This window comes from Ranitomeya imitator, chromosome 6 (genome assembly GCF_032444005.1).
Source record: "Ranitomeya imitator isolate aRanImi1 chromosome 6, aRanImi1.pri, whole genome shotgun sequence".
Taxonomy (NCBI): Eukaryota; Metazoa; Chordata; class Amphibia; order Anura; family Dendrobatidae; genus Ranitomeya; species Ranitomeya imitator.
The window spans coordinates 43,217,953-43,362,131 of NC_091287.1; the positions used below are offsets into that span (position 1 = coordinate 43,217,953).

Genomic DNA, 144,179 nt, shown 5'->3' on the forward strand with positions numbered 1-144,179 from the left:
ATAATGTAAAGTACCCCCATAGGCAAACTCTATAGTATAATGCACCCCCATAGTCAGACTCTATATAGTATAATGCACCCCCGATAGACAGACTATATTGTATAATGAACTATATTGTATAATGTAGGCAGACTCTATATGCCCCCTGAAGGAGAGCTTCCGAAACGTGCGACGGGGTGGGCGCACGGACTCTGGGAATCTGGTGCCCTACATCCCATTGGAGGTAATTAGCATTCACATAACTTTTTACAACTATTGTATTTCAGCTTGAGGGGAATATGTAGCTTATACAAATTGTACTTTTATATTGGAACAGGATTATACTCCATTTGATACTCTGTATAGGTGGTTCTACCTTTTTCTGTAGCTATGTTGTATGTTATATTCAACTTATCCCCTGGGTGGGGAACGAATGATCCTCTGATGGCTTTTTGAAATGGGATGTGGGTTGCCCTGGTCCCCTGGCTCCGTGCGCCCCTGTTGTCATCACACCGCAGTGTGGTCTTGTACGCCATGCGGTGTTGTGCTCTAACCTGTTTGTTATATTTTAATTAATAAAGACTATTTATATATTATCACCTATGGACTTTTGGGTCATTTACTTTGGGCCTTTTTGACCCACTCCTCTCTCGTTATTGTGCATTACCGACCGGACTATATTTTCAGTCCTTTATTCGTATCAGCAGGAGTTACACTTGTTCTATTCACCCCCTGTAATTTTAGGGTGATTTTCAGTATTCTGATCAAAGTCGTGTTTCTGTTTAATTGCAGACTATTTATAGTATAATGCACCCCCATAGGCAGACTCCATAGTATAATACACGCCCCATAGTCATACTCTATATAGTATAATGAACCCCCCTTAGGCAGACTCAATATTGCATAATGCACCCCAATAGGCAGAATCTATATAGTATAATGCACCCCGCATAGGCAGACTCTATATTGTATAATGCACTCCCATAGGCAGACTCTATATGGTACAATGCACCCCATAGGCAGACTCTATATAGTATAATGCACCCCCAGAGGCATACTTTATATAGTATAATGCACCCCCATAGGCAGACTCTATATGTTATAATGCACCCCCAGAGGCAGACTCTATATAGGATAATGCACCCCCATAGGCAGACTCTATAGTATAATGCACCCCCATAGGCAGACTCTATATAGTATAATGCACCCCCATAGGCAGAGTCTATATAGTATAATGCATTCCCCATAGACAGACTCTATATGATATAATGCACCCCCATAAAAAATAAACACAATACTCAACTCTCCTGCTGGTTCCTCCACTGCTCCGAGTGCCCATACATCTCCAGATAGCGGGCACCGAGTAGTTACGGAGTCTCGGCCCCCTGTCAGTGTCTGCATTAGTGGCGTCAGATGCTGAGAGGGGGATGATGGGAGAGGGAGATGGTCGCTCCCACTCTCATCAATGCGGTCTACTGTACTGGCACCAGCATACTCCTTACTGCTCAGGGACCCCATGGCAGCTGGGTGGCACTCCCTGAATCTCCCTGCTCTGCCTCAGAACATAACGGTATGGGGGCACTGCGCACGCTGATACAGTTACTGTTACAGTGGCGTACCTCTGGGTGGGCCCTCTCAGTGTGCGGGGCCCGGGGTGACCACCACCTCTACTCTCCTACTCTACGCTACTGGGTAGGAGTGATTGACAGTGATCAGGGAACGGGGGAATGGGTACATCATGTAAACCTCTGCTTTGGGCTCCAAAAGATCTTGTTCTAACACTGAAATCTTCTACCACTCTGCTTGATAAATCAGTAGCAAAAGAAAAAAATCTAATTGAGACGGACAGTTGTGACACAATTCTGAAACTATTTCCAATAAAACCTTTTTAATCCTCTTGTCACATAAATCGTATTTCAATTAAACAGAATTGTGATACATGACGAATGTAGAATTAAAAAAAAAAAAGTATATATTAACGGCAAGTAAATTATGCCGTCTCGGTCTGCAATTTAGAATTCAATTTCACTAATAGTGACAAAGCCTTTGCTTTAAGCCTCAGAAGCAATTTGTCTAATGTGATAGTTTCTGTTTTAATGTGGGTGATCACTATCGGAGAGATTACAAAATGGATCGATTGGACGCTGATCGCGTATACACTGCCCATGTCACGCCGGATGACAAAAATAAGAATGCATTTGTCGAAGACGTCCCTGGGGAGAACGATACGAGCAAAGATTTGGCGAATCAACCTTACAGTTCTGACCTAAATAGACGTTAGCAGATGTTCCAATATTTAGAGATGCTGACTTTTACAATAAATCGTATTACGCTTACCTTTGGCAGCTGTCTACTAGATTAAGGCCCAAAACAGACAAAGGCCTGAATTTGGAAAGAGTGTCTTATTTCAGGCATCTGGCGCTCCGCTGACTGCTCCCACTGTTCACCGGCTGCGGGGAGACTGGAGGAGAATTACCGGATAATCATCCAGCTAGAAATCTCCCGGGAAAATGATTCTTAGGCAGATTGGACCCATTGCTTTGCACTTTGTGTGAGAAGAATGGGCTCTCCTTAAGGGGTTTTCCTTATGGCATATGTCCACCTTTGAACATAATTGCACAGATTACGTATAGAATGAATTTATGTGGGAAGTTTTACAAGGCAGGGCTGTGGAGTCAGTAAGCCAAACCTCCAACTCCGACTCCTCAATTTCCATGACACCGACTACGACTCTGGCTCCACGAAAATGGGCTCTGACTCTAACTCCGACTCGACAGCCCTGCGAGGGCTGTAGAGTCGGTAAGCCAAACGTCCGACTCCAACTCCTCAATTTCCATGACACCGACTACGACTCTGACTCCGACTCCACAGCCCTGCCAGGGCTGTGGAGTCGGTATGCCAAACCTCCGACTCCAACTCCTCAATTTCCATGACACCGACTACGACTCTGACTCCGACTGCACAGCCCTGCCAGGGCTGTGGAGTCGGTAAGCCAAACCTCCGACTCCAACTCCTCAATTTCCATGACTCCGACTCCACGACTCCGACTCCACAGCTCTGCTGCAAGGCGTGCATGCACACGTTAAGTATATGGTGCAGAAATTTCTGTATCTCTTTGCAGGAAAAACGCTGCGGAAAATATGCACTTTTTAATGCATTTTTTTACATGCGTTTTTGGCCCAGGTTTTTCTCCATTCACAAGTTTGGGTATAGGTTTTATTCAGCTTAGAAAAAAAACACCAGCACCTTTAATTTCCTTTACGGAAATTGCAAAGAATGTGCCCTATTTGTATGAACTGTCCAGGAATTACTGATTAAATCGATGCTGCCATCTTGGTGCCCTATAGCCACAGGACGGGCTTCATACAAGATCGTCATTTTCGCTTTATACCACGATAGTGAAAGATCACAGGTTCCTCTATGAAGACTAAAATATAAAGGAAAAATAAAATAAATGTTTTAAAAGTAATTAGAAAAAAATATATAAAAGTTTGAGGCAACCCCATTTTTCCGATTGGAAAAATATAGAAATTAAATAAAAAAAACAAAAAAACATAGTTGGTATCATTTCATCCGTAGATGCCCCATTCTATCAAAATATAACATTATTTAGCCCATCAAGTAAAGAAAAAATAAAATAAAGACGTCAGATTTGTCATTTTCTCCATCACCGAACCTCGCAAATAGTCGCAATGGAAAGCAATCAAAATATCATATGTGCCCCAAAATGTCATTCAGAACTACAACTTGTAGGATGGATGCAGGAAGAATGAATACGGATGAAAAACTGACGATTCTACCTACTCTCAATGTGTATGTGTAAATAAATAAATATATATATATATATATATATATATATATATATATATATATATATATATATATATATATATATACACTGTATATATATATATATATATATATATATATATATATATATATATATATATATATATATATATATAAAATTTTGCTTTGTTTTGCCATGTATTAAAATTAATTTTTCATGGCATGACATAATGTCACGTGGTGAGGCATTATTATAGTATAATAACAAGCACTATCACGGTATCACGTGACACAGATCCCTGCACTATTTCTATACAGTGTGCAGTACCACCTAGGGGGAGACAGAGAGCCGCTGTGACAGGCGTTCTCCGCTGTGCGCGCTCCCATGTGCTGCGTGCATGCGCGTTCCCCGGACGTCTCCTAGCAACCGTACACATAACTGAGAGCGGCCAGTGAAGCAGCAGGTAACACCGGGAGGCACCGGACGTGGCACGGGAGGCGGGAATGTCTCATATATTGGTTGCAATGCCCTTTATAAACCGGGTGGATGGGTCTGGACTGGAGGATGTGGGATGTCTATGTAACCTGCGTGTGCACTGATGGATGTAGCCTGTAACTGCGTCCACTGTATGTATCCACTATGTATAAATCACCTGTGCGTCGTCATGACAACGTTTTTGATCCTTATTTGCAAACTTCTGAGCACTTTTTTTTAGTTTTTACATCCTGGGCTCCAGCTTTTGTCTGTACCATTTTGGGCTACAAATGATTTTTTGATTAATTTTTTAATTGTATTTTTTGGAGAGGAAACGTGCCTGAAAAACAGCAATTCTGGTGTTTAGATTTTTTTTTAATGTACTTGGTTAATTACGTTAATACTTTCATAAATTGGTTATGAATGGGCGCAGCAAATCCATACTTATTCTTTTACTTTTGTTTCTTTATTTTCGGTTGGGGAAAAGGGAAGGATTCAAACTTTCTTATTTATTTATTATTTTAATATTTTAAAGGGGTTTTTTTTTAATACTTTTTAAGTCTTATTGAACCTGCAGATTGTTGCTTGCTCATTCTGTATGCTGCAATAGGCCAGTATTGCAGGATATAGTGAGAATATGACTTCTACAGGATAAGGGCTTGTTCAGACGACCGTACTATCCGTCCAAGTGCGATCCGACAAAATATCAGATCGCACCCAGACCAATGTTATTTTTTATGTTCAATTATTCCATCGGGTAGAGCCGGTCTGAGAAAAAAATTGCAGCATGCACGATTTGCATCTGATTTTCGGATCGCACTCAGCTATGCAAGTCAATGAGACCCTGGAAAAAATATGACTGCACTTGGATGACATCTGAGTGCAGTCTGATTTTCACGGACTGACGGAATTGAGAAAATGGAGAATGTTTTTCTCCATCTTCTCCACATCCCAGAAAATTGAATCGCACTATGATGACACTCTGATCAGTGTCATGAGTGTGATTAGCATAATCAACTCGATTCCCTAAGCTAGGGTCACACAACCGTATTTTCTCTCATCCAATAAAATTGGTCCAATTATGCTAATCACACAATAAGTCGGACATGTGCAGAGCCCATAGCATAACATTGGCCGAGCGTGAGCCGATGTTTTTTCAGATTACACTCGGACCAAAAATACAGTCGCCTGTGGCTGAGTTTCATGGTTTAACGAAGATGGCGAAGACAAGCTGCCATTAGAAGCCTCCAGCTTGCACGGTACCACATCAGCAGAGGGGCTGATGGATGCCCGAAGAGGCACAGAGCCACATGGAAATCATTTAAAGGATTTCTCCACCTTTAGGAAATGCTGTAAAATCCCTAAAATAATATACAGAGCTGGCGGCGCTGCTGCTGAGCTCAGTGATTGGCTGCAGTGTTGATGCACGCTATCGACATGATGTCACCGCTGCAGCCAAAACGCCGAGATTCAAGCAGCAGCAAGAAAGAGGGGCCATAGCTGAGGAATGGAGAGGTGCAGGGACAAAAAAGAACAACGCCAGATTAAGGAGAACAGCGTTTACACTAGGCAAAAAAATTACATATTCATGACAAATGACAAGTCAGTTGAGCTAGAAAGGCAGTGAAAGCCTTCATTTTTTTCAGTTTTGTTAAGCAATAGTGATGAGCGAATATACTCGTTACTCGGGTTTTTCTGAGCACGCTCGGGTGTCCTCTGAGTATTTTTTAGTGCTCGGAGATTTAGTTTTCATTGCTGTAGCTGAATGATTTACAGCTATTAGCCAGGCTGAGTACATGTGGGGGTTGCCTGGTTGCTTGGGAATCCCCACATGTAATCAAGCTGGCTAGTAGCTGTAAATCATTCAGCTGAGGTGATGAAAACTAAATCTCTGAGCACTAACAAATACTCAGAGATCACCCAGGAAATCTCGAATAATGAGTATACTCGCTCATCACTAATGAGCATACGTTCTTGGATAAGGTGTTATCTCAGCATGCTCGTGTGCCGATAGAGTGTCTTCTGCCTGCTCGAATACTATGTTCGGGTCACCGTGGCTGCATGGCTCTTGGCTGTTCGACAGACGCAACACATGTTTGTCTAACAAACCATGCAATTCTCGCATGTGTTGCAGCTGTTGAACAGCCGAGACATGCAACAGCGGGGACTCGAACATAGTATTCCAGCACGCTTAAGGCTCTCTATTAGCACTTGAGCATGCTGAGATAACACCTTATCTGAGTACGTTTGCTCATCACTTAAGCAGGCATTGGTTCTTTGCATGTACTAATTACAGTGCCACCACCCAATCTAATGCCCGGTACCGATTCCTGGTCTGTTGTGCATTGGGTGCTACAAGAAGGAGCCTGACTTACTGGGAAGTCAGGACCAAGTGGAAGAACCATGGAGGGGTCCCTACATAGGAACTACCACCAGTTTGTATGAGGATCTCGCATCGATACATCTCATCTTGAGGTCAGGCGAAGAGTCAGGGGGGTGTATCTGTATGGCGTGCCTCCATACAGTCTGTGTGCACACAGCAATGCCATATACATCAGCCTTAGGGCTATATGCACACGTTGCGGATTTTGCTGCGGATGCGCAGCGGATTGGCAGCTGTTTTCCATGCGTTGTACAGTACCATGTTAACGTATGGAAAACCAAATCCGCAGTGCCCATGGTGCGGAAAATACCGCGCGGAAACGCTGCGTTGTGTTTTCCGCAGCATGTCAATTCTTTGTGCGGATTCGGCAGCGGTTTACACCTGCTCCATAATGGGAATCCGCATAAAATCTGCAGGAATTCCGCTGTAAATCCGCAGATAAAACGCAGTGCGTTTTACCTGCGGATTTTTTAAAAAAGTGCGGAAAAATCCGCACCCAATTCCGCAACGTGTGCACATAGCCTTAGGATAAAATAGTACAATCACAACACCAAGAGGTGAGGTACAGTAAGGTTGTGATTTGTGACTATGTTGAATATTGGAGCAGGTTATTGCCAATCTCTGTATTGACTCCTAAGCGAACGTTACACCTGTGACACCTAAATCTGGTAAAACCCAGCTGTCACCTAGATTTCAGTAACAGTGAGGTCATTCTGCTTGTTAAGGGGAACAGGTGGGAATGATTTACCCCAGCAGTATAATTCTGACCAGATGTAAGGCTCCTATACCATCTGCCTGAAGGGTTCCTAAATCTGACAATCTTTGGTCATGTTGGCTCAGTGTATTGAACAATTAGGCCGCCGTCACACATGCGAGTTTTACGGACGTAAGAGCGCAGAATCTACGTCCGTAAAACTCGCAAAAAATACGGCACAATTATTCTCTATGCCCCTGCTCCTATTTGCCGTATTTTACTGATCAGTATTATACGGCTTTCTACGGCCGTACAAAATCGCAGCATGCTGCGTTTGTCACCGTACTGCGCAAGAAATACGCCAATGAAAGTCTATGGAAGCGTGAAAAATACGGATTACACACGGACAAGCAGTGTGACTTGCGAGAAATACGCAGCGCTGTTAGAGAGAAAAGCCGGCAATTCAGTGCGGTGTACAGTAAAATCACACTGACAGCTTACAGTAGAATAGGTAGAATAAATGTGTACACATAGAATAGGTATATATATATATATATATATATGTCAGTGAGACACATATATGTATATATATTAATATTTATTCCAGCGCTAGACAGCTTGAAAGCCGGTAATTCAATTACCGGCTTTTTCCTTCTCCTTCCTAAAACCCGACATGATTTGAGACATGGTTTACATACAGTAAACCATGTCTTCTCTCCATTTTTTTTGCAGATTCCACACTACTAATGTAAGTAGTGTGTATCTGCAAAATTTGGCCGTTCTAGCTCTTAAAATAAAGGGTTAAATGGCGGAAAAAATTGGCGTGGGCTCCCGCGCAATTTTCTCCGCCAGAGTAGTAAAGCCAGTGACTGAGGGCAGATATTAATAGCCTGGAGAGGGTCCACGGTTATTGGCCCCCCCCTGGCTAAAAATATCTGCCCCCAGCCACCCCAGAAAAGGCACATCTGGAAGATGCGCCTATTCTGGCACTTGGCCACTCTCTTCCCATTCCCGTGTAGCGGTGGGATATGGGGTAATGAAGGGTTAATGCCACCTTGCTATTGTAAGGTGACATTAAGCCTAATTAATAATGGAGAGGCGTCAATTATGACACCTATCCATTATTAATCCAATACTAGTAAAGTGTTAAATAAAACACAAACACATTTTTTAAAATTATTTTAATGAAATAAAAACAATGGTTGTTGCAGTATTTTATTCAACGCCCAATCCAGTCACTGAAGACCCTCGTTCTGTGAGTAAAAAAACATAATAAACCAACAATATACTTACCCTCCGCAGATCTGTAACGTCCAACGATGTAAATCCATCTGAAGGGGTTAAAACATTTTGCAGCAAGGAGCTGTGCTAATGCAGGCTGCTCCTCGCTGCAAAACCCCAGGGAATGAGGCTAAAAATAGATCAATGATCTATATTTAGCTTCATTTGCGGTGAGGCGCCCTCTGCTGGCTGTTCATAGATCATGGGAAATTACCTAGAAAGCCTGGGAGCTTACAATAGCAAGGTGGCATTAACCCTTCATTACCCCATATCCCACCGCTACACGGGAATGGGAAGAGAGTGGCCAAGTGCCAGAATAGGCGCATCTTCCAGATGTGCCTTTTCTGGGGTGGCTGGGGGCAGATATTTTTAGCCAGGGGGGGGCCAATAACCGTGGACCCTCTCCAGGCTATTAATATCTGCCCTCAGTCACTGGCTTTACTACTCTGGCGGAGAAAATTGCGCGGGAGCCCACGCCAATTTTTTCCGCCATTTAACCCTTTATTTTAAGAGCTAGAACGGCCAAATTTTGCAGATACACACTACTGACATTAGTAGTGTGGAATCTGCAAAAAAAAAATGGAGAGAAGACATGGTTTACTGTATGTAAACCATGTCTCAAATCATGTCGGGTTTTAGGAAGGAGAAGGAAAAAGCCGGTAATTGAATTACCGGCTTTCAAGCTGTCTAGCGCTGGAATAAATATTAATATATATACATATATGTGTCTCACTGACATATATATATATATATATATACCTATTCTATGTGTACACATTTATTCTACCTATTCTACTGTAAGCTGTCAGTGTGATTTTACTGTACACCGCACTGAATTACCGGCTTTTCTCTCTAATATATGTGTCTACTGACACATATATATATATATATATATATATATATATATAGACAGTATATATATATTTTCTTTTCTTTTTGGGACACATGGATCACTTCTATAGCGGTATGTTGGTTTTGCTAGCCTGCGAGAAAACCACGCAGTACGGATGCCATACGGATTACATACGGAGGATGCCATGCGCAAAAAACGCTGACACACCCTGCCTACGGAGGAGCTACGGACCACTTTTTTCGGGACTTTTCAGCGTATTACGGCCGTAATATACGGACCGTATTGTTTTACGCTGTGTGTGACGCCGGCCTTAGACTGTGAGTATGAGGTTTGGCCGCGATCACACGGTCAGTATTTGGTCAGCATATGACATCAGTATTTGAAAGCTGAAATCAGGAGTGGAACAGTCAGAGGAAAAGTATCATAGAAACACGTCACCACTTCTGTATTTATCACCCACTCCTGGTTTTGGCTTACAGATACTGATCTGAAATATTGATTGTAACGGGGTCTACCAAGCTGGGGTACCCCTTTCAGTACCACCCCGTGTTTCAGGAGGTCCACACTGCTTTGGCTGGAGTCTGAATGAAGGACGATGGCTGGAATTGCCTGGTTACATGGGCGCATATAAAAGATCACTGCTTCTCCACGTATTTCCAGTCTGACAAAACTTTACTCACAGGACACAGAACATATCACACAGATACAGAGGGCAGGCCAATAGAAAAGCGGCAGGTCAGACATACATTATAATAGCCGCAGGTGGCCGGAGCCTGCCGATATTTACTGTGGCAATTACAAAGGTGGGGGGCGGACAAAAGGGGAATATCGTGTCCCCTCTGCCCAGGGGCGCAGCCTGTCGGCTGATGCATTAGGGACATGCATCTCACATGGAACCTATTATACATAAATATAACTGCACAACATATTCGGGGTGCTGAGTGGTTCCGTAACACGTAACATTGATGAAATACTGAGACAGTTAGACTGTCATCGAAACCCTGATTAGTAGGACTGTGCGTCAATATTGGGTGAGCAACCTCATAGGGATTATGACCATATCAAATAGGATTGGGGTTAATTTATCAAGATAGTCTTGAACCCAAAGCCTGTCGGAGTAAGGAGCCCCAAATTTATTAAGAGGCGCTCACCTCCTGATAATATTGGTGCATCTTTATTGATTGGTAACATCAGTGTTAATGCTGCAGACAGCGCTTGTTTAGTCAAAACTGCGAGATCTGACATTTTGACTGCTGGTTTACTGTGGGAGTTTTGTGGAAAGTCCCCAATCCACAAGTTCATACCTGATTCCTGCCGGGGGGCTCAGATTAATTTATTTTAGTTTTATATAGCGCCATTAATTACTACAGTGCTTGTCAGACATCATCATCGCTGTCCCCCCTATCAGTGTATATTTGGAGTGTGGTAGGAAATTGGAGAACCCAGAGGAAACCCACACAAACATGGGGAGAACCTACAAACTCCTTGCAGATGTCCTTGGTGGGATTTTGAACCCAGCACTGCGAGGCTACAGTGCCTGTTGATTGTTAGTTTTATTTATTTTTTATTTTTAAGCTCAAACATGTTTAGATAAATATTTATTTTTGTGCTCGATATTGTTTACGTAAAGGGATTGTCCAGGCTCTTGACAAAAGTCTTCAGTCATTCTTTATGACTGCAGACTTGTAAACTCTCATCTGCATTGTGCGCTGTGAATATTCTCTCGAGATCTTTTGATCTGGCCGTGCCTAGTTTGGAGTGAATTTCATCAGGATCTGATTCGAGCATTCACTTTAGGCTACTTTCACACTAGCGTCGGACTCGGCCCGTCGCAGTGCGTCGGCCCGAGGTTCCGACGCTAGCAGTGAATGCGCCGCACAACTGAGGCAGCGGATGCATTTTTCCTGCGCATCCGCTGCCCCATTGTAAGGTGCGGGAGGTGGGGGCGGAGTTCCGGCCGCGCATGCGCGGTCGGAAAAGCGGTCCGTCGGCAGCAAAAAAACGTTACATGTAAGGCTACTTTCACACTAGTGTTTTTTGCAATACGTCACAATGCGTCGTTTATGGGAAAAAAACGCATCCTGCAAAGTTGTTTGCAGGATGCGTTTTTGCCCCATAGATTAAAATTAGCGACGCATTGCGACGCATTGACACACGTCGCAACCATCGTGCGACGGTTGTGCCATGTTGTGGTGGACCGCCGGGAGCAAAGAACGTTACATGTAACGTTTCTTGCTGCCGACGGACCGCTTTTTTCCGACCACGCATGCGCGGCCGCAACTCCGTCCCCACCTTATAATGGGGCAGCGGATGCGCAGGAAAAATGCATCCGCTGCCTCCGTTGTGCGGCGCATTCACTGCTAGCGTCGGAACCTCGGCACTGCGACGGGCCGAGTCCGACGCTAGTGTGAAAGTAGCCTAACGTTTTTTGCTCCCAGCGGTCCGCCACAACACGGCGCAACCATCGCACGACGGTTGCGACGTGTGTCAATGCGTCGCAATGCGTCACTAATGTTAATCTATGGGGCAAAAACGCATCCTGCAAACAATTTTGCAGGATGCGTTTTTTCCCATAAATGACGCATTGCGACGTATTGCAAAAAACGCTAGTGTGAAAGTAGCCTTATTTGTGCACCAATACTCTACCTTTAAAACTTAGATCACCCCCTCTGAAAAAAAATAAAAATAATAAAATGAATCATATTTGGTATCACTGTGATCCTAAAAGATTGATCATTCAAAATATAAATTATTTTATACATTTGATAAACGTGAAAAAAAAAATTATTTCAGGTTTTTCTTGTTCTTTGCCTCCCTTAGGATTATAAAACAATCAGAAGGTCATTTGTACCCCAAAATGCTATTACTAGAAAACTAAAGTGGACAATCTTATTCACAACTTGTCCCTAAAAAAAGAAGGTCCCCATAAAGCTAAGTTGATGGAAATATAAAAAAAGTTTGGCTTTTGGAAGACGGGGAGGAATCAAATTGGAATATTGCAGTTAGGTCTCTAGAAAATCCGACATCAGTTGCAGGGATAGAAAACATTTTCTCATTTTTAAACAGCTTTTCTGAATGAAAAAATGATTCTAACTATTAATCGTACACCACAAGCTGTTCCCATTACTGCAAATAGTACCATAAATATTAATTTCAAAATGAAAACTTCATATAAATGTAGGTAAAATGAAAGAAACAATTATAGAGAATTAATGAAGGGTAATTACGGTAAATGCTGTTTCTCTTTTAATCTAGTTTTATGTTATCTTTGACACTGGCGTGCATAATTCATGAGGGATGTAAGCAAAAGTGCAAATGAACAGTGAAAACAATTCCCTTGGTATAAACTTGCAAGTTATTTTCAGGTGCTAAAACAAGAGATGTAAAATTTAATACAATGAAAGTGAGAGAGACGATTCTCAAGATTATAGGTTCTTACAAATTAACTGTCGCTATCTATCTATCTATCTATCTATCTATCTACCTACCTATCTATCTATCTACCTATCTATCTACCGTATATACTCGAGTATAAGCCGACCCGAGTATAAGCCGACCCCCCTAATTTTGCCACAAAAAACTGGGAAAACACATTGACTCGAGTATAAGCCTAGGGTGGAAATGCAGCATTTACCGGTGAATTTCAAAAATAAAAATAGATCATTATTTCCCCATAGCTGTGCCATATAGTGCTCTACACCGTTCATTATTTCCCCATAGCTGTGCCCCATATAGTGCTCTGCACCGTTCATTGTGCCCCATAGCTGTGCCATATACGGTGCTCTGCACCGTTCATTGTGCCCCATTGCTGTGCCATATACAGTGCTCTGCACCGTTCATTGTGCCCCATTGCTGTGCCCCATATACAGTGCTCTGCACCGTTCATTGTGCCCCATTGCTGTGCCATATACGGTGCTCTGCACCGTTCATTGTGCCCCATTGCTGTGCCATATACAGTGCTCTGCACCGTTCATTGTGCCCCATTGCTGTGCCATATACGGTGCTCTGCACCGTTCATTGTGCCCCATTGCTGTGCCATATACGGTGCTCTGCACCGTTCATTGTGCCCCATTGCTGTGCCATATACAGTGCTCTGCACCGTTCATTGTGCCCCATTGCTGTGCCATATACAGTGCTCTGCACCGTTCATTGTGCCCCATTGCTGTGCCATATACGGTGCTCTGCACCGTTCATTGTGCCCCATTGCTGTGCCATATACGGTGCTCTGCACCGTTCATTGTGCCCCATTGCTGTGCCATATACGGTGCTCTGCACCGTTCATTGTGCCCCATTGCTGTGCCATATACGGTGCTCTGCACCGTTCATTGTGCCCCATTGCTGTGCCATATACGGTGCTCTGCACCGTTCATTGTGCCCCATTGCTGTGCCATATACGGTGCTCTGCACCGTTCATTGTGCCCCATATCTGTGCCCATATACGGTGCTCTGCACCGTTCATTGTGCCCCATTGCTGTGCCATATACGGTGCTTTGCACCGTTCATTGTGCCCCATTGCTGTGCCATTTTCGGTGCTCTGCACCGTTCATTGTGCCCCATTGCTGTGCCATATACGGTGCTCTGCACCGTTCATTGTGCCCCATTGCTGTGCCATATACAGTGCTCTGCACCGTTCATTGTGCCCCATTGCTGTGCCATATACGGTGCTCTGCACCGTTCATTGTGCCCCATTGCTGTGCCATATACGGTGCTCTGCACCGTTCATTGTGCCCCATTGCTGTGCCATATACGGTGCTCTGCACCGTTCATTGTGCCCCATAGAAATCTCTGCCGCCGCTGCTGCAATAAAAAAAAAAACCCACATACTCACCTCCCTTGATTGCAGCTCCCGGCGTCTCGTTCCGGCGCCTCCATCTTCCCGGCGTCTCTGCTCTGACTGATCAGGCAGAGGGCGCCGCGCACACTATATGCGTCATCGCGCCCTCTGCCTGAACAGTCAGAGCGCAGACGCCGGGAAGATGGAGGCGCCGGCCGGGAAGATGGAGCGGCGCCCGGCGGCTGGAACGAGGACAGGTGAATATGCTATACTTACCTAGTCCTGGCGATCCTCGCGCTGTCCCTCTGCCTGGTCTTCGGTGCCGCAGCTTCTTTCTCTATCAGCGGCCACCGGCACCGCTGATTAGAGAAATGAATAGGCGGCTCCGCCCCTATGGGAGGTGGAGCCGCTTATTCATATCTCTAATGAGCGGTCCCACGTGACCGCTGAAGAGGGGAAGAAGCTGCAGCACAGAAGCCCGTGGGACGGCAGGGACAGCGCGAGGATCGCTGGGACTAGGTAAGTATACCTCAGCGCCCTCACCCCCTCACCCGCCGACCCTGCCACCCACATTGACTCGAGTATAAGCCGAGAGGGGCACTTTCAGCCCAAAAATTTGGGCTGAAAATCTCGGCTTATACTCGAGTATATACGGTATCTCTTTTATATCTACAGGTGCTTCTCACAAAAATAGAATAGCATCAAAAAGTTAATTTATTTCAGTTCTTCAATGCAAAAAGTGAAACTCATATATTATATAGAGTCATTACAGAGTGATGTATTTCAAGTGTCTATTTCTGTTAATGTTGCTTGAAAAATTATTTTAAAATCCAAAATGTTGGCCTACTTAAATGTATGATCAGTAAATGCACTCAATACTTGGTCCTTTTGCATCAATTACTGCATCAGTGCAGCATGGTATGGATGCAATCAGCCTGTGGCACTGCTGAGGGGTTATGGAAGCCCAGGTTGCTTTGATAGCAGCCTTCAGCTCATTTGCATTGTTGGGTCTAGTGTCTTTCATCTTTCTCTTGACAATACCTCATATTCTCTATGGGGCTAAGGTCGGGCGAGTTTGCTGCCAATCAAAGACAGTGATACTGTTGTTTTTAAACCAGGTATTGGTACTTTTGGCCATCTATAAAAAGCTTGTCAGCAGAGGACAGCATGAAGTGCTCTAAAATTTCCTGTTAGACGGCTGTGCTGACTTTGGTCTTGATAAAACACAGTGGACCTACTGTTAGCACGTTAAACTGAATGGATGACAGCCCCCTGTGTCACCTGCACCATCGCCTGCTCCCGTATACGAGGTGGGGAACCCCAAGGACAGTCCGATCTCTTAGAGGTGGTGGTAGACCCATCTCGAGCCACCTGAGGAGCCTCTCTCAGACCTGTTCATTCCTCAAGAAAGGTTCATCCTGCTCCCTTTTCGGATCACACCCATTGCATACCAGCGATATTGCCCCTCTAATTTTAGGAACGTGACCCTGGTTCTAGCCGTCAGCTCTTGCAGCCTTCAAGGCAGGTGTTCTGTCTCTACTGTCCGATTGTTAAACGAGACGTGATGACGGGTCCCAAACATTTGGATGGACCCCCATCTCCGCTGCCTGTCATACGTAACAATCTCCCCCCAGAATACCAGCCTATGCCTTGCAGTTCGCTCACCATTTCCCGGATCCTGGCTCTCCCATCTGCAGTATGCAAGAACACCAGCCAATGTTCAGGCCTTGGTTCTGAGAAAGCAGTCGGTTCCGTACTACAGGCTCCTGCCACCTCCACTGTCGCATCAACTTCGACTGGCTCTAATATTCCTCCAGTCACTTCCTTGGGAGTCTCGTGTGATTCTGCTATCATTGTCACCCACAGAGCATGCAATAGTCTTTGGATGAGTAATTGAATACAGAAAAATGTTTCACTCCTTTTTTTACACTGTTGTTCTATAACACCGAAATGTACCACAGACCACGTAGTGGATGAGTAATTGAATCCAGAAAAATGTTTCAACTTTTTTGAAGTATTATATAACACAGAAATGTACCACAAAGCACCTAATACTCTATGGATGACAATATAGTCAATTTTGTAACCCAAAAAATAAAAATGTGGTTAACTGCCTCAGCTATGTATTTAGCAACAGATTTCAAAGCCCTAATCCCTGCCTAGAGACTGTATTCAGCCATTCAACCTGCTCCTGCAACTCTCACTCCCTCCCTAGGCTAAATGCAGATTGTATCTGATACAAGCAGCAAGGTACAAAATTGAGTCCTTACGAGGACTGTTAGTATGATGGTTCAGCTTCACCACCAGTATCAATACTGCAGGACTCTGATTTGTTATACTGTGCACACCAACCTGGACAAGCACTCTCTCACTCTGTCGCAGAGCTGTGCAATGGCGTCAGTGTGCCAAGCCTGGCGGCTCTTGTCCTTTGATAACCCCTGTTGATGTCACACAGTCAGCCAATCACAGTAATGCCACTACCAAGATGGATATGGCATTTCAGTGACTCTCAGGCAATCCCCGCGTGCTTATTGGTTGTGGAAAAGGCGCCAAACATGCGGAGCAGGGATTTGAGTTTGAAATCGAGCACCGCCCAATGCTCACCGCGGAATGTGCATATCCGAGCACCCAGATACTCCAGTGATATCCGAGTATCATTGAGCATGTTTGCTCATTCCTAATCATATGCTATCTGATTACACCCACTTCCTCGTAACAAAAGTTATTAGGTGCCAAATACTTTGATTGGTAATATATCTGTAAAGGAGAGGAAAAATGTTGTCAATGATTATCTAGGATGCTAAAGAAATATACAGTAAAAATATTAGGGAATGACTCTACAGATATTAAAAAGTTGACTTATCATGAAATTTTCTGTTTTGTAAGTTTATTCTGTGTTTTATTGATTTTAGAATGGGGAAAAAAGTAAAGAAGGAACTTGAGCCGCCACCAAAAGATGTAGTAAGTTTTTTCTAATTCAGCTCATATGTATTTACAATAAAATGTAAGGAAATAATCTTGAAAAATATTTTTTACTTTTCTAAGTATATGGCTCCTGATCATCTCTTACTTATTTATTTTTAAAATAACCAATGACATACAAAATCCCTAATACGTCCACGCACATCAGGTCTTGAAGGCAAAACATAATTGGTTTTCAATGCCTGATCGCATCCTCTATTTAAGGTTGCTATATGTTTTCTTATTTGTACGTTCAGTTCACAAATCTTTTTCCTTTTATTTGCAGTTTGATCCGTTAGCAATTGAAAGTAAAAAGGCTGAAACGGCAGTCTTAATGCTTCAGTCTCCGGAAGAAGAAATTCTTGCCAAATCCTGTGATGCTATATATAAATTTGCGCGAAAAGGTTTGTGGTGTACGTTGTAACTAGAAAGTGTAACAAAAATTATATACAAGTACGTGATATGAAGAATACCTAGTAATATAGGCCCCATATGCCAGTCTTGATGAAGGGAACGCTATATTCGTTAAGATGCATGCACCACTAAATGAATTTGCGCATCTTTTGTCTGCTGTGCACCAATGCCAAAAATGTACGTCAGGATGCAGTCAGATGGGCCGTATGACGGACGACGATCATATCGCAGTGTACGGACTGGACGGCGGCTCTCCTGACCTGAGCGTGACAGCATGTATTTCTGTGCAGCTGTCATGCACTGGTCAGTCTGTGCAATGCGATGCCATTGACGTCCTTGTTTTACGCTTTTTTTTTTTAAATCAAAAGCAGTGTTTACTAAGTGCGCTATGTTATTTATATGCTCTGTTTATTTTTACTTACAGCAGGGTATTTGTTCAGTTTGTTTGTCTGTTTAATGGCCAGTGTGAACATGCTCGTACATGTTGTTCGCATGCCAACTTATAATCCAGTTCGTTCCTTTCAGTTTTACTATAGCGGACAAGTACAGTTCTTTCTCTATGGAATGCCAATATGACATTGAGCAAAGTATTGTATTTCAAAATGTCATTTTGAGCCATAACACATTTATACATATCATCCTGTTTAAAAAAAAAAAACACATTATACCATACCGGTAGGATGGATGGGAAGATGAGAGGTCCGTTACTATGCAAAACCTCGAAACCAACACAGCACATTCAATGACAAGACAATCCTATACAGTACAGACCAAAAGTTTGGACCCACCTTCTCATTTAAAGATTTTTCTGTATTTTCATGACTATGAAAACTGTACATTCACACTGAAGGCATCAAAACTATGAATTAACACATGTGGAATTATATACTTAACAAAGAAGTGTGAAACAACTGAAATTATGTCTTATATTCTAGGTTCTTCAAAGTAGCCACCTCTTGCTTTGATGATTGCTTTGCACACTCTTGGCATTCTCTTGATGAGAAGGTTAAAAGGACACATCTGTATAACAGGAAACGATATGTGAATACAATATAGTAAAACGTTGTGAGATGATCATCAATTATTGTATTAAAAAGATAGCCAATTTGCATAATATATGATGACCTGGTAAATCTGTCACAGGAAATTAGGTCTTGATAAATGGATGGTCTTAGAGAGGTATTTTGTATGTATAGAGCATGTGGCCTGACTGTATGTGTGATGATGAGTTCTGCATCTTATGGCTCTTCCAGTCCGGTCAGGCAACGCGCTCGTTACTGTTAGCGACTATTGATCGTTTAACAAGCTGCAGCTATCACTGGACAGCACTACATTGTTCATTTATGTTCCTCAAGGAGATGAAAATAAAATCACCCTTCTTGGACTTGGAGCGATGGAATCACTTTCTAAACTCATCTCTCATGAAGATAAGATTGTGCGCAGAAACGCCACAATGGTCTGTGGAATCATGGCAGCACACAGTAAGTTATATTAATTAGAGGAATATGCAAAAATAAATAAGGATTGGAAAGACCATGGCATTGTTTGCTGTGCTTTTGCAAAATTGTGCAAGGAAAAGACAATGTAAAAAAAAGAGCTGAATGTTTACGCAGATTAATAGTCATTTTGTTTTCTTATTATATTTCTGAATTAAAGAAGCACTCCTTCCTCTTAATATATTGCAGTCATCATATTATCCAGCACTGTGTACTTACATTTGCTCATTTTGCCTTTCCACTCAGTTAATTCTCTTTTCTGTGCTCTCTGTAGAAACAGGAAGTCTGTATTCCCTGCATTTATTATTCTGATCTTCAACTCCTGACCCTGCTGCTCTCTCCTTCCCTCCGCCAGGGGAATTGGCAGTGACTCATGACTCATTCATACAGTGAAAATTAACCTCCTGTTTCTACATAGAGCTTAGAAGGATTCAGCTAGTTTGTTTTTAATCACGTGATGTCATAGAACGAATGGAAAAGAGAAGAATCATCTGGGTAGAAGGGAAAAATGAGAAATTGTAAGTGCACAGTGCTATATAATATGATAACTGCAATATATTAAGAGGCTAAAAATTTTGCAGGGAGAAGTTTGTGCGCACGATGAATTATAAATGTCAGCATACCCATATTGTCTTTGAAGTAGACAAAGACAACTGTTTAAATAGTCGCAGTCGATGATGAATTAGATAAAAACCTCTGAAAACCCCAAACTTTGCCGACATTCGTGAATATAAAGCAGACACATAGAACACAGAATCTAAAAAACGCGCAAATTAAAAGAATTAAGCACAAATGAAAAACACCAAAAACTAGATAAAAAACAGGCGCACAAACTAAAGTGAGTTAGGCCATTGGTTTCTTGGGTAGATGTCTCTAGGAAAGTTCTGATTCTCCTTCTGAAGGTCCAGATGGTAGAGAGCTTTTAGGCTATGTGCACACAACATCTTATTCAGGCAAATTCCACCTGAAATAGCTCTCAGAAAACGCAGAAAAAAAATGAACATATGCAATTTTATTTTCTTTTAATCACTTCAAGTTTCACAAAATGATAAGCTCATCCTCTTCTTCACCCAAGATTAAAAGACATTGTGTGCACCTATTCCTAAAATAATAAAGCCTATACTCAACTCCCGGCTCCATTCTAGCGGTGTCGGCACTCACGGTCCGGGGTCTGTGATGCGGTGGAATGGCACATGATGTTTGACGCTCAATGATGACTGGTGTCACTATCTCCGCCTTCGGACAAACTGAACATGAAGAGGAAGTCCGGGATGAGCTGCAGCCTTGGCTCCTTCTTCATGTTCAGCTTGTCCGAAAGCAAACATAGTGACACCAGCGCTGATTGGGCGCCGGCGTTATGTATCACAACACTGGATTACAGCCCCGGAGAGAGTGCTGACACCACAGAAACGGCGCCAGCACGGGAAGTGAGTATAGCCTTTATTATCTTATTGGGGCCGAAAATTTAGTTTAAGAAAGGATTGTCCTAATAGTGGGCAACCCCTTTAAGAAGGTAATATGTAAGATACCTCCAGAAAACTATTTTCCACCTATTGATGTCACTAAACAGTTAACTTTTTTCCTTCTTTCAGGGGTATTCATTTCATTAATTGATACAGGTAATACAGTGGCATGTAAAAGTTTGGGCACTCCTGGTCAAAATTACTGTTACTGTGAATAGTTAAGCAAGTTATTATTATTTTTTTATTATAGCGCCATTTATCCCATGGCGCTTTACATGTGAAAAGGGGTATACATAGTAAATTGAAGATGAAATGATCTCTAAGATGACAAGTTTCCTTTGTATTTTAGGCAAATATATATATATATTTTTTCATCTTTTACATTTTAAAAATTCTAAAAAGTAAAACTAGCCAATGCAAAAGTTTGGGGACCCTGCATGGTTCGTACCTAGTAGCACCTCCTTTTACAAGTATCACAGCTTGTAAACATTTTTTGTAGCCAGCCAAGAGACTTTCAATTCTTGTTTGAGGGATTTTCATCCATTCTTTCTTGGAAAATTCCTTAATTGATGTAAAAAGACATTGTCTCCCTGATCACAGCATTATGGATATGAGATTACTTGTATTAAAAGGTAACTTCAAATCTCAGAGAGGCAGAGGAGTTTGGGAATATAAGCTGATGACGACCTTTGACACACTCAGTGCAGGAATGAATGTGTTGCATGGATTTATGTCTTTTTACATCCATTAAGGAATTTGCACCGCAGACCGTGTGGGAGGCATCAATAACACCAGCCCCAATCAGAGGACAATAAAAAACATTCACACTCCTTATCTATGAACTGTTCCGATATTTATGGACACAACTGTTTATCACTGTCACATAATGGTATTTCTGCTTCACGTCACCTGTTTTATCTATGGCATTATTTCTGGGTTGTATTGTGCATAAATATGTGATTCTTCAGAATTTGTATTAGTCTATTCCTAATGAAGAGACCTGAGTAGTCTCGAAAGCTTGCAATTTGTTACCATCTTTTCAGTTAGCCATTAAAGGGTATCAACCACTGAGGACTCTCAATTCTAAATATTTTTCTATCCACTGGCTAACACAGTACCAAAATATATATCGTTCCTGTATCAGGCTTGTGTAGATGTTCTTTTGCATACTTCTGATGCTGAATTTTATGGTGAGGACGCAGGAGAGGTTTTCGTCTGATAACTCTTCCATGAAGGCCATATTTGTGTCTCTGAACAGTTGAACAATGTATCACAACTCCAGAGTCTACTAAATCTTTATGTAAGTCTTTTGCAGTCAAGTGTGGGTTCTAATTTGCTTCTCTAGCAATCCTATGAGCAGGTCTCACAGAAATTTTGCTTGGTCTTCTAGACCTTATCCTCTGTTCCGGTTAACTGCCATTTCATAATTACATTTCAAACTAAGGAAAGGGCAACTTGAAAATGCTTTGCTATCTTCTTGTAGCCTTCTCCTGCTTTGTGGGCCTTCACCATTTTCAGAGTGCTAGGTAGCTGCTTAGTAGAACCCATGGCTGCTGTTTTTTGGCACAAGGTTAGAGGAGGCTGGGTTGTTATAAAGATGGGAAATTTGCTCACCTGGCCATTCCTAACGATGATAGTGAAAAAGTCATAAACCTAACAGGCTAATTAAGGTCTGAAACCTTTGTCAAAGTTATAGGAGTACACAAATCTCCAAGGGTGTCCAAAAGTTTGCATTGGCCCACTTTCCTTTTTGGAATTTTTAAAATGTAAAAGATGAAAATAAATAAATAAAAAAATATATATATAATCTTTATCTTTAGGCCTTTTAGAGACCATTCCATATTCAGCTTTCTTAACTGTTCACAATAACAGTAATTTTGACCATTGGTGCCCAAACGTTTACATGCGACAGACAGTACATCTGTAAGCATCTAGATCTGTCTTATGTTCAGTAAACCAATGAAACATAAACACCTAAAACCTATTTTAAATGGTTGTAATTTATACATTCACTGTGTCAACATTGTTCATTATTCCAAAAATATTTTTATATTTTCGTTATATAATACATAACATCGCAATTAGTCTTGTAGCAGTTATAATGATAAAACCAGTTCCTACCATTTAACTCTTGTCTTGTGGATTTCTTCCAGGTGACGTTAGGAGGTTGATGCAGAAGTTGGATATGATGCCTTCGCTAATTTTTCGACTTGCACCAGAAGGTAGAAACTGCAAAATGCTCTCTTGACAAACCCAACCATCTGCTCCTAAGTTTTCACCGTAACTAATAGCTGCTTATAGGGATTACGGAAAAATGGTTTTACAGTGTAGGTCTTAGCTCTTTGTTGAATAAACCACTTAAAAGCAGCTCCGAGATAGGATGACATTTCCTACACAACATACACGTACATGAAAATACGTGTGTACTCCGTTCTTCTCCATTGTTAATGTGGGTAAAAAGACCAAATATCAAAATGTACCATATATACTCGAGTATAAGCCGAGAATTTCAGCCCAACTCATGGGCAGCATGAATAGTAAAAAGGTGGTCACACAGGGTTAATAGCGGCGTTAACCGAGTGCGTTACACCGCGGTCAACGCTGCCATTAACCCTGTGTAGGCGGTGAACGGAGGGGAGTATGCGGACGCCGGGCACTGACTGCAGGGAGGAAGGAGCGGCCATTTTCTTCTAGACTGTGCCCGTCGCTGATTGGTCACGGCAGCCATGACAGGCAGCTGCCGAGACCAATCAGCGAATGAATAACCGTGACAGACAGACAGACAGAAGTGACCCTCAGACAATTATATAGTAGATTAATTTTACTTTTATTGGTATCTATTTTTATTTTTGAAATTTACCGGTAGCTGCTGCATTTCCCACCCTAGGCTTATACTCGAGTCATTAAGTTTTCACAGTTTTCTGTGGCAAAATTAGGGGGTCGGCTTATACTCGGGTCGGCTTATACTCGAGTATATACGGTAAATGGCCTGTTAAAATACATTCAGTCTTAGCAACAATACAGATGGCTCATTTCCCAATTATTCTTCCCATTCTGCAATCTTTATAAACATTTTTTTTGTCCATATACTACAATTGTAGTTGAGTTATAAAAAATGCTGTTTTCTATGCCTGTCTAAAAAAAATCATTAATAAACTTTGCACTTTTTTAGACTGTCCTAAAGTTGGAAAATTAAATCTACATGTATAAGTTGGTTTGCACCAATTTGTGCAATATTTTGTGACTTTATACCTCATAAATCTGTCTAAAAGTTGTTGCCCACATCCCTTCCACTTGTTTTAATTAGCACAAAGTTTGACTCTTTAGGGCCCAGGCATGATTCATCAAGACTACCACTTTGCGCAACAGTCTTAATGAAGGATCCGCTGGAGTAAGATGCACCAAATTCAATGAGAGACGTGTGTACTTGTGTAAAGTATTGTCTCAGACCTCATTTGTGCAAAAGTTAGCAACTTTTTACAATTTTTCGATGCTATCTTCACTTTTCTAAAAATTGGTATGGGTTATTACAGTGGTTAGCCTCCCATGCAGTAGTTCACAATGGAATAGTAACACAAATCTAAGCCAGCCAATGCCTGAATTAGATTTCATATCAAGGCTCACAGATGGCCAGAGAAGCTCCAAATTTACCAAGAAGTTTGCACCTTTTAGTAGATTACCGTAGATTGATTCATCTTACTGCAGCGTACCTCAAAGTAAAACTGACATCTAAAACGTCAGTATTCATATTATTCACCAACAATTCTTTTTTTAATCATGATTTAAATATATAAATAATGCCGCCATATACTTCAGTACCATATAGATGATTTCCCAAAAATAGTTCCATCCAGTGCCCCTGAAATTAGTAACACCTATGCAGTCCCTCCCCAAATTATTGCCAGAATGATCACAAAAATAATTACCGTACATGCATAATGCTTCATAAAACAGTGTATATGTCACGACTTTGTTGTTGAGTGACCCAAGACCAGGAGCTCCTTCCCTGTCTCTAACACTAGGGGGCGCCCTAGCTTGCCTCTTTCCCTGGGTTACTTCTGAAGGTGAAGATGCCAGGGCCACGTACCTTGCCTTTTCTCCTGTATCCGCTATCCATCTGTACCCTTTGCCCACCCAGGGAAGAGGGGAGTAGTTGTGCACCGTAGTACACCAACCAGACGAACAAGGTAACATGAACAGGGGAAACGGAAAACACCAGTCATTCAAATATACACTCACATATAACAGAGGTAAACACCGGGGAGTGGAGGATGGGGGACTAACCAAATGAGGAGAAGGAAAGGAAATTATTACACTTACTAAACCAAGCAACAGTCACAAATAAACCAACCAAACGCCTTCTCATATAACCACCAAAGTACTATCCTTCCAGCCATGCAGTATAAGCTAGCTCTGATGATGTGTGTCAGCCAAAGTGCTTCTTTTCAGCGCAGACGTAGGAGCAATCAGGTGCTGCGGTCTTCTGGCTCCTCTCTCTCACGATAACTACGTGACAGTATGATTATTGCACCATAAACATAGTGGCAAGTGAGATAGCACCATACATGTATTGGCCCTTAAATAATTTAATATATTTATTGCACTGGTTTAAAATGGGGAGAGGACACCCTGTGTGTGTAGTCTTCAAGGTAAATGAAATATCGTTTTTTCTGTGACCGGCCCCGTCTCACTCCAATATTGAATTGCAACCCTATCCCTGGACTGATATACTGATAAACGAGGCAATCGAGGCCCTTTCAAAGGGTAAAGATTATGGGTCAATTTATAGATCGGTCAAAACTCCAACCTTTAAAAAAAAAAAGAAATCGTGTTATAGTTATGTTTCATAAATTTAATGGTTATTCCTAAAATATCAAGTTATCCTATAGCTAGATAATAGCCTACTAACCGCTAAGAGTCCAACCCTTGGGGCCCTTGGAGATCCGCCTTATTAAATAGAACAGCGGTGCGCATGGGACTGCCAGAAATAGCCGAGCGCTGGTATCTCCGGCAGCCTCATAGACATTGAACGCAGTGAAGATGCGTTCTTGGGGGTAGTCTGAATCGATGGGGGTCACAGCAGTCAGACCTCCAGTGATCACTTTATCCTTATGTTATGTATAAGGATGACTTTTGTTATTTTGGGGGATAACCTTTTACACTATCTTCTAACATTTAATTCAGACAACAATGAGGGTGCATTTTCCTCCAGCAGTTTCTGGTTCGTCCTCCGGTTTTAACTCTTCTGGATCGTCTGATGCCTGAATATAATGAGCTAGAAACTTAGGCTACACATAATCACGGTAGGATGCATAGCTTTATAGGGTTCATAAGGTTCTCCGATCAAAATGTATTGGCTGGAGAGCAATAATGACATTTTATGTAGGTAGTAATGCGCTTACTTTCCAAAGTAGCTGCCCCCTTGGGGCCGTTTGTGCTCCTGCCATGTCCTGGAAGCTCTGTGACTGCTAGCTGCAATTTATATAGCAGACGCCATGTTTCTCCATTTACTACTTTCATCTCCTCCAGGCATCTGGCATAGAACGTGCTAATTGGTGTAAAGGGTGTATCTGTACATAATGAGCCCCCTATGACAATTAAGACCACTGTCGGCACGGATTCTTTCTGAGCATAAAATGTCTTTGTTTTGTAAGTGAAGTTCTATATAATATTCCATATACCGTAAGTGATAATTTAATAGAAAGCACAAATATCTTTATGTTTTGATCTCCTGCAGAGGAAGTGGTGGTCCATGAATTTGCCAGTCTGTGTCTTGCATACATGGCTAATGAATACACGAGTAAGGCAAAGATATTAGAACTCAATGGGTTGGAATATCTCATCCGACTGTTAAGCAGCCCGGACCCCGACGTGCAGAAGAATTGTGTGGAATGCATATATCTGCTGGCACAGGTAATGAGGTTTAGAGGGTTGTTCCAAAAGAAAAACGCCTGTATGCAGAAGGTGATCGATTTGGAACCCCAACAATGGTGGAATTACTTTTCTTTCACGGAAAAAATAAATGCAAAAGAATCAAAATTGGGTGCAAGGGAAAGGATTATTGTGTTTGTGTCCTGCACATTAGAATAGGAGCAGTGCACAATACCTGCCAATCGTTCATTCATCTTGGGAGTAGAGATGAGCCAATTTGTTCGGATTTTGGCCTCGAATCTGATTTTGACATATTCAGGCCATATTCGAAAACTATTTGTGCCGAATGTGTGTCTTATGATCGGTTCCGAACAAATTCGGCAATTTTTACTCCCATGGACTCTAATGACGTTCGGACGTGTTCGACGAATATCGCAAAACCAATATTCGAGTCCGATTGTATTCGGAACCGAATCCGAACAAATTCGCTCATCTCTACTTGGGAGGTAAGAGGGGTCGTAATGTCATCGACAGCGCTCCCTTCTGGTGCATTGTTTATCTTTCTGGGCCTTGTTTGTAAAATACTAAAATACATAAATGACGCTGGTACTTGCCATGCAGGACTTCCAAAGTCGCAGTGCAGTTTGTGAGCAGAACGCTATCCCACCATTGCTGGAATTACTTAAGTCCGACTATCCAGTTATTCAGCAGCTGTCTCTGAAGGCTCTGGGGAGCCTCAGCAGTGAAGCAGATTGCAGACAAGCTCTAAATGAAAGTCAAGCTTTGGATCATCTTCTAAAAATCCTGGAAGTAAAGGTAAGCTTGTACACGGATCTTGAGCGTCTCGCCAGCACACTACAATGGACTGCTTGCTTGTCTCTTTTTGTAACTCCTGTAATAGGTGTTGCTAGAGTTCTAGTCCTTTTCCTCTTAAAGGGACACTGTCACCTGAATTTGGAGGGAACAATCTTCAGCCATGGAGGCGGGGTTTTTGGTTTTTGATTCACCCTTTCCTTACCCGCTGGCTGCATGCTGGCTGCAATATTGGATTGAATTTCATTCTCTGTCCTCCATAGTACACGCCTGCGCAAGGCAAGATTGCCTTGTGCAGGCATGTACCACAGAGGACAGAGAATGAACTTCAATCCAATATTGCAGCCAGCATGCAGCCAGCGGGTAAGGAAAGGGTGAATCAAAAACCCAAAAACCCCGCCTCCATGGCTGAAGATTGTTTCCTCCAAATTCAGGTGACAGTGTCCCTTTAAAAGTGACAATTTTCATATTTAATTTCCCAGAGACGCATGCATGGCTTATAAGTCTCCTTACTCTGACATACCAGTCTTGGCTTGGCACTCTCCACAAGGAGAAACACTACCCCTTCGGCCTCAATCTAGAACCTCTCACCTAACCAAATAAGATCTCATACTTTGCACTGATGAGGGGCAACATCCCGAAACACTGCAGCTGCAGATTGAGATTCAGGTTTGGTTTTTAAGTCACATTGCAAGGCTCGTTAATAGTCGATAGTGACTTTAAGCATTGCTACTTCCAATAGGTGGTGCTAGAGTTCTAGTCTTCTTCCTATCTGAAAAGACAATTTGCATATTTAATTTTCCAGAGAAGCATGCATGGCTCATAAGTCTTCTCAATCTGACAAGCCAGGCTTGTCTTGTCACGCTCCACAAGGAGAAACATTTGACTTTTGCTCTATCCCTCTTCAGTCGTTTTTGGCACATCTTATGAATATAACATAAATGCTTCACATAGAAATACTTCTTTATCCAGTTCAAGACTGAGTCATTTACACCCGTTCCTAATTAGCCACATTTCAGGATTTTTTGGACATGGGCTTTAAAGAGAACCAGCTGATACATGCTGCCTAATCCATGTAGGTCTCTGCCTCCATGCACGTATAGCTAGAGACCTGTCCATCCAGGACAGCGAGCTGAGAGAAGCCGCCGCGGACCTTCCTGTCCTGTACAGCGCGGCCCAGTCCCTGGCGGCTAATACATTATTATTTTCTCTGAAAAGCTGCAACTTCTGTCTGATACATGCTGTAAAATTTGTTCTTGTTCGGATATTCTTGTAATTCTTGTTTCTTTTTTTCGTGATTCATGTAGCTTCATTTTCATGTCACTGTATTATCTTTTTGTTATTCTTATATCAGTTGATATTGATGGAAAAAATAAGTAATATAAATATCTGTTCTTCCCATTTCTTTTTTAACATACAGTACCTCTGAAATGCATTTAACACTTTTTTACCATTCTTTAGCAAATATTGTTATATACTGAACACATTTTTTTATGGGGACGGGGCTTGTAAAAATGATTTGGATTGACAGTTTAACTTTTGTTTATTTTATTTTTTCACATTTTTTAAATTATTTGTTTATTTATTTGCTATTTATTTTACAGTTTTCCAAAAGGTCATAAAAATACCTTTGGGGGACATTTATATATATTTTTTACCTCCTATTTGGGGCTAGTATATTGGCCTCAGTTACAAGGGAAATGTGGTCTCGTGGCTACATAGCAGACCTGTCTGGACCTCCTTGACAAACTGGTTTTACTCACCCTCCCCAGGTCAGGCCCAAAGTCTCTGCTGCTGTTCCTGGTGTCTGTTATCATCTGCAGGGCTGACATCCTGTCCACAGCGCTGCAGCCAATCAATAAGCTCAGCAGCTTGTGCTGTCTAGTCAGACAGAGCCGCTGAGCAAACTGATTGGTTGCAGCACTATAGTCGTGGGTCTCACATTTATTAGAAATGTATTGCATTTCCTGTGGACATGCCATATATGTTTGAGAAGGGAATACCTCTTTAAGATTTGGGATTTCAGCCATGCAGTAAAATGATCCATATGGGGTGAATTCCTGTGCTTGGCCACGAATCCTTATCATAGAGGTTACATACTGGATATGAGAGTATTTATAAATATGTAGCTTACGATATAGTTATGGACCTTTGCACATGGGGGTGAGGCCGTCTGACCACTTACGAGCTCAGTCTCTGTTATCAGGAGCTTAACGACCTACACGTGGAGGCGCTTTCAATCTTTGCCAACTGCCTTGAGGATGGAGAGACCGTCCAACTTCTCCAGCAGTCGGGAGGACTGAAGAGGATACTGACCTTTGCAGAGACCACTCCCTTGCCTGACGTGCAGAGAAATGCCGCCAAGGCCATTGCCAAGTCAGCTAACAATGGTATGTGACATTCACCGATGGATTACATTCAGTGTAATTCAGAATAATGGATTTGGATAGTCTCACATCAGAGCGGCTTCTTTTCATATGCTGTTTCTTAATGTCAATGTTTTGACAGCACGACTTTTTTATTTTACATAATACTAGAGCAGTTGAGTTCGCTTCGATAGGAAATAGAAATATTCTAGATATATACATACCTATATGTATAAAGTGAGCGAGAAAGAGAGCACACCGTCCATTAAAAGGGTATTCCTATCTCCAAGAGCCTATCTCATTATGAAATAATAATATTAGCAAATACCTCCAATTAGAAATGTAGTATAGTTTTTCTGATTCGCTATGTCTCTTTTCTCATGTGCAGGCATTGCAGGACCTTAGGTATCCTTGGTTACGACCACTAGCAACTAGCTTAGGCTACGTTCACATTAGCGTTATGCTAGTTTGCGTCGGGTTTGCGTCGGGCGACGCAGCGGCGACGCACGCGTCATGCGCCCCTATATTTAACATGGGGGACGCATGCGTTTTTGTTTGTTGCGTTGTGCGATGCATGCGTCTTTTTTGCCGCAAGCGTCAGACCAGGAAAACGCAACAAGTTGCATTTTTCTTGCGTCCGATTTTCGGCAAAAAACTACGCATGCGTCGCAAAACGCAGCGTTTTTGCGTGCGTTTTGCTGCGTTTTTGCGTGCGTTGTGCGTTGCGTTGCCGACGCAGCGGCGCACAACGCTAATGTGAACGTAGCCTAACTGTCACTATTTCATTGGTCGTAACCATAGAAACCTAAGGTCCTACTATGCGGTAAGCGAAACAGTGGATCAGAAAAACTATACTACATTTCTAATTGGAAGTATTTTCTAATATTATTATTATTATTATTATTATTATTACACCTTCTACTTATTGGAATAGGATCTTGGAGAAGGTAATACCCCTTTAAATCCTGTAATATTTTATAGAGGTAGCACAATTCAATGTCGTAGAAATTTATACCTCTAGAGAGAGGCCTTTCAGCAATGTGGAGCAGACTTCAAGAAGTTTTAGGCTATGTGTACACTGAGTTTTTAAAGATTTTTGGGGGGCAAATTAATGAAAAAAACCGCCACAAGTTGCCTAAAGAAAATCTCAAATCTCTTCCTATTAATTTCAATGTTAAAGGGTTTATCCAGGAGTGTTTAATTTTCTTTACTATGGGCCTTAGAACTAACAGGTGAGTAGTTGCCAATAACCTGCCTGTTGTGCCTGATGCCGATCTCTGCTGGCACAGAGCGGTCACAGACCACTTCTGCTGGGAATTCAGAGGCTTCCGGTGACATCACATCAAGAGAGCAGCGGCTTGTCTCTGCTCTGTTGACAGGGCGCGACTGCTGATCTCATGCTGTTTGACAGCTGCGCTCCCTGCTGCCTATATGCGGGGAGCCAACTGTCAATCTGAATTACATCGGCAATCATGCCCTTTGACAGATCAGTCTGGAAGAAGAAGAGTTGCTCTGTTAGGGTATGTGCACGTATGTTGCGGATTCCATTGCAGATTTACATATACATATGTCAAAAAGAAAGGGTAGCGGGCACCACACAGAGTATTTAGGGATCAACCAAGTGCATATATATATATATATATATATATATATATATATATATATATATATATATATATATATATATATATATATATATATATACAATATAAACCAAACAAGAAAAGATATGCACACAATTGGGATCAACCTCAAAAAATATACAAAGTTTATTATTTTCAACACAAAAATACAGCAAGGCAAGACATACTTGTTAAAAACATTTAAAATCACAAAAAGATGGCTGATAAGCCACACATCCCCCCAGATAAGTAAAGAATGTACTGACAAAGCACTTTACAATAGACAATATGCCCAGACTAAGGTATATTATTATTATTTATTTATTATTATAGTGTCATTTATTCCATGGCGCTTTACATGTGAGGAGGGGTATACATAATAAAAACAGGTACAATAATCTTGAACAATACAAGTCACAACTGGTACAGGAGGAGTGAGGACCCTGCCCGTGAGGGCTCACAATCTACAAGGGATGGGTGAGGATACAGTAGGTGCGGATAGAGCTGGTCATGCAGTGGTTTGGTCAATCGGTGGTTACTGCAGGTTGTAGGCTTGTCGGAAGAGGTGGGTCTTCAGTTTCTTTTTGAAGGTTTCGATGGTAGGTGAGAGTCTGATATGTTGTGGTAGAGGGTTCCAGAGTAGGGGGGATGCGCGAGAGAAATCTTGTATGCGATTGTGGGAAGAGGAGATAAGAGGGGAGTTGAGAAGGAGATCTTGTGAGGATCGGAGGTTGCGTGCAGGAAAGTACCGGGAGACGAGGTCACAGATGTATGGAGGAGACAGGTTGTGGATGGCTTGGTATGTCATGGTTAGGGTTTCAACTGGAGTCTCTGGGTAATGGGGAGCCAGTGAAGGGATTGACAGAGGGGAGAGGCCGGGGAGTAGACCTCTATGCATGCGCATATCATCTTTATAGAGTGGTAATTGTAACACTAAAAACTATTGTGGTCATATTATATGTTCCTCTATGTGCTTTTTTTTTTATTTAGGAACCCTCTATGTGATGGCTTGTTCCCTTGCCACCACACTTCTATAGGTGATTTTCATTGCTAACTCTTCGGAGTATTAGGAAGAGGCTGTATACATTGTTATGCGGTCCCAGTGCCTCAGTAAATCTTTGCGCATGCGCATATCGTTATACTGCATTGTTTCTCCCTTCTCAATATGTCCACACTTGCAGCCGCCGCATCTTCGCAAATTAGTGTCATTGCGCAGGTGTGAGCCTGTGAACTCGCTGAACCGGACGTAGTCCACTGTGTCAGATACACCATGGAAGCTAGGCGCCGCTGCATGCCTGCAGGTGATGATTGCCTGTTTTGATTGCATATGTGTATATAAAGCACCGGCGGGATGGTGCTGTTTGTATTTTCCCTGATGAAGACGCTCTGAGAGCGTCGATACGCGTGGGGCTTTGTTTCCTTTCCCCCCCATGTTCAGCACTCTATTTTCGGTCGTTGTATCTTCATCTGACCGTCTAGGTGTATTAGGTGTCTGGACTATCAGGTTTTGATAAGTGACCTCAGGTTTTCTTGGGATGTGTTTTTCTATTTTATGGACCTGACTCCTGTGCAGCATGTCTGATAAATATGTCTGTATTAATGCCCCTATATTTAGGATATGAGTATTTCATCAAAGGGTTATTTTATATAACTCTCAGCAGACAGGCAGGGGGTTTGAGCGTTCCTTCTTATATACCTTAGGCCAGTCTCACACGTCCAGATAATTCCGGTACCGGAAAAATCGGTACCGGAATTATCCGTGTTCGTGTGTCCGTGAGCTCACGTAGGCCATCCATGTGCCGCCCATGTGCCGACTGGGTACCACACGGAGCGTGCAGGAGACAGCGCTAGAGATAAGCGCTGTCCCCTGCATCTGGTGCTGAAGCCGCCATTCATATCTTCTCTCCAGCAGCGTTCGCTGGAGAGAAGATATGAAAAATCTTTTTTTTTTTTTTCGTGTTTAAAATAAAGATCCCTGTCCCCACCCCCTGTGCGCCCGCCCGCTGTTACTAAAATACTCACCCGGCTCCCTCGAAGCGTCCTCTCTGCGCCGCACCTTCTCCTGTATGAGCGGTCACATGGTGCCGCCCATTACAGTCATGAATATGCGGCTCCACCCCTATGGGAGGTGGAGCCGCATATTCTTTACTGTAATCGGCGGCACCATGTGACCGCTCATACAGGAGAAGCTGGCGCTGAGAGGATGCTGCGAGGGAGCCGGGTGAGTATTTTAGTAGCAGCGGGCGGGCGCACCGGGGGGGAAGGGAGGGGACAGGGATCTTTATTTTAAACACGAAAAAAAAAAAAGGATTTTTCATATCTTCTCTCCAGCGAACGCTGCCGGAGAGAAGATATGAATGGCGGCTTCAGCACCACGCAGGGCGGACAGCGCTTACTGTAGCGCTGTCTCCTGCATGGCACACGGACTGCCCACAGACAGTGTCTGTGTGCGGTACGTGTTTTACACAGACCCATTGAGTTTAATGGGTCCGTGTAATCCATGCGCTCCCACGAACACTGACATGTCTCCGTGTTTTGCACACGGACACACGGTCCGTGAAAACACGCTGACATGTGCAGAGACACATTGATTTCAATGTGTCTACGTGATTCAGTGTCTCCGGTACGTGAGGAAACTGACACCTCACGTACCGAAGCCACTGACGTGTGAAACCGGCCTAAGTCTGGGCAGATTGTCTATTGTAAAGTGCTTTGTCAGTACATTCTTTACTAACCTGGGGGGATGTGTGGCTTACCAGCCATCTTTTTGTGATTTTAAATGTTTTTAACAAGTATGTCTTGCCTTGCTGTATTTTTGTATTGAAAATAATAAACTTTGTATATCTTTTGAGGTTGATCCCAATTGTGTGCATATTTTTTCTGCGGATTTAGTAAAGATTTTGTGTGGATTTCGCCTGCGTTTTTACACCTGTCGATTCCTATAATGGAATAGGTGTAAAACACTGCGGAATCCGCACAAATAATTGACATGCTGAGGAAAATAATCCGCTGCTTTTCCGCACTGAATTTTCCGCAGCATGCGCACAGCGGATTTGGTTTTCCCTAGGTTTACATGGTACTGTACACCGCATGAAAATCTGCGGATCCGCAGCCAAATCCGCGACGTGTGCGCATACCCTTAATGTGGAGCAGCTGAATCACCGGCAGGAGCGGTCGTTACCAATCTGAGCCGTTGCTGGGTAGAACAGGCAGGTAATAGCCTCTGTTAGCACTTACCAGCCTGTTAGGTTTTAGGCCCAGAGTAAAGAAAAAATAATAATCCTACGAACCCCTGTAATAATAATAATAATAATCTTTATTTTTATATAGCGCTAACATATTCCGCAGCGCTTTACAGTTTTGCACACATTATCATCACTGTCCCCGATGGGGCTCACAATCTAGAATCCCTATCACTATGTCTTTGGAATGTGGGAGGAAACCGGATTGCCCGGAGGAAACCCATGCAAACACGGAGAGAACATACAAACTCCTTGCAGATGTTGTCCTGGGTGGGATTAGAACCCAGGACCCCAGCGCTGCAAGGCTGCTGTGCTAACCACTGCGCCTTTTTGCTGTTCATTTGAGGAGTTCAATAACATTTTTTTTCAACTTCAGGTTTTTGAAAAGCTTATGTTGGACAAAAAGGCTGCTCGTGACTTTTTTAAAAAAAAGATCCTGATGGCAATCGTTCCAAAACAAAGTACTGTCCAATCAAAGGCTGCAATAAACACTTCAAGAAAAGGAAAAACTCCTCCAAATTAGCGACATTAGTGCAGCGCTGTCTGGTTTAAAATCAATTTGTTTTTGAATGCCTCAAACTGCTTGCCTATAGCCTGAGGCTACGATTCCATGATGAGCTTTTAGTGATATTTTATCATGCTTTGTATTTTCGAAAAAATGCGAGTAACTTATTTTACTTAATGGGTACAGAAAATATGCAACGTCAAAAACTCACCAAAAGCTAATATTGGGAACGTAGGCTTATTCACATGCTCTGAAAATAATCTGCGGGAAAAATTGACCAGCAGTGTTAGGCCACGTTCACATGATCAGTATTTGGTCAGTATTATACATCAGTATTTATAAGCCAAAACCAGGAGAGGGTGATAAATACAGAAGTGGTGCATATGTTTCTATTATAATTTTCCTCTGATTGTTCCACTCCTGGTTTTGGCTTACAAATACTGATGTAAAATACTGACCAAACACTGAACGTGTGAACGTGGCCAAAATCTGCCATCAGTCTGCAGTATTTTTGTAATGGTATGTGCACACTGAGTGTTTTTAGTGGATTTTGGATAAAAAACTATGAACACACAACTTGCTGCTCATATGTTCATGCTTTTGAACGTCTTTAAAACCACTTCAAGATTCTAAAATTGCAAGGCAGTGACCAAACCACTTTTTTCTGCTCGGAAGACGCCCTGAACTTTACAATACAAGTCAATGTGAAAGCTTGCAAAACATGCAGATATTTTTAACCCATTATCTACCAATGTCCTTTTTTTGGGACACCTAATCTTTAGCTTCTAGGAACTAAGATTTTGTAATTTTTATAATTAGATCCACTTTTTTGTGTTGTGTTTGTAAAATGAATGTTTTCAAAATAGGAAATCATGTCATTGTCATTTTTAAATGAATATTGGGACGCCCTTTTCTGAAAAATCCGTACTTGCAAAAAATTTTAATTTGCCAAGTAATGGGTTAAGAGTGTTTTGATACTATTTTTGCTTTTAAAAAATGCTCTACGTTTCTTAATTATTCAAAGGAGTGAAAAAAAAACAACCATAAAACGACATTAAAAAAAACTTAATAAAAACCATAGGAAAACCCTCCACAATAATGCTACTTTTACTTCTTTTAACCGCGTGGCCTTTTTAGAATCCTAAAGTGGTTAAGCACTTTCAAAAGCCTGAACATATGAGCAGCAAGTTGCTTTTACATAAAAATGCTTATGTTCATTTTTCTGATTGTTTTACAGGCTTTTCAGGCAGATTGAACAGTGAAATCCACCTGAAAAAGATGCTGTGGGCACTTCAGTATCTATTCCTAAAACTCCTCAAAATTTCAGTGCGTACATACCCTAAAGTTTCATTCAGACATCCACGTATCGCGATCTGCGTACGGACCGGGATGCACTGACTGGCCGCTGGTCTGCTAACCCATAGCCAGTCCATACTTGGATTGTCATACATGGCTAGATTCCACCGCCACATATTTGATGTTTATTTTTCATGCTGAATTTACATATGTAAAATCAGCAGGATATACGGTAACTGTACCCATGAAATGAATTAATTTTACCTTAATCTCATCCATAATCTGCATTTTTTTTCGGTGTGGAATCCACATGGAAATTTGGCGTTTGTTGTTCTCTTTTTTTAATCCCGAGCATCTCCATTTCTGTTGTGAAAAAGCACCATTTACCCATTTATCTCAATGGGGATCCTAAATGTGCAGGTTAAGCCGCTAGCATGGCATTGTTTAGTTGTGGGGTTTTTTGTGCTTCCGCAACAAAATAAATGCGCATAAAAAGACAAGAATAATTCTGGAAAATACACATGGATTTTAGATTATTTGCTCTCCTAGCACCCGTTTGCAAACATAATCTTTTACATACTATAATTCTCTATGTAACTTAAAGAAGTTGTCCACTACTATAAAGTTTTTTGTTTGTTTTTTCATAAATCTTGCTATTATGTGCCACTGAAAACATCTACTGTGTTTATTTTAGCAATATTAGCTGTTATCATGCTGTAGCAGCACATCTTCAGTGCTGGATTCAGCTCTCATGGGGTTAATCGACAACTTCCCCTTTCTCCTGAGTTATTGTGCTCTAATACTACAAGTTCCATGATGCTTTGCACTGCCACTAAGCCCGAACCTAGCACACCCACTCCAAAACACACCCAAACCCCTCCCTCCTCTCTCTTCAAAAAGATTTGTGGTGTCATTTCTGTCCAACTCCTCTTTTACATTTGTCCAACCCACACTCAGATAGATAGATAGATAGATAGATAGATATGGGATAGATAGATAGATATTAGATAGATAGATAGATATGGGATAGATAGATAGATAGATAGATAGATAGATAGATAGATAGATATTAGATATTAGATAAATAGATAGATTGATATGGGATAGATAGATAGATATTAGATAGACTAGATAGATATGGGATAGATAGATAGATAGATATTAGATAGATAGATATTAGATAGATAGATACATATTAGATAGATAAATAGATAGATATGGGATAGATGGATAGATATTAGATAGACTAGATTGTGGCCCGATTCTAACGCATCGGGTATTCTAGAATATGCATGTCCCCGTAGTCTATGAACAATGATGATTCCAGAATTCGCGGCAGACTGTGCCCGTCGCTGATTGGTCGAGGCAACCTTTATGACATCATCGTCGCCATGGCAACCATTATGACATCATCGTCGCTGTGCCCGTTGCTGATTGGTCGAGGCCTGGCGGCCTCGACCAATCAGACGCGGGATGTCTATGTCCTTTATGACATCATCGTCGCTGTGCCCGTTGCTGATTGGTCGAGGCCTGGCGGCCTCGACCAATCAGAGACGTGGGATTTCTACGTCGATGCTGTGCCGGTCTCTGATTGGTCGAGGCCTGGCGGCCTCGACCAATCAGAGAGCCGGGATTTCCAGGACAGACAGACAGACAGACAGACAGACGGAAAAACCCTTAGGCAATTATATATATAGATATTAGATAAATAGATAGATAGATAGATATTAGATAAATAGATATTAGATAAATAGATAGATAGATGATAGATAGATATTAGATAGATAGATAGATATTAGATAGATATTAGATAGATAGATATTAGATAGATAGATAGATATTAAATATTAGTTTACAAAAGTAATAAAGCAATTCTTATATAAAGATATAGATAGATGATAGAGAGATATCTACTATATAATTGTCTAAGGGTCACTTCCGTCTTACTGTCTGTCCTTCTGTCTGTCACGGATATTCATTGGTCGCGGCTTCTGTCTGTCATGGAATCCAAGTCGCTGATTGGTCGTGGCAAAACGCCCACGACCATTGCCACGACCAATCAGCGACGGCCACAGTCCGGCGGCAATATGGCTGCTCTTTCCTCCCCGCAGTCAGTGCCCACTTCATACTCCCTTCCAGTCATCCAGTCAGCCCTCACACAGAGTTAATAGCTGCGTAACCGGAGTGCGGTGTGTGACCAACTTTTTACTATTGATGCTGCGTATGCAGCTTCAATAGTAAAAAGATCTAATGTTACAAATAATAATAATAAAAAAAAACGTTATTCTCACCCTCCGACGTCGCCCCTGTCCTATGCAGTTCAAGTGGCAGGTTCCGGTGCTAAGGATGCTATGCGAGAAGGGCCTGCCATGACGTCATGGTCATGTGACCACGACGTCATCACAGGTCCTGCGCTCATACCAACCCTGGGACCGGAAGCTGCCGCGTGCACCGCACATAGGCGACAGGACTACAAGGAGCCCCTCGGAAGGTGAGTATATGTTTCTTTTTTATTTTTTAACCTGTTTCATACGTATACTACGTGTCTGTGCTGTATACTGCGTGTCGCTGTGCAATATACTACGTGGCTGGGCAATATACTACGTGGCTGGGCAATATACTATGTGGCTGGGCTATATACTACATCACTGGGCGATATACTACGTGGCTGGGCAATATACTACGTGGCTGGGCAATATACTACGTGGCTGGGCAATATACTACGTGGTTGGGCAATATACTACGTGGACATGCATATTCTAGAATACCCGATGCGTTAGAATCAGGCCACCATCTAGTTAGATATATAATAGTTATATAACAGAATAGATAAATATCCTGCATATCTATAATTTCACAACCCCACTACTTATTATAAAATTTCACCTCTTAGTGCATTTCATTTGGAGTTTAGAGTACATTTTTTAGGCTTGTTTAACCAAATAAATAAATGAGAAAAAAAAATAATGTGTGTTCCCTCTTATTTTAGGAAACCAGAAAAGGTAAAGCAGACAGCTATGAACTGATATTATCAGGCTGGGAAGGTCCATGGAATGGATATTGGGCTCTACACAACCTCTAAATAGCAGCCCACAGCCTCCCCAGAAGTTGAGCATTAACATGAGATGCGCCAATTCTGGTGCTTAGCCTTGGCTCTTCTCGATAGCCCTAGCGCATTGGTAAGCTGGCTAATGGGGCTTGGGGTTGATGTCAGCTGTGAATTGTCCAAGAACACAGCTGACATTAAACCTTGGTGTTAGTGATGGAGAGGTGTCTATGAGACACCTCCATTACTAACCCAGTAATAAAAAGTAAAAAAAAAAACACAAACATACTTTATTTAAAAAAAACACTCACCGATACTTTCCCTGGTTCAACAATTTATTAAAAGATAAAACCCATGCAGGTCCGACTTAGTCCAGAGAATCCGACGTAGTCCACAAATGAATACCTGAAAAAACATAAAAAGAGAGAAACAGAAACAAGACATTGTCCCTCATTCTCCAATTTATTTTAAAAGAAAAGTCCCACGCAGGTCTGACGTAATCCGGCTCGTCCCAAGATGTTTTCCAAGTCCGTCGTACCTAGCCTATAGAGGCTCGTTCTGAGGCTCCATAGGCTTTAGCAGCAGCCACTCCTGGTTCACAATGCACTCCGCTAGATCCGGCAGCTCTGAAGAGCAGTGACATCAGTAACATTACCGCTCATCAGAGTCGCCGAGTCACGCTGCCCTCTGATTAATTGGCTCTAATGTTGGTGCTATGTGAGCATGAATAAGCAAAAAATGGGAGCCGCCGAATATATTGCAGTCTATACAGTGTGTCACCCTGGCACATCCCTGTGAAACACTGATTCTTTAATACATAGGTGGCATTTTAAATGAGCATATTGACCATTCCCTTCCATAATTTTTTTTGAATGTTGAAATCAAATCTGTTTTTACTTTTTGTGTGACTCTTGCCTTTTTAATTATATCCATTGCTTGTTAATGAGCCCTCACTCCCCATGGTGCAGCTCGGGGTTTATGGCAGCCTGGTGAGCACGGCATGGTCTCAGAACTTCCCCAGCACGATTATCACGCTAATTGGATGACACCATTGATCTGCGGGTAAATGTAAATGTCATTTTCCTAAATGGAATTTTATTTACTTCTTACATTTCCTTATGAAGCCCTAAAATGTGACATGTAGCTTAGTAAGGAAGGGGCTGCGAGAAATCAAGATGCAGGTGTTTTTTTTTCTAAAACAAATCAATTACAATTTTTTCCCATTATCTCCAATTATAAAATGTTTTAGATATATTAGAATTAAAGGGAACATGTCAGCAGTAATTTATTTGCTGTTAATCAATATGCAAAGTAGCCTGCGAGTGCATCGGGGGGCATAATAATGAAAGTACAGTCCATGGCTCCTCTTTCGTTTTGCCGCCCTCCTCTGCTTGATTACCAGAGGAGAGGGAGGCTGTTCTGATTTTAGACCTAAAGCTTTTAGTTAGGAGCCGATTTCATTTAGAGTTGTGCCATTGTCCTGCACATTTTGCGTAGGCACCCAAAGTGATCAGTAAAAATGGTTGAAAAAGTGAACGTATCCCATAATCAGTTATATATGTAAGAAAGGGCCATGCGCCCCTGACTAGCTATGTAGGGATGTAATGACTGACGGAGGTGTATGTCATTGAAAAAATGATGATGATCTTTAGCGATGCACAAAAGATCATTTCACCTAATTAACCAGAGTTTTACTCGGGTGATCGGCAGCATGTTTATATTACAAAATATCCTTGAAACAAGCGATTTTAAGAACCCTCGTTCACGAGCATCTTGCAGTGTGAGTGCAGCTTTAGGGTCCATTTACTTCAAGATTTTCATGTGCGAACATTCCTAGAATTGCTCATTTCATGCCACTCTTGCATTCGAAACCGGCTGTTGATCGAGCAAAACGTGCGTTTGTCGCATGAAATGATCTTTTAGTTTCCCAGGTGGACCCTAAGTCTCTAAATCGGCTGTGATAGAGAAAAGGGCTTTCTTAGATATTAAAATGAGCAGTCAGCCATTCCTATTTACACACAGTTCTGTCCTATTGAAACGTGGTGCATGGCGGTAGCCGTGGGCGAGGTACTCATCTCTTACACCCCGACACGTTACATGAAGGTGGGTGTCCTAGATGGGTGTGTGGACTTGTGCTATGGGGACACTACGCCCTTGCAGGCTGCATGTTACCAATGACTGGTTGACCGGGACCATATGTTGAAGACTTCAATGAGGGAGGCCACCAGTCTAAAATAAACTTGTTACTTAGCGATAACCTGTTGGAAATTATGTGCCGTAGATAGCGGGTACACAACTTGATGAACGTTTCCTTCACAATACAGAGCATTTTCAACACACAGGCTCAATACCTTTCTGATTACTCACTTGTTCTCTATCTCCAGTGTTTCACTAGACTTCCCCACCACCCAGCTCAGTACTACAGTCCAGTTAGCAAGAGTCCTATTTATTCTCAACCCGTGGGTTCCACGTCTACTTTCTTTTCAAGGGAACTATGTTGCCAATATGGCCGGTACTTAGCTTCTCTGTCAGTGACGCCTTGAATCTTCCGCCTGGGGCACTCTCTTCAACGTTCTCTGTTTCGTCTTGGCCCTTTACCTCTCTGAGTTATAAACTCAGGGCTTTACTGCTAGGCGTCCTGTACTTCGTCTTCCTGTCTGTTTTCCTTTTTCTCTTTGCTCTGGTTCATGCTAACCACCATCTCAGTCTCCCCTTACTTCGGAACACTCACGTCATTCAGCACTGCTTACTGTTCAGACCTTAGGTCTGCTTCAAATGCACACTGTTACCTATCTGATGTCTTGACAGGAAACTGTCTCTGTCCCTTCACTTTTTCCCCTCCCACTCTGGGCTAATCCCAATCATTAACTCTAACTCTCCCTACCATGGGGCAATACACAACGTTAACAACATCATTAACACATGTCACAGTTCATGGGCAGTATGTCCATCTCCTTACACACAATTCTGTCCTATGTCTGATTCAAACAAGGAAATGACCTGTGGGGACTTCAGAACCTGAGTTTGTAGCTGAAGATCGAGGCCTTGTAGATCAAAGAATGTATTATTTTGAAAATGTTGACAAATCAAAATCATAAACCTAGATGTGATTTTGGACATTTGACAATATTTGTTTAAGGACATGTAAGGGTCCCATAGTGTTCCCTGTACAAGCGAAGCTTCTCATTGCACACGTTCCTGTGACATAATGAACAAGACGGATGATCCATCCTGCAATGGTAACTGTACATAAATTAGCAGATGTACCAATCTGGAAAAATACAACGTGGCGGTGTAATTAAAACTCCGCTCCATTAGATAACATATGTTCCTGTGACATCTTTTATTACTGTGAGGCTCTGCTGCAGATCTTACAGTGTATAAATATGGTCACTTTTACAAAAGCTTTACAGTCTGTCTTTTTGCAAAGACATTTTAATGGGGTGTCATGGGGAGTTGATTTTTTATGTGTTTCATTATTATTGAGGCCTTGCTCTACAATTGTTAAAGGATTTTTTCTAGATATTAAAAAAAAGGGAGAGAAAGTGTTTGACTTTGCCTAAAAGAATGACATGTTCTCACATTCTAATACCCAATGTGGCTGCTTTAGTGGTCCTCACCGATCTTTCACTTGTCTTGCAGTGGTCATGTCTCTTATGCCCAATCATTAGCCTCAGCGATGACCGTGGTCATCACAAGACTGCTGTGGCCAAAGAAAGGTTAGCTTGCCATCACTGCAGGACAAATGAGTGATCTGTGAGGACCACAGGGTGGGAACAGCATTGCTGAGAATTAGCAAATGAGTGAGATTTATTTTTATTTTTGTAAACTTTATTATTTTAGTTTTTATTGGCAGTATATCCCAGGGAACCCCTTTACTGCAATTATCCACTGAAAATTGTGAGCTGTAGACATGTGAGCATGCTTTCTTGCCAGTAGTCTAGTAAGCAGCATTTCCATTTTGATTTGGGCCTCTTGCTTACTGAGGTTTTGTTTAATAGGACTTGTCACCGAGTCAAAAGTGTCCAGATTTTGCTATTATTTTATTCTCATTTTTCTCCTGAGTAATCATTTTTTTTCCTTTTATTTTTAAATTTGCCGTTCAGTTACATAGGTCATGTTAATTAATACTTTTATTATATTTTCCAAGGGGGTGTGGCTCACAAGCTAATATGTAGTGCAGCCTAAAGAGGATCATGTAAGTCACACCCCTTTGTAAAGACCATAAAAAAATTAATAAAAAGGCGCATATCTCTGTGTATAGTATAGCTATCTTGCTTATCTTGGCCTCCAGCAGTACAATAGAGCTGTCATTAAATTCCTCCCTTTCTAGTGATAACAATATGATTGCTAAAGGTACCTTCACACTCAGCGACGCTGCAGCGATACCGACAACGATGTCGATCGCTGCAGTGTCGCTGTTTGGTTGCTGGAGAGCTGTCACACAGACAGCTCTCCAGCGACCAACGATCCCGAAGTCCCCGGGTAACAAGGGTAAACATCGGGTTACTAAGCGCAGGGCCGCGCTTAGTAACCCGATGTTTACCCTGGTTACCAGCGTAAAAGTAAAAAAAAACAAACAGTACATACTTACCTACCGCTGTCTGTCCCCGGCGCTCTGCTTCACTGCACTCCTCCTGCACTGGCTGTGAGCACAGCGGCCGGAAAGCAGAACGGTGACGTCACCGCTCTGCTTTCCGGCTGACCGACGCTCACAGCCAGTGCAGGAGGAGTGCAGTGAAGCAGAGCGCCGGGGACAGACAGCGGTAGGTAAGTATGTACTGTTTGTTTTTTTTACTTTTACGCTGGTAACCAGGGTAAACATCGGGTTACTAAGCGCGGCCCTGCTCTTAGTAACCCGATGTTTACCCTGGTTACCAGTGAAGACATCGCTGGATCGGTGTCACACACGCCGATCCAGCGATGTCTGCAGGGAGTCCAGCGACGAAATAAAGTTCTGGACTTTCCTCAGCGATCAACGATCTCCCAGCAGGGGCCTGATCGTTGGTCGCTGTCACACATAATGATTTCCTTAACGATATCGTTGCTACGTCACAAAAAGCAACGATATCGTTAACGATATCGTTATGTGTGAAGGTACCTTAACTCTGCCCCAGTCTACACAGCAAAGTTGAGATGCAGACAAGCATGCTGCGGAAAACATAGAGCTTCCCTGTCCTTACACATAAAACCTGTAGCAAAGCATTTTATTGATGCACAGTTTAAAACTGTTTTTGTTCTGTTCCTTTAATTTTTGCCAGAACCATAGGTGCTTGAACATTCTGTCTCTTGTTCCAAAAATGCAATACAACAGCCATTGTCCAATGCTATGCACTGAAATTAAAACCAGCCTCTCTGTTAGGCCGGAGTCACACTACAGCGAGATACGGCCAAGTCTTGCTGGTTAAAAGCAAGCTCTGGCATCGGCACTCCAGAGCGGAGCGTGCAGCTCCATGTATTGCGGTGTGGCCGCACGCTCTGCTCTGGAGTGTCGGTGCCAGAGCTTGGTTTTAACCAGCGAGACTCGGCCGTATCTCGCTGTGTGTGATCCCGGCCTTATGCCTGCATGCAGATTGACAGACACAAAAACCTGCCCCAGCTTCCTGTACAAATAAATACCTGCCACCACTTCCTGTATAGGCAAATACCCACCTCTGCTTACTGTAGAGCCAAAGACCCACACTAACTTCCAATAGAGACAAAGACTTGCCCCCGCTTCCTGTGGAGACAAAAACCCACCCCTACTTCCTATACAAAGACCCTCCCCTACTTCCTGTAGAGACAAAGATCTGCCCCTGCTTCCTATAGAGACAAAGATCCACCCCTGATTCCTACAGATACAAAGACCCGCTACTACTTCCGATAGAGTCAAATACCCGCCCCTGATTCCTATAAAGACAATGACCCGCTTCTGCTTTCTGTAGAGACAAAAACCCACCCCCACTCCGTGTAGAGACAATGACCCATCCCCACTTCCTGTAGACACAGTGACCCGCCTCTGCTTCCTGTCGAGACAATGACCCGCCTCTGCTTCCTGCTGAGACAATGACCCACATCTGATTAATGTAGAGACAATGGCCCAACCCTGTTTCCTCTTGAAACAATGACTCACCCCCACTTCCTGTAGAGACAATGACCCGCCCCCTCTTTCTGTAGCAACAGTGTTGCGACAAGACCCACCTCTGCTTTTTGTTTACACAATGACCCTCCTCTGCTTCCTGTAGAGGCAATGACTTGCCTCTGCTACCTGTAGAGACAATGACCCGCCCCTTGCTTCCTTTAGAGACAATGGCCTATCTCTGCTTCCTGTAGAGACACTGACCCACCCTTTCTGCCTGTAGAGACAATGACCCCCCTGCTGCCTGTAGAGACAGTGAGCAGCCCCCACTTCCTGTAGAGACAATGACCCACCCCCTCTTCTTGTAGAGACCCTGCTGTCTTGTAGAGACCCCTGCTGTCTGTAGAGACAATAACCCACCCCTGTTACCTGTAGAGACAATGACTGGCCTCCACATCCTGTAGAGACAATGACTCACCTGGCTTCCTGTAGAGACAATGACCCGCCCCTCTTCTTGTAGAGACAATGACCCACCTCCAATTCCTGTAGAGACAATGACCAGCCCCCAAATCCTGTAGAGACAATGACCCACCCCGGCTTCCTGTAGACACAATGACCCGCCCCCTTCTTCTTGTAGAGACAATGACCTTCTTTTGCTTCATGTAGAGACAGTGATTAGCCCCTGCTTCCTGTAGAGACAATGACCCCCCTGCTGCCTGTAGAGACAATGACCAGCCCCCACTTCCTGTAGAGACAATGATCCACCCCCTTTTCTTGTAGAAACAATTACCTTCCCCTGCTGTCTGTAGAGAATAACCCGCCCCTGCTACCAGTAGAGACAATGACTAGCCCCCACATCCTGTAGAGACAATGACCAACCCCGGCTTCCTGTAGAGACAATGACCCACCCCCTCTTCTTGCAGAGACAATGACCCACCTCCAATTCCTGTAGAGACAATGACCAGCCCCCACATCCTGTAGAAACATTGACCCACCCCAGCTTCCTGTAGAGACAATGACCCACCCCCTCTTCTTGTAGAGACAATGACCTGCCCCTGCTGTTTGTAAAGACAATAACCCGCCCCTGCTCCCTGTTGAGACAATGACTGGCCCCACATCCTGTAGAGACAATGACCAACCCCCTCTTCTTGCAGAGACAATGACCCACCTCCAATTCCTGTAGAGACAGTGACCAGCCCCCACATCCTGTAGAAACAATGACCCACCCCGGCTTCCTGTAGAGACAATGACCCACCCCCTCTTCTTGTAGAGACAATGACCTGCCCCTGTTGTTTGTAAAGACAATAACCCGCCCCTGCTCCCTGTTGAGACAATGACTGGCCCCACATCCTGTAGAGACAATGAACCACCCCAGCTTCCTGTTTTGACAATGACCCCCCTGCTGCCTGTAGAGACAATGACCCGCCCACCTCTTCATGTAGAGACAATGACCCACCCCCGCATCCTGTAGAGACAATGACCAGCCCCCACATCCTGTAGAGACAATGACCCACCCTGGCTTCCTGTAGAGACAATGATCCCCCTGCTGCCTGTAGAGACAATGACCCACCCTGGTTTCCTGTAGAGACAACGACCCCCCTGCTGCCTGTAGAGACAATTACCCACTCCGGCTTCCTGTAGAGACAATGACCTGCCCCCTCTTCTTGTAGAGACAATGACCTGCCCCTGCTGTTTGTAAAGACAATAACCCGCCCCTGCTCCCTGTTGAGACAATGACTGGCCCCACATCCTGTAGAGACAATGACCAGCCCCCACATCCTGTAGAGACAATGACCCGCCCCGGCTTCCTGTAGAGACAATGACCCACCCCCTCTTCTTGTAGAGACAATGACCTGCCCCTGCTGTTTGTAAAGACAATAAACCACCCCTGCTCCCTGTTGAGACAATGACTGACCCACATCCTGTAGAGACAATGACCCGCCCCCTCTTCATGTAGAGACAATGACCCACCCCCGCGTCCTGTAGAGACAATGACCTACCCCTCTTCTTGTAGAGACAATGACCTGCCCCTGCTTTATCTAATCCAACACTGTGTCTCTGCTGTTAGAGGTGAATTACCGTTTGCAATATGCAGTTAGCAGGGACATACTATAGCTAGTGATGGGCACTTAGGAGTGTTTTTTTATGAGTAAGACAACCTTATTAAGTAGTAAAGGGATTTACAGATTTCCTATTTTTCACATTATCTATCAAAAGAGATCAAGTTGTCAAATGAGATCAAGTTGTCTGAAATGCAGTGACCATTTGCAGTATTGTAATTTTCGGATAATACATTGTTTACTTTGTATTCTGTATAACCTGTTTTATATATATATCAGCTGAGAATAGAAAATTCTTCCATGAACAAGAAGCAGAGAAAACTCTGGTGGAGCTGCTTGGATCAGATAATAATGGCGTTAAGGTGGCTGCTCTACAAGCCATTTCTGTGCTGTGTGCAAATGTGGCCAGCAAGGACGTATTCAGTAAGAATGGTGAGAGCAAGAGCTGGAAATTATGTATTTAGCCATGTAGAGCGCTGGAGCAATCCCAGCTAATAATATTGTGGTTTTTCTGCAGGAATTCTTCAAATAATTAATTTATTGAGCAAAGACAATGAAGAAGTGCGAGAAGGTGCCGTCTTTGCTCTGGCAAATCTTACCACTGGCTGCCCTAATAATGCTGGGTACGTATCCTCCTAAACCTAATAGTAAATGCTGATATTTTCATTGCATTTGAAGCCAGATTGAGCTGACCAATAATATATAAAATTCCTATAATTTTCTCCACTTGACATCCGTGACATTTGCTTGACCTTTTGTTCTGTGTGATGGTAGGATTGGCCTTCCACATAGGGTCCAGAATCACATATTCAACGTCTTCCGCATCTCTCACAGGAGAAAAACATACGTGATACGACTAAGAAAGTCTAAACACAAGTAGGACTATGACCAAGAGAAACCTAGAAAGCAAGTGATATTTAATGAGATTCATGCAGAATTTGGTATTTCTTATAGATTTTACCAAAACTATGCAAGAACTAAGCAGGGTCTTGACATTTACAAAATGAAGCATGAAAAGGTCACAAAGGAAATGTATAATTTCCCATAAATAATGAAAAAAAAAAGAAAGAAAACTTCAATTTCCAAAATATGAAATAAATAATAAAAAATGCACTGTGTTTACTATACGTTGTATATATATTTATACACATGGGTCAAAAACACTACAATAAGTAATAAAGGAAAAGTGTAATATTTGCCCATGGAAGGCAATCAAGTTGCTTTTATTTTTCAATGCACCCCTAAAATAAGAGAAGTGGAATCTGGTTGCACCAATTTTCCTTTTCACCAGTACTGACACATCTTCCTTGTATTGCATTTTTTTTCCTATTACCTACCCAAAAAAATCAGATTTTTACCAACCAATAAATCTGACCTTAAAGCTGCACTTATTAAGACTTTGTATTATCAGACTGTATAAAATTGTATATAATATATTATATAATATAAAGTATGTCTGTAAATTATACCCATTGAAATAGGTCCATGAAAACAAACACTTTCGGTAGATGAAGCGCGTAAAATATTGAATTAATATTTTTACTGATATAGCAAATTATGCACAAACAATTTTTGCCATTAAAAAATGAAAATAAACATATATATATTGAAAAAAAATGCATATATTACCTATGTGAGATTATCAAGTTCATAAAGGTTAAAAAAAAAATGCGTTGTACCAATTTTCTGAAAATCTTCTGGATGTAATAACGGGGACATTTTAGATTCATACAGTCTTGAAAGTTTTTCTTTTTCAGACGCAAAACCTTAAAAATAAAATATATATGTATGTTAAATGCACCTATTTGTTCTTAGCGCCACTTTTTTCTTAAAGAGGGATTGGAAAAAAATGTCTACATGTATGTATGTATATGTATATATATATATATATATATATATATATATATATATATATATATATTTGTGTATGGTATAAAACGTGTACATCTGTACTATTTGTAACTTAATTTTTTATTTTTAAGACAGGTTGAAACACAGTATACAATAGAAACATACGTACGCTCACATTTGGATACATTTGCCATTGTCATGTTTGTTTGTTTTTGTCTTTTTTATGGTGTTCTGCTGGTTTGAGAGGCATTCTGCTTTTGGCATGTGTTTGCCCCACAGAACTCTAGTATTCACCTGCATATTTTTTTTTTGTCTTTCCAGAAGTATAATGTCAGTTGTGTATAAAAAGATTTTGTGAACTGAGCACAACCGTTTATTTACCAGTTTGTTTTTTTAAAGATGAAATCTATTGTACATTGTTGACCTCCTGTTTTTAGCGTAAAAATAAGGATGCAAATTGCTGAACAAATTGTGTAAGTTTTGGCCTTGCGCAAGTTACTCTTAGCCAGACCTTCATGATGGAATTTCAGGCATAATCAGCATTTTGCATTACAGCTTTTTTATTACTAAACATGACTTTTTTTTTAAAGAAGTATCTAATATGCATGTGTTAGTAATACCGCCAGCTCTGAATTAGTGACACAAGGGTTAATGGAAAGTGGTCATAAAGAATTTCACTTGATTTGTGAGTAAATTGATGTGATCTTGAGGACATTATTTTTTTATTAAATTGGAGCTTTACTGCCATCTACTGGTGGATATTCTTTATATCATACAGCCCAGACATCGGTGAACATTTATGACCTTACTGGCAATCTTACATTTTTATTAACCCTTGAGTAGTCCTTTCTTACGCTTTTCTCCATTAAATCCGTTACTGAAAAAGCTTAGTGACTGCAGTCTATCGGTTCTCACTGGTCAGTAGAGATCTAACGTGAAGCTCTGATGCCGGATCTGTAACAGGACCTTATTGATCATGTATTATTTATAATGCACATTTTTTTTTATATAGAGCATAGAGTTTTTGGGGGCACCTGTAAGCAGATTGTGACTGAGACCCTCGGCATCTCTAGGAGCTTTGCAGTTTTGCAAGTTCGAGGCTACGGTCAGAGGACCAGAGATTCTCTTTTCCGAGAGAATCGGATCAATTATGTAGATGACTCGCTGATCAAATTCTGACCAGAGTGTCAGCTTAGTGTGATCCAGGGGAGAAGATAGAGAACACAATGTCTCCGTCGCCTCCATCCTGTGAGTCCGCTGTCATCCGAGTGCACTCCGATGATTTGCTCGCACTCATAGACTTGACTAGGTGAGTGGCGTCCAATGTGCGCTACATGCGCCAATTTCTTTCTCATGCTGAACCAACATGAGAAAAAAAACACTGATCAGCACTGTCCCATAGAATAGCACGGATCCGAGTGTTACCCGATAAAACATAGGAGAGCACTCATCCAATGTACACACTCGAGCGAGCTGTCCAGTTATCTTGCTCACCATTGCTGAGCTCGCTCTGGGTATCCCAAATCCGCTGATGCATGCCCAGTCTGTTTCCATCAGTTTCTTTCATTTTCTGCAGAAGACTATAAAGATCCTGATTCATTGCGATGGCTCTTACCGATCTTCACAGCTCTCTGTTTCCTATGTACCAGTCCTCCCTGTCTCCATCCCTGCCCACTATACTAATGTACAGAGTGGTCTTCTCTTCTGGCCAGGCCCCCTTGGAACAGTGATGTGGGTTAGCGCAGGAGCTCCCTGAACGCTTGCTTCCCCCTCACAGTAACGGCACGTGACATATAAGCACTACCCAAAAGAACAGGGCCCAGTGCAAGAACGGAGCGGAGTGTCGGAAAAAGTGCTGGCGAGTCACATGACCTCTTTTTATATCTCCAGATTGGCGCTATTACATAAAAATGTTTCCACTGAGGAGTGTTGACCTTTCAGTTATAGGGATCTGGTCCCAGAAAATCTCTTTAAATGAATATATTGGGACAGCTGGCAGGTCCTCTGCAACGTATTGTCTATGTATTGTACTGCGGTGGAGGCCGATCTGTGCCTAGAAGTTTCCAGCTTTTGGATACCTTTAATTACTACCACAAAAATGGGAGTTGTAGTCTTGGCAACAGCTGTCTGTCCTGTACAAACTTCTTTATTATTACGAGTTGTGAGGTCTTCCAGGCTGTTAGACAATGCTGGGAGTTGTAGTCTTCTCAATCAATAGAGTTCTTCCCTTTCAGCATGTGAAATTCTCCAAGGGGGGCAAAGTTTGTAGACCACTATGGTCTGCTCTCCAGTGTAGATACATAGTCATCTTATACTTAACACTTGTGATCCTGACTTTTCCTCCACCAGCTCCTCATTGCAGACATTGCCTCCCGAATAGCACTTTACCTGGTGATTTAATTACTAGCACTCCATCATCCGAGGAACATTATTACAGAACTGAGATTCATTTGAATTCTTGGACAGTATTAGCTGGAACTCATTTTGCAGATAGATTTCAGTATTATAATGGACAGTTGTGATTAATCACCATATTACTGCGTAGCACATTAATTAACATTGATAATTTGTCATGTTCTGAATTTAGCCTGGTGATTAAAAGGCTCGTCTTACTACCTGTGCGCCAAATTTAGTGAATATAATGTATTGTACATAATATTTCTGCCATGTTGTAAATTGGTACTCTACTGAATAGCTTAAAGGAGTTGAACCAAGTTTTTACGTTATCCCCCTATTCATAGGATAAGGAATGACTTACCAATTGCTTGGGGTCCAGTCTCTTGGACCCCCAGTGATCCTGAGAGTAGGGTTCTGAGAATAGAATGAAGGTTGAGCATGCGCACCTCACCTCCATTCATTTTCTGAGGCTACTAGAGAAACCTGATTACAGCGCTAGACTATCTCCAACTGTCTAATGGACAATAAATGGAGCGCAGGTTCACATTATCGACAAGCTGAGGCTCAGTCCATTAGGCCCAGCTACTTGATCGGCCCAGAATATGTCAGTGACTTTGTAAAAAATCCATCATGGCTTGCCCAAGTTGTCTGATCTTCACCTTCAGGGTGTTCTTTTTGATGATCATCACGTCAGTTTTCTTCTTTTTTTCTTCTGTAACTTGAACAACTCAACATTCTCTATTTTTCAACATCTTGCTCTTTGTCGTAGCTGATTTATCTGTCCCCTTAGAAATTTCATCTTCTTCTCCATTTCTTCTAATTCTTTTGCCTTCCTCAAAGAATATTTCAATAGTTTGACTTTAATTTTTCATAGTTGTCTTTTTTTCTTCATGAGCTTTTATCTGTTTATTGTCTTCCCCTTCTGAGAGATGAGATATATGTCCCCAACATATGGGTTCTTACTTGATGAGTATGCCATGGATGAGCGATATACAGGTGGTTTACATTTGTTTCCTACTGTAGAACACCTTGTATCTTTATCTGGTCATACCGGATCATTTGTAGTGTTTGGACTTGTGTTGGCTTCAGCCATTTGTTCAGAAGTAGTGTGTTCATTGCCAGTTTTTTCTTCAGGAAGTGGTGCCCTTGTAGCCTTTGATATAATGCAGCTTGGCATCCTGCAGCATTCGTACAAGTGGACAATATAAAATCCTTTGTCGAGGTCCATTTTTGGAATCAATAAAAGTTTCTTGGATGTCTGTGACCAGGGACAGGCTAGGCTTGGTGGCAGGACAGCAATTACCCCCTGGACCCGAGTTCCATTATATTTTTAGTGGTGTGAAGTCTTCTGATGGACGTTAGAAGTCAATCTATGATGGACTTGTGTTTCATATAAATTTCATTTCTCAGGAACAAAGTAATAGAATTTAAAGCGCAGCTATGAACAGAGTCTAAACTTGTGAAATAGAAGAGTCTTGTGCAATATGCATAATACTACATAATGCACAGTACGAAGACTTCTCAACTCCAACGAATAATGTTTCCGGTGTAACATACCAACCATACTTCACACGTAGTATGTTATTTGGGTTGGTGAGGTTTGATACCCATAACTTATCTCTTTTTTTTCTAGGATGTATAAGGACTTGTTTTTGGTGTGATGAGCTGATTACATTTTACTGCATTTCTTTGGGGAAATACGATGAAGGAAAAGTGGCAATTTTTAAAAAAATGTATTCAATATGGGTTAAATCTTAATATAATTTGATTGAACTAATATGGACACAGCAGCATCGAATTGAAATAAGCCTTTTTTTACTTAATTTATGTACTTGGGGTCAGATTTTTGGTAAAGATGTTACACATAGAGGTTGTTTGATGTACTGAGTCCGCTCTTCTACTACAACTAATACTAGATTTCTATTTGTGTTGCTGATGTTCTCACATATATAAGACTGTAAAGTTTGGGTCAGGGGACCTGCGGCAAGTCGTCGCTGTCCATACTCAGGCCATTATACATGTATGAATTCACCTGTAGATAGACTTCTAGTTGTATTATGTGGTTAATATGTCATGCTTACATCACTGGACTACACTGTGTTAGGTTATAAGTTGGACTTATGTCTAACATCAACCTTAAAAAACTATGAATTCATATATCTATGTTTCATAGTCCACATATGGACCTCATTGCCCAGACCAATTAGGGGTCTCCTGACCCGAACTTACATCCATATAGGCAAATATGTAATTGAGGGGAGCAACGCTCCCAAAATTCAACTTGGGCAGATTCACTCAAATGAGCCAGCAGATGCTTTTCGCTCTTAGTAAATTAGTTGAAAACTGAATTAATTGAAAATATGATTATTATGCTTTGAGTTCTGGAGCGACCTCTGAGCTTAAAAAACAGAAAGGTTAAATACTTGGGTCAGCCCCCAGGTAACATCGTGAGGCCACTCGCTTGGCTCAACACCAGAAGAACCAAATATCCACTCAACAAATCAGGGAGCTGTGGAGGAGGTGGCATAAGGGGTCAGATGAGGGCGTAGGCGTATTTTTTTTTTCTTAAATCTTTTACGTAATTGAGAAGATACTAGTTTTGCAATTAAACACGTGTCGCTCTTCTCAGAGGACAGGATTGAAAGTGAAGCCTTATTTTGTCTCTCTCAAAGTAAAGCCTTCATTAACTTGCTCCATAATGGAAGACAAAGTAGATTTGGTTTGGCAGGTGGCATCTGCTGCACTCTTTAAAAACTTTAAGGAAGAAAACTTGAAGTGAAATAGTAAGAAATTTTTATAAATGTAAAAACTGGTTTTCGGGATCCCAAACTTATGGAGATGTAGATCTCCATTTTCCATGTGATGAAACATTTGCAGATTAAGCTGTTGTTACTTCTAGCCATCTTACATTAATATGGCAGCATTTATTTATTTTGGTAAATCATCCTATGAAGTGCGAGTTCAGACATTCAGTGGCGGGTAAAAGCTGGAGTGTTTCCTCCCACAGTTAGTCATCATTTTTTATGTTCTTTTTTGGTCATTTGTATTTTTAAGTACTTAAATCATTATTAATATGGTTTTCCAAAATTATACAACTCTACATATATGAATAAGAGGAATATTCCCTCGAAATGCTTTATTTTAGACGGATTTGTTAAAATTACTGTATTAAATTAATTAAACGCTAGTGGCCCATGTTTTCTTAAGTTATTTTACTTGCTCTGGAGTTTACAAGTAATGAGGTTGCTGAAAAAATAAAACTGTGGCTCATCTTAAGTGCATGGTGTAGATCACTTGTATCTGATTGTAAAGTAGTCACGGGGCGCATGTAGGATACATAGGCGTGTTACCTGAAGTTGGCCTTTTCTGTTAGTAAATGCAGTTGATTTCTGAGAATCTTGCAGGAGTCTAATACATGGAAACATAAGCTTCATCCAATAAGTTTAGCGTTCGTACACCTGCCTTAATTTGGGATGTGCAGGAATAAGATGCGCCAAATTCAAGAAGAGGTGCATGCCACTTAAAGGGTTTATCCACTATTGGGACGACTCCTTCTTACACTAAATGTTCGGGCCAATAAAATAATAAACCCTATACTCACCTCCGGTGCTGGTGACATTCCCACGGTGTTGACACTCGCTCTCCCCAGGGATCAGCTGCAGCCCGGACTTCCTCTTCCTGTCCAGTTTGTCCAAACATGGAGACAGTGATGCCAGTGCTTATTGGACGCTGGGCATCACGTGTCATTCCACCGCATCAGAGCCTTGGGACTGCGAGTGCTGACACCGCTGGAACAGAGCCAGCATGGGAGGTGAGCATAGGCTTTATTATTTTATGAGGGCCGAACATTTTGTTTAAGAAGTGGTTGTCCCAGTAGTGGATGGACTGGAGTAACATTACTTACAAAAGAAACACCTCCGATACTGGTGAATTTGAAGGGCGGGCGTAGCTCTGCACCATGCCGCCCAGGCTCCCCCCAAGCAGAGCTGCTTGAAAATGCCAAAAGTTGCAAAAAAAGTGTGTGACTTTTACAATTGCATTCACATCACAGTTTGCTGCCCATTCAGTACTTTATCATCTTCCATCTGAATTCTCCAAAAAACGGTATTTATATGTTCCCCCCCTCCCCAAAGTAGCCATTTTTTACTCCATTTTCTAAATGCCGTTTTTTGAGAATTCAGACAAAATCCGCTGACATTGTGCTAAACGTCAAGTAAAACATATCACTGCTGCCTAAAGCTGAAAAAAGTCCAAAAAAATCAACTAGTGTCCTGCAATGTTGATAGAGAGGTGAACAAAACCCCTAGAGCCATGTCTGTGTCTATGGGAAATGCTACAGGGCCCCCTGATGTATGAAGGAGCTAATTGCACAGGTTGTTTCGTCCACAGGTGAGCCATGCATGGCGTGTCTTGAACAAGACAGCGCATTTGGCATGTCAGACTAACATGTTAGATGTAAATCCGCAATTAAAGGGAACCTGTCACCCCCCAAAATCGATGGTAAGGTAAGCTCACCGTCATCAGGGGCTTATCTACAGCATTCTGTAGTGCTGTAGATAAGCCGCCGATGTTACCTGAAAGAGGAGAAAAAGACGTTAGATTATGCTCACCCAGGGGCGGTCCCGCTGTGGTCTGGTCAAATGGGTGTCTCAGGTCCACTCCGGCGTCTCCCATCTTCATTCCATGACGTCCTCTTCTGGTCTTCACGCCGCAGCTCCGGCGCAGGCGTACTTTGTCTGCCCTGTTGAGGGCAGAGGAAAGTACTGCAGTGCGCAGGCGCCGGAAAGGTCAGAGAGGCCCGGCACCTGCGCACTGCAGTACTTTGCTCTGCCCTCAACAGGGCAGACAAAGTACACCTGCGCTGGAGCCGCTGCATGAAGACCAGAAGAGGACGTCATGGAATGAAGATGGGAAGCCCCGGAGTGGACCTGAGACGCCCATTTGACCGGACGGCAGCGGGACCGCCCCTGGGTGAGTATAATCTAACCTCTTTTTCTCCTCTTTCAGGATACATCGGGGGCTTATCTACAGCATTACAGAATGCTGTAGATAAGCCCCTCATGATGGTGAGCTTACCTCACCATCGATTTTGGGGGTGACAGGTTCCCTTTAATGATTGTCAGCTAATTACTGGAGTGATGGGGGTTGCACTTGCAGGCCCCGATTCTTTATACAAAGAAATAGTTGCAATTTCTTTTCATTCATTACCTGTTGATTACAATAAAGTATTAAATTGAGTAGTATGCTGGATAAATGATGAATGATCACTCAGCGAGGTTCAACAGCTGGGACCCCCATGATAGCTACAACAGTGGGCACATTGTATGCTGCAGCCCCCACCATCAGCACAATCATGTGAGTAGGAGCTTGAGAATAGTCAGTAAAAAGTGTCATCCATTGGCATACACCTTTTAACGTTGTTTTAAAGGCTGTGAGAACCCAAGGTTCTGTCTGTACCCTTCATTATTTCATTTATTTTTATACACCCCGCAGATTGCAGCCTGCTCCTAGTTTTCAACTTTTCTCCTGTCGATCCATCCTCCCAGTTGTACATGCTGGACGTGAGTCTTCACAGCTTCATTACTGAGTGATTTCCCTTTCTACAACTGATGATGGATCATATTCTTTCGTCCTTATCTATAATCTGAGCTCGGAAGCCTCCCTTAAGAACATGAATGCTTTCCTCTCTGATCTGCTAAGTACAACCCCTTCTCTTTCCCTGCTGCTCTGTCTAAGGCAGAGTTCAGACTGTCGTATGTAAAGTCATTTACTGTCATCCAAAAATGCTCATTGTTATCCATATGGCATCCGTTTTAATACATCAGCGGTAATAAAAGCAGGATAGAAAACCAAATAGAGTTTCCTGTGTTAATAATCTCAGGGAATCTGTGAAATATAGCTGCCATATGGATGTTGAGCGGCGTGCTGTAAGGTTTAGTTAACATACTGTATCCAGCTCTCAGATTATGCAGATGCCAACATGCTGTATTTCAGTTTCCATCTAATTTGATAGAATCTTTTTTTTTTTTTATAGAAACTAGAAGTAGAATATTTTTTTTTACTAGAAAACCACAGCATGCTGCATTATTTAGTTTGCTAGAGAAAGAAATTGCTTAGTATATTATTACTGTTCTCATTAGGCAGATTATTGGAGAATAACATGCATATTTATTTGGTAATGTTTGTTCAGATGGCATTATTGTATTTTTTCTATTTAATAATATTTGTTTAGATGAAGCAAATACATTTGACATACCCAACCTAGAGAACATGCAAGCACTACACGGGAGTACACAGGGCGTCTGCTGGTTAAAAGCTTTTTACCCCTACTAATTACCTTGTCCTTTCAACTCCGAGCGGCATCCAGTCTGATGCCGGAAGAAATCAGACAATGGGACCTGTCAGTTACATTTACATTCACGCTTAGTAACAGCATTCTCCTTCCTATCGGGCTGTGTTTTGTTTAAATGCTACAATAATGTATTTATTACATTACCTTTTGTAGGTTATTTATAGGCTGCTATAATGCGGTTGTACTTAATTTATTAAGAACGAAGATTTCTTTGTAAAAAAAATTTGAGAATTTCGGTAAGTTCAAGTCAGTCTGGCAAATTAGTTTGACAATCTATATTCTTTTTTAATTTATTTATAAGAAAAGTTTATTTATTGAGGCACCAGTGATAACAAGCATTAGAACAGTAAAGCAGGCACCGATACAAAATATGCCTTAATAGCAAAAGCATGCAAATACACAGTTCATAGGAATAATTTCTAAATCTGAATAACTCCCACCCAACCAACACCCCCCCACCATTTATTCCCTTGGTGTAAATTGAATAACTCGATCTGGCTCTGATTGCTTAACTACATCCACAAAATCTTATAAATTATTTAACGAAATCTTCAACCTAGCACTAATAAATTGAAAATTACATCAGACGACAAAACCTTAAACACTACTGCCAGGACTTTGATCCAGTCTTCCCATTGTTTACCAACAGCTCCCCTTTTAATATATACCTTTTTCTGCATTAGGATTGTATTCTTTAATCCCCAAACCATTTTGTCAATCGAGGGAGGGCTACCTGTTAGCTAGTGTTTAGCAATAATCTTCCTTACACAGTAGAATATTTTAGTTATGGCCAACTGCCCTGGAGAAGATCCTCCAATGTACCCCACTAGATCCAGGAAGCAAGACTTAGGATTAATGGAAAATGGAATGTTAAAGACCTCACTAATTAGACTGCTGATATTTTCATGTAGCTCCCCCAATTGCGAACATGACCAAAACATATGAATCAGGTCTGCCCCCTCTTCCCCACAGTGGAGAAAACAATCATCAGCTCTGAGACCCATTCAATATGTTTTTGGGGTTCTATAGACTCTATGAATCCAGAACAATTGTGACTTCCTCTGTACCATGTTGAGTCCAAGATGTCCTCCCGTTCCTCCATGGAAATATGTCCCACATAAGGTCACCCAGAATTCTTCATAGCAGAGAGTTATACATCAAGCAGGTAATAACCTTATTAGTTTTACCTATTAGCACATAGTCTAGTTTCCCATTGACTGAGATGGAGAGTTCAGAAACAGTATTTTAACATTCGATGTGAGCAGGGAAACAGGTCTACATGAGTTGGGTATTTCTTTATCTATCAATTTATCTATTAACTGGTACATAAATACATTATATTGTTGCTTTTATTATTTGCCTGTGCCAATTTATAGTCTTTTAGTTGCTGTTGATCCTCATTCCATTGAGCCCTATTATCTGAGCTATTATTGAGTATAAAAGCTTGCTCAGTCATTCGTACCCGGTCCTCTATCTCCTGCCCCTTTTTTCACAAGTTATCCTTTACCATTTTTATTAGCCTTCATAGCGTCCCAAACTACATTCAAGGGTGCTGAACCTATATTAAGATCGAGAAATTCTGTCAGCTTCCTCCTGATATTATCTAGGTTGATAAGTTTGAGCCAAAATAGGTCCACTTGTACCTGACATAGGAGAGGAGAGTAGTCTGATAAGGACCTAGGGGAATATTCAATATTGAAAAGAAGCAGGACCATAGGGGGATTACAGAGACTCATATCTATTCCTGAAAGAGACCGATACGTTGAGGATGCACAGGAGAAGACCCTTAGGCTAGGAGCTCTTTCCCTCCAAATATTTATCATATCCACTTCATTAATCAGGCAGCCAAAAAGGGGAACAATTGTCATACCCCACTGGACACCTATCCTTTCGAAGTGTTACATATATTATTAAAGTCGCCCATAATTATAAGGGGGATATCCGGCCAATTTGCTAGCTTTACTAGTATTTTCTTGAGCGGGATATTTGAAAAAGGAGGAGGAACATATAGCTTATCTCACTGATATATTCAAAATGAGAAAGTATACAGCAAACCCCAACAAATCTTCTGTCATCATATCTAAAGGAATCTATACATTTAAAGGACATTTTCTTATCTCCTAGAAGGCTGACCCCACGGGCATGGTTAGAATGGACAGAATGAAGACTAAACCCCATCAAGGACCTGTGTAGCAGATTCATAGATTCCTTGGTTAAGTGTGTGTCCTGCAGCCCTATAACAATGGGGTTAATGTTTCTAATCTGCTCAACAATTGCTTGACTCTTAGCGTTGCCTTTAAGACCACGAACATTCCAAAACATAAATGTTACCATTAAACCCATATTTTAAATTCAAGAATAACTTTCAATATTCCATCCAGTGTACCATGTTTCAGAATTATTTTTCCAACCAAGATCTCAGAATTAAAACGTGTATAGCCATGAAACCAACCCCTCACCTCAACCCCAAACTCTTCCCCCCCATCCTATCCTTTGTAAACCTACCCTTACAAGTAAGGGATGGGGTTCAAAGTCATATTTACCACGCAAACAGCAATATGCATGTCCACCTAATAAGCTGAATGCGGGAGGACACACATGCTCAGTCACTGTCCCAACAGACAGGTCTCTGCATAGCGACCCTCTCTTCACTGCGTACCAGCGAGTAGACATTGCTCCTTTTCTAATAAGCAGGGCAGAACGCTGAGACTCTGCAGCAGCATGGCGGTATAGCTGAGAAGACTTCTTCTGCAGGAAAAGTAAAAAGAGACTATATTGTCAGCTGCCAAATTAACAGCAGCACCAAAAGGGATACAAGAAAGCAAAAAATTGTATTTAACAACCTCTTATACTTTAAGTTCTCTCCACTTTCTCGCCTTTCCCTACCCAATAAATGGTTAACCATTTATAAATCTTAATAAAAAATACTGAAAAACAAAAAAAAGTACTATTTTATGCTAGAAACCATGCCAATTACATTAAAACAGCTAGCACCAGTCTTTCATTACTTTTTTTACATGACAATTGTTTGAGATTAGTGATGAGCGATTATGCTCGTTACTCGAGATTTCCGCGCATGCTCGGGTGTTCTCCGAGTGTCTTGGCCGTGCTCGGAGATTTAGTTTGTGTCGCTGCAGCTGCATGATTTGCGGCTGCTAGACAGCTTGAATACATGTGGGGATTTCCTAACAAACAGGCAATCCCCACATTTATTCAGGCTGTCTAGCAGCCACAAATCATGCAGCTGTGGCGATACAAACTAAATCTCCGTTCATGCCCAAAATGCTCGGAGAACACCTGAGCATGCTCGGAAATCTAGAGCAACGAGCATACTTGCTCATCACAATTTGAGATATCTCTTTTAATAAACAGATATTTAACCTTCGTCCGGCTGAGTAGGTAAAATTGTAACTATTCCGTTTAAAAATTGCAATAACTTTTTTTTTCGAAAAGGGCTGAAATTTCGTGACATCTCTGCAGTTTTGGTCCAGAATATATTGGCCAAATTTCAATAAAATATATATGAAGGTACAGTTGTACCTCTGCAGCCTGTTAACGTTGTAAAATTATGCAGCCTGACGAAGGTTAAGATACTCTTAGGGCTGTCTTTTAGTGGGCGGTATTGCACTAAATGATCGATGCTCCAGACAACTTATAACACCTCTTGGACTATTTGGCCAAGAAGCATCACACAGTCCCAGCCATGACTGTATGTTGCCTCTTGGACTATCAGACTCCAATGCACAGTTCTGTTGTTAAGCTCACTTGTTGAGGTGGATCCACTAAACTTCATATCCAGGTGGTCACATGGACCCTGGGCATTAGTGCAACTTCCTCAACTGCATGTGTAGAACCTTGAGAATTTGGACAAACAGCATTGTCAGGAGCAATAGGACAGATGAAGCTGGGATGAATGCAAGTTAAAGCTAGGGCCGGACTGGCCATCTGGCAATTCTGGCAAATGCCAGAAGTACCTATCTGGTTGTGGGCTGCCTTGTCTGCTACTTTGTTATCAGAATCAGTGTTGTGATGAAACACAAAGTTGCTTTCCTCCATCCAGGGTAATATTAATAATATATTCCCATCTGGTGCTTGGGGACAGGTACAGCATGGGCCTGTGTGATTTCAAATGCTAGGGCTGAATTTAAGCCTCAGTCCGTACCTGGTTAAAGCACAATAAGCTCAGATGGTGAAGCAGCCCAATTATAGGTCTCTGGTGTCTCAATCCCAAGACTCAGGAGTATGATTTAGTGGGTCTTAAATAGAACTAGGGAGATTATGTCACTGAGCCACACCGGACAACTTGCAAAACCTGACATGGAGCACAGCAGAGGGCAGCAGACCTAGGTGAAGGAAGCGGAGCCAGGGATACCCAGGACAGAAGTGTAACACCTGTAGCATCTATCAGACCAGACATTCTCTTTAATGTAAACGTTCACTCCAGGCAAAAACTTCTAAACAATTTTATGCCAAGTACCGTTCATGTCCAGAAAGGTAAAAACTACTCCTTTGGGGATTTTTTTGTACCCAGAACATCTGTTTGTTAAATGGCATGCATAATTTTTGTATTTTCCTTCTTGTCACACTGCAGGAACATTGAACATTTGATGTTAGTCTCTGCCACAGATTATAGCTGCTAATTGGGGTGACTAGCGGCAAAATTGTTCTTACAGAAAGGGACTGTCCAAAACAGACTTGACTAAACAAACATTAATCCTAATTAGCGGGTTCTGTTAAAAATATAACATGCAATTTTTGCATGAAAAAACTTAATTGTTTAAGTAAGATATAAACAGTAGTAACTAACGATTATTGTTTTTTTTTTTTTCTATCAGTGCATTGGTTGAAGCCAACGGAATTGATGCGCTAGTCAATCTGTTGACAGATAAAAGAGAAGGAGTGGTGGTCAATGCTTGTACTGTTCTTATCAACATGGCTGCTCAGGAGTCCCTCCGTCTTGCTATGCAAAGTAACAATGTTATGCAGACCCTTGTGGCTACGCTGCAGTCAGCAAGTAATTTGGTGCTCACAAAAGCCTTACTTACAGTGGCCGCCTTGGGATGTGATGCTGAAGCAAGAGCCGAGGTAAGGGGCTTATTGAATTATAATGTTGCCTGTATATAGCGGATTTCTCTGCCACCTGCTGTGTAGGGAACTTCAGCAGCGCTCAATTCAAGTGTAACGTGCAAGGACGAAATGTGAAGGAGATTCAGTGTTAAAGCAGTTCTGCAGCTCCTTCAATAAGAAAGTTATAGCACAGATACGTAATTTTCTGTGATGGGAATGCCTTTCTAATAATGTCGTAACTGCAATAGTTTTACCAGGAAAGTAATTTAAAGGGATATTTCCGAATTGTGTTCCCCAATATTTCCAAATAGTACGGTAGTATAGATCGTCATTGTTCTTGGCAGCACATGACCTGCTTGCACAGGACGATAAGTGCTGCCAGGAGCGATGATTTTAAACAAGCTTAAGAATAATTTCACTCAACAAACGAGCAGATGATTGGCAGCATGGCTGATAATCAGGTTGCCAATAATTCTCCAGTGTAAATCACCCTAATTAATAGTACGATGTAAGGAACCTTGAGAGCTTCTTCATCTAATGCACTGTACTGTACACGCTATGTTACTAAAAAGGGTTCCCCATTTACCAAACATGTTTTCTAACCACTTACTGAGGGGGTTACTAATAACTGAGATTTCAGCTAATTCGTTGGACAAGGCATCAATTCCTCTCAAGGTCTTACTTATGCTACCATCCGGGGCAGTGTTGTTGGGAATAAAAGTACAGAATGATTCCCCAACCATCTTACACACCTCTCCCCTCTTTGCCAGAATCATGTCAAGGGCAAGTCTATTGTGAAAGGTCATGGTCAAGATGGCCCACAACTGTTCTTGGGACACCAATACCGTCAATGTACACGTGAGGGTCGAAAGAATGCTGGTGTCACACTTGTGTCTCTGGTTTTCTGTTGCATATTCATGGAGCTTGTTTGTATTCAGAGTCACAATATGGAATGGCATCAGGAATTTAACAATAGCACATGTTCCCTCCCATGCCACTGGAAGTACTGGATAAAGTCACCATTTCCACATATCCACCACAAGTCATCCCCACAAGCAATGGGGTTTGTCTGGTTGCTTATAGAGAAGGGCACTGTGCCTAGATGAGGTGTAGCTAGGGCACAGACTATACAACCACTCTTGGTTATGGCGAGTGCAGAGCATTTTATCTATTCTAGCCAATAATTGGTTTCTGAGTACCCTGTTTCCACCCGGCAAGGTTGTCTCTTGGTTGGTAAGCTGCAGATTTTGCAGCCTGGAAGGCCAGGTGCTTTCCTTTACTTGTAGTTGAGTCGTCCTTTGCATGGCCTTTGACTTTGACTATGGCAACTTTCTCAGGTAAAAGTAGGGCATCCATCAGGCATTGGATGCATTTATAATTCTTGATAGGCATGCCTGCCACTGTGAAGAAAGATCGAGCGCTCCATATAGGTCCATAGTTGTGAGCTGTGCCAGAAGCATAGTGGCTTTCTGTATAGATGGTGTCAGTTTGGTCTTTAGCATGTCTGCAGGCTTCTTATAGGGCATGGAGTTCAGTTTCGTAGGCGGACATGTGTGGGGGCAGGAGTTTTGCTTTTTTTGTTTCATGGACGGAAAGAACAGCATATCCAGTGTAGAACCAGCCATCCATGCCATACTGCGATACATCCACAAAGAGCTCATGGTCTGGGTCATGTAGTGAGATATCGGTAACATGACTAAAACCCTCCATTACCTGGGACATTAGTTGTATACAGTCATTTTCCTCTTCTGGCTCAACTAGCAGGTCACTCAGGTTACCACTACCAAGCCAAAGGCAGCAAGGTGGCTGAATTCAGAGTAGTGCAATGGTGAATGGTGATGTTTATCAGGCATACGGAGAAAACATTGAAACCTAAGATGGTGAGCAGTACTGAGATGTTTTGGCTGTGCTTGAGAAAGAATGGTATTAACATCTTGAGGGACATAAACAGTGAGGGCGAAGGTCAGAACAATTTCAGCAGACTTATCCAAGAGGAGCTGCACAACATTTATGGCTCAGTGGGACCCTGACTCCTCTACTGGAGAAGGGAAGGAGGGGATTATCATGCTCTCTGGATCTAGGAGGGAGTCTGCAATTTCTCCTTATATGTCCAGGCTTTCTCACATAATAACGTGAAATTTATTCTTCCTCGCCTGGTCTGGCCCCCTTGCTGGGTCTGGTCATACATAAGAAGGGGCTCGGAACCAGGTTTTTGCCTTGTTTTGCAGTGCAGTGGTTGCATCCACGCACTTGGCTACTTGGAGTATCACGGCCAGGAACATAAACCGATACTCTGGGTGGGACACTATTAGTTGCTTTTTTAATCACAGGCTTTTTAATCACAGGCTTTAAAACTTCAAAAAAAGCTCAGGACAGTAAACGGGTGTGGACTTCGGATGTATTCTCATATTTCTTATATCCCAAGTCCTGCCATCTTTGCCACAGCCTTGTATAATATTTTCAAATGACTCTGTAGCAACCTGTTGGATATCATGAAGAATGACTGACTGGGAAGGTAACCCGGTCTGCCCCCACTGCGAGTGAGTTTTTTCATATACTGCTTCCCCGAATCTAGTGAAGTATCATCCACTGCTGTTGCCCCAGCCACAAGGGGGTAAAATGTATCGCCTGCCTTTGCTGACACTAGGTACTGTAAATCCCACCAATAAAAGGGGAATGCTTTTCTAATTGTCTTTACCTCTCTAACAAATGGAATGGCATGGGAAAAATTTCAGGGTTTGGCATTCTACTAATCTTGGTCACCATTTCACTAGGATCCCAGGGACACCACACAGCCTCCTGGGGCTCTACAGTATCGAGTCCCCAAGACTGGTGTGTGGGGTCTGGTGGTAGCAATGGGCAAGCACTGCGGACGAACAGCAGGGGTTCAGGTGAGCTACCATGACTGAGTAATTGTCCTACTGTGTCTCGGATGGCAGTGAAAGAATGACGTTTAAGGGTATGTGCACACGCTGTGGATTTTGCTGCGGATCCGCAGCGGATTGGCCGCTGCAGATTCGCAGCAGTTTTTCATGCATTTGCAGTACCATGTAAACCTATGGAAAACAAAATCAGCAGTGCACATGCCGCGGAAACGTAGCGTTGTTTATTCCTCAGCATGTCAATTCTTTGTGCGGATTCCGCAGCGGTTTACACCTGCTCCATAATAGGATTCCGTAGGTGTAAAACTGCAGGTGAAATCCACACAAAAAAGGCAAAAAAACGCGGTAAATCCGCAGTGCGGATTACCTGCGCATTTATCCAAATCAGTCCGGAAAAATCTGCAGAGTAATCCGCAGTGTGTGCACATAGCCTAACTGCTGTATCCATTTGGGTTGTGTCGGAAGGAGCTGGAAGGCAGGGCAGAGCCTCAAGGGATGTTGGTCCCATCCAGTGCTGGCATGGTATTCATTGAGGGCATTGCCGAGACTTGTGGAGGCGTAGCACTTGGGGCACTGGCTAGGGGAGCCACACTGGCTTGACTGGGCTCTGGGGCATATAGTATGCAAATGGAAGGTTTATTATTATTATTCATTTATATAGCACCATTAATTCCATGGTGCTGTACATGAGAAAGGGGTTACATACAGAGTTATAGATATCATTTACAGTAAACAAGTTTACAGTGACAGACTGGTACAGAGGGGAGAGGACTCTGTCCTTGCGGACTTGCATTCTATGGGATAGTGGGGAAGAGGCAGAAGGTAGGGGATGAGGCGGTGGCTCTGGCGATGGCGAGGCGGCGGCAGAATGGTATTGCAGGCTGTAGGCTTTCTTGAAGAGATGGATTTTCAGGTTCCATCTGAAGAATCCGAGGGTGGTGGATAATCGGACGTGTTGAGGCATGGAATTCCAGAGGATGGGGGATATTCGGGAGAAATCTTGGAGGCGGTTGTGTGAGGAACGAATAAGTGTGGAGGAGAGTAGGAGGTCTTGGGAGGATCGGAGATTATGTGAGGGAAGATATTGTTAGATTAGTTCAGAGATAAAGGGAGGGGACAGGTTGTGGATGGCTTTATAGATCAGTGTTAGTAGTTTGAACTGGATTCGTTGGGGAATTGGGAGCCAGTGGAGGGATTTGCAGAGGGGAGAAGCAGGGGAGTAGCGAGGAGAGAGGTGGATTAGCCGGGCAGCAGAGTTGAGGACAGACTGGAGTGGTGCAAGAGTGTTAGCGGGGAGACCACAGAGGAGGGTGTGTTGTGAATTCTGTGGCTGAGTTCACTTCTGTGGTCACAAGTGGTATTGCAGTCTCTGGGCTTCCTCCCTCAGGTGTTTTGGTGAGCTCGTTGGCTGCCTTGCTATTTAGCTCCACCTGAGTCTGTCTTCCTTGCTCCTTGTCAATGTTCCAGTGTTGGATCTGAGCTACTGCATCTTTCCTTGGGCCTGCTGCTCTGCTAGATAAGTGCTTCTAGTTTGTTTTCTGTTTTTTTTCTGTCCAGCTTGCTATTGTCTTTTGCTGGAAGCTCTGAGAAGCAGAGGGGTGCACCGCCGTGCTGTTAGTTCGGCACGGTGGGTCTTTTTGCCCCTTTGCGTGGTTTTCGTTTTAGGGTTTTTTGTAGACTGCATAGTTCTCTTTGCTATCCTCGCTCTGTCTAGAATATCGGGCCTCACTTTGCTGAATCTATTTCATTCCTACGTTTGTCTTTTCATCTTGCTAACAGTCATTATATGTGGGGGGCTGCCTATTCCTTTGGGGTATTTCTCTGAGGTAAGTCAGGCTTGTATTTCTATCTTCAGGCTAGTCAGCTCCTCAGGCAGTGCCGAGTTGCATAGGTAGTTGTTAGGCGCAATCCACTGCTGCTTATAGTTGTGTGAGGATAGATCAGGTACTGCAGTCTACAGAGATTCCACGTCTCGGAGCTCGTCCTATTGTTTTTGGTTATTGCCAGATCTCTGTATGTGCGCTGATTACTGCACGCTGTGTTGCCTGATTGCCAGCCATAACAAGGGTGTTGCAGTAGTCGAGGCGGGAGATGATGAGGGCATGCACAAGAGTTTTGGTAGATTGTGGGCTGAGGAATGATCAGATTCTGGCAATATTTTTGAGTTGGAGGCGACTGGAGGAGGCAAGAGTTTGGACGTGCAGTTTGAAGGACAGGGCAGAGTCAAGAGTTACCCCGAGGCAGTGGATTTCAGGTGCGTGAGAGAGCGTGATGCCGTTTACCATAATAGATAGATCAGGTATTGGGGATACATGAGATGGGGGAACGATGATGAGTTCGGTTTTGTCTACATTGAGTTTTAGGAAGCGAGAGGTGAAGAAGGAGGATATGGCTGACAGACACTTCAGGATTATGGACAGCAGAGAGGTGACATCTGGGCCAGAGAGGTAGATCTGAGTATTGTCCGCATACAGGTGGTACTGGAAGCCATGGGACTTTATGAGTTGTCCTAGGCCAAGGGTATAGATGGAAAAAAGTAGGGGCCCTAGGACAGAGCCTTGAGGGACTCCAACAAAGATAGGGTGGGATGAGGAGGTGGTGTGGGAATGGGAAATGCTAAATGTGCGGTCGGAAAGGTATGAGGCAATCCAGGACAGGGCAAGGTCTTTGATGCCAAGGGAAGAAAGAATCTGTAGCAGTAGGCAGTGGTTGACTGTGTCGAAAGCAGAGGACAAGTCAAGAAGGAGGAGGATGGAGAACTGTCTGTTAGCTTTGGCTGTGAGTAAGTCATTAGTAATTTTTGTCAGGGCAGTTTCGGTGGAGTGGTGGGGCTGGAAGCCAGATTGGAGGTTGTCAAGGAGAGAGTTAGATGAGAGGTGGGAGGAAATTTGAGCATGGACATGCTGCTCAAGGAGTTTTGAAGCAAACGGAAGCAGTGATATGGGGCTTTAGCTGGGCATAACAGTTGGGTCAAGGTTAGTTTTTTGGAGGATGGGTGTGATGGTGGCATGTTTGAAGGCAGAGGGGAAGGAACCAGAAGATAGTGATAGGTTGAAGAGATGGGTTAGGGCTGGAATGAGCATGTTAATGAGGTTGGGGAGCAGGTGGGAGGGGATGGGGTCAAGTGCACAGGTGGTGAGGTGTGATTTGGAAAAGAGGTGAGTAAGCTCTCCTTCAGTGATGTTGGAGAGGGAGGTTATTAGGGAAGGGCAGAGGTCTGGTATATGGAGTGGTTGGGGTGATGGAACAGTTAGGGTTTGCCTTGTTTGGTCGATCTTGTTTTTGAAGTAGGTGGCAAAGTCCTCAGAAGAGATGAGAGGAGTTGGAGGTGGCAGTGGTGGGCAGAGGAGGGAGTTAAATGTGCTGAATAGTTGTTTTGGGTTGTAGGACAGTGAAGATTCAAGGTTAGTGAAATAGGTCTGTTTAGCGGAGGTGAGGGCTAATTTGAAGTCAAATGTAGCTTGTTTGAAAGCAGTGAAGTCATCTGGCAGGCGTGTTTTCTTCCAACGCCGCTCCGCAACCCTGGATGCTTGTCGAAGCTTTTTTGTGAGATTGTTATGCCAAGGTTGCCTATTGGTTCGTCGCACTGTGCCGTGCATGAGAGGGGCGACTGAGTCTATGGCTGATGTGAGGGTGGAGTTATAGAAAGCGGTGGCGCTGTCCATGTCGTGGAGTGAAGATATGGAGGACAGGGGTAGGAGAGAGTCTGAGAGTCTGTGAATGTTTAGATGTGCGAGGTTTCTGTGAGGATGTGATAATGGCTGGACATGGGGGGCAGGTGAGGAGGACAAGGATGAGAAGGTGAGTAGATGGTGGTCAGATATGGGGAAGGGAGAGGTTGTGAGATTAGATAAGGAACAGAGGCGGGTGAAGATGAGGTCTAGTGTATGTTCATCTGTGTGGGTGTCTTTGGAGGACCACTGAGTGAGTCCAAAGGATGAAGTAAGGGCCAGTAGCTTGGAGGCTGCTGGCTGGTGGGTGTCAGTAGGGATATTAAAGTCATCCATTATGATGATGGGGATGTCAGCATAGAGAAAGTGAAGGAGCCAGGTGGAGAATTGGTTGATGAAGGCAGTGGCTGAGCCTGGTGGTCGGTATATGACAGCCATTTGGAGATTGGAGGGAGTGTAGATACGGACAGAGTGAACCTCAAAAGGAGGGAGGATAAGGGAGGGTGGGGATTGGATAGGGTTAAAGGAACAGTTTGTAGAAAGAAGGATACCCACTCCTCTACCATGTCTGTTGCCAGAGTGAGGAGTGTGGGTAAATTGGAGGCCACCGTAACTCAGTGCTGCAGTTTATCAGTTTCTATGTGCTAACAAGGGGCACCACATACATAACAGATTCCCACCCAGTCTGGATTCAGATTCCTGTATACACAACATGTCCACCCTTCAGGGACAATGTAAGGGGATGGAGACAATCTGGGAGTGGCAAGTATGTTAGTGCAATCTTTGTTGCATACTTTTACATACAAAAACTTATCACCATGTTTTTCTTCCTTCGACTCGCCTCTAGTTACACATTTAGAGGTTTTCCACCATATCTCAGCCTGATAAAGCAAGATAGCATCATTTAAATATCCTATCTTTTCCTTCAATACACTTTTCCAGAAATCTTCATTAGGCCTGCCACACGGACAGCCAGATGCTTAACAAAACCTATGCATTTTCTGCACAAATTTCTTTACTTCTTTTTCCTTTATGAATCCTACAGCAGCTCTACCTTGCTCAGTGTATCCTTTAGTGAACAGATTACCCATCTTCTAACTTTTACAATAGGAATACTGGACTAGAGTGATAAAGCAGCGGGTACTCTTACCCTTCTCTATAGTCAATTTCTCTATGGTCAGTCCATGTCTGACTTACATATAATCAGACGAAAACCTTCATCCCCTACATCTAGGGACCCGAACCATATGGGTTTCCTTAGCACTACAAAAGGCAGCTGCCGGCAATTACCAACGTGGGCTCCACTGGGTACACTCAAATAATTGTTACAATCCAACCCCATGGACAGATGACCAGTAAAATGCCAAATCCACACTTCCCATACAACATACATTACAGAAATTCAACAAAATACACAAGGTCTCCTCAGAGGGTTCTTTGTGTAACAATAATGGACCCACTTACTATGAACAGATTGAATTACCTGCAACACACCCAAAGCACATTGTGGCCAAGACAGAGGTACAAATTCAGGTAGTGTTAGAATAAAGTTTCTTACCTTTTGATGCAGCTATCCTGAGTTGTCCATCTGTCTGGGAGCGGCAAAATGTTTTTATAAAGCGGTCCTTTGAACTAGCGGGTCCCTGTTTGGGTCCCTGCATCTACACCTAGGTGAAGACTTTAGATGTTTCTCTACCTCTTAAGGTACCATCACATTAAGCGACGCTGCAGCGATATAGACAACGATGCCGATCGCTGCAGCGTCGCTGTGTGGTCGCTGGAGAGCTGTCACACAGACAGCTCTCCAGCGACCAACGATGCCGAGGTACCCGGGTAACCAGGGTAAACATCGGGTTACTAAGCGCAGGGCCGCGCTTAGTAACCCAATATTTACCCTGGTTACCTAAAAAAAAAAAACACTACATACTTACATTCCGGTGTCTGTCGCGTCCCTCGCAGTCAGCTTCCCGCAATGACTGTGAGCGCCGGCCGGCCGTAAAGCGCAGCACAGCGGTGACGTCACCGCTGTGCTTTACGGCCGGCGCTCACAGTCAGTGCGGGAAGCTGACTGCGAGGGACGCGACAGACACCGAAATTTAAGTATGTAGTGTTTTTTTTTTTTTTTAGGTAACCAGGGTAAATATCGGGTTACTAGGCGCGGCCCTGCGCTTAGTAACCCGATGTTTACCCTGGTTACAAGTGAACACATCGCTGGATCGGCGTCACACACGCCGATTCAGCGATGTCAGCGGGAGATCCAGCGACGAAATAAAGTTCTGGCCTTCTAGCTCCGACCAGCGATCTCACAGCAGGATCCTGATCGCTGCTGAGTGTCAAACACAACGATATCGCTATCCAGGACGCTGCAACGTCACGGATCGTTATCGTTCTAAAGTCCCTCAGTGTGAAGGTACCTTTACTTTCACCTTGCTATGTCTTATCTCGGAAGTCCAGTTAGACAAAGAAATTCCTGAGACCCTAATCTAAACATAGACTCCTTTTTGCAAGCAAGGATCACTTAGAATAACCAAAATGGAGTAACTCCTGCTCTCACAGTATTAAAGCAAATATTTATTGGTACGACGATACTCCAAGATTAAAAACAATTAGCCACAATGACATCCAGAGAGTATATATGTAATAGACAAAATGACACAATACAATGACACAGTAGAAATTCACATCAAATGTAGTATGATAAACATCTACATGGAAATAGTGCGACCAGGTGTAAATCCCATACAATTAGGATACAAACAAGGGAACAAAACCCCACTAAGTATAGATAAGAATCATGAATGCCATATTATAGCACAGATGAGGAAGGATCCTAAGATTCCTGATAATACTGAGAAAGTTGGGTTACAGGTAGGTGATGATACATTCTGATTTTGCTGCAAATGCTGAGAAATCTAGTATGCAGCACAGTGATACATTCTGAAACTGCTGCTGATCCTGGGAAAACTGGGTTAAAGCTCGGCAATCTGAGACCTGCTGCACATTAAGTTTTTGGTTGCAGTCCATTTCTAATGTGTTCTTTCTGCTGTGACTCTTAAATCTGGGTTTCAGCTCCGCGATCTGTTCTGTAGCTGCAGATGACGCAGGGGAAATAAAAAACATAAAAATTACTCCTTTCTAACAAAAGTGGCCTTTTTAAGCTGCCCACATGCATGTATGACCAGCTTTAGGCCTCCTTCGTCATTTGACGAATTCGGCGCCCATAGGCTTCCATTGGAGCAAACGACAGACGGCGACAGATGCGTCGCTGTCGGATTTTTCGACGTACACAAAAAACGTTACTTTGTCCATCGTCTCCCGCCGCCGGACAAGCAATTTTCGACGGATTCGGTGAACGACGGGTGAAACGTGAGGCCATCTGTTGCAATCCGTTGCTAATACAAGTCTATGAGAAAAAAACAGATCCGGCGGCATCAGTCTCCAGATTCGTTTTTTTTCAAAATTCGACGGATTGCGACTGATGGAAAAAAACCTCATGTGTGAAAGGGGCCTTATTTAGTCTAACGATTCGAATGGCAAAGTGATCAAATTCATCGGGCCCATGAGGCATTTCATTGGCATCAAATCAACTCAGTGATGCATGTTTTCCCTGTGTTATTATGGGTTTCCTCCAGGTTCCAGACATACTGATAGGGAATATAGATTGTGAACCCCCAAATTAATGGGGGAAAATTGTGAAAATTAATGAGGCTTTATAAGTGAAAGAAGTATAAAGCCCCATGCTGTGGCTGTTTTTTCTGATTTTTTTTTTTAAATTTATTAGTATTTATTTTTTTAATAACTTTATATAAAACCAATTTGCACAGACCCATATATCAGCTTACATAAACATAATTACTTTAGAAATAGAAGCTACTTTCTATTAAATGAAGACAAACCCTTTATGAAAAGTAAACCTTTTGAAATCAAGTTTTGATGAGAAGGTGAAGCACTTTTAAAATGAGAAAATGATTACCATGATTTACAGGTGATTACAGTATAGGAAATCACTGCAAGACGTTAAAGCCCCGTCATCTGGCAGATTACCTCTATAAATCAATCAGCGTTAATGTGTCAGTGTCTGCAATGATGGCCTATTAATTGTACAAATTTAGCCTTGTAAGATGGCACATTTAATATCTTCATGTTAACTTTGCATTTGATTATAGAAAACTACCCTACTCCTGCTTAACACAGAAAGGCAACTGACAGATAACGGTATACAATAAATTTAAAGGGTTTTTTCCCCACTATATGCATTTATCATCTATCCACAATATAGGTGATAAATGTATGATCTCTTGGAGTCGGATTACTATAACCTCCACCGTTCACAAGAGCTGGGTCCCAAAGTTACTTATGTGAATGAACCAGGAACACGCATGTGTGATCACCAGTCCATTCATATGGGACCGACTATGATAGCTAAGCACAGAGCTCGGCTATCTCTGACTGTCCACAGACCATGAAGAGAGTGTGGACATGAATGCTATCATCTATCTATTATCTATCTATCTATCTATCTATCTATCTATCTATCTATCTATCTATCTATTATTATCTATCTATCACGTACTGTATCTATCTATCTATCTATCTATCTATCTATCTATCAATTATCTCTATCTATCTATCTATCTATCTATCTATCTATCTATCTATCTATCTATCTATCTATCTACAGTATTATCTATCTATCTATCTATCTATATATTATTATCTATCTATCTATCATGTATCTATTATCTGTCTATCTATTCGCTATCTATCTATCTACAGTATTATCTATCTATTATCTATCTATTATTATCTATCTATCACGTACTGTATTATTATCTATCTATCCTATTCTGACGGTTACAGCAGTGAATTTACTGTACTTGGCTTATGAAATAATCTTTGACATATGTACTGAAAATCGGACATTATACGCATGGTCCATGTGTTGTGCAGTTTTTTTTTTCTCGTAGCCATTGACCTGTTTTGGGGAGGGCGATCCGATTCTCACATCCGCTCGCAGCATGCTGCATTTTTTTTCCTCAGTCCGATTCGAGCTGAGAAAAAACTCGCAGATGAGCGCTGCCTCATTTACTAACATTGGTCAGCGTGTAACGGGATGTTTTCTTGCTGTGCACTCTTCCGATGTGTGCGCCAGTGTGAGCGAGCCCTAAAACTAATTCAAATGGCACTTTGTGAGCATAACCTAAAAGTTAAAGTGTGGAATTGAACACATTTCCTTTTTTCTTGACATGTTTTTCACATTTCTGCTCAAAACAATGTTGAATATAAAACTGACAAAAAAATTGGGTACCACATATCAGAAGACAAAAATAATTTTAATAACTGAATAAGAAAAAAATCTGTAGTGCTCTAAAAACCACCTGTATAGAAAATAAAAATAAAAAGTTGCTGGGTTTGGTTCTCATCTCATTAAAGGGGTTGTCCACTGCTGGGCATTTTGTCAAAAGAAATATTGTACTTTTGCATAAAATGGAGAGCTGCCTGAGGATGGGGCTAAGCAGATGATACGGCTTTGTAATGGCTATATTAATTTTTTCCCCATTATTTATGTAGTTTAAAAATGCAGACGGACTGCTCCATCTTGTGAAACTGCTCCGTTCTGACCATGATGAAGTTAGGAGGAATGCATGCTGGGCTGTTGCTGTGTTTGCAAATGATGGAGAGAGTGCAGCTGAACTGTACAGATTGGGGTACGTAGAGCCGGTTATACATTTGACCATCAACCATTCCTCCTGAGACATCATGTGCATGCTCAGCGTGTATCCTCAGCAGCTGCCAGTCATTTCACGCTGAGGATTATGTCCCTTAAAAACGGAAGAATCGGGCATCTTGGATTTCATTGTTTCCCATGAGGGAAAAGTTAAGACTATTGAAGGTAGATGTATCCAGCTGGGTTTTTTTTTTATAAAAAAAAACGCAAAAACTTTCCTATGCGTTTCAAACTGAATCTCAGTCCTTAATCATGGAATAGTTAGGACACCCCCGTACACAGTAGATAGTCCACTGGTCTCAAGGAAATCACTAGGTTCAGCTAAAGTTTCTCTAAAGTATATGGCCACCATTTTTCCTATTTACATACAAGAAAGAATAAATATATTGGACACCAACTGATCGCGAGGAGAGATGTCGATTGCACATGTACGATTTCGGACTGTCGATCGCATTGTTCGCCGGCTGACGTTTATGGCAGCGATTTTCTCATAGAGAATACAGGAGCTCTCAGCCAAATGAACGCTCCTGTGCATGGGAAAGTCGGCTGTGATGAAACTAAGCTTACCAAGTCACGGGTTAACAAAATACGGCTTATCAGAAAAAATTCCGCCAATATAAAATTTATGTAGATCAAATATGAAAATAGTCAAAAAAGAGACCAGGAAGAGATTATGAAATATAACAATAACAATAATACTGTTAGATACTGAAGCATTTTAAACCCAAAATTTAAATGAGGAGTACTCTCTCCCACCCTATTGATGCCCTGAGCATTGTCTCTTCCTGCCTGCAGTGGTTGGCACCCTAGCTTGGACGCAATATGGTGCCAGCTCACCAACCGCAAGCCCTAAATATTTCCTATTGTACTCTGATATAGGGTTACTTATCACCATCAAAACAGCCAACAAACCTCAAAAGCCACTAGCCATCAAAATTAAATACTACTAGGGTGATCAAAAACAAGAGCCTAAATATTGGAAAGCGATAAACCACAAGTAGTCCAAATATCCACAAGGTACTTAAAGAGATTTTAACATATTGAACTATACCGTAAGGGGTTAGATGCCAGATATGGATTCCCAAATACTTGAACAGTCATCACATTTTGCGCACACGTTACTCAAGTAAATATAGCCTTTCCATATAATGCCACAACAATGGTTACTAATAGATAGATAAATGAGTTAATTGTCCAGCCATATAAATCAGGTGGAAACTCTTGCTTTCTTTCTCTCACATGTCCCTAGTGAATTTCCCTGCCTTGCTGCGGAGGTTGGCATCGTAGCTTGGTCGCAATATGCCGCCCCCGCTCAATGACTCAAATATGAATACAAATGTCCATAAGAAGGCATCAGATTGTATACTACTTATCTGCATTATCTGCAGCCTCTGCCATACAAGTAGCATCATGGCTGTCTGCCGAACGATCGGCCAAAGCATCGACCGGCCAACGACCATCTAATGTGTATGGCCGGCTGTGTTCACATCGCATTGTGCTGTTACGCATATTAGGTCAGTGTTCAGTTCATTTTGCGTCATATACATATATAATGATCTTTCATCTATTTAGGGCTCTTGAAATCCTTCAGGAGATGAATCTTTCAACAAGTCGTAGAAACCATTTTAGTGAATTAGCTGAAAACAAGATGCTGGATAACAACCTCTCCTTAAAATACAATCAGAAAGGACATTTGTCCTACAGCAACCTGATAACTGATGGATTTTATGATCATGGTCGGGTATGTAAAGTTGATCTTTTTTATATTAAGGTATTGTTGTCTTTCGAGTATGTGACCATTGCCAATTATCACAGTGCTCCTCTCTTGTGGGGGGGGGAGGCAGGGGTTCTGTGCCGGCATACAGGGATCCAAAAACTGCTGCATCTGCGCATGTTTATTCCCCACTACGCAACACTCGTCACTGCATTGCTGACAATCCATCAATTAGTCAGGACTTGGAAGGCCGAACACCACTTGACTTGTAGATGTAATGTCAGTTCTCCCTCGCATAAAAAATATGGACAGTGGATTCATTACTACGTGAACATTTAATCCCAAAATACCCCTTTAACTTGATTGCTTTTGAGGATTAACGGAGAAGAAAATTTACATGAATGGGGTTTGGTAGCCATTGTTCTTTCTAAGGGTACCGTCACACAGTGCAATTTTCATCGCTACGACGGTACGATCCGTGACGCTCCAGCGTCGTAACAATATCGCTCCAGCGTCGTAGACTGCTGTCACACTTTGCAATCTACGACGCTGGAGCAATAATTTCATGACGTATGTGCGATGTAGAAGCCGTTGGTTACTATGCGCACATCGTATACGATATATGTTACACCATGCAATCATGCCGCCACAGCGGGACACTAGACGACGAAAGAAAGTTTCAAACGATCTGCTACGACGTACGATTCTCAGCGGGGTCCCTGATCGCAGGAGCATGTCAGACACTGCGATCTCGTAACTATATCGCTCGAACGTCACGAATCGTGCCGTCGTAGCGATCAGAATTGCACTGTGTGACGGTACCCTAAGCCAGCATTATACAGACGTGCTAGCCCTCACTACTACAATGAGTGATCAGTATCTCCACTGATGGCATCTATGTCTGGTGTCCAGAAAATGCTAGAACCTATTCTGCTGCCTTTTATGCAAATGGAAGCAAGGAAACATCAGTCATTAGGATACAATCTGTTGTGAAAAAACTTAAAAGAGATGAACTAGGATATAAGTTAGTATGTATGAGCATGTTCACACTGGCCACTAAACAGACAAAACCCAAGATAAAAACAAATATAATAAAATACCCTGCAGGAAGTATCTAAATAGTAATAGTGCATGAAAATAATATACGGGTAGTTAAGGTAATTTTGATTAAAAAAAATGTAAAAGCCATCCCACCACGTCGAGGTGACACTACTACCGAGACCCAGCCAGTGGACACACAGCCATGGGGAACTATATGATTGTAATGTCCAGCTCAACAAACAGGGAGGCCACACCCGTTTCCTTGATCCTGACATTACGTTTATGTAGTTCACCGAGGCTGGGTGTCCATTGGCCGGGTCTCGGTCCTTCTTGGCCAATATTCACTTTACGTCACTTGACATATGGTAAGGTTTTATTGCTTGAGGTTGGGACAGTCCCGAGAAGGGTCACCTTGATGTGGTGGAATGGCTTTTATGTTTTTTGATCAAAATTATGTTAACCAAGCACCCTATTGCTATTTATTTACTGCAGGTTATTTGCTCGTTTTGTATTTTATCTTAGGGTTTTTACAATCTGATGTAGCTCAAATTTTCTGCAAATGTAAAATTTAGATTTTGCAGATTCGCCAATGATTTTTCACTTTGCAAACCGCTGCAAAATCTACCGCATTAAAGTGCATACTGCAGATTTCAGAACTGATATTATTTTGTCTGCAAAATGTGAATGGGTTTTCAAAAAACTACACCGAAAACCTCACACAAATCAGCAGGTCGTGACTGTTTATCAGTACTCCTCCATTGTACGCCTCCAAAACTCCTTGTGATCGCGTGACTTGCACTAGATGGTTTGAAATCAGGGTCGTCCGAGTACTAGTGGTGATTATGTTCAGCTCAACGTAGGATACTTGGCAGATGGTGGCCTCTTATGTGATGGTTTCACCTAGTTTTAGTTATGTGGAGAACTTTGTTTAATTAAGATAATTCTTTTTGTTCCTAGCTAAAACCTGGCACACATTTGCCATCTTTAGAAGAACTCAGCAAGCAGATGCTAAACCAGAACCGGGCAATTCTCTTAGTCAACACTAAATTTACTGACATGTGAGTCTTTATACTTTTTTTTGTTGGGAAAAATGTTATGTTTAATGGTTTTTATTTCTGCAAAATGTTCCTTTAGCATTACTTATTTTGTCCTTCAACACTGCTTCCTGACACTTCCGTGTGGTTTGCTAGGTGAGAGTGAAGTTACTTCTATAGGGATGTATCATCACACAACCATAGTAAACATACTGGGCAGACGGAAACAGTCAGCAGGAGAATTCAGATGCTTAGATTTTACTTTCCTTTTTATACAGCTTCTGAAGGTTTATAAAAAGGCAGTATCAATTTTAATTAGTCCGAAAGAACCTTTTAACCCCTTAACTACCGTCGATACGCATTAAAGCGGTGGCTGCTAAGGGGCCTTATTCCCTTATCTCCATTTATAAGGGTATAGCACCTCCCAGAGCCAGAAAATCTCTGGGGTTTCAGCTACCGGGGATAGATGAGACCCTGGATGATACAATCATGGCCGTATTTTCTGGTCTCCGATCTCGTGATAGTCGTTATTCAATAATAGTGATCATGTAAAAAAAAACAAAATGTGCCCGTCTTTAAAATCATCCCTCTCTCTTCATGATATACATGTCAGATAAAATTGAGAAATTTTGTCCCCAAGCTCCCCCCACCTGTACCTCCACCATCCCCCAGGCCCTCCTGCTCCATCCTCTGGTTGGGCGCTTACATAGTGCAGACATCGAGATCTGCCGTCTGCACCCGGCAACAGCTTTTTTTTTCCCCTATTGGTTCCTTTTGATCACTGTGACAGACCCTATCACAGTTATCAAAAGCCATTAATTAGTATGAAATCCCAGCTGTCACCTGCTTAGATTATTATTTTTTTTATTTTATAATTTTTATTTCATTGTTTGCCATTAGGGTTAGGGTTGGGCTTATTGTTAGGGTTGGGCTTGCACCGGGGTGCTCAGGTATGCACCAAGTATCGTGGGTGATCGAATGGCATGCTCAAGTCTCCGCCTCACATGTTTTGCGGCTGTTAAGACAGTTAAAAAAAAATTGTGGGGATTGCCTGACATAAACGGCAATACCAGCATTTTTTTGGGGTGTCTAACAACCGCGAAACTAGTGGGGCAGTGACTTGAGCATATCACTCGAGCACCCGCGATACTAGGTATCCTGACGCAAACTCCAGTAGCGAGCACTTGCGTTCAACACTAATGACAACATATTCAATATGATCGCCTAATGTTATCAAATTATTTGTAGTACCTTTGGGAATAAAATCCACACTATACCCCTGGATAAAATCCTTGAGGGATGTAGTTTTCAAAATGGGGTCAGTTATGGGGGGATTTACATAGTTTAGGCACATCAGGGACTTTCCAAACACGACATGGCATACGCTAATGATTCCGTGAATGTAGTTTTGAGGACTTTGAGGGGTGCAGTTTTTAGAATGGTGTCACTTTTGGGTGTTTTCTGTCATATAGGCCCTCCAAAGTCACTTCAAAAGTGATGTGGTCCTTAAACAAATATGGTTTTGTAAATTTTGTTGGAATGATGAGAAAATTGCTGGTCAACTTTGAACTCTTTTAATATCCTAACAAAAAATAGTTAAAAAAATGATGCAGATGTAAAATTGACATGTTGTAAATGTTATTTATGAACTATTTTGTGTGGTATAAATATCTGATTTAACGGCATCAAAATTTAAAGTTTGAAAATTGCGAAGCATATGCAAATCATATCGACCAAAGTTTACCGCTAACATGAAGTACAACATGTCACGAAAAAGTAATATCCGAATCAGTGGGATCCATTGACGCTGAGGAACTGTAGACTAGGTTAGGTGGGCAGGGATTTAGTGTAAACATTAAACAATATTATACAGTCATTCTAACACAAATTTGCGCCATCAGGTCTCAGAGATTAATATAGTAATGTTTGTAGTTTATATTGTGGAATCTGGTGACAGATTCACTTTAAATAACCTGAAGGATGCTGGGATGTTATATAGCAAAACCCTTGAAATACATACATAAATTTCCCAATTTTGTCTACCTCTTATGGCCGGTTATTGTAATTCTTATCCACCTATGTTATATTTACATTTATCGGGGGAGTACTCTTATGGGGGACTTGTAGTTTATTCCAATCAGGAATTTATTATTAATAATAATAATAATAATGATAATAATGATAATAATAATAATAATCTATTTATATAGCGGCAACATATTCCGCGGCGCTTTACAGTTTTTGCACACTTTCATCGATTCTGTTCTATATACATCATTCCTTATAGGTTTGTGGTTTTAGCAGACTCTCTTCCCATATACATGTATATTGTCTTTTGATAATCATTTAATAAACTTTGATACTTAAATTGTTTATCCCGTTTATGCCTTTCCTTCATTTTATTATCCTATTAGAGTGTTATTCTTTTCAGTGGATAGGCTATCTTTTTGGTTGATTATCATGAATTTCCCAATTTCTCTCTATAGCATTGGGCAAAATGTTGAATTTTATTTTTCTACAAAGTGTTCAATAACTTAAAATATGGAAGTACAAAGAGAATAGGTAATAAGTGGACTTTTCACTTATTAACCTTCTTGAATGCCAGCTTATTGATCCCCCCAGAGTGAACTGATCAGATAAGATTGTAGTATTGCTTAATGGGGAATCCCTTCGAAAAGAAGGGCTAAAATAAATAAATAAAAATCTCACCCTGGGGTAATAAATTATTTATTGAAATGATTTGATACATTTTACACAGACAGTGGTCTTTGCCTCAGAGATATGAGATGAATACTATAGCTAGGATTCATAAAAGTTCTGCCAACTTTCATGTGCAATTACAAGAGACCTAGTCCTGCGACCGGCACCCACCACTGCCACAGCTGTTTCCACCCCCTGAACACTATTATTCACATTGGCAATGTATGTGCAGCGCCCCAGGGTCCTGGTCGTCGCAGTGGTATTGCTTTCCTCTTGGGGAGAGTGATGCTACGTTTGGAGGCAAGAAAGGATAACTGCATCCAGGTATCACAAACATGCAACACATTCACACTCCAGGCCACCAGGGGGAGCTTCTGCTCCTATTTATTAGGTCACACCCCATATATATATACTGTATATATAACTGGTAGTCTGTAGGGAAAGTGAGTTCAGTTCCAGACAGTAGTCTGAGGAGGACAGAAGGTTAAAGGAGCTGTGCATGCCCTCAGAGCTGCAGCTCCCGGAAAGAGACATTGAAAGGCAAAATTGTATTGCAGCAAGTGTGAGGGAAGTTGAAGCAAAGGAGAGGATACCAGAAGGGGACCGGCCCCGCTCAGGCTGCCTCCTCCTGAGGCGCAAAATCCCGGTAACGGAACACCGAGGGAGTAAGGACCTCTACGCATTATTTCAGAGACCGGCAGGACAGCTAATTGCAGGTTACCTGTCTGCACCTACACCCAAGAGGCACGGTGACACCTACAGAGCCGGGTTATCTAAGAGACCCTATAAACAGGCTCAAGTCACCAGTCATACGGGTTTTGTCCTATCCTATCAGATAGACAGAGAGAGCGAAACATCGCATCTGTGAGACCCTTATGTGAAGCCATAGGCAGTAAGGGACTACACCACCGCAACGCAAGGGAAGGCTACTGATTTCCACCTGGATAAGGGAACTCTGGACTTGCCTCCAAACCGGCCGGACTCTGCCTGCCCTGTGATCCGGTACCCTGGACTGTGGATGCTGAAGTCTTCAGTAAAGGTAAAGAGACTGCAACCCTGTGTCCTCGTTCTTCTCTGCGCCTCTCACCATATCACCATTTACACACCGGGAAGCCCTGGGGACACACTTCACCTGTGGGAAGGTATACCATCTAGCTGCCATAACATCACCCCAGCGGAGCCCTTAAAGCAGCGTCAGTCACCCTGACCGAATCCCACAATTGGCGTCACGAACATAAACTTTATCCCTTTAAAGACCTTTCCCTTTTATACGGATGTCCCCGGGCCACGGACCGGGTCAGCCACCGTGACATCCCCCAGTGAACTGAAGGACCCGGTACCGAGTAACCCCTTGCCCTGACGGGGCGCTCCATATGCAAAAAATGTTACAGCCAAGATCTGGATATTTTTTAAAACTCAAGGCGGCATTAAAGACATTACAGATACCGTCTTCAATAGAGACAGCTGTGATGACATTTCCGACAACCATCAGATTTCTTCCCATCTGTGCAGTGAGTTATTTTTCTAGTTACGCGATGTTATAATGATTCACCTCTTGTGATTCAACACTCTATGGCACAAGGTGTGAATCAGTCCATCAGTTTTCTCTGATACTTTACATTTTAGATGGTGTATGATAGCTGACACTTATATGCACATAACTCTACTTACAGAATTACACCTTTACCACCTCCGGCAGAGGAGAAGCTGGAACCCAATCTTAGGAGATCTCCGTCATCACACAGCCGGAGCGCTTCTAGAGAGAAGGGAGGGTATGTGACATTTCCACATGCATATGTTATTATACGGTGTTATAGAATGCAACATCTAAGTTCCAAACCGCATGGGGAACCAAATCGTGCTTCTAGGGTGTACCCACACTGTACTGATCCCTCATAGCTTACATGTATCAGTCTTCCTATGGCTGAAAAATGGCTGAGACGCTGGCATATAAATGGTTGGACATTTATTGAAAATTAAGTATTGAGTAGTTGTTGGTCATAATACCGAATGGTTGGGAGAGTTATCTATATATTAATTGTGATGAACACAAGACATAATATTTAAAGGGTTTGTCTACTTTTCTTTTTAACATGTGCTTGGGACAAAAGATGAGCAAATCGATTGCTCACAGTCAGAACGTCATTACCATTTCAGAATCTGCATTTTTCTGCAATTGGATTTGCACAAAACCAGCAAAATGGTCAGCCAGCCTTTTGCTGAATTGTTTTGGGGGGCCTGGAAAAGATTCCTCCTCCAACTCTACCACAGCTCACCAATCTGAGTAGTTTTGATGCAGACTGAATATATAAGGATCAAATCTGGTGGCCAAATTTTGGCAAATCTGCCCAAACCAAATTTTGGGAGATTCGCTCATCTGTCCTTGGCACATGATTTTTGACATTTACTAATGTATAAGTATTACAGGTTCTCACCCTGAGTTTATTACTGCTGCCTTCCTCACAATCTTCACGCTCCTGCTCTCAGAATGACAGTGGACGGAGGAGAACATGACCAAAGCTTCGTACATGGGAAAGATGGAGGAAGCTGGATAGATCTGGCCACATACTACTCCTTCAGCAATCTTTTTGTGAAAAGGAGAGCCGTGCAGTCTCGTGAGGAAGGATGTACTAACTATGGACTGAGAACCTGTAATATTTATATGCTAGTAAGTGCCACAAACTGATGTCCTCAACACATCTCCTCTGACAAAATAAAGATAAAGTGACCGACCCCCTCTAACTGACAATAAAGTTATGTAGAAGATGTCTACTCATGCCCGTCTCTGTGCCTAGTTATCCATTCTTATGCTGAAATACCAAAGAAGAAAAAATCAAGATATTGAGGTTTCTTCTGGTGCTGAAACCCACTTGGAAGATATTCCATGATGCGCAAATAAGTATTAATACTTGTTTAATACGTATATCAAGTAAAATAAAAAAATGAATAGTGTTTTCCATAAAGTAGTCGAAGCAAACGCGTTTGACTCCAGACTGGGATCTTCATCAGCTTCACATTTTCTACCCCGGTCCAGAGTTGATAAGGCTTTTGTTTCGAGCACCTTATATATAATGGGTTTTTTTTTAATTATAAATGAAATAAAAACAGTTTCTACTGATTTGAGAATGATGGATTATCTTCTAAGTGTCAGCTCCTAAAGGTTCCCCCAGATTTTTATTTTTTTTGGCATTTTAATTTCTCATGGCTCTACTAAGAGGGTTCCGAGAAGGAGCAGCTAGCCACCAAAACTGCAAATTAATTCATATTTTATACTTGCTTAATTAGCTCATATGGTAATCAGATATCAACACATTTTTTAAGGTAGAATTGTTATAACGGTATTTTACTAGGAGGCACCTTTTTCTGCAAGGTCAGTTGACTGATGAAGAAAACATCATCCCACCATAAGGTCTAGTTTAGACGTCAGCGATTTTTCCTATATGCAATAATCAGTCTGAGTTTTATCATTGTTCTTTATCAGAGTTTCATCAGTTTGGTCAGTGTGTCAGTTCTTACCATCATTAGTTTTCCTCCTATAAAAAAAAAACTGATGAAAGTTTCTGCTATCAAATAGTTCTTGAAAAACGGACAGCACATGAATGGCATACAAGTGCCCTGTCCGATATTTTTCACTGATCTATAGACTAGCACTGGCGAGTTTGAGCCAACACTCTGATCAATATTGGACAAATCTCTTTCTTTTGTGCGGATCACTTCCTTGAAAAAAAAACAACTCATACATGTGAACTACCACATAGACTATCATAGGAGTAAAAAAAAACATGATGTTTGAACGAGCCCTAATTGAGAACATCCCGTCCATCAGTCAGTATAATAAAATCACCATATTGACATCCACATACTCATTTTTTTTCCCAGCAGAAGTGTTTCCTCTCCAGTTGATGATAAACACGATCTTCCTTCAGGGCGATCTCCGTCCCTAAGCAGAAGTGGTCTCAAGGAAAAATCTTCCAGGTACATTTGCACTAATTACAAGCTGTTTCGGGTTACACAGAGTGTAATTACACGTGTGTTTTGATAACTGTGTGTGCCCTGCTTTAGCTACGGTCAGATCAGGTAGACATCTTTTAGGTTACGCTATCCGTCAGATTTTTTATACTGAAAGTGTAACATGGTGTGGGGCCGGTAGGCAAGGGCAAGGTGCTTGTCTCATATGCCCCGGCACGCAACATGAACATGGGGGTCCTGGCTGGGTGTGTGCACTACTAATAGTGAAGTGATTCACCTTGGCAGGCTGCATGTTACCAATGACTTTGGCTGGCCAGGACCAGTTGTTAACCCATTCATCAAGGGAGACCACTACTTCTTTAAAAACGTAGTTTTACTGAACAGAAGTTTGATGACAACATTATACATGAGATAGCGGGCACATCTCGTACGTTTCCACATCACAGAACATCTCTATACATATTCTTTTCACTTCCTTTGCTTCTCTGGTTCCAGTCTCCACTAGTCCCACTTGTTTATGAACAAAAAAAAAACGCAACTGAGTACCATATCACAGTCTATGAAAGTCAACTTTTCCTCCCACGGTTCCCTGTCTTTTCCGTCGTAAAGAGATAGTGCCAATATGGCTGAAACTAGCTTGCTGCTTGTTAACACACAAAGAACTCCCTCCTGGGACACTCTTCTCTTTCCACGTTCTGGTCCGTCCTGTTCCAGAAACCATCTTTCTCAGTCTCCTAATCACTCGGTTAGTCCACTGACCTGTCCCCCCTTGATCACTGTGTAGCTCCGACAGCACTATGTCTCTCTTGGTGTTCATGATCTCGCTATCCTCTGCTCTGGTCTCCTCCACGACACCTTTGTTATACGGCTCTGCAGACTACTCGGATCTCAGGTCCGTCTCTGTCACTCGCTGGGCCCCAACTCACTTTCTCCCACTATGGGCTAGTCCCAACACTTAACTTTTACTGTCTTAACCTACTTACTGTCTGTTGCTGGGCAGAACACATCTTCCTCATAGTACAGTGCAAAACACTGCAATGCATCACAACATAATCCACATTACACTCTACAATATAGACAACACTGATGTCGTCAATAGGGAACACGGCAATATGTCCATCTCCTTACAAAAGGGTCTGAATATGACCGCTCCCATCCCTCTCATTGTCTCTGCAGCAGATCCATCTGCAGTATAAGCTGCAGAGATCAGCAGCATGTGAAGGTGGGATGCATTCATGTGTGCCGGAGAATGCAGCTCTCATTTTTCCTCCATTTCTACGAGCCACCCAAGACTGAAGAACATGTAATATTGTTCTCCCGACACATGTTTTTAGTTTTATACTAATTAATAGAAACCATGTGCAGCTGAAAATCGTGTACAGTTTTCTTGAGAGTTCAGAAATCCTCTGCTGAAAGACAGATGTGCCAGGGGATGTGTCAGACGATTCGTTTTCATGAATTAACGAACGATTAAATTGAAGCAGATGTGTTTTCTAACAGCAAGGCTTCACGTGATGGATATCTGGGCTACACATCACCGTGCACCATTCAGAAAGATAATCTCCTCTGGCAGTTTATTAAAAAATATCATGCAAGGAAAATCGGCCCTAATAAAATGCATATAAAAATCCCATTTTGAGCATTTTTAATAGTGTTTTTTTTTTGTAATTTACAACTGACGATTTTCAAATTCTATAGAGATGCCTATGGGAAAACGCCAGGAAATAACACCATAGCCAGAGTATGCTGTGAATAGAAAAGAAATTACAAACGCCCCCCTCGCCATCGTTGCAAGAGGACAGCATCGCTCTATACTGCGTAGTGGTCACAGCTGAGTGCTGCAGAACATCTCCAAAACCAATTCTCCTATTCTGTACTATACATTGAATATTGCTTCTCGGTGAACCGTCATGATCATCAGTATCTTGTGATCTGAAAACCCATTTATATTTGAGGAAGGTTTATGAAATTCGTGCATGGGAAATATAATATAAAGTAAGAAAAAAAAAACCTCTCTCCTTTCTTTCCAAAAGCCAAAATCAGGAGTGGAAGAATCAAAGAACGAGTATAGGCCGGTGTCCCACTTGCAAATGCAGTGCGAAAAACTTGCGCGAGTCTCTCGCCTCAATACCCGGGACTGCCACCCTCACTCGTGACCGGAGTGTGCGATTGCATGTATTTCTATGCAGCTGAACGCTCCGGTCCGGCGGCAGTGCCAGGTATTGAGGCGAGAGACTCGCGCAAATTTCTCGAATTGCACTCGCAAATGTGACGCCGGCCTACTAGAAACACGTCACCACTTCTGTATTTTTCACCCACTCCTGGTTTTGGCTTACAAATACTGATATAAAATATTGACCAAATTCTAAACGTGTGAACAGGTGGACTAATTTGGAGAAAAAGTATATGTAATTGGACTTTTACTGATGCCATGATACCAAACTATTTATTCCACTATATAACCTGCATGGTTAAAAAAACAAACAAAACAAAAGCAGAAAGAAATGGTTTTTTTGGGGTCAACCAGCCTTGCAACAAAAGAAAAAAATGAAATTAAAATTGATCAAAAGTCATACAAAACCCAATAAAAATTATTGAAACAAAAAAAAAAAAAATTATTGAAACAAAAAAAGTCATACAAAACCCAAAAATTGTATCAATAAAAATCTGTCCAGCAAAATACATGACGTAACATAACTTTTTTTTTATGGCAACACAAAAACAAATAATTTTTTTGCAAGTCGATGGAAAAATAAAAAAGTTATGGCTCCTTGAGATGCAACAACAAGATAGCTCGTTCCTCAAGCCCCAAACAGCCGATAATGTATTTTGTAATCTTTTGACATATATTGTGATTGGCTTGCTTCTCACACAAACACTGTGGCAAGTTTCATAGGAAACAAAACAACTAGTATGTTTTTGGAGTGTGAAACATCCCAAAGGGAATAAAGTCCATCAAGTTGATGCCTTTGGTCGGATTTGAATCCTTGACCTCAGCCCTGTAGAAATCCCACATAATAACTTGAAGCTCAGTGGCACTTGCCTTTGTCAAAATTTGTCAGGAATACCCTCTAAATAGTCATTTTCAGGCATAGTTTTGCTCAATACCACGTCTTTGTTTATTTTGCAAGTGCGTTTCAAGCAAAATTGGGGCTGTTGGCAACCATTGCTAGGGATTTGGCAGAAAGTGCAAGAATTATCCATTTTCTACTAGATATTAGCTAGTTGTCAGATTCTTTAGGAGAAAGATATCTTTTCCAGAGGTTTCCCTACAGTACGAAGGTTGGAGTTGACTCTTCTAAACACAAATCAGTAGTTTTATTTATGAATTTCCTGTAGTTTTTATTAGTTCAGTATTTCAACATCCAATTTTATCGTCAGCAGAGACTTTTCTATAGTTGATCTAAGTTCTAACTTAGTTCAAGACAATATTGCAAACAATATATCTTACAAGGTACATGTCTTCTCTTTGCTCCATGAAGGTCGGGTGGAACCTTTTTCATGCCGTTCTGTCAATGTGGTATTAATTAATCTGTCCAGAAATGTGTGATTTATGGGCACTAACTCTTATTGTAACCCAAATTTGTCACCGAAAGAAAAACATTTCTTTGTATATTTTTGCTATCCCATATACTACCCATTTTTGTTACATAGCTGTGTCGATAGGTCTCCTCTAATAAATGACAGAGGGGAACAATATATTTTAGAGGCCATGGTTTCTAAATTCGCTTGTGTCCTGCTTCCCGTCCAAGATTTGTCTTACAGCTGAGGAGCACAATCCTGTGTTGAAGCGTGTGTGCAGAACAACACAGCGTAAACCAGGAACATTAGGAAAGAGCTGTGATCATATAAGCTTACAATCTATAAGCGGAAAGGGGTAGATCGGAAGAGAGTGATGAGTAAGGACCTGCAACTTGGCCAAATGGAGTCAGTGTTGGAAAAGCCTTTGACTGGTGACTTTAAACTGTGTTATAATGTAAGGAGGTGAAGCACAAGAAGAGTCCGGGGGCGGTTACCTTCTCGGCTCCGTGCCTGGAACCATTGAGCTGTGCTACAGGCTCCCCAGGGGGCAGACTTAGAGACCGGGACAAAAAGGAAGCCGGGCTGAGAGCGGGAAAGGCGCGCACGCAAGGGTCAGAGCAGCGTGAGCAGCGGTCAGGGCAGGACGCAGCTGCACTCCGGGAAAAAGAGACAAATACAGGGAGATCGCCCAAAAAGACTGCATCTTGTGAGTACATGATAGCAGACTCTGCTGTGACTGGAGAGGTGCGCCTTGACACTGTTTAATTTTTTGTCTGTGACTAATGGAAATGGCCAATGGTTGTGGTTTTTATGTCCACCTGGGAAGATTGCTCTATTCAAAGGGGTAACTCCAGATGGAAAGCTAAAAACAGGATAGCTGATAAGGTGGTATGGTCGGCCAATGCCTTTAATTAAAAAATACCTAATTGATCAAGCAAGATAGACGCTCGTAGATGCTTTATACTGTGCATTTGTGGTATTACGCTCATTCTGTCTCAAGCATGTGATGAGCCGACTGTTATTGCAGGACTCTTTGGGATCCACCTTTTGACTTGATGTGGCTGTTTAGATCCTTTCTTAAACTTTCACAAAGTGTATTGGTCTTTGTATCAGTTTGCCTCCTACTAAAGCCATAAGCTAGCTCACAGTGTAAATGTCTTTTATGTGAATAAGAAATCTGTGTCAATCCATCTTAGCAAAATAAAGAGTAAAGTGAAGAAAGAAGAAGAAAAGAAGGAAGAAGATGAGACACCCCAAACGAAAACTCAGTCGGAGCCTGTTCCTCAGATAGCTCAGTTTTCTCCACCATTTGACCAAGATTTGGCTGACTATATCTCAGAAGTAACCCGGACAATCCTTCCTCTCCCGCACCCTAAGGAGCAGGTTGTTGCTTTGGCACAGTAAGTAAATCTCCCATGTAATGGACGTTTGTAAAATACAAAATGTCAAAAAGACCATGAAAAGTAATGGTGGCCAAAGACAAAAAGGTCATAGATCTTTAGCTAAAGGTGGTGACATCACAACAGAGCATTTTTGCTTCCTCGTGTACAGTAGTTGTTAAGTGCTGTGATCATAGGAATCAAGAAAGGTTTAAAGTGGGTTGTCTTGTGAAGACCCCTGTCCCCAGGCCCTTTTAGCACTTTTGGACTTCATTGCACCCTCTATGAGCTCTGTAAGAGCCCCCCATCTCTGGCAGACAGAAGCCGTTCATGTAGTGTTTCTCACACCTTTATATGCAAATTAACTCTCTTCAAGAAGGGAGCTACCCATATAGGTCAATGTCTGACGACTCATCCATGCCAGAAATGTATATGCAGACAGCTTTTTGATTAAAAGCTTTCTTTGCCCAAGTGCTAAATGAGTGCAGTATGCCAAGCAAAAAAATGCAGAGGATACTGTCTATTGCAAGCCCTCTCCAAAAAGGGAATAGCCCCCATTAGCTCTCCTCCTGACTGTTCCCTCAGCTTCTGCTCCTGATGTTCCTGGCAAAATGTCAACCACCAATCTGTGACTACTCTCTCCCTACTGAAGTCCCAGTTCGTAGTACTAAGACCAAACCTTCTTGCAAGGATGAATGGTTGAAAAATATGGATCTTCGTTAGGCTTGGTTTTTCTGCAATTTGCCACAGTTTTGCAGCCATGTGGCCTACTGTTGCCACCCACAAACTCTACATGAAATCCAGGCCCCAGACTCCTCACCTCAGTTCAGCCAAAACCAAACCGTATATGTCCCCAGCATGAATGATCCCGTTTTTGCTGTTTGTTTCCTGCCACCCATCTTAAACAAGTAAGGGTAATTTGGCGGTATACCGTGTCATATGCCATAAGAATGCCGGAGAAGGAAAACCAGTCTCCAGTGTATGTGCCGCTATGGAAATCTCTTAATTGTGTAGGTTAATGCTCGGCATTAAGCAACATGTTGAACTCTAGCCTAACCCTTTGCTGATAAATCCCTTCTTCCTCCCTAATTACATAATCATTAGATTTGCCTAATTTCAACAGACTTCAGGCTAAAATTGATTTCATTTTGAGCTTTTATGTTTGGCTTTTAATCTTACAGAAAAAATGCAGTTTAGCAGACAAAATGCCTAAATGGCTGCATACATTACCATCTTAATTTATTTAATGATCTGAGCGTAATTGCAGCAATCACTCAGCGGCCATTTGCAAAAAAGAAAAATAGCTACTTTTTGGTTTTTGATGGTACTTGAAAAAAATTTCATCAGAAAAAAATCTGAAAAGCGATGGATATGTTTTCATTTCACGAAGGTTTGTTGCGGAAAAGATGGGTGGACCTATAGCAAAAGATCGGCTGCATGAATTCAGCTGGGAGCTTCACGTTGGTGAGCTTAAGTATGAGCTGAAGTGCAATGTAATACCTATCGGAAAAATTAAGCGAGGAATATTCTATCATCGAGCCTTATTTTACAAGGTGAGTGTATCCACATGTCATCGGTGCTACAAGGTGTATCAGTATATACAGGTCTACTGTACATGAATGTAATGCAGCTCCAAGTAAACTCTGATGGTGCCTATAGACGTCTATAGAGCCGTGCTGTTCCTCTGTATGGCTTATATCATCAGATTCTGGATTAGGCCGGGGTCACAGGGTGTAGATTCTCTCATCTGACAAAATCAGGCCGATTATGCTAGTCACACTCTGATCAAACTCGATCAGAGTTTGATCATAGTGTGATCCGATTCTCTTGGATGAGAAGATAGAATGAAAAAGATGAAAACATTTTTTTTCCATCTGTGAAAATCAGACTGCACGCCGATGTCATCCGAGTTCAGTCAGGTGTTTCCCATGGACTCATTGATGTGTGTGGCTGAGGGTGATACGATAGTTGGATCTAACTCGAGCATGCTGCGATTTATTCATAAATCACTGAGTCGATCCTAGGAAAAAAAATTGGACATGTGCACAGCCGCATGGATTGATATTGGTCTGAGTGTGATCCGATGTTTTGTCTGATCACACTCGGAGCGAAAATATGGCCATGTGCACGGGCCGTAACTGTGGTAATCCTCCTACTTATAATATCTTTATTATAGAGTGGCATATAGAGTTCATATGGCTTTCTGCAGAAATCTGTGTACCTTTGTAATGTCTCCTTCCTATTCAATCAGTAACTCCTTTATCCTAAACATGGACATTTAAAGGCTTGTCCCATTAAATACATGTATCACCAATCCACTCTATTAGTAATAAATGTACGGCTACTGAGGGTCTGACTACTGGGAACCTAAGAAGCTTCCAAAGTCGCCTGTTTAAATGAATCAGAATGCTTGTGTGAGCACTGCTCTATTCTCTTCAGCTAGCTCCATCAGTCCTATAAAGGTGAGCAGAGTGGCGGTCACCAGGTACGGACAGCCCTGGCATTTGAAATCACACAGGCCCATGTTGTCCCCATCCCCATGAACCAGATAGGATATATTACTAATATTACCCTGGATGGAGGAAAGGAAGATTTTCTACAAGACCAATATTTCTAATGATACCCGTGGCCTGGTGGGGTAAGTGACAGTCAGCGACTTTGTGCTCCATCACAACTCTTAACAGTATGGGTGTTTTGAGAACACAGATTCTGTTAACAACGTAGCAGACAAGGCGGCCCATGACCAGACAGACCCTTCTGGCAATTGCCAGATGGCCAGTCCGGCCCTGGCAGTCACACATTTGTACACAGGAATCTTTGTTCATAGAATATTAGAGTTGGAAGGGATCTCCAGGGTCATCGTGTCCAACCCCCTGCTCAATGCAGGATCCACTAAACCATCTCAGACAGATGTCTGTCCAACCTCTATTTGAAGACTTCCATTGAAGGAGAACTCACCACCTCTTGCGGACACCTGTTCCACTCATTGATCACCCTCACTGTCAAAACATTTTTTTCTAATATCTAATCTGTATCTTCTCCATTTCAGTTTCTTGGGATCTTTTGGGTTCCCAGAGCCATAACTACATTGGGTGCAGTTGCACTTGGGCCATAAAACCTTGTGGGGAGGCACACAAAGTCCCTTTTGACTCATAAGGGAAGGCCAATACTATTAAAGATCTATGATAGTTGGGGGCTCTGTTGGAAATATTGCGTTGGTCCCACTAACTGCATGTTATACCTCTATGGCTCACCTTCATTGGACCCTCTGCTTTCACACATTTTTTACCTATCCTGTGCATAGGTAATAATTATATTCAGTAGGAAAATCTCTTTAAGGAGGTTTCAGCTAAATTTGTGCAGTCACCTGTGACTGCAGATTGCTGCATCCTGGCAATGTGCACACTGTCAAGATTGCGCTCCGTTACATGGCCAAGTGCTTATTATACGATTTGCGTAGTTGCAGGCACGTGCCAACTGGTTTCTCATCCACTACTCTCAAAAGAAGGCAAAGTTGCTAGTCAACACATGATTGCATCTATGCAGATTGCATACTTATGGTCACGTGATAACCGCTCAATCAGCAATGCAAAATCCATACAGTGTGCACATTGCCAGGACTCCGTAATCTGCAGTCATATAGAGTGACTGCACAAACTTAGCTGAAGCACAGAAAAAAAACCTTATTACCGGGACAGTAGTTATAATTGCCTAAAATGAAAATAGCCCCCTCGGAGAGGAAGAGGACTTGAACTCTAGGCCACCTAGTGAAAGTAACAATCCTAAAAGTAAGTATCTACCCTTTAACAAGCCTAGCCACATGACTGAAGAATGTAACTAAGCCAGACACTCTTTTTGCAGACACGTTTCCGAATGTTTGCCCCTCTTCAGTGAAAAGGAAGAGGTCTGATTCAGTTGAATGACAGACTTCTGATGAGGGTCTCAGGGGGAAATGTTTCTCTAGGTGGCACTGAAGTTCAAGTCCTCTTGCTATCTGGAGAGAGCATTTGCATATATAATTTCCCAGGGGAGCATTGCATGGCCTATAAGTCTCTTTACACTGACTTAGCACCTTCCCCCTTAGACCCGAATCACAAAATAGAGTGACAGACTGCTGCCGGTGAAGTCTGATCTCTAGTGCCAACTGTACAGCTGGTGTCAACTGGATGCGGCAATGATAAAAAGACTTGGTTTAGATACTATTGATTAAGAACATCGCCAGTAGGGTGATAATGTATTGTGTAGGCACAAAGGAGAAACAATTGCACGCTCACCTTCACCTTTTGTATAAGGACACAACGTCTACTGAGTCCATGAAAATACCAGCTCCTACTGCCAATCCTGCAGGTGTAGGAGGATCTACCTTGTCTGCACACAAACTGAAAAGGAGTTCCAATGGCGTTGGATCTTACGACTGCACTGCTGGTGTGGAGGAACTTCTGAGTTGTTATTACAACGTGTTTCTGGGTTTCTGGGTTGGACTAACGGAAGTGTGATGTATTATACTTGATGGAGGGGTCAGTCTGACACTGAAAAAATAAAGATGCACATAATAAGCTGTAAAATCCAACTCCATTGTAAAACTTTGTAACTTTATGTAAACTTGTGAGTGGTTTGGAGGATTGAAGAAAAGAATTTAAGGTCCCTTTAAAGGCAGACTATAATATAAGCAAAAGGTGAATATGAGACTTAGTGGCAGTATGTTCCCATTAGATGTGATGTCCACAGCCAGTGCCTCTTTCCTTGTAATGATATGCTGCTGTCCTAGGCTATAGCTGACAGAATTGGCATCGGTTGTTCCCTGACACGTGGAGATTACGGCCGAGCGTGGAATGAAGTGAAGTTACTGGAGGAATCCATTCGTGCAGGAACCAAATCATCACCGGAGACGTATATTGTGGACCTCGTGTATCAGCCGGGTCGATTGATGAGACCTGGAAGTGTGGAGGCCGATCACTATCAGCACATCTAGTGCACATTCATCCTGCTATATTTATTTTCCTCTGCTTGCCATACACTTTATCAAATAAATGCTTCTATATTACTCTGTGGGTGATTCCAAATTTTTACAGGACTTCTGTTTATTTCAATATGGGCTGTTTCACATTTTCTTGTCATCCCTGGGAATACTACATTTACCAAATGGTTGGATCAAAAACTAGATTAATCCACAGGATACATTTGAGATATCTGGGGGTCTCTCACTGTTCACTAGAATGAGGGTCCTGAGCCCCAGGTTTGAATAGTGGTGGATAAATGCTATTCATAGTCCAACACTCATAAGCTGCATATTTATTTTTTATTTTGGTGTATTTTTCTTATGTGGGTTTTTGAAGATAATTTTTTTTCACCAATTTGAAAACAATATCTTATTTTGTGAGCGTTATATAGACAAAAAAGGGAAACTATATGGCAAAATAGTATTTAATTGTCAACATAGTTTCTGTGCAATGCAGGCTGTCAATGCCAGGCATTTTAGTGGCATAGAAAGTATAAAAGGCTTTTCCAAGATTTTGATATACATTGCCTATCCTTATACACCATTAATTTGATATTGATAATGTCACGATTCTTCCGCTCAGTGTGTCTTGTACACGGTCACTGACAGCTCAGGCATCCAATCTGCTGATCCTGGTCTAGAGGAGGAGTCAGTTTAGTCTGGTGCAGACAAGAGACAGGAAAGGAGCAGAGAAAAGATTAAGAGCTCAAGGAGGCTGTGATTGGGCCTCTTAGGAGCCATAGCGCAGAGACCAGGCACCTGGAGCCCGAGGCTGCGGGGAGCTGCAAGCCCCACAGCAGAACCGGAGGGCAAAGGACCCTATGTAAATTTCCCATACACCTGAGGTACAGCAGCAGTTAGAGCCTGGAGTCACCCTGTCAGAGACCCCAAGAGAATGGCCCAAGTTGCCTACCGTGCAGGTACTGTCCCAGGACAGGAGAGAAAGGGGTACCTTGCCAGCAAGCTACAGGTAGCAAGGGACCAGAAAACCAGCGCATAGTGGAAGGCTCCCAACCTGACCTCCCAAGGGGATTTCCACTTGTTTTCGAGCTGCCTGGACTCCTTCTGTACTTGTTGCCGGTACCCTGGACTGTGGCCTGCTACCATCAGTAAACCAGGTAAAGACTGCAACCCTGTGTCCTCCGTTATTTATCGGCAACCCATCATCCTTGCCATACACCTTGGGAGCCCTGGGGACCCTGCTGCACCTGTGGGTAGCATCACCATCTTGCTGCAACAACATCACCTCAGAGGACCCCTTTAACCAGTGTCGGTCCCTACTGACCAAACACCACAGGTGGCATCACAAACACACTTTATTCCAAAATACCCTTTAAAAACCTTTCCCCTTGAGTGCCCAGGTTGCTGCCACCGTGACCACCCCTTTAACTGCAACTGGACCTGGGGCCGAGTACCCCAGGCCCTGGCGGGCGAATAGCGTGTGTCTGCTCAAACTGTCATATACAGACTCCATGATGAGGATGGTATGAGTGCCCGACGTCCACAAGTGGGTGTTGTGTTTACAGCCCAACACCATGCTGAACAATTGGCATTTGTCAGAGAACACCAAGATGGGCAGATTCGACATTGGCACCCTGTGCTCTTCAAGGATGAGAGCTGGTTCACACTGGCAAAACCAAAAAAGGGATATGCACAGAAAGAGGATAACCTTTTTCAAATATTTATTTAATTATTAAGATATACATGAACAAAAACAGACCAAACAACTACAACATATTAAAAACATTTAAAAAAAAACTATTGCTAGTAAGAACCTGACCATAGATAGTGGTCTTTTCCCAAAATAGTCACAATGCATCAAAGAAACCATCAGGATAGTCCAAAGTGAGGCATAAATGTAAGAAATAATGATCTGTGATGCTCATTAGTACAATACCTCCATTGATGGTGTGCTGCCAGCCAAAGGAACAAATAATAAACTGCGCTGTTTATGAGACAATGTCTATAATAAATGTATCAGCAAGTGGAGCGCCCCCGTAGGGCTAGGGGTACTCGGAACCGGGCCCTTCGGTTCTCAAGGGGGATGTCACGGTGGCTGACCCGGTCCATGGCCCTCGGGAGGTCCGTTAATAAAAGGGAAGGTCTTTAAAGGGATAATGTTCATGACGCCACCTGTGGTATTCGGTCAGAGTGACCGACGCTGCTGTGCTGGGGTGATGTTATGGCAGCTAGTTGGTATACCTTCCCACAGGTGAAGTATGTCCCCAGGGGTTCCCAGTGTGTGGATGGTGGATGGTGTGAGGTGCAGTGAAGAACGAGGATACAAGGTTGCAGTCTCTTTACCTTTACTGAAGGCTTCAGCTTCCACAGTCCAGAGCACCAGATCACAGGGCAGGCAGAGTCCGGCCGGTCTGAAGGCAAATCAGTCGTAGCCTTCAAACTCCAAGGAGGATGGGGCTTTATCAAAGAAAAAGGACTATTCGTCCACCGCAGGGATGTAGAATCTCACCAGATCACAGGGCAGACAGAGTCCAGCCGGTCTGAAGGCAAATCCAGAGTCCCCTTATTTGACCGCCTAGGTGTTGTAGTACCTCCCTGCTGTGCGTCTCGGTAAGGTCCTCACAACTGTTGTGGATGTTATGTCTTTCTCTCTCTGTCCCCCTGATGGTAAGGATAGGACAAACCCGTATGACTGATGGCCTGAGGCTTTTTACAGGGACTCTAGCACGCCCCGGCTCCCACAGTTGCCACCGTGCCTCCTGGGTAAAAGGTTGGGCAACTAATATGGAATTAGCTGTCCTGCTGGTCTCTGGACTCAGGCTTGGAGGTGATGACTCCCTCGGTGTTTCGGCTACTGGCTACTGTGCCTCAGAAGGAGGCAGCCGTTTACAGGGCAGAACTCCTTCTGGTTTCCTCTCCTTTTGCTATGACTTCGTTTCTCACTCTCTGCAACACAATTCTCCTTCAATGTCTCTTTCTTAGGATGCTGCCTCATCGGTAGGCAGGCGCAGCTCCGTGTCCTTCTGTCTAGGCCTCTGACAGGATCCCACCCCTGTCAGGGACCCACTTCCTGAGTGGAGCTCAGATAGTAGCTCACTGGGTGAAGCCCAGCTCGCTTCTGCCTGGATCAAAACCCAGTCCGCTTCTGACTAACTTCCTATCCATACCACCAGTTTTACCTAATTGTGAAGAGTGCCCTACTAAATAGGAGCATAGCTCCCCCTTGTGTACTGGAGTGTGAAGTGTGGTGTATGGTATGTGATACCTGGTAAAGTGATCACAGGGCAGGCAGAGTCCGGCCGGTCTGAAGGCAAATCCAGAGTCCCCTTATCCAGGTGGAAATCAATAGCCTTCCTCTAGCGCCTAGGTGTTGTAGTTACTTACTGCTGAGCTTCCCATAAGGTCCTCACAACTGTTGTTGGTGTTCTAGATGTTATGTCTTTCTATCTGTCCCCCAGATGGATAGGAACAACCCGTATGACTGATGGCCTGAGGCTTTTTACAGGGACTCTAGCATGCCCCAGCTAGTTCCACCGTGCCTCCTGGGTATAGGTTGGGCAGGTAACGTGGAATTAGCTGTCCTGCCAGTCTCTGAAGTAAAGAGTAGAGATCCTTACTCCCTCGGCATTCTGGCTACCGGATTACTGCGCCTCAGAAGGAAGCTGCCTGCTCCTGGCTAGTATCCCTCTGATATTCCTCTCCTGAGCTCTGCTTTCCTGCACACTCTCTGCAATATGTTCGCTTTAGTGTCTTCTTCCAGGAGCTGCAGCACTTCAGGCTCCAGAACTCTGTCCTGTCCCTCTGTCCTCCTGACAGGAACTGAACTCTGAACCCCTTTTCCCTCCAGATCAGGATGTTTTATAGGGGAGTTCACCTAAAACAGGCTTAGAGCTCCCCCTTCTGGTCTGGAGTGTGAACATGTTGCATGCTGTTCCTTCTGGTCTGGAGTGTTCCATCACTGCTGTTTTTAATATTTTTTGTTACTGTTCCTAATAAAATGTATAAGATTTTTGTATGATGAGGTCTTTGTGCAAATTTTTGTAGGTTTAAATGTGTTTACCTGGTAAAGTGATGACATTACTGCAACGACCAGGACCCTGGGGCGCTGCACAAGAAATATCTAAGCATTTAGACACATTAGTAAGCCACTCCATATGTGCTTTGGGCCAAGATAACAGCCATTTACCAAATAAAGTTCATGTTTATAAAGGCAAAAACAGAGTTAGGCAGCCATGAGAATCCTGATGGAAAGAATAGTAAGTGCCACTGGGGAAACAAGCTCCACGCATATCGACACATATAGGGTGTCTTCCTCAGGGTAGTGATTCGACATTGGCACCCTGTGCTCTTCACAGATGAGAGTTGGTTCACACTGAACACGTGACAGACATGACAGAGTCTGGAGAAGCCGTGGAGAATGTTCTGCTGCCTGCAACATCCTCCAGCATCTGCTCACCAGGTCCCAGGGGCAGGTGGATTCTGCCAGTTCAGTAACTGAACGTGCGTCCTCGTATGAAGTCACTGTCATGCGCTGGTGAGTATGCACCTCAAATGGATGGAGGAGACTATGCCGCTGGACGGCGGCCAGGTAAGGAGAGCATTTTTTGTTTTTTATTTTTACTGAAAGCAGCAAGCCACAATATTTAGACATATTGGAAAGGATCATGGGACACACAGGGCAGGATAGAGACAGATGAGATATCCGCAGCATCATGGTACACATGGGGCAGGATCATGGGACACATGGGGCAGGATCATGGGGCACAATCATGGGACAGGTGGGGCAGGGTCATGGGACAAGTGGGGCAGGGTCATGGGACAAATTGGTCAGGATGGAGACAGATAAGGCAGGATCATGGGACACATGGGGCAGGATGGAGACTGATGAGACAGGATTATGGGACACATGGGGCAGGTTCATGGGACACATAAGGCAGGTTCATGGGACACAAGGGGTAGGATGGAGACAGATGAGACAGGATCATAGGGCAGGATCATGGGACACATGGTGCAGGGTCATGGGACAGATGGGGCAGGATCATGGGACAGAATAATGGGACACATGGGGCAGGATCATGGGACACATGGGCAGGATCATGGGAGAAATGGGGCGGGATCATGGGACAGATGGGGTATGATCATGGGACACATGGGCAGCATCATGGGAGAGATGAGCAGGATCATGGGAGAGATGGAGTGGGAACATGGGAGAGATGGGCGGGTTTATGGGAGACATGGGGCAGGATCATGGAGAGATGGGGCAGGATCATGGGAGAGATGGGGCATGATCATGGGAGAGATGGAGCAGGATCATGGGACAGATGGAGCATGATCATGGGACACATGGGGCAGGATCATAGGACACATGAGGCAGAATGATTACCTGTATTACCTATATACTATATACAGCGATCCTGTGTATAATGTCATTGGTGAGCCCTGTGTTACTGGTACACTATACATTATAGACAGAGCTCCTGTGTATAATGTAACTGGTGATCACTGTATTACCTGTACACTGACACTGTATACAGAGCTCCAGTGTATAAAGTTACAGGTGATCACTGTATTACCTGTATTACACTGTATACTATGTACAGAGCTCCTGTGTATAATGGCACTTATGGTAATATTAGTATTGTGTTTTTTTTTAAATTAATGATCAGTATTCTAGTATTTGTTCACTATGTACTAGTAATGTACTGGTCATAATGTGGCAGTATTTGTCCCCTGTATGTGGTATTATTAGGTCGCTATGTGGTGGTAATATGTGGTCTGGTCATGGTGTGGTGGTATTTGTTCCTTGTATGTGGCATTAGTCAGTCACTATGTGGTGGTAATATGTGGTCTGGTCATGGTGTAATGGTATTTGTCCCTTGTATGTAATATTATTGATCATTTAAAAAATTGAAAAATGAATAAAAATATTCCTAAAAGAGTATTGGAAATTTTAAGAAATGTTTAATAGGTTAGAGTAGAGTATGGTCTGGCCAAAAGAGTCTACCTTGTCATGGTTGCTGTAACGGGGTCTAACAAGCTGGGGTACCTCTTTCAGTACCACCCCGTGTTTCAGGAGGTCCACTCTGCTTTTGCTGGATTCTGAATGAAGGACGCTGGCTGGAATTCCTTGGTTACGTGAGAGCATATAAAAGCTGACTGCTACCTCACGTATTTCCAGTCTAAAAGAACTCACTTTATTTACAGCACACAGAATATATAACACAGATACACAGGGCAGGCCAATAGAAAAGCAGGCCAGACATACATTACAATAGCCGCAGGGGGCCGGAGCCTGCTGATATTTACTGGGGGAATTACAAAGGTGGGGGAGGACAGAAGGGGGATATCTTGTCCTCTCTGCCCAGGGGCGCAGCCTATGGACTGATGCATTTCACATGGAATCTATTATACATAATATATACTGCATAACATATTCTTGGTGCTGGGGGTTCTGTAACACGGCTCCCCTTTTCAGCGACGCGATCGGCATACACAGTCTGATCCTTAACGGATCGGTTTGGGGATGACCGAAGTTTATGGGGTTGGTACAAGTTCCGTTTGTTGACTTAGTCCATCAGCATTACCGTTTTGTTTGCCGGGTCTGTAGTGGATGGTGAAGTCCAGAGGTTGTAGCGCTAAACTCCACCGCAGTAATCTGGCGTTGTCTCTGGAGACCTGATTAAGCCAGACTAGGGGATTATGGTCCGTTAGGAGGGAAAACTGTCATCCATACAAATATGGTTGTAACTTTTTGAGTGCCCATACTATTGCCAGGCACTCCTTATCGATGGCCGCATAGCTCACTTCACGGGGCAGTAATTTCCGACTCAGGTAAGCTACCGGGTGCTCTTGGCCGTCCGGCCCGACTTGGCTTAGTACTGCCCCCAATCCAAACATAGAAGCGTCTGTGTGAACAAGGAAACGTTTAGTTGGATTGGGTGCGGCCAATACAGGGGTATTGGTGAGGGCGTCCTTTAGCTGGCGGAAGGCTTCCTCACACTCTGGGGTCCAGGTTACCTGGCGGGGTTGGTTCTTACGGGTCAGATCAGTGAGGGGCTTGGCCACGCTGCTGTAATCGGGAACGAATTTCCTGTAATACCCCGCTGTCCCTAGAAACGCCATGACCTGGGTTTTAGTGCGTGGGGTGGGCCATTTGGCTATGGCCTCAATCTTGGCTGGTTCTGGTCTCTGTTTCCCACTTCCCACCCAATGCCCTAAATACTGAACCTCTGCTTTGCCCACGTGACACTTGTTTGGGGTCAGGGTGATTCCGGCCTTGTGGATCCTGTCTAATACTGTCTCTAGGTGACTTAGATGCTCTTCCCATGTCGCGCTGTAGATGGCGATGTCATCCAGGTAGGCACACGCATAGTCCTGGAGACCATCCAGAAGCCGGTCAGCCAGCCTCTGGAAGGTCGCCGGGGCAGTCTTCATCCTGAATGGCATAACTCGAAACTGGAATAAGCCAAACGGGGTGACAAATGCCGACTTGGGAATAGCATCAGGACTAAGGGGAATCTGCCAGTAGCCTTTGCATAGATCGATGGTGGTCAAATACTTTGCCCCTGCCAGCCGGTCTAACAAGTCATCCACACGAGGCATGGGATACGCATCTGTCACTGTTTTCTCATTGAGCTTACGATAGTCTACACAAAACCGTGTACTCCCATCCTTCTTGGGCACTAACACTACGGGGGATGCCCAGGGACTATCTGACTTTTCAATGACCCCTAAACGCAACATCTCTTGTATCTCTTGTCGCATCCCTTCTTGTACAGACTCAGGGATGCGGAAGGGGGGTTGTCGCAGGGGGGTCTGATCCTTGGTCTCAACCTTGTGTTGTGCCAGGTGAGTGTACCCGGGTTTCCCCGAAAACATCCTCTGTCGCTGCCTCAACAACTCCTCCGCCTGCTGTCTCTCCCGGGGGCCTAGGTCTTCACCCAAGTGTACCTGGTCCCATGTTTTAGACTGAGTCCTCTCCCCTAAGACATCAGGCAAGGGAAGTCCGGCTAAATCCTCTGCTTCAGGTGCACAGATGGCCTCTACCTCTTCAGGGCGCTCCCGATAGGGCTTCAGCATATTCACGTGGAACACGCGGATAACCCTGGGGTCGTCATAATCGGTGACATTATAGGTGGTGTCGGCTATTTTCCCCACTACCTGGTAGGGCCCCTGCCATGCAGCTTGGAACTTGTTCTGCCTAGTGGGCTCTAGCACCAGTACCTTCTGCCCTATTTCCAAGGTGCGCTCTCTGGCCCTCCGATCGTACCATACGCGCTGGCGCCGCTGGGCCACCTGCATGTTCCCACGTACAGCCTGGGTCAGCTCCTGTAGGCGGTCCCGGAATTCCAGCACATAGGGTACAATAGGTACCCCTTCTATGATGCCCTCCCCTTCCCAGTGTTCTAGCACTAAGTCTAGGGGTCCCCTTACCCGTCTCCCGTATACCAGTTCGAATGGGGAGAACCCCGTGGATTCTTGGGGCACCTCACGATAGGCAAACAGGAGGTGAGGCAAGAATTTCTCCCAGTCCCTGTAGGTCCTGGTAAAAGTCCCAATGAGTTGTTTTAACGTCCCGTTAAAGCGTTCACACAACCCATTGGTTTGCGGGTGGTACGGGGCGCTTCTAATGGACTTTACGCCGCACAGCTTCCACAGTTGGTTGGTCACCTCTGTTGTAAACTGGGTACCCTGGTCTGAGATAATCTACCGGGGAAATCCAACCCGTGAGAAAACCTGGAGCAGGGCAGCCGCCACTGTCTCTGCCAGTATGTTAGGTAACGCAACTGCCTCTGGATACCATGTGGCATAATCTACCACTGTCAATATATACCTTTTCCCTGACGGACTAGGTTTGGCTAATGGCCCTATCAGATCGACCGCTACTCGGCTAAATGGTTCCTCCACAATGGGGAGGGGGCGTAATTTGGCCTTGCATCGATCTCCCCTCTTGCAAATGCGCTGGCAACTGTCACAGGTCTGGCAGTATTGACGAACATCATAGGTTACCCCCAGCCAAAAGAAGTTTTGTGTCAGACGATGCCTGGTGCGACTGACGCCGAAGTGCCCGGCCAAGGGTATGTCATGAGAGATTCGCAGTAACTCCTGCCTATACTGCTTGGGAACTACCAGCTGTCATTTTATAGTGGGGTTCGTCCCTGTGTGGTGCTGCTCTGTGATCCGGTAGAGGAGTTCCTGCTTCCATATAAACTGTTCCCCTTCCAGTACCCCTCTCCCCTCCTGTGCCTTCCCACAATATCCCTCCAATGAAGGATCCTCAGTAACTCCCTCTTAAATTCATCTGGGGTGGCCCAAGAAATGTGTCTGGCTATGGGAATAAGTGTAGGGCTGGGATGTCTTACCTGGGCCTCCTCTGAGTGTGATTCCGCCTCTGCAGCTCGAGCTTATAAAGCAAAAGAAGGCTGACAGCACTCACTCAAATGGGGCACTCGTTCCACGTCCAGGGAACCCCTCCTGGATATAGCATAGACTCCAAAGTAGAGGGACAGCGCTCCAGCCGGGTGTTTAAGGTCCAATAATCTTTATTTCAGCCATAATAAAAACAGCCAACAGCAACGTTTCGAGCATACAATCGTTCTTTTTCCGCCTCCGCAGCTCGAGCTTGTCTCCGGGTGGTCACAGGATATGTCTCAGCCAGAGGGGCAACCGAGAAGGCAGACAACATGGGCCCCAAGTCATTTCCCAGCAAAACGTCTGCAGGCAAATCCTCCATCAAGCCGACCTCAACAAGGCCATCCCCAACTCCCCAGTTCAAGTGAATCCTGGCAGTGGGCAGTCGATGTATGGCTGCCTGCACGGGGTTTACTTCGTGCAGCACTTCCTCCATGTCTTCCACCCCTTGGTTAGTTGTAGCCCCCAATGCCAGGTCAGCTTCGCCTTGGTAGCAGTGTACAGCGGCCCGGCGGTAGGTAGCTGTTCCCGCCTTTGGCCACTGGGTATGCTGAGTCCGGTTGGGACATTGTCTTTGCAGGTGGCCCAGCTGACGGCAGGTGTGGCATCGCACCCCAGGGGAACTGTGGTAGGCCGGGTTTCTAGCTGGTCCCCCTACAATCTTCTGTGGTTTGGGGCCCTCCAGGTCCATGGGCGAACCCCTAGTGACCATCTTTGATCCTGACAACTGAGGCCTCCTGGCGTCATGGTGTTCATCGGCCAGACAAGCGGCTTCCTCAAGAGTCATTGGCCGCCTGTCCCGAAGCCATTCCTGTGTCTCTGGGTTTAGTCCATTAAAGAATCGTTCTAACAAGAAGAGCTGGAGGACGTCCTCCTTAGTGGTTGCTTGGCTCCCTTGTACCCACTGTAGCAGTAACCGCCGTAATTTACAGGCCCATTCAGCGTGGGTATCGGTTACTCGTTTTATAAGTCCGCGGAACTTTTGGCGGTATGCCTCTGGTGTCAGCGCATACCGGGCCAAGATCACTTCTTTGATCCGCTCATAGTCCATACAGTCCTCATCAGGTATCGTGCGATAGGCGTCCGCTGCCCGGCCTGTCAGCTTGCTGGCCTGAATCTGAACCCGTTCCTCCGGCTTCACTTGATGAAGGGCACACTGCCGCTCAAAGTCCTGCAGAAAGCCATCAATGTCTTCCTCTGCCTCCCCCAACTGTCGGAAGGCATTATACTGGATCTTTTTGTGGCTTACTGTTGAAGGTACCTGGGCGGAAGCCAGAGCTCCCCCTGCTCACTGACTCTCCTCTCTCCGCTCTGCCATCTCCATCTTGGCCAGCTCCACTTTGGTCCGCTCTACCATCTCCATCTTGGCTAGCTCTATCCTGGTCCGCTCGGCCATCTTTTCCTTCAGATCAGTACGCACATCAGCCATCACCTCTCGTATGATCTCTACTGCAGGGTTTGGGCCATAGAACGCCAGTCTGTTCTTTACCTTCCTCTGGAATTCAGTCTCCTCCACGTTCACATTGGGGGGCGCTGCACTGTCATGTTCCATGATGGCTGCTATCAAATCCGCTTTTGTTTTGTTGCTGGCGATTAACCCTCGGGCTTCCACCAGATCTTTTAATGTAGTCCTCTTTAACTTCTGGTAGTTGTCTGTTATGTTTGCTAATGACAGGTGTTATGAAGGCAATCCAGAAACACAGTGTGCTTAGCGATCAGAGCGCACACAGTGATCTGACAAATACCCAAAAATACAAGAACGAGCTCTGAGACGTGGAAACTCTGTAGACTGCACACCTGATCCTATCCTAAACACAACTAAAAGCGGCTGTGGATTGCGCCTAACAACTACCTAGGCAACTCGGCACAGCCTAAGAAACTAGCTAGCCTGAAGATAGAAAAATAGGCCTGACTTGCCCCAGAGAAATTCCCCAAAGGAAAAGGCAGCCCCCCACATATAATGACTGTGAGTAAGATGAAAAGACAAAACGTAGGGATGAAATAGATTCAGCAAAGTGGGGCCCGATATTCTAGGACAGAGCGAGGACAGTAAAGCGAACTTTGCAGTCTACAAAAAACCCTAAAGCAAAACCACGCAAAGGGGGCAAAAAAAACCCACCGTGCCGAACTAACGGCACGGCGGTACACCCTTTGCGTCTCAGAGCTTCCAGCAAAACAAAAGACAAGCTGGACAGAAAAAAAGCAACAAAAAAGCAAAAAGCACTTAGCTATACAGAGCAGCAGGTCACAGGAACAATCAGGAGAAGCTCAGATCCAACACTGAAACATTGACAAGGAGCAAGGATAGCAGCATCAGGCGGAGTTAAGTAATGAAGCAGTTAACGAGCTCACCAGAACACCTGAGGGAGGAAGCTCAGAAGCTGCAGTACCACTTGTGACCACAGGAGTGAATTCAGCCACTGAATTCACAACAGTTGTCTTCCATTCATTCCTTTCCTCCTGTAGAAGGGGTATCAGATCCCGCTGTCTGCCACCAGTGTAACGGGGTCTAACAAGCTGGGGTACCTCTTTCAGTACCACCCCGTGTTTCAGGAGGTCCACTCTGCTTTTGCTGGATTCTGAATGAAGGACGCTGCCTGGAATTCCTTGGTTACGTGAGAGCATATAAAAGCTGACTGCTACCCCACGTATTTCCTGTCTAAAAGAACTCACTTTATTTACAGCACACAGAATATATAACACAGATACACAGGGCAGGCCAATAGAAAAAACAGGCCAGACATACATTACAATAGCCGCAGGGGGCCGGAGCCTGCTGATATTTACTGGGGGAATTACAAAGGTGGGGGAGGACAGAACAGGGGCGCAGCCTGTGGACTGATGCATTTCACATGGAACCTATTATACATAATATATACTGCATAACATATTCTTGGTGCTGGGGGTTCTGTAACAGTGGCGTCTTAAAAAATTTTTCGCCGAAACAAAAGCTGCTGGCTAAGTATGTGATCTGGTTTTCGATGGGAACTGTTAAGATTGATGAGGACGTGGCGCAGAGAAAGGAGTTTTTTCAAGAGTGGGCGGTTGGACTGTGGAAGGTTTGAGGGCTGGAGGTGGATTTGGTGGGTGGATCCTGGGTGGAGTCTCAAGGGGGTCCTAAAATTTTGCCAGTATGGGGCCCTGAAGTTCCTGGTGGCAGCCCTGCCTCCGACAGTCAAGTAACGAAGACCCATGAAGAGATGGCGACCAGAGGAGCACACTTGCGGTTGCAGAGGGACAGCGCAAGTGAGCAGGGCTGTCACTTCCGGTTATAAAATTCAGTACTGGGGCTGGCCTGGGCTACGACCTCAGGTGGGGAAGGGGCAGGTTGGTAAGGCTCAATGCGTTTTACTAGACTTGGTCAGAAAGACTTGCGGCCTAGCAGAAAACCCAGTTACCTCCGGTAGGGCCAGAATTTCAGGAGGAACTTACGTGGTAACTCCTGTGAATGGGCGTAACTTCCTAATAAAGAGAACAGTAGTGTTATATACTAAAACGCTTTCATTGTTATTACAATTGCATCGTTATATGGTTCATTGTTGATTTGCATTGTTTAATATCACCAATGGTCTCATAACTGTAAATTACACCGTTCACTGACTGTTCTTGCCTCGTGTCCTCTGTGCGTTGCAGCTGGTCACCTGCATTACATAGTTATGCCCTGTCTCTATGGTATCTCATATGCGGCACATACATTTTCTACACAGTTCCAGTTTCTGCACAGATTTTGCTTTTTGTTAGAATATTTATCCATCTAGTATAAGAAGTGCTTAGACATGGTATACACATGTATACGTGTCACCATGAGCATTGATGGTTCGTAGAGCTCAGACACCATGTGCCCTACCAATGAGAAGGCAGAAAACACTCCAAACAGAAAAACTGCAGACAATCAACAATTGTACTTCCAATGGGATAAGATTGGGGACATCTTTCACATATATATCCTTACACGTCCTCTTTCAGTTTCGATGCATTTTTGATTTATAGTTAGAAGTACCTCCAGCCATGGGGATGTAAAAAGTGTTTCTCATTCATTGTACTTATTGGAATACGTTGTTCTTTGGTTACACGAGAATGATGTAAGAGCACTTCAGCTTACAAAAGTCGTTCCTTAACTTGTGCCAGGAGTGGATTCCCAGATAGAAAGCAGAGTGATACAATTTAAGTAAAAAAAAAAGATTTATGCAGTGTGTATACCATTCCTCGTGGCAGGTCTTAGAGTGCCATCAAGAGGATGTCTCGAAAATTTAGCTAGTCACACATTTTATTTAAAAGCAATTTATCTATATTGTTTAGAATAGAAATAATTCTATCAGATAATGAAACTATGTTTTAATTCTATGATTGAAGATTTTTTTTCACACTATTTTCTGCAATCTTGCCTGAAATTCTTTTAAAGGAAGCCTGCCGGGTCGCCCTAACCTCCCAAACTACCACCAATATATTATACAGTCCTAATCCTTCATTCCTACCACATACTTGATGTCTGATGCAAATGTGGATAAGTGTGAAGCAAAAAACTTTTTTTTCTGGTTTTCCGCCATATGCTAATGATTTAGCTCTAGTCCGACAGCGTTTTACTTCAACCCTCATATAGGGGAGTTTGCCCCCAGACATTGACTAGTCCCATCACTGACCGGTCCGTTTCCCCTGCCCAGGATCTCATGCACGCGCCATCATCCCTGGGGTGGCACATAAGCTGTAAGTTTCTGAGGACGTTGCTAGAATCGGACTATCAATCTGTGCATGTGAAACCCAAAGGAGTGACGTACGCATGAGCTCTCGGATGGGGAAGAGGGTCACTCAGACAAGTTGACCTGTAAGTCAGTGACTGGAGGTTGGCGGCTGGTCAAGAAAGAGATACCAGATATTTGAAAAATAATAAGTTCCACAATTGGATGTGTTTAAAAAAATGTTCCTGTGCTTAGATAATCTTATTAATGTGCCCCTGCTGTGTACTGTGTAATCTCTGTGTCTGACCGTGCAGGAATAAAGTCTGATCATACCACAGACTTGGACAGTGGACAGTCATTCCTGCAGAAATTGCAGCTGATTTTTTTTTGTGAGCCAAAACATTTCACTGCCTGTTTTAAGCAGTTTACCTCAAATATTAAATCAACTGTGATCCTGTGCTGTAATGTCTGTATACTCTCTTTTGCTTCCTCCCTTGCCCAGGAGCAGTGGTATGCTCAGACCATGTTCCTGCATGGTCAGACACAGCCACTACACAGTACACAGCAGGGGAACATGTATAAGATTATCTTAGCACAGGCCATGGGCCCCCAGTCACTTGCCATTGGCCCCCAGTCACATGCATGCCGACGTTAGCTGTTGGCCTTTGATTGGCAGCCTGTATTGCTGTAAGGAGGTGGAACACAAGAAGAGTCCGATGGCGGTTACCTTCTCGGCTCGGTGCCTGGAACCATTGAGCTGTGCTACAGGTTCCCTGGGGGGCAGACTTAGAGACTGGGACAGGAAGGAAGCTGGGCAGAGAGTGGGAAAGGCGCGCGTGCAAGTGACAGAGCAGCGTGTGCTGCGGTCAGGGCAGGACGCAGCTGCGTTTTGTGGAGGAGAGAGAGCTCTCGGTCAGAGGACAAATGCTCGGTGATTGCCCAGAAAGACTGCATCTTGTGAGTACATGAAAGCGTACTCTGCTGTGACTGGAGAGGGGCGCCTTAACACCCATGCAGAGACAGTGGCCCGTGCAGAGACAGTGGCCGTGCAGAGACTGTGACCCCTGGTACCCACGGTATCAGTGCAGAGCCCCGGATTCCTGTTAAGAGACTTAATAATAGACTGACCATTGTTTTCCTGGGATAGGCTGTGCTGTAAAAGCTAAAGACTCAGAGCCTGCGCATACCACATTAACCCAAGGCAGCGGATTCCTAGAGACTACTCAGCCCATGGACAACAGAGGCCGTTGTTTCTCGGCGCCTACGTTGGAGAAGACGACCCTTCACGCAAGTCCTCATCAGACTGATAAGTGTTCTTTTTCTCAAGAAATCCCGCTTACTTCTGTTGCACTGTTTGACTCCCATATTTTGCACCGTTATCTTTTCAGTTCATATTCTACTGTTTTCTCCCTGCGAGGAGAATATTGTCCCTGTTAATAAATTTCCCCCAACAGTTGGTCTGTCTGTTCCGTGGTGAAATACTCAACCCTGCACCCTATTACATTGCCATGCATGGACCCGATGGGTCTGTGCACCGCAATACACTTCAGCTGAATGTGCGTCCGAGGACACATATCCAGTTGAAGTTTGTGCGGACATCGGTGAGCCCCTCATCTGCACAGGCCCGATTGCGACCTCAGCTACCACAGTCATTGCGCCCCAGCATGTGACCGCTCGTATGTGATTTGCTCACTTACAGTCAAGGGCTGATGAGCTGTTCTTCATAATTCTTTCAATGTTCAGTGAATTACTAAAACCCCCACTTCACTAAGTGACCGTAAGGGAATGTTCTCTAATGTCAGCTGTGTTTTTCCTGAAGCGTCTTTGTTGGCTTTTCTTTTGTCATTTTTGTGGTGGCTCTGAGCGCCAGTACCTTTTTTTTGCAGCTTGAACATTAAATAGTTAGAAACGTCCAAGTGATCCCACCCAAAAATAAACGTGCTACTTTTCTTAACCACTTTCCGGGTTTCGAAGCCTAAAGCGGTTAAAGGAAATGACAAAAGACTGAGCATGTGCACAACTCATTTTTATATTGCTGTGCACTATGTTCGTACTTTATAGCGGTTTCTAGCCCTTTCTCAGACGGAATCTGCAAAAAGACATTGTGTACACAGAACCGAAGTATGAAAAATGCATACGAGTGGTCACGTGATGACAGCTGGAGACGGCAAGCTGAGCCAAATCCTGACAGTGAGTATATTACCCGCTGTTAGAATTTGGCTTGTTACAGTGCTTAATTTTATATTTAGTGCTCCTTGCTACATTTGTATTTATGATATCTTTAAAGGGGTGTTAAAAACTATTTCAATCCTATCTATTTAATAAAACTATTCACTTTTCCAATACTCTTTAATAAAAAAAAGTCCCTACCACTCTCTCTATTATTCTCTTTTTACTTCTACTTTGATGACATTTCGTTTGAGAGTGTCCAGTGCATGCTGGGATGCTCAAATGGGACCTCAATCAGGGGGCAGTGACTGCGGTCAATGCTGCAGCCTCTGCTCCATCCCGGAAACAAAATGACATCAGTGACATCCAGTCACTTATACTGTGCCCCCTCACACACAGACACACACCCAATATACTGTCCGTCACACTATTCATGGATCGCCCCCCACGTCAGGGCAATGGGGTACTCGGTACCAGGTCCTTCTGTTCGGAGAATGTCACGGTGGGCCGACCCGGCCTGTGGCCCTTAGAGGGGCGCCCAAATAAAAGGGAGAATGTTTATAAGAATAATGTTCGTGACGCCACCTGTGGTATTCGGTCAGGGTGACCGACGCTGCTTAGGGGTCCACTGGGGTGATGTGAGTGCAGCGCCCCAGAGACCTGGTCATTGCAGTAATGTCGCACTGCCGCTAAGGGGAGTGATGGTACGTCTGATGGCACTAAAAGAGTTCATCTGACCAGGTATCACAGCACACATTACACTTCACACTCCGGCCACTAGGGGGAGCAAAAGGTTTTATTTATTAGGCCACTCCTCACACTGGTAAAACTAGGGGCTGGAGGGTTGGATAGTAAGTTAGTCAGAAGCTGACTGGGTTTTGTCCAGGTAACATCCTGTGGCAGGGATGTTGCGGGGAAGATTCAGGGGGGTCCCTGTCAGGCATGGGAACCTGGACAGATCGTTACAGAGCCGCGCCTGCACTACCTTGCGGCGGCATCTAAAGAAAGGACACGAAGCGAAGGATATTGTGGATAGTGAGAAACGAGATCAAAGCACAAAGGAGAGCCAGTAGGAGTTGTGCCCCGAGAACGGCAACATCCTACTTAGGCGCGTAGCCGGTGACCGGAACACCGAGGAAGTAACTGACTTTATGCCTTACTTCAAATACCGCAGGACAGTTAATTATAGGTTGGCTGTCTACCTTACATCACCTAAGCAGACATAGGGGGCAACCATGGAGAGGGGCCTCTAGGGTCCTAGAATAGCTCCGAGCCTACCCGTCAAACGGGTGCATCCTAGCCATAACAAACCTGGGGGACGGGGAATAGAAAGAACGAGAAAGAACTAGAAAGAACGAGAACAGAAGTTGTGAGGACTATCCCGAATGCTCAGCAGGGAAGCACTACAACACACAGGCGCTAGTGGCAGGCAACGATTTCCACCTGCAAAGGGAACTCTGGATGTGCCTTCAGACCAGCCGGTCTCAGACAGCCCTGTTAACAGTGCTCCGGATTGAGGATCCTGAAGTCACCAGTAAAGAGGTAAACGAGACTGCAACCCTGTGTCCTCGTTATTAACTGCACCTCACACCATCGCCACTTACACTACTGGGAAGCCCTGGGGACATACTTCACCTGTGGCAAGGTATACCATCTAGCTGCCATTTCATCACCCCAGCGGACCCCGAAACAGCATCGGTTGCCCTGACCAAACACCACAGGTGGCATCACGAACCTTGACAAACTACCATCAACCCTTTCATTGGACGCCCCTTAGCAGGGTCACGGACCGGGTCCTGCCACCGTGACAACCCCAAAACTGAGACAGAGAGGACCGGACCGGTACTGAGTAACCTGTGGCCCTGTGTCTGGGGGCGCTCCAACTTGGCGTCACGAACAGGATGTACTTAAGCCTGAAGAATCAGGTCATGTGTGCCTTGGAACTGTGTTACAATTGTGCTTGAACTGTGATTTATTGCAAGGACTGTGTATTGCTATTTGCCGCAAGATTCCCACCAAAGCTGCCGCCATTGCAGTGCCACGAGGAGCGCAGGAGAAGAAGAAGGGCGTGGAAGTGGGCGTGGACAAGCTGAAGAGCGCGAACGACAATGGCCGCCCAGTCTAAATATTTCTGTACCTTGAGGACGTGTCCGTCAGCGGCCGAGATCCGCCTCCTGATCCTCAGTGGAGGGTGGGGACAAAGGAAGCAAAACCGCCCACGAAGGAGAGAGCGGGAAAAGGACAAGGAGGGAGAAGAAGTGAGCCACGTGGGAGATGCCATGGCCAGCTGCCCGGGATCGGAGCGTGGGGTCGGAGCCGAGGACTCCCCCAGCTACCCAGAGAGATACCGCGACCAGGCGTCACCTGTTGGCCCCGACTTCCTGCAGGTCGGAGTGGACGAGCTCAGCGATCAACTCCGGCAGACGCAGCTGAGCACTGAGGCCGGGTGGAAGGAGCCCGTCATCGGGGGCCTCACCAGACGTCTGTCGGCAGCCTCGTCTGGTCCAGAGCAAGAAAGAAGTTCCAGCGCTCTGAAGCCAGAAAGCAAGGCCCTGACGGAAAGTGAGATACTGCAAACAGAGATGACAATGCTACAGCGCAAGGCCCCGCAGTCAGCGTTCCAGATCCCAGCGGAGACGGAGCAGGCCGGCACCGGAGGGACCGCATCTGAAGCAGGTATGAAGAACGACCCTGCCCCAGTGACAGAAGACCTACTGGTAGGCCCCATAGCAGCGCCACCTGCTGCCATGACTAAGACTAACTCTGAACTGACAAATCCTAATACTACTACCACAGTGGGCATTATTGCCGCTACTGAACCTACTACCAAAATTGACATTCGAACCCAGATTATACCTGAAAAACCGATTAGTGACATTGATACCGCATCGGATGAGAAGTCGAACACAGATCTTCCCAGGCCAGGAAGTGTTCGCTACCAACTGATGCCTTGCAACATACCGTCGCAGAAATAAACCTCGAAACCCCGACAAATGTAAATAGTTAACTGTTTCCTGCTCTTTTGCGGCTAAACCCGTTTAGGGTTAACTCTTAAAGGGATCCCTTTGTTTACCCGGGATCCCTATTGTTTTACGTTTTTGTACAAGTTCATCATTGTTTCAAGAGACTGCCGAATCATGGACGGTGAATGATTCACAAACTGTGTTGTATATAGTTCGCACCTTCTTAAAGGTGCCCTCTACTGGTTTTACAAAGGAAAGAAGACTTTGCGAAGAGACTGTTTCTGAATACAGCATAGAAGTTCTTGCTTTCCAAAGGACTTGCAGATATAGAGAATCTGCACTACCTCAAAGAGAGTTAGTTCCCTCTTAAAGGGAATGTTCACATGTTGCACTTAAGTATAATGTTGCCTTAAGAAAGTTAAATTGTAATAGTGTTGAGCCTTAGGAAATGTTAATAATGTTACTAGAGATTGAGGACAGGAAAAGTTGGAAGCCGAATTTCAACACAGTGAACCTGTAGGGGTTAGAGAGTCCTCCTGAAAACCATAGAAAGATGGTTAGTTGCGCTGACAGAAGAACAGATGGCAATAGGCCCAGACAAGGAGCTAAGCGGTCCTGCATTTGTAAAGACAGAAAAATAAAGAAAAAGTTACGTTTGCATTATAGTATTTTATAGTAAGCCTTTAGTGGGTTCAACCTATACGCCCTTAAAGGAGAAGTTAAATTATTGTTCAGAATTTGCACTTAGTAGAATACCCGGCAGGGTACCAGAAGTTATTTATAGTCAGAGTGTTATTTAAAATATTTAAACTTGTTTTCTTTTGTAACGTTCAAGTGTTCTCACCTCCCATAAAGGGAAGCATTGTTATATTTACTTGTTCCTTGCATTTCAAAAATTTGCATGTCTTTTGCTAACATGTATTGTTGTTCTTCCTCCCAGTCCGGGAGTACTGGATTTAACCGGGGAGTGCAGCGCCCCAGAGACCTGGTGGTTGCAGTAATGTCGCTCTGCCGCTAAGGGGAGTGATGGTACGTCTGATGGCACTAAAAGAGTTCATCTGACCAGGCATCACCAGCACACATTACACTTCACACTCCGGCCACTTGGGGGAGCAAAAGGTTTTATTTATTAGGCCTCTCCTCACACTGGTAAAACTAGGGGTTGGATAGGAAGTTAGTCAGAAGCTGACTGGGTTTTGTCCAGGCAACATCCTGTGGCAGGGATGTTGCGGGGAAGATTCAGGGGGGTCCCTGTCCGGTGTGGGAACCTGGCAGGCATCTAGCGACAATGACAGATCGTTACAGAGCCGCGCCTGCACTACCTTGCGGCGGCATCTAAAGAAAGGACACGAAGCGAAGGATATTGTGGACAGTGAGAAACGAGATCAAAGCGCAAAGGAGAGCCAGTAGGAGCCGTGCCCCGAGAACGGCAACATCCTACTGAGACGCGTAGACGGTGACCGGAACACCGAGGAAGTAACTGACTTCATGCCTTACATCACCTAAGCAGACATAGGGGGCAACCGTGGAGAGGGGCGTCTCTAGGGTCCCAGAATAGCTCCGAGCCTACCCGTCAAATGGGTGCATCCTAGCCATAACAAATCTGGAGGACGGGGAATAGAAAGAACGAGAAAGAACTAGAAAGAACGAGAACAGAAGTTGTGAGGACTATCCCGAATGCTCAGCAGGGAAGCACTACAACACACAGGCGCTAGTGGCAGGCAACGATTTCCACCTGCAAAGGGAACTCTGGATGTGCCTTTGGACCGGCCGGTCTCAGACAGCCCTGTTAACAGTGCTCCGGATTGAGGATCCTGAAGTCACCAGTAAAGAGGTAAACGAGACTGCAACCCTGTGTCCTCGTTATTAACTGCGCCTCACACCATCGCCACTTACACTACTGGGAAGCCCTGGGGATACACTTCACCTGTGGGAAGGTATACCATCTAGCTGCCATTCCATCACCCCAGTGGACCCCGAAGCAGCGTCGGTTGCCCTGACCGAACACCATAGGTGGTGTCACGAACCTTGACAAACTACCATCAACCCTTTCATTAGACGCCCCTTAGCAGGGTCACGGACCGGGTCCCGCCACCGTGACAACCCCAGAACTGAGACAGAGAGGACCGGTACCGAGTAACCTGTGGCCCTGTGTCTGGGGGCGCTCCATTATGGCAGCCAGAGGGTGTACCTTCCCACAGGTGAAGTGTTTCCCCAGGGCTTCCCAGAGGTGTAGATGGTGGATGATGTAAGGCGCAGTGAATAACGAGGACACCAGGTTGCAGCCTCTTTACCTTTACTGAAGGCTTCAGCATCCACAGTCCAGGGTACGGACCACAGGGTAGGCAGAGTCCGGCTGGTCTGATGGCAAATCCAGAGTTCCCTTATCCAGGTGGAATTCAATAGCCTTCCTCTAGCGCCTGAGTGTTGTAGTTCCTCCCTGCTGAGCAACTCGGTGAGGTCCACACAACTATTGTAAATGTAATGTCTCTTCCTCTCTGTCCCCCTGATGGTTAGGATAGGACAAAACCCGTATGACTGGTGGCCTGAGGCTTTTTATAGGGACCCTAGAGACGCCCCGGCCCCCACAAGTTGCCACCGTGCCTCCTGGGTATATGGTCGGGCAGCCAACATGGAATTAACTGTCCTGCCAGTCTCTGAAGTAAAGCATAGAGATCCTTACTCCCTTGGTGTTCTGGCTACCAGGGTCTTTGCGCCTCAGAAGGAGGCAGCCTTTTACAGGGCAGAACTCCTTCTGGTTTTCCTCTTCTTTTGCTATAACTTCGTTTCTCATTCACGGCAACACAATTTCTTTCAATGTCTCTCTCTTTGGATGCTGCCGCACGTGGGGCAAGGGCAGCTCCGTGTACCCTCGTCCTCCACAGACCGCAGTCTGAATCTGGCTGGAACCCACTCCAACCAGCTTCTGCCAAACTCCGTCGGGTTCTGACTAACTCTCCGTCCTGACCACCAGTTTTACCTATATGTGAGGAGTGCCCTAATAGATAGAAGCTTAGCTCCCCCTAGCGGACTGGAGTGTGAAGTGTGTTGTGTGGTTGTGATACCTGGACAGAAGATCTCCCTCATTGCCTTCAGACGTAACATCACTCCCCCCTGGTGGAAGAATAACATTACTGCAATGACCCGGACTCTGGGGCGCTGCATTCACCCACCACACTGCCCAGTCCCATTCTCACACTGTCCCTTCTCTATATTGTCCTCCACAATCTCCCCTTGCTGCCCCCTCCCTATACTGTCTCCTCACACTGCTCAGTATTTATCCAGTTCCCCCTATTCACACACACACCCATATTGTCTGGCACACACCTATAGTGCCCCATTTTCACCCTTTTCATGCTATACTATGGCCTTACACTTTCCTCCCACACTGCCCCTCTCTATACTGTCCTCCACACTGACCCCCATACTGCCCAGTATCAATACATTACCCCCTCACACTATCCCCCAATAAAAGTTATCTGCTTCTTCGGCTCAATTTGTGCACTTCCCTTACTGCTATCTTCTACTCCTCTGGAGTGACATTAAGAGTTTGATAAGGTGATCTCATCATACTGCTGTACATCGCCTTTATCGCCGTGGAAATGCTGGCTTGGAGAACCTTTGAAACCTACTTCTGGGGGCAGAGAAAGGCCGGCACCTTGGACCACCACATGAGGCAGCCTCACGGCATACCCCTGCTGGCTACACCCCAGAGCAAGTGCCCCGCTTCCTCCCCTAGTTTCACCCCTGGTCATTGTTGTCTTACCCCATCTCTGTACAACCAAATAAGATTATGTAATCTGGATCTCCCAGTTGTGCAGCCTCAGGCTTTGGGCCTATAACATACTTTTTTTTTTCTTAAGCCAGTGCTTTTTTTTTTAAGAGCACTGTTCGTAGACTGAAGCACATACAGCAGCATACCAGTGTGTTGGGCTGTATCTTGGTGAATATTATGAGCGATTATAGTAAACCAAAGGAATCTTTAGCGTAAACAGCATCAGTAATTTGTGTTCAACGGTCATCAGACAGGGCGCCATCATTTACAACCCTAGACTCACAATTAGGCCCAAATACTGCACTTTGGACTCTGCATATATGTAACAGAATAGCTGTTTCTATATACCAGGGGAATTTAGGTGAGATGTTTTTTTGTTTTTTTTACGGAAGCAAAGTTAGAAAAGTTTACAAATCTGGTGTAGGATCAGGCTCAACTTAAGCCTCTTTTACATGGGCCGATCCAGACCACTAAATGATCGGCTATATTCAAGCCTACTGCGCTTGTTTCCTGGCCTGTTTAGACAGGTCGACAAACATTCTATGTGCACGGAATGTTCGTTAATACGATTGCTCTGTGCCCATAGCATATCATGTTATCAGCCTAGCTGCAGCTTTGTCCTGCGCATTGTGTTTTAATTTACCATCCTCAAAGATGCTAGGTACATTTATCAAGAGAACCGAACCACCTAACCACTACCGGATAAGAATTAGCCAGAGAGTACCACAGTATTATGATCAAAAATATGCCTTTATTAAAATTGATTGGCAATTCATACATTAAAAAAGTTTTTATAAAAAATATACATATAAATATACAGTATATGAATGAAAATAATCTATAAAAAACGCAGGTCCTATTGTATGGTACCTAGAAGTCCCAAAATAATGAAGGTAACAACCCACCAAGGAAAAAATTGCCTTTACTCGCTGTACTAACAAAAACCAAACTGATTATATGGAAAGCTAAAAATTATATGATGTAGAAAATAATATACCCAAAAGTTTTTACAGTGAAATACTAAAGATATAAATATAATTTAAGGTAGAACCAGAAAAAATAAGAAAAAATAAATAACTATATATCCACTAAAACAAAGATGGTGCAAAAAAGCTAACATACATGGTCTATCAGACCATACTAGTGGTAAAAAATAAATAAAAAAACACAAAAATATATAGCAGCAACAAGTATATCAAACAAAGTGACCAAAGTGCATATGACGCAACGAGGTAGAAAGAGATATAAGGTAATTTAATATAATACACTCAATGTATATAAAGTGAAAAAGTGCGAAGGGGTGGTTGTAGTACAGCGGGATATATTAAGATGTTGTCAGCTCACCACATAAGAGATGTGTCATGTTACAATGGAAAACCGTGGGTTAAAAATCCTGCATTTCATTGACTTGCTATATAAGCGGGTACCCACATGTAACATATGATCGCTTGTAACTAATTCAGCGGTCAAACCATCACCGCAGACAAGCTTACATGGACACTAGCTGGTTTATAATTACCGTGGGTGAGCTGCCTTCAGAGGGAGACTGAGTCCTGCGTGCGCCCGACGCGCGTTTCGAATATGTTTCTTCGTCAGGGGGTAGTGGTTAATGATCCCAGAGGGGTTTTTATAGCTCACACCAACCGCTGCGGCCCGGATACCAGTGGCGCATGCGCAGTCTGGAGGTCGGCCAGTTCCGGTCCCCACGTCACAAGGTCCGTCACCACGGGAACGGAGTACCCGGCGTGACACAAAACCAAGGACGCAGAGCGCCGGCGCCAACAGACACGGACCCCGCATGCGCACCACCACGGACACAGTGTGGGTGAAGCGATCCCCATCTGTATGTACGGTGGAGCGCGATGATAAAGAAATAACAAAAGCTGCATACTAATGGGGTGGGAAACAGCCACGGGTCTGATAAATGGTGCTTGCCCAGAAGGAAAGATTAGAGGGGAAAGAAATAACCATAACAACTGAATGATATGGATAATATGGTACGGCATAGATAGCTAAAAATATGCACACATACATATATACATATATATATGTATACATATATGTGTGTAATGCCAGATATATCCATATAAAAAGAAGACTAACCATATAAACTATACATGAGAAAATATTGAAAAGATATATATGTCCATATGGCTCTACGACAGATTAGACTTCTGAAAAAACTGTGCAAACAATGCGTACACAGCCATGTAATGTCTGTCATTCTGTATATATTAAATAATACATAAGAAATACTAATAACTTTGCTTTTCTTTCTTCTTTCTTCTGTTTCCATATAAGGTATACCAGCATCACATCCTCCAACCATCCGACTCCACAGCAGACAGAACGCCACATAAAGTTCAAATCCACAGATGGTAAGTATATGACACTATAATTATAAATAAAAATAATTAATAAGGGATCATAAAATATTAAAAATTAAAATGTATATAAAAAAGTGATTAAAAAACTTAAAAGGTTACAGAGTATAAAAATTGGTTATAAAAATGGTACAAAACTAAGGTTCTCATTCAACCCTTTTGGTGCAACAGTATCAAGTGTCCATATCCATTTCGTTTCTTTTCTTGCCAAGGCCATACTTATTTCGCCACCTCTCTCATTTGTTTTGATCATATCTATGCCAGTTATTTTCAACATGGAGGCATCACACCCATGATGTAATTTGAAGTGTTTAGGGATTGTTTTTAAAGAAGAAATATCCTCCACTTCTTTGGCCGCTAAGATTCCCAATACATGTTCCCTGGTACGTACTTTTAATTGTCTGGTCGTCATCCCTATGTATACCTGGGAACATGGGCACATGGCATGGTAGATAACGGCTTTCGAGGTGCAATTAATTGCCTGTTTGATTTTGTACACGGTGGTCCCATTAAAATTACAAAAAGTATCAGTTCTTTTAATATTACTGCAGGCCACACATTGACCGCAAGGTTTACATCCTGGTACCACCTTTGAATTGGTAAGGAAAGAGGGGATTTCTGCATTATATGGATAGTGACTTCTGACCAATTGGTCTTTCAGATTTTTAGATCTGCGATAGGTGATACTACAACTGTCGCCAATATATTGATTCAAAATAGGATCGGCTTTTAGTATGGCCCACGATTTGTTTATATACATCCTCATTAATTCTGTTTGGCCATGATATTGTGTTATGTATCTTACTACTTTCTCTGATTTGTACGGTTTTGTTCCATACAAAGCCTGATGTCGGGTTATGTGTTTAGCGCGATTGTAGCCCCTTTTAACTGACCTTTTGCTATACCCTCTTTCCAAGAATCTTTCTTTTAATTCGTTAGCCTGGCTTTCAAAGTCTGTTTCATTTGAGCATATCCTCCTTAGACGTAGGAATTGACCTATCGGAATTGAATTGATCATGGCGGGAGGGTGTGATGAGGAGGCATGCAGTAATGCATTTACTGCTGTAGACTTGCGGAAGATATTTGTGTATAAACACCCACTCTCATCCCTTTGTATTCCCACATCCAGAAACTCCATGAATTCCATATCACATTTGTATGTTAATTTGATATTTAACTCATTTTGATTTAGATGTTCCATGAAGTCATGTAGTGATTCCATGGTTCCCTGCCAGACAAAAAATATGTCATCAATGAACCACACCCAAATTGGAATGCGGTCCATTGATGACTTGAGTCCGGCATGGAATAGGTCCCTCTCCCACAGCCCCAGGAACAAATTAGCATACGAAGGCGCAAAAGACGCGCCCATTGCTGTTCCCTGGAGCTGTAGGTAGAGGGACCCCTTAAAGAAAAAGAAATTTTTTGAAAGTGAAAATTCAAGCAATTGTATTATAAACTGTTTCATGGATGTGGGTATGGATGAAGAGTTCAAAAAATATTCCGTGGCACGGATGCCATCATTATGTCGAATATTGGTATATAAGCTCTCTACGTCACAGGACACTAAAAGTGTGTCCTTCCCAATATATAGACCATCGATTTTTTTCAGGAATTCGTTTGTATCTTTAATAAAAGATGGTAAGTTTTCGACCAAGGGTTGCAATTTTGAGTCAATGAATTTATTTATTTTCTCTAGATAATTACCACATCCAGATATGATGGGTCTGCCAGGTGGTGTTTTTTGATTTTTATGTACCTTGGGTAATACATAAAAAGTCGGTACAGTTGGTTCCGGTACTTGGAGGGCTATAAATAGTTCTTTCGAAATGATTTCACTTTCAAGAGCGTCTTTCAGAATTACTGAGAGTTCTGTTCTAAATTTCCCCAAGGGGTTGAATGTCATTTTTTTATAATATGTTCCATCTCTCAACTGACGAAATACCTCTGACTCGTACATCTGTCTAGGCCAAACAACTACGTTTCCCCCCTTGTCAGCCTGTTTAATCACCACGTCATTTAGACGACCTAGATTTTTCAACGCTATCTTTTCTTGTTTGTTTAAATTTTCAGTGCACGGGAAACGAGGAATCTTATCAAACTCCCTACTAACTGTTTTTACAAAAGTGTCAATGACGGGGCAGGTTGACAAAGGGGGAAACTTACGAGATCTCGGTCTAATGGAAGGTGGAATCTTACCTCCCAATGGATCATTATGTTCACGGGCTAGTTCATCCAGAATCTCTAGTGTCTCCTGCTCCGCCTCTGTTGGGAACAATTTAAGCAATTCTTCATTATGAAAGTGTTTTTTAAAAATTAACTTCCTGGCAAACAAATGTAAGTCTTTGATGGCTACAAATTTATCGAATTGTGCCGTAGGGCAAAACGTGAGACCCTTCCTGAGAACATCTATTTCCGGTTCAGTCAATACATGATTACTCAAATTAATCACCTTTAGGCTGTTGTCAGGATTTGGACGGTAGTTCCTTTTAGCAGGTGTATATCTTGGTTCACGTTTGCGTTTTGGCGTAGAAGCTATTGACGCCAAAGTAGCCACAGAAGCGGATGAGGAGGCACCAGAGACATCCACTGAGGCCAAATTAGATGTTGTGGAGTCTATACGGTCACGTGTGTTGCCTTCTTGATGTTGTTTGCGCCACCTGTAGATTTTACCACTTGAAAAATCTCTTTGGTCTCTTGTTAATTTGCTTTTTTGGGTGGTCTGAATGTCTTTGATCCATTGGTCCATTTGTTTCTCAAGTAAGCCATCCATAGATAACAATTGCTCGGCTGTTAGGCAATTCTTAGCCCTTACGTATACTTCATCCAATGATTTATCAATGATGATAATATTTTGGGAGTTGTATTTCACCAATAGTTCCATCAACTGCTTTGAAGCAGTGTTGCAAACACCTTCCCAGTTTTTTATAAAATCCTCATCAGTAACGGGAAAAGCAGGAGTGACATGTATTCTTAGTCCCCTGGGGATTAATTGATGTTGGATGTAGTTTTCTAAAAATGCCTTACTCCACCAGGCCCTAGTTCTTTTGTATGTTAAATTCTTAATATTCCTAAAAAGATCATCAAATTGCAAACCGTCTGTAACCACAGTATTCGTGTTGCCATGTGAGAATACAGCATTGATCTGTCCTTGCCATGACACCTCTCTAGCTTTGAAATCCATATCCAGATGGCAAGGAAAAAACCTGTGCGGAACACAGCAATATATAGTTAAAAAACACAGTGAACACCTACTAAACACCATAAATCAAACCTAAATTAGGAATAAAATCATAATGTGTCTCAGGAGGTTAGGGTGCACTGTGAAGGTTACAGTGAATACACACTGAGAAAAGGGAACCGAACCACCTAACCACTACCGGATAAGAATTAGCCAGAGAGTACCACAGTATTATGATCAAAAATATGCCTTTATTAAAATTGATTGGCAATTCATACATTAAAAAAGTTTTTTTATGTATTACCCAAGGTCCATAAAAATCAAAAAACACCACCTGGCAGACCCATCATATCTGGATGTGGTAATTATCTAGAGAAAATAAATAAATTCATTGACTCAAAATTGCAACCCTTGGTCGAAAACTTACCATCTTTTATTAAAGATACAAACGAATTCCTGAAAAAAATCGATGGTCTATATATTGGGAAGGACACACTTTTAGTGTCCTGTGACGTAGAGAGCTTATATACCAATATTCGACATAATGATGGCATCCGTGCCACGGAATATTTTTTGAACTCTTCATCCATACCCACATCCATGAAACAGTTTATAATACAATTGCTTGAATTTTCACTTTCAAAAAATTTCTTTTTCTTTAAGGGGTCCCTCTACCTACAGCTCCAGGGAACAGCAATGGGCGCGTCTTTTGCGCCTTCGTATGCTAATTTGTTCCTGGGGCTGTGGGAGAGGGACCTATTCCATGCCGGACTCGAGTCATCAATGGACCGCATTCCAATTTGGGTGCGGTTCATTGATGACATATTTTTTGTCTGGCAGGGAACCATGGAATCACTACATGACTTCATGGAACATCTAAATCAAAATGAGTTAAATATCAAATTAACATACAAATGTGATATGGAATTCATGGAGTTTCTGGATGTGGGAATACAAAGGGATGAGAGTGGGTGTTTATACACAAATATCTTCCGCAAGTCTACAGCAGTAAATGCATTACTGCATGCCTCCTCATCACACCCTCCCGCCATGATCAATTCAATTCCGATAGGTCAATTCCTACGTCTAAGGAGGATATGCTCAAATGAAACAGACTTTGAAAGCCAGGCTAACGAATTAAAAGAAAGATTCTTGGAAAAAGGGTATAGCAAAAGGTCAGTTAAAAGGGGCTACAATCGCGCTAAACACATAACCCGACATCAGGCTTTGTATGGAACAAAACCGTACAAATCAGAGAAAGTAGTAAGATACATAACACAATATCATGGCCAAACAGAATTAATGAGGATGTATATAAACAAATCGTGGGCCATACTAAAAGCCGATCCTATTTTGAATCAATATATTGGCGACAGTTGTAGTATCACCTATCGCAGATCTAAAAATCTGAAAGACCAATTGGTCAGAAGTCACTATCCATATAATGCAGAAATCCCCTCTTTCCTTACCAATTCAAAGGTGGTACCAGGATGTAAACCTTGCGGTCAATGTGTGGCCTGCAGTAATATTAAAAGAACTGATACTTTTTGTAATTTTAATGGGACCACCGTGTACAAAATCAAACAGGCAATTAATTGCACCTCGAAAGCCGTTATCTACCATGCCATGTGCCCATGTTCCCAGGTATACATAGGGATGACGACCAGACAATTAAAAGTACGTACCAGGGAACATGTATTGGGAATCTTAGCGGCCAAAGAAGTGGAGGATATTTCTTCTTTAAAAACAATCCCTTCAAATTACATCATGGGTGTGATGCCTCCATGTTGAAAATAACTGGCATAGATATGATCAAAACAAATGAGAGAGGTGGCGAAATAAGTATGGCCTTGGCAAGAAAAGAAACGAAATGGATATGGACACTTGATACTGTTGCACCAAAAGGGTTGAATGAGAACCTTAGTTTTGTACCATTTTTATAACCAATTTTTATACTCTGTAACCTTTTAAGTTTTTTAATCACTTTTTTATATACATTTTAATTTTTAATATTTTATGATCCCTTATTAATTATTTTTATTTATAATTATAGTGTCATATACTTACCATCTGTGGATTTGAACTTTATGTGGCGTTCTGTCTGCTGTGGAGTCGGATGGTTGGAGGATGTGATGCTGGTATACCTTATATGGAAACAGAAGAAAGAAGAAAGAAAAGCAAAGTTATTAGTATTTCTTATGTATTATTTAATATATACAGAATGACAGACATTACATGGCTGTGTACGCATTGTTTGCACAGTTTTTTCAGAAGTCTAATCTGTCGTAGAGCCATATGGACATATATATCTTTTCAATATTTTCTCATGTATAGTTTATATGGTTAGTCTTCTTTTTATATGGATATACAGTGGGGCAAAAAAGTATTTAGTCAGTCAGCAATAGTGCAAGTTCCACCACTTAAAAAGATGAGAGGCGTCTGTAATTTACATCATAGGTAGACCTCAACTATGGGAGACAAACGGAGAAAAAAATTCCAGAAAATCACATTGTCTGTTTTTTTAACATTTTATTTGCCTATTATGGTGGAAAATAAGTATTTGGTCAGAAACAAAATTTCATCTCAATACTTTGTAATATATCCTTTGTTGGCAATGACAGAGGTCAAACGTTTTCTGTAAGTCTTCACAAGGTTGCCACACACTGTTGTTGGTATGTTGGCCCATTCCTCCATGCAGATCTCCTCTAGAGCAGTGATGTTTTTGGCTTTTCACTTGGCAACACGGACTTTCAACTCCCTCCAAAGGTTTTCTATAGGGTTGAGATCTGGAGACTGGCTAGGCCACTCCAGGACCTTGAAATGCTTCTTACGAAGCCACTCCTTCGTTGCCCTGGTGGTGTGCTTTGGATCATTGTCATGTTGAAAGACCCAGCCATGTTTTATCTTCAATGCCCTTGCTGATGGAAGGAGGTTTGCACTCAAAATCTCACGATACATGGCCCCATTCATTCTTTCATGTACCCGGATCAGTCGTCCTGGCCCCTTTGCAGAGAAACAGCCCCAAAGCATGATGTTTCCACCACCATGCTTTACAATAGGTATGGTGTTTGATGGATGCAACTCAGTATTCTTTTTCCTCCAAACACGACAAGTTGTGTTTCTACCAAACAGTTCCAGTTTGGTTTCATCAGACCACAGGACATTCTCCCAAAACTCCTCTGGATCATCCAAATGCTCTCTAGCAAACTTCAGACGGGCGCAGACATGTACTGGCTTAAGCAGTGGGACACGTCTGGCACTGCAGGATCTGAGTCCATGGTGGCGTAGTGTGTTACTTATGGTAGGCCTTGTTACATTGGTCCCAGCTCTCTGCAGTTCATTCACTAGGTCCCCCCGCGTGGTTCTGGGATTTTTGCTCACCGTTCTTGTGATCATTCTGACCCCACGGGGTGGGATTTTGTGTGGAGCCCCAGATCGAGGGAGATTATCAGTTGTCTTGTATGTCTTCCATTTTCTAATTATTGCTCCCACTGTTGATTTCTTCACTCCAAGCTGGTTGGCTATTGCAGATTCAGTCTTCCCAGCCTGGTTCAGGGCTACAATTTTGTTTCTGGTGTCCTTTGACAGCTCTTTGGTCTTCATCATAGTGGAGTTTGGAGTCAGACTGTTTGAGGGTGTGCACAGGTGTCTTTTTATACTGATAACAAGTTTAAACAGGTGCCATTACTACAGGTAATGAGTGGAGGAAAGAGGAGACTCTTAAAGAAGAAGTTACAGGTCTGTGAGAGCCAGAAATCTTGATTGTTTGTTTCTGACCAAATACTTATTTTCCACCATAATATGCAAAAAAAATGATAAAAAAACAGACAATGTGATTTTCTGGATTTTTTTTTTCTCAGTTTGTCTCCCATAGTTGAGGTCTACCTATGATGTAAATTACAGACGCCTCTCATCTTTTTAAGTGGTGGAACTTGCACTATTGCTGACTGACTAAATACTTTTTTCCCCACTGTATCTGGCATTACACACATATATGTATACATATATATATGTATATATGTATGTGTGCATATTTTTAGCTATCTATGCCGTACCATATTATCCATATCATTCAGTTGTTATGGTTATTTCTTTCCCCTCTAATCTTTCCTTCTGGGCAAGCACCATTTATCAGACCCGTGGCTGTTTCCCACCCCATTAGTATGCAGCTTTTGTTATTTCTTTATCATCGCGCTCCACCGTACATACAGATGGGGATCGCTTCACCCACACTGTGTCCGTGGTGGTGCGCATGCGGGGTCCGTGTCTGTTGGCGCCGGCGCTCTGCGTCCTTGGTTTTGTGTCACGCCGGGTACTCCGTTCCCGTGGTGACGGACCTTGTGACGTGGGGACCGGAACTGGCCGACCTCCAGACTGCGCATGCGCCACTGGTATCCGGGCCGCAGCGGTTGGTGTGAGCTATAAAAACCCCTCTGGGATCATTAACCACTACCCCCTGACGAAGAAACATATTCGAAACGCGCGTCGGCGCACGCAGGACTCAGTCTCCCTCTGAAGGCAGCTCACCCACGGTAATTATAAACCAGCTAGTGTCCATGTAAGCTTGTCTGCGGTGATGGTTTGACCGCTGAATTAGTTACAAGCGATCATATGTTACATGTGGGTACCCGCTTATATAGCAAGTCAATGAAATGCAGGATTTCTAAGGTAACTAAGGTCCTGCGCTTAGTTACCCGATGTTTACCCTGGTTACCCAGGGACCTCGGCATCGTTGGTCGCTGGAGAGCTGTCTGTGTGACAGCTCCCCAGCGACCACACTACGATTTACCTACGATCACGGCCAGGTCATATCGCTGGTCGTGATCGTAGGTAAATCGTATAGTGTGACGGTACCCTTAGAGAGTCACATTGGGTAAATATCGCAGGTCTTCTTTAGAGATGGTGAGATTTGTGTCCCATATTAAATGGATTTAGTTTCCTCTGGTGCTGAAGAAGTTAACGGCCCTTTCTATGCTGGTCAGAAACATGCAGCTCCATTTCAGCTGCTTCTCATTACCTCTTCCTATAAAAACTGGTCAGACTTTCTTGTCCCTGCAGGTGGAAGATTCATCTTCCTGTGCTGTGTGCTAAAGCTAAGTGGTTGGAGTAGAGTTTTTGTAGTAGTGATCTTTGCTTTGCTGTAGTACGTGTGTGTTTATCTCCTGGTCCATGTTCCTATCCTATTGAGTTTACTCCTCCCTGTTGTTTATCTACTGGTCCATGTTCCTATCCTATTTAGTTTATCCCTCCCTGTCTCTATCCTTGTCCCTATTGTTGGTTGCAGCTTTTGTATGATAGAGGTTTTCTCATCCCTGTTTTGTTTTTGTGTCTTGTTTACATTACATTTCTGTCCAATGCCTCATGGAGTGGAGGAGGGGACAGATCAGGGTTTAACAGGAGTATAGTAAGGTTGGAGACTCGGGACTCTCTACCTTCAAGAGTACCCCTGGGACAGGGCTAGTTAGGGTCCCACTTCCAGGGACAGTTTGAGGCCACCCTTCCTTTCCGCAGTGTTATGATCCGGTGACCTTGGAGCAGCATGAAAACTTTCACTGGAGTAGGTGGTAACTATACTGACCGCAAATCCTGATCTTAACACCGCAACTAGAAGTAGCCGTGGGGTGTACCTAACAAACCCTAGACACCTCGTCACAGCCAGAGGACTAGATACCCCTATAGATGGAAATAGGAATACTACCTTGCCTCAGAGCGAAACCCCAAAGGATAGGCAGCCCCCCACAAATATTGGCTGTGAGTAGGAGAGGAAAGACAAACACAGGCAGAAAACAGGATTTAGCACAAGAGGCCACTCTAGCTAAAATAGGAAAGGATAGAACAGAGTCCTGTGCGGTCAGTATTAAAACCCTTCCAATAATATCCACAGCAGATTATACAAAAAATTCCTCCATCTAACTAAAGACGTGGAACGTATATCTGCAACTCCAGAGACTCCTACACTCAGAGCAGGAATACAATCAAAAAACAAGCACACAGCTTGTGTGCCATAGAAGAAGAAACAGACACTTATCTTTGCTGAATTGGCAGCTAAGCAGGAGAAGCCAGACAGAGATCCAACACTTCCCAAGAAACATTGACAACTGGCAAGGACTAATGAGTCCTGCAAACCTAAATACCCCAGTCAGAATTGCAATCAGCAGATACACCTGTCCAGGACTGCAGGCCAGGGACAACTGCATTACCACCTACAACCACCGGAGGGAGCCCAAAAGCAGAATTCACAACAGTACCCCCCCTTGAGGAGGGGTCACCGAACCCTCACCAGAGCCCCAGGCCGATCAGGATGAGCCAGATGAAAGGCATGAACCAAATCAGCGGCATGGACATCAGAGGCAAAAACCCAAGAATTATCCTCCTGGCCATAACCCTTCCATTTGACAAGGTACTGAAGCTTCCGCCTCGAAAAACGGGAATCCAAAATCTTCTCAACATCATATTCCAACTCCCCATCAACCAACACAGGGGCCGGAGGATCAACAGAGGGAACAACGGGCTCCACATATTTCCGCAATAAAGATCTATGGAAGACATTATGGATCGCAAAAGAGGCCGGAAGCGCCAGTCGAAAAGACACCGGATTAATAATCTCAGAAATCCTATAAGGACCAATAAACCGAGGCTTAAACTTAGGAGAAGAAACCTTCATAGGAACATGACGGGAAGACAAGCAGACCAGATCCCCAACCCGAAGGCGGGAACCAACACACCGACGACGGTTAGCAAAACGTTGAGCCTCCTCCTGAGACAACACCAAATTGTCCACCACATGAGCCCAAATCTGCTGCAACCTGTCAACCACAGAATCCACACCAGGACAGTCAGAAGGCTCAACCTGCCCAGAAGAAAAACGAGGATGAAAACCAAAATTACAAAAGAAAGACGAAACCAAAGTAGCCGAACTAGCCCGATTATTAAGGGCAAACTCGGCCAATGGCAAGAAAGCCACCCAATCATCCTGATCAGCAGACACAAAGCATCTCAAATAAGTCTCCAAAGTCTGATTAGTTCGCTCGGTCTGACCATTTGTCTGAGGATGAAGCGCAGAAGAAAAAGACAAATCAATGCCCAGCCTAGCACAAAAGGCCCGCCAAAACCTCGAAACAAACTGGGAACCTCTGTCGGACACAACATTCTCCGGAATACCATGCAAACGGACCACATGCTGAAAAAACAACGGAACCAAATCCGAAGAGGAAGGCAATTTAGGCAAAGGCACCAAATGAACCATCTTAGAGAACCGGTCACAAACAACCCAGATAACTGACATCCTCTGGGAAATTGGAAGATCGGAAATAAAATCCATAGAAATATGCGTCCAGGGTCTCTCAGGGACCGGCAATGGCAAAAGCAACCCACTAGCACGGGAACAACAAGGCTTGGCCCGCGCACAAGTCCCACAGGACTGCACAAATGAACGCACATCACGCGACAAAGATGGCCACCAAAAGGACCTACCAACCAAGTCTCTGGTACCAAAAATGCCAGGATGACCAGCCAACATGGAACAGTGAACCTCTGAAATCACTCTACTAGTCCATCTGTCAGGAACAAACAGTTTCCCCACAGGACAGCGGTCAGGTTTGTCAGCCTGAAATTCCTGAAGAACCCGTCGTAAATCAGGGGAAATGGCAGAAAGGACCACCCCTGTTGTGAATTCTGTTGTCGAGCTCCCTCCTGTGGTCATGAATGGTACTTCGGCTGGTTCTGTCCATGGACTTCCTCTGGTGGTTGTGAGTGGGGCTGCGGCTTCTGAGTTTCCTTCCACAGGTGACGAGGTTAATTCGTTAGCTGGCTACTCTATTTAACTCCACTTAGATCATTGCTCCATGCCACCTGTCAATGTTCTAGTATTGGTCTAGTCCGCTCCTGGATCGTTCTGGTGACCTGTATTCTCGAGCAGAAGCTAAGTTCCTGCTTGTTTTTCTCTTGTTTGCTATTTTTCTGTCCAGCTTGCTATTTTGATTTTTGTCTTGCTTGCTGGAAGCTCTGGGATGCAGAGGGGCGCCTCCGCACCGTGAGTCGGTGCGGAGGGTCTTTTTGCGCCTCTGCGTGTTTTTTTGTAGTTTTGTGCTGACCGCAAAGTTACCTTTCCTATCCTCTGTCTGTTCAGTAAGTCGGGCCTCTCTTTGCTAAATCTATTTCATCTCTGTGTTTGTGATTTTCATCTTTACTCACAGTCATTATATGTGGGGGGCTGCCTTTTCCTTTGGGGAATTTCTCTGAGGCAAGGTAGGCTTTATTTTTCTATCTTTAGGGCTAGCTAGTTCCTTAGGCTGTGACGAGTTGCATAGGGAGTGTTAGGAGCAATCCACGGCTATTTCTAGTGTGTGTGATAGGATTAGGGATTGCGGTCAGCAGAGTTCCCACGTCCCTGAGCTTGTCCTGTATTATTGTAACTATCAGGTCTTTCCGTGTGCTCTTAACCACCAGGTCCATTATTGTCCTAACCACCAGGTCATAACAGTACAGGTGGCCCAAAGTATTAATGCATCTCAATAGAGGGATAAGAGAAGTTCTGAGACCATTTTTTTTCTTTGCACTGTGTTTTGTCTCTCTTTTCCCCTTTACCTCTGGGTGGTTCAGGATACAGGTGTAGATATGGACATCCAAGGTCTGTCCTCTTGGATGGATAATCTCACTGCAAGGGTACAAAACATTCAAGATTTTGTGGTTCAGAATCCGATGTCAGAGCCTAGAATTCCAATTCCTGATTTATTTTCTGGGGATAGATCTAGGTTCTTGCATTTCAAAAATAATTGTAAATTGTTTCTTGCTTTGAAACCACGCTCCTCAGGTGACCCTGCTCAACAAGTGAAAATCATTATTTCTTTGTTACGTGGTGACCATCAAGACTGGGCATTTTCCCTTGCGCCAGGAGATCCGGCATTGCGTGATGTTGATGCGTTTTTTCTGGCACTGGGATTGCTTTATGATGAACCAAATTCAGTGGATCAGGCAGAGAAAATCTTGCTGGCTCTGTGTCAGGGTCAGGATGAGGTAGAGATATATTGTCAGAAGTTTAGGAAGTGGTCTGTACTCACTCAGTGGAATGAATGTGCCCTGGCAGCAATTTTCAGAAAGGGTCTCTCTGAAGCCCTTAAGGATGTCATGGTGGGATTTCCCATGCCTGCTGGTCTGAATGAGTCTATGTCTTTGGCCATTCAGATCGATCGACGCTTGCGTGAGCGTAAAGCTGTGCACCATTTGGCTGTATTATCTGAGAATAGACCTGAGCCTATGCAATGTGATAGGACTTTGACCAGAGCTGAACGGCAAGAACACAGACGTCGGAATGGGCTGTGTTTTTACTGTGGTGATTCCACTCATGCTATCTCTGATTGTCCTAAGCGCACTAAGCGGTTCGCTAGGTCTGCCACCATTGGTACTGTACAGTCGAAATTTCTTTTGTCCGTTACTCTGATTTGCTCTCTGTCGTCCTATTCTGTTATGGCATTTGTGGATTCAAGCGCTACCCTGAATTTGATGGACTTGGAGTTTGCCAGGCGCTGTGGTTTTTTCTTGGAGCCCTTGCAGTATCCTATTCCATTGAGAGGAATTGATGCTACACCTTTGGCCAAGAATAAGCCTCAGTACTGGACTCAATTGACCATGTGCATGGCTCCTGCACATCAGAAGGATATTCGCTTTTTGGTGTTGCATAATCTGCATGATGTGGTCGTTTTGGGGTTGCCATGGCTACAGGTCCATAATCCAGTATTGGATTGGAAATCTATGTCTGTGTCCAGCTGGGGTTGTCAGGGGGTACATGGTGATGTTCATTTTTGTCAATTTCGTCGTCCACTCCTTCTAAAGTCCCAGAGTTTTTGTCGGATTACTGGGATGTATTTGATGAGCCCAAATCCAGTGCCCTACCTCCTCATAGGGATTGCGATTGTGCTATTAATTTGATTCCTGGTAGTAAGATTCCTAAGGGCCGACTGTTCAATTTATCTGTGCCAGAACACGCCGCTATGCAGAGTTATATAAAGGAATCCTTGGAGAAAGGTCATATTCGCCCGTCGTCATCACCGTTAGGAGCAGGGTTCTTTTTTGTGGCCAAGAAGGATGGTTCTTTGAGACCTTGTATTGATTTCCGCCTTCTTAATAAAATTATAGTCAGATTTCAGTATCCTTTGCCGCTACTGTCTGATTTGTTTGCTCGTATTAAAGGGGCTAGTTCGTTCACCAAGATAGATCTTCGAGGGGCGTATAATCTTGTGCGTATTAAACAGGGCGATGAATGGAAAACAGCATTTAATACGCCCGAGGGCCATTTTGAGTACCTGGTTATGCCATTCAGGCTTTCCAATGCTCCATCAGTATTTCAGTCCTTTATGCATGACATCTTCCGAGAGTACCTGGATAAATTCCTGATTGTATATTTGGATGATATTTTGGTCTTTTCGGATGATTGGGAGTCTCACGTGAAGCAGGTCAGAATGGTGTTCCAGGTCCATCGTGCGAATTCTTTGTTTGTGAAGGGGTCAAAGTGTCTCTTTGGAGTTTAGAAGGTTTCATTTTTGGGTTTCATTTTTTCCCCTTCTACTATCGAGATGGACCCTGTTAAAGTCCAGGCCATTTATGATTGGACTCAGCCGACATCTGTGAAGAGCCTGCAAAAGTTCCTGGGCTTTGCTAATTTTTATCGTCGCTTCATCAGTAATATTCTAGTGTTGCTAAACCGTTGACTGATTTGACCAAGAAGGGTGCTGATGTTGTCAATTGGTCTTCTGCGGCTGTGGAAGCTTTTCAGGAGTTGAAGCGTCGTTTTTCTTCTGCCCCTGTGTTGTGCCAGCCAGATGTTTCGCTCCCGTTTCAGGTCGAGGTTGATGCTTCTGAGATTGGAGCAGGGGCTGTTTTGTCGCAAAGAAGTTCTGATGGCTCGGTGATGAAACCATGTGCCTTCTTTTCTAGAAAGTTTTCGCCTACTGAGTGCAATTGTGATGTTGGCAATCGAGAGTTGTTGGCCATGAAGTGGGCATTCGAGGAGTGGCGTCATTGGCTTGAAGGAGCCAAGCATCGCGTGGTGGTCTTGATGGATCACAAGAATTTGACTTATCTCGAGTCTACCAAACGGTTGAATCCTAGACAGGCTCGATGGTCGCTATTTTTCTCCCGTTTTGATTTTGTGGTTTCGTACCTTCCGGGCTCTAAGAATGTGAAGGCTGATGCCCTGTCAAGGAGTTTTGTGCCCGACTCTCCGGGTGTTCCGGAGCCGGCGGGTATTCTCAAAGAGGGGGTAATTTTGTCTGCCATCTCCCCTGATTTGCGGCGGGTGCTGCAAAAATTTCAGGCTGATAGACCTGACCGTTGCCCAGCGGAGAAACTGTTTGTCCCTGATAAATGGACTTGTAGAGTTATCTCTGAGGTTCATTGTTCGGTGTTGGCTGGTCATCCTGGAATCTTTGGTACCAGAGATTTGGTGGCTAGATCCTTTTGGTGGCCGTCTTTGTCACGGGATGTGCATTCTTTTGTGCAGTCCTGTGGGACTTGTGCTCGGGCTAAGCCCTGCTGTTCTCGTGCCAGTGGGTTGCTTTTGCCCTTGCCGGTCCCGAAGAGGCCCTGGACGCATATTTCTATGGATTTTATTTCAGATCTCCCTGTCTCTCAAAAGATGTCGGTCATTTGGGTGGTTTGTGATCGCTTCTCTAAGATGGTCCATTTGGTACCCTTGTCTAAATTGCCTTCCTCCTCTGATTTGGTGCCATTGTTTTTCCAGCATGTGGTTCGTTTACATGGCATTCCGGAGAACATCGTTTCGGACAGAGGTTCCCAGTTTGTTTCGAGGTTTTGGCGATCCTTTTGTGCTAGGATGGGCATTGATTTGTCTTTTTCCTCGGCTTTCCATCCTCAGACAAATGGCCAAACCGAACGTACTAATCAGACTTTGGAAACATATCTGAGATGCTTTGTTTCTGCTGATCAGGATGATTGGGTGTCCTTTTTGCCTTTGGCTGATTTCGCCCTTAATAATCGGGCCAGTTCGGCTACTTTGGTTTCGCCGTTTTTCTGCAATTCTGTTTTCCATCCTCGTTTCTCTTCAGGGCAGGTTGAGTCTTCGGACTGTCCTGGTGTAGATACTGTGGTGGATAGGTTGCAGCAGATTTGGACTCATGTGGTGGACAATTTGACATTGTCTCAGGAGAAGGCTCAACGTTTCGCTAACCGCCGGCGCTGTGTGGGTCCCCGACTTCGTGTTGGGGATTTGGTTTGGTTGTCGTCTTGTTATGTTCCTATGAAGGTTTCCTCTCCTAAGTTTAAGCCTGGTTTCATTGGTCCGTATAAGATTTCTGAGGTTCTCAATCCTGTGTCATTTCGTTTGACCCTTCCAGCTTCTTTTACCATCCATAATGTGTTCCATAGGTTATTGTTGCGGAGATACGTGGCGCCTGTGGTTCCATCCGTTGATCCTCCTGCCCAGGTGTTGGTTGAGGGGGAGTTGGAGTATGTGGTGGAGAAGATTTTGGATTCTCGTATTTCAAGACGGAAACTCCAGTACCTGGTCAAGTGGAAGGGTTATGGTCAGGAAGATAATTCCTGGGTTTTTGCCTCTGATGTTCATGCTGCCGATCTGGTTCGTGCCTTTCATTTAGCTCATCCTGATCGGCCTGGGGGCTCTGGTGAGGGTTCGGTGACCCCTCCTCAAGGGGGGGTACTGTTGTGAATTCTGTTGTCGAGCTCCCTCCTGTGGTCATGAATGGTAATTCGGCTGGTTCTGTCCATGGGCTTCCTCTGGTGGTTGTGAGTGGGGCTGCGGCTTCTGAGTTTCCTTCCACAGGTGACGAGGTTAATTCATTAGCTGGCTGCTCTATTTAACTCCACTTAGATCATTGCTCCATGCCACCTGTCAATGTTCTAGTATTGGTCTAGTCCGCTCCTGGATCGTTCTGGTGACCTGTATTCTCCAGCAGAAGCTAAGTTCCTGCTTGTTTTTCTCTTGTTTGCTATTTTTCTGTCCAGCTTGCTATTTTGATTTTTGTCTTGCTTGCTGGAAGCTCTGGGATGCAGAGGGGCGCCTCCGCACCGTGAGTTGTGCGGAGGGTCTTTTTGCGCCTCTGCGTGGTTTTTTGTAGTTTTGTGCTGACCGCAAAGTTACCTTTCCTATCCTCTGTCTGTTCAGTAAGTCGGGCCTGTCTTTGCTAAATCTATTTCATCTCTGTGTTTGTGATTTTCATCTTTACTCACAGTCATTATATGTGGGGGGCTGCCTTTTCCTTTGGGGAATTTCTCTGAGGCAAGGTAGGCTTTATTTTTCTATCTTTAGGGCTAGCTAGTTCCTTAGGCTGTGACGAGTTGCATAGGGAGCGTTAGGAGCAATCCACGGCTATTTCTAGTGTGTGTGATAGGATTAGGGATTGCGGTCAGCAGAGTTCCCACGTCCCTGAGCTTGTCCTGTATTATTGTAACTATCAGGTCTTTCCGTGTGCTCTTAACCACCAGGTCCATTATTGTCCTAACCAACAGGTCATAACACACCCCTTCTTTCAGAATACCGACCGGTTCTAAGACCTCAGGAGAATCAGGCAAAAAACTCCTAGAGAGGGCATCAGCCTTAATGTTCTTAGAACTCGGAAGGTACGAGACCACGAAATCAAAACGGGAAAAAAACAAGGACCATCGAGCCTGTCTAGGATTCAGCCGTTTGGCAGACTCGAGGTAAATCAAATTCTTATGATCGGTCAAGACCACAATACGGTGCTTAGCTCCCCCAAGCCAATGTCGCCACTCCTCAAACGCCCACTTCATAGCCAACAACTCCCGATTGTCGACATAATTGCGTTCAGCAGGCGAAAACTTACGGGAAAAGAAGGCACACGGTTTCATTAAGGAACCAACAGGATCCCTCTGAGACAAAACGGCCCCTGCCCCAATCTCAGAAGCGTCAACCTCAACCTGAAACGGAAGAGAAACATCCGGTTGGCGCAACACCGGAGCAGAAGTAAATCGACGTTTAAGCTCCTGAAAGGCAGAGACAGCCGCAGAGGACCAATTCGCCACATCAGTGCCTTTCTTCGTCAAATCGGTCAAGGGTTTAACCACGCTGGAAAAATTAGCAATGAAACAGCGATAAAAATTTGCAAAACCCAAAAATTTCTGAAGGCTCTTCACGGATGTGGGCTGAATCCAATCATGAATGGCCTGAACCTTAACCGGATCCATCTGTATAGACGATGGAGATAAAATAAAGCCCAAAAAGGAAACCTTCTGCACCCCAAAGAGACACTTAGACCCTTTCACAAACAGGGCATTGTAACGAAGGATCTGAAATACCATGCTGACCTGTTCCACATGAGACTCCCAATCATCGGAAAAAATAAAAATATCGTCCAAATATACAATCAAGAACTTATCAATATAAGTCCGGAAAATATCATGCATGAAGAACTGAAAAACAGATGGAGCATTAGTGAGCCCGAATATGCATCACAAGGTATTCAAAATGGCCTTCGAGCATGTTAAACGCAGTTTTCCATTCATCACCCTGCTTAATACGAACAAGATTATATGCCCCCCGAAGGTCAATCTTCGTAAACCAACTAGCTCCCTTAATCCTAGCAAACAAATCGGTAAGCAAAGGTAAAGGGTATTGAAACTTGACCGTGATTTTATTCAAGAGGCGATAATCAATACAGGGTCTCAAGGAACAAAAAAGAACCCCGCTCCCAACGGTGAAGAAGATGGCCGAATATGCCCTTTCTCCAAAGATTCCTTAATATAGCTCCGCATGGCGGTATGTTCAGGCACAGACAGGTTGAAAAGTCGACCCTTAGGAAACTTACAGCCTGGAATCAAGTCAATAGCACAATCGCAGTCCCTGTGCGGTGGAAGGAAACTGGACTTGGGCTCATCGAATACATCCTGAAAATCAGACAAAAACTCTGGAATTTCAGAAGAGGAAGAAGAGGAGATTGACATCAAAGGAACATCATTATGAACCCCCTGACAACCCCAACTAGTCACAGACATGGACTTCCAATCCAACACAGGATTACGTACCTGCAACCACGGAAAACCCAGCACGATAGCATCATGCAAATTATGCAACACCAGAAATCGACAATCTTCCTGATGGGCTGGCGCCATGCGCATGGTCACCTGTGTCCAAAACTGGGGCTTATTTTTAGCCAAGGGTGTAGCATCAATGCCCCTTAAAGGAATAGGGTTCTGCAAAGGCTGCAAGGGAAAACCACAACGCCTGGCAAACTCAAAGTCCATTAAGTTCAAGGCGGCGCCTGAATCCACAAACGCCATGACAGAAAATGATGACAATGAGCAGATCAAGGACACAGATAACAGAAATTTAGGTTGTACAGTACTGATGGTAAATGAACTAGCGATCCTCTTTGTCCGCTTAGGGCAGACTGAAATGACATGAGAAGCGTCGCCACAATAATAACACAACCCATTCTGATGTCTGAATCCTTGTTGTTCCGTTCTAGACAGAATCCTATCACACTGCCTTGGCTCAGGAATCTGCTCTGAGGACAACGCCACAGCGCGCACAGTTCTGCGCTCCAGCAAGCGCCGGTCAATCTCAATGGCCAGAGACATAGAATCACTCAGACCGAAAGGGGTGGGAAACCCCACCATAACATCTTTAACGGATTCAGAAAGACCCTTTCTAAAAATTGCCGCCAAAGCATCATTATTCCATTTAGTCAACACAGACCATTTTCTGAATTTCTGACAATACAATTCTGCCGCCTCTTGACCCTGAGACAGGGCCAACAAGGTCTTCTCAGCTTGATCCACAGAATTAGGTTCATCATATAATAATCCTAAAGCCTGAAAAAAGGAGTCTACATTAAGCAAAGCCGGATTCCCAGATTCCAGGGAAAACGCCCAATCCTGCGGGTCGCCACGCAGCAGGGAGATGACGATTTTAACCTGCTGAATGGAATCACCGGAGGATCGAGGTCTCAAAGCAAAAAACAGTTTACAGTTGTTTTTAAAACTCAAAAATTTGGACCTGTCACCAAAAAAAAAATCAGGAGTAGGAATCTTTGGTTCTAAAACAGGAGTCTGAACAATATAATCAGAAATACCCTGTACCCTAGCAGCAAGCTGGTCTACACGAGAAGCTAATTCCTGAACATTCATGCTAGCACTAGGCTCCTCAGCCACCCAGAGATAAAGAGGGAAGAGAAGATAAAGCAGACTGAAGAAAAAAAAAATGGCTCAACACCTTTCTTCCCTTCTTCTGAGATGCATTTAACTCATTATGGGCCAGTTGTACTGTTATGATCCGGTGACCTTGGAGCAGCATGAAAGCTTTCACTGGAGTAGGTGGTAACTATACTGACCGCAAATCCTGATCTTAACACCGCAACTAGAAGTAGTTGTGGGGTGTACCTAACAAACCCTAGACACCTCGTCACAGCCGGAGGACTAGATACCCCTATAGATGGAAATAGGAATACTACCTTGCCTCAGAGCAGAACCCCAAAGGATAGGCAGCCCCCCACAAATATTGGCTGTGAGTAGGAGAGGAAAGACAAACACAGGCAGAAAACAGGATTTTGCACAAGAGGCCACTCTAGCTAAAATAGGAAAGGATAGAACAGAGTCCTGTGCGGTCAGTATTAAAACCCTTCCAAAAATATCCACAGCAGATTATACAAAAAATTCCTCCATCTAACTAAAGACGTGGAACGTATATCTGCAACTCCAGAGACTCCTACACTCAGAGCAGGAATACAATAAAAAAACAAGCACACAGCTTGTGTGCCATAGAAGAAGAAACAGACACTTATCTTTGCTGAATTGGCAGCTAAGCAGGAGAAGCCAGACAGAGATCCAACACTTCCCACGAAACATTGACAACTGGCAAGGACTAATGAGTCCTGCAAACCTAAATACCCCAGTCAGAATTGCAATCAGCAGATACACCTGTCCAGGACTGCAGGCCAGGGACAACTGCATTACCACCTACAACCACCAAAGGGAGCCCAAAAGCAGAAGTCACAACACCGCAGACCGTCACAGCGTGACACTATGTATTACAGCCGACATCTGCACGGTATGTAGCAGGCTCATCTCCTGGACCTGTTCCATACAAGCACATCCCTATGGTGACATACTGTAGTTATATCAAGGTGTGCAAAGGGATTAATTTCACTTGTCTATTCCTAAATGTGGAAAGACAAATGTAATTCCCTAACACATGTGAAAGAGCCTTTATAGATTTAATAAATGTCCCAAAACATAAGAATGGTTTTTACACACCACAATACACTATGACATACATATATCTTACAAAAATACATATAATTCCAGGTACACAGACGTGCACACACACACAAGCAGACATCAGTACATGAATACATCACCTGAACCACCATCAGTACATGGTACATCAATTTTAATGTCAGGTCAGCCCCATATACATTTGAATCACATGAACCTACAACTCCCAATATGTCTTCAGACTCAAATGTATGTTACTTTATAAAAGAGGTTGTGTAGAATTAGAAAAAAATAAATGTCTCCTTCATTTACAGAAGCAGCGCCACTAATGTCCATAGTCAGTGTCTTGTGGCTTCTATTTACTTGTTTGGAGATGAGCTGCAACACCAGATACAGCCCATAGGCAAGAGAAGCGCTGATTCTGGGTAAAGCTGTTTCCCAGACAACAAGTTTAATGGTTCCCATTGTGCGTTTGTAACACTATCGCGGATCACCCCCTTATCTACCATGTTTCTGTAGTAGCTGGAAGTAATAGCTTGTACTGGCAGTGCGACGTGTTCCTCCATTAACCCGATTTGCAAGTTACTCAGAAACTTGTCCTGTCTCCATGGAGAGACTAACACCTCTTGTTTTGTTTTGGATACTTTGTGTCTTCTTTTTCCTTTACTTCATTGATGAACATTTTGTCTCCATGATTGCTTCCTGCAACTTTGTCAAATTACCTGTCCTCAAACTTTCAGGAGAACTTGCAGTTCCTTCTGAAGTCGCCCCAGAAGGCATCACATAAACAGAAGAAGAGAAATACAACTCAAAACTTGACAACTAAGATGTAACGATGGGGATCCCCAATATCACAGAAGTCCTGGAAGCTGGGATATGAATAGCTGTTTGTGAGGTCACCAAACTGTGCCTGTCTGTGATACAACTTTTATCTAATGTGTATGGGGCCTTAAAGGGGTTGTCCACTACTAGGACAACCTCTTCTAGATCTAAATGTTTGGCCCTGCTAAAATAAAAAAAACCCTATACTCACCTCGCATGCTGGCGCAGTTACAGTGGTGTCAGCACTCACATTCCCGGAGAAAGGAGTAGATTTCTCTGATATGAAATATGTTGCTGACTTTCATGTGTACTATTGATTTATGAAACTGATGAATAAAACACATTGTAAAGGTTAGGATTTGTCAGTATTTGTATTTAGTCAGGGGGGGGGGAGGAGAAGGCTTAGTTTTGTATCAGTTATGAGAATCGTGCAGACAGCATTGACTACGCTTGTAGATAACACAAGAATCCTTCTGTCTTTGATCTTGTTAATGTTGAACACATTCTTTTTTTGCTGGTGACACAGTAGAACACTTTATCGCCAAGAACAAATATTGTTCTACAAGCAGACAAGATAATAGAAGTGCAGACAATATCCCGTCAGCGAAAAATAGAAATGCTGCTGAGAGTCCTCAGTCGTTGATACCTTCTAAAGAGTAAAGGTATCTTCACACATAACGATTTTGTTAACGATATCGTTGCAACGTCACGCTTTTTGTGACGTAGCAACGATCCCGCTAACGATCTCGTTATGTGTGACAGCGACCAACGATCAGGCCCCTGCTGGGAGATCGTTGGTCGCTGGGGAATGATCAGGACCTTTTTTTGGTCGCTGATCACCCGCTGTCATCGCTGGATCGGCGTGTGTGACGCCGATCCAGCGATGTGTTCACTTGTAACCAGGGTAAATATCGGGTTACTAAGCGCAGGGCCGCGCTTAGTAACCTGATATTTACCCTGGTTACCACTGTAAAAGTAAAAAAAAAAAAAACACTACATACTTACATTCCGGTGTCTGTCACGTCCCCCGGCGTCAGCTTCCCGCACTGACTGTCAGCGCCGGCCGTAAAGCAGAACACAGCGGTGACGTCACCGCTGTTACTGCCGGCGCTGACAGTCAGTGCAGGGAAGCTCTCGGCCGGACTCTGCCTGCCCTGTGGTCTGGTGCTCTGGACTGCGGATGCTGAAGCCTTCAGTAAAAGGTAAGGAGACTGCACCCTTGTGTCCTCGTTCTTCACTGCGCCTCTCACCATTCACCATCTACACACTGGGAAGCCCTGGGGACATACTTCACCTGGGGGAAGGTATACCATCTAGCTGCCATAACATCACCCCAGCGGACCCCTAAGCAGCGTCGGTCACCGTGACCGAACACCACAGGTGGCGTCACGAACATTTCCCCTATAAAGATCTTTCCCTTTTACACGGACGTCCCTAGGGCCACGGACCAGTTCAGCCACCGTGACATTCCCCTGAGAACCGAAGGACCCGGTACCCAGTACCCCTAGCATTTGGGGGCGCTCCATGGGTAGCACATAGGAATAGCAGAGTTGAAAAGGTCATCAGACACCTTGCTGAAGAGTGAAGATGTATCGGTAGTACACAGGAATAGCAGGTAAGAGTAGGTTAGTCGATGCCTTGATTCAGCACAGTTGAGGGCACGGAGATCATCAGAAACATAAGGGTTGAGTTGGTAGTAGTTAGTGATGAGTTGGGGGGGGGGGTAATACATCAGGGAATAAGTATAAGTCTGATGTGTAGAAATATTAGCAAATAGCAGCATCCATAGATAGGAGTATACACTGCATTCAGCAGGACATAGATATAAGCAGTGCACTATGTTACCCCATGGCTCTTCTTACTCACAGTTATGTGTCTTCTGGCT

General features: G+C 43.5%; 1 protein-coding gene across 2 annotated transcripts; it reads left to right on the top strand.

Annotated features, from left to right (window-relative positions):
* The first annotated feature begins 4,199 nt into the window (after positions 1–4,199).
* ARMC3 (armadillo repeat containing 3) lies at positions 4,200–95,792 on the top strand. Of its 2 annotated transcripts, none has more exons than XM_069729556.1 (19): positions 4,200–4,232; positions 17,141–17,189; positions 17,476–17,593; positions 18,959–19,084; positions 22,716–22,784; positions 26,300–26,475; positions 27,055–27,249; positions 29,453–29,636; positions 47,721–47,873; positions 47,959–48,064; positions 62,877–63,126; positions 75,233–75,369; positions 76,962–77,130; positions 79,102–79,202; positions 83,552–83,650; positions 85,761–85,853; positions 90,566–90,769; positions 92,139–92,301; positions 95,517–95,792. In XM_069729556.1, exons 2-19 carry the CDS (start codon positions 17,142–17,144, stop codon positions 95,718–95,720), a joined length of 2,595 nt encoding a protein of 864 aa, XP_069585657.1. In that variant the 5' UTR covers positions 4,200–4,232; position 17,141; the 3' UTR covers positions 95,721–95,792. The 2 variants fall into 2 exon arrangements, with proteins under 2 accessions (XP_069585657.1, XP_069585658.1); XM_069729557.1 differs by having other exon boundaries at positions 4,220–4,395.
* Positions 95,793–144,179: the final 48,387 nt, after the last annotated feature.

Coding starts and splice junctions, on each gene's coding strand:
- ARMC3 (XM_069729556.1), top strand. CDS start 17,142: ATGGGGAAAAAAGTAAAGAAGGAACTTGAGCCGCCACCAAAAGATGTA. Junction 22,785..26,299: donor TTTTCGACTTGCACCAGAAG/GTAGAAACTGCA, acceptor GATCTCCTGCAG/AGGAAGTGGTGGTCCATGAA. Junction 85,854..90,565: donor CTCAAGGAAAAATCTTCCAG/GTACATTTGCAC, acceptor AATCCATCTTAG/CAAAATAAAGAGTAAAGTGA.